Genomic DNA, 118,011 nt, shown 5'->3' with positions numbered 1-118,011 from the left:
AGCGTGTCCAGTCTGGTTCCAGTTACAGAGCCAGCTTTCCTCAGTAGGTTGTCCAGTCTCCTTGTTGCATCCTTGTTTCTGATGCTGCCACCGCAGCAGACTGCAGCATAGAACAGCACACTCGCCACCACAGACTGACAGAACATCATAACTTGATGCTTCTCCGTACAGACCGCGGACTTCACACTCTGAAAACCTCAAGAAACTGGATTTTCAAAGTGTAGCAACTAATTGCAGTGAAAGAAAAACAACCACAATGACTGACTCCCGGTCTGAAAGCCCTGTTCTTATTACACCAGACACTATTACTGTATGCCCGTTATCAACACATGATTTGATAAGCTCTCTGCACTACAGTGGGGCATGATTGAAAAAAGAGTTTGGGACTCTGATCTACAGGCTGTGTTTGCTGATATGATTATTGAAATCATTCAGTCAGTTTCTGCAAGCATCCTGAAAACTGCACTTCCAACTGTTCAGCGCAGGATGGCAGATGAAGCGTCCCAAACAGATATCAGCATAGCTTTGGGAAAAATAAGCCTATCACTGGGAGACTCTCTCTCAGTCAGCATCACCCGCGCTCTCAACATCCCCCACGAAAGATGTGGCAGCACTGAGGAGCTGACACAGATGATTGAGGAGGAGATCTTAAATAAAGTAAACTCAGCTGTGTCTCTGCTCATAGAAAACCCAGAATTACGGCCAGCTTCTGCTGTTTATGTCAGCGTAAAAGTGGCAGGCATTAAAAAGTTTCAAAACATGGTTTCTCAAGCTGCCTCATATCTGAAAAGATGTGCAGGTAAAATGAGGTGCCTGCGCTCGAGAAAGGGGGCTGTACTCAGTCCTCATTCAAGCAAGGAGACCCTTGAATCCAAGATCTCTGAGGAGGCAACAGTCAATGAGGTGAGTTTGGCTCTCACCAGATGGCGTGTAGACCCAGAGATCACTAAGGATGAAAATGGTGAAATGACATGGAACCCATGGAGGAAATAGAAATGCCTCTCAGTGCTTAAGAAGAACTGATTATAGATGAGGCTATGAAGGCAATAAAGAACAACTTGCATTATTTACATGTTGAAGATGAGCAGTGCACAGAAACTGAGAACGCTCAGAGTTTCCATCTCTCCAGCACACCAGAAGAAATTGCACCTGAAGTTATCAATATAATAACTGATCAACTGAGTATTTTATTTACTAAAGCTACTCCAGACCCAGAGCAGTGAACAAAAGATGAGGCTGTCCAGTGTTCCACTGTCCCAGTCAAAATGATTGCAGCTCTCCCGAGGATCAAAGTTCAGACTCTAAGGAAAGTGTAGATTTCAATTTACCAGGTGCAGTCCCAGAAATTCCTCATTCAGAGTCTCCCAGGTCTTCCTGTAGCTCTCTAAACACACCAGTTTTGTAAAAAAGGGTGTTCTTCATTGGATTTTAACACCATCAAATGTGATCTTAATCAGCTGTTTGATAAATTATCCACAAAAGAAGACCTTGGTATTAACAAAAAAACCCCTGGAAAATATACATGCAGTGGAAATCAAGATGTTTTCAAGGGAGCTGACGGATATAATGTATGACCACCTCCAGAGGCTTCATACATATCCCATCCCCACAATGCTACTGGGAAGAAGTCTCATCTCTAGAATGCCACACCCAACAGGAAAGTTGCCCTTTTCTCCTGCGGTCCTCTACGCATCTGTGGAAGACTCAGTGGAAAAGTTCTTACAGAAGATTCTTCTGTGGTTGGAGAATGAAGCATTGGATCAAATTGTACAAAGTGAAGTTTACCAGTCAAAAGTTTGTAAACACAGTGTGTACTGTGACTGGTACTGTGTAATATGACAAAAAAAAAAAAAAATCAATATCAAATAAAAATCCAAATTAACTATATATACTGATTTTTGTTGTGTTTTATTGTGCTGTCAAATATGCAGAAAGTGTTGCATTTGTGCACTCAACAGTACTAGAGCAGAATTTGATGTGGAGGTGGATGGAGGAAGGGTGCACATTTATGGCAAGTTGTTTCAGAGTTTTTTGGTCCAGGATGAAAACTTCAAACTACTGTGCTCGAGACAACATTTCAGCTTTAATTGCAGATTTATAACAAGTTTTATTTTAATGGATTTCAGTGATTCTTCTAACCCTGGTGCAGGGAACCTGAAATGTTACCAAATGTGTGCACTAGCTACAAGTGTTAAGATTCACTCTGCTCTTTGCCAGACCCCATTCAAATATTTTCCAGTTTACTTTTACCTGCTTCTTCCTAAAATATTACCAATTTTGAAAATAAATTATTTACATTTTTTTTATTACCCACTATGTGTAAAACTACTTTTCAGCTGTGATCACAGCTGTATAACCGGCTTGAGTTACATGGTTTTCAGTGGTTCGTGAACTCAGGGATTTAATACATAATATATGGTGGTAAAAATCATAATGTTACCTAAAGGCACCCTCTGCAGCGTGCCAAACATGTGGCCCGAGGCCCAGAACCGGCCCCTCAAAAGTGTGAAAATTGCAGTTAAATCATCACACGCATTTCTGTTCAGAGTGTGATGATGCATGTTGATCTGGATAAGTTAACAGAATCATAATCATGGAAAAAAAATACTTAATAGCCATTTTTTCAAAGTGGGGTTTAACAGACATTTTGTTGATAAGGAGAAATGCATAAAATACAGTTTTGTTTGTCAAATTGCCAGAAATAACAGGAAATGCAACAGCATCTGTTAAGATAACACTCACTCTTTGTCTCAACTATGGTACCAGTCAAAAGTTTGTACACATTCACCCATTAAACTTTTGAATGGTACTGTATGTAATATGGGGGGAAAAAAAAATCAAAATCAAGCAAAACTCCAAAAATAATAAATCCCAGCACACAGCACTTAAAATATTGTGTGCATTTATGCTTGAGGCGCAGCAGGAGTAACGACCACAGAAAGTAAATGACTGGTAACTACTGATAAGAAAACAAACAAAAATAAATGCTGAATGCTGAAAATACCCATATGTCATTATTTAATGGTAGTCGCAGCACCACCTAGTGAAAACAGGAAATGTCATGTTTTACATTCTAAGGTGCAGATCCAAGGTGGTTGAGCAGAACCATCCCAAATTTGGCCAGGAATGTAAAGAGGAGTTGGTGTTATGTGGTTTTCAAAAGTGTGAGTTTTTGTTAAAGGGCGTGACCCTGGCGGCACGGCGAATTTCGATGTTTCGCCATGAAGAAAAAAACGGTTGTAACTCAAAGCCACATTGCCCAATATGCATCGAACTTCAGTTGTTTGATAAGGCTCCAGCCCTGAACATATTGATATGCATATAGTCTATAATAGTTGAAGCGCCATCAAGTGGGAACTTGAAATATCATGAAATATTGTGTTTTATACTTTGATGTACTGCACCTTCCAGTTTTAACCACCTCAATGCTGAATGCTGAGCATGATATTTGGTGAGTTCAGTCTAAAGAACTTCATGATAATAAATTGCAAAGCATTTGGGTTTTCGTCAAAGGGCGCGTTTATGGCAGCACGCCAAGTTTCGATCATTCACCACAGGACACCAAATTATCACATCTCAAATATACATTGCCCAGTCTGTCCCAGACTTCACATGCTTGATGAGAGTCCGAGTCTGGACACATCTATCAACCAACACTGGGTCATACTCATAATATCACCTAGTGGGAACAGGAAATCAGCAGTAGGCTGATACAGCTCCTAATGTCATGCTTTTTCTTAATAGACACAGTTGTACTGGATATCTATCTAGAGCACATGCATCTAACTTCACCTGGAGATGCTAGCACCTTGGTCACTTATGCTCATTAGTGGGATTGTTGCAAAGCAACCAATCCTGCTAAATGTTGTTGTAGGGGGAAAAAAACTTTTGCACTTTATTAGTCCAGTGTCATGGTCCTGGGCCGTCTGCCCAGCGTTTTGTGTTTTGCTTTGTTTTCATTGCATTTTGTTATTTCCTAGTTTGTTTTGATTTTCTAGTTCCCTTTGTCCCTGTCTCCCCTGCGTCTGTGGTCTTGTGTCTGTTTTGTTCTTATGTCTTGACCCTGACCTCCTGTGTTTTCATATTGAGTTTTATTCCCAGTTTTGTGACTAGTCTGCGTTTCTGTTCCATGTCTGAGTCTCTTTGTCTGTTTCCCTGTGCCGTGGTCCCTGTTTAGTTTTCTCTGAGTGCCAGTTCCCCGTGTCAAGTCTGCATATGCCTTGTTTAGTCACTTCCTGTTTTATTTTGACAGTCTTGTGTTCCCTGTGCTTTGTGTTTAGTTTTGCTTCCCCTGTTATTAGTTTCATTTGCTTCACCTGCTGTGCCCTGCTGTTTCCTCTTGCCCTGATTACCTGATGTGTATTTAAGCCCTCAGTTTTCTTCTGTTTATTGTTGTGTCATTGTCTATGTACCTGCTGTGTGTTTCTCTGTCCCTTGTGTCCATTAGTTTTAGTTCTGCCTTCAGCCTGGCCCTGTTTATTTGTTTATATGATCATCATTTCAATAAAAATACATTAAGTTCATTTTCACCATTTCTGAGTCCTGCATTTAGGGTCTGCTTTTTCCTGCCTGCCACAGCAACCATGACAGTCCAGCACCGTTTGTTGTAGAAACACTGTTCAAACTCCAAAATGACCAACCTATTCAGTTTCTACATTGTTTTAGGATCCGTTTTTACTGATTTCTAATTATTCAGTGATTTGTTGCAAAAAGAAAAAAAAAATCCCTTTAATTTTAATAGCATAGCATAGGTCAGAGTTTGAGCTGAGAAGCTTGTATTCTTGACCATAGCAGCTTTCTAGAATCTTTTGATCTCAGTCAGTATTTAAGAATATAGTTTGCAGTTTATTGCAACTCTGCACAGTAAATGTGGCTCAGTTTATGTGCTGTGGAGTAGGAACACGTTTTCCAGTATCTTGTCAATGGTCTTCTTCAAACAGTAGATGGCAGTATAGTAGTGGTAATGAAGCTCACGTCTCACGTCACTGTTTTCCGCCCTGCTGCCACAGCTTCTGTTGGTGGATTTTGACTCTGAAAGCTTCCTTGGTCCTAACTCAAACCAGTGTTTCTCCTTCATTGACACCCATGTTGTTATTCTGAGTGAGATTGCTGCAAGCTTGTTTATGCCACCCCCCACCCCCACCCCGTTTTTTTTTTAAAACTTTATGCAATATAAATATCATAACTATTACCACAGGTCACATTAATAAAAATCAGTTGCATTTATCTTCAGCTCCTCTTCACAGCGTGTTTCACCTGACTTCTGAGTGACACCTGAAATCTCAGCAGCATCATTCCTGTATTCGAGAGAAACTGCTCCCTTCAGAAAAATCAAAGGCCAGCCGAGTCAGAGTCTCTCCAGAGTGTTGGGAGCAGATCACTTTTTAACCCAAAGTATATTGATTTATATGGGGCTGTAATTGCTTCAGTGTGTCCTGGATTATTCCCCCCATAATTGAGGCCTGGCAGAGGTCTCTTTCCTAGACATAGCCTACCCAGTGCCAGGTGGTGGGTAGAGAGAGAAGCACCGCACCCACTGCCCAGCCAGCTGGAGAGAGCCAGGGAACTGTGGCCTTTACCCCCACAATCACTGCTCTACATGGGATAAGCAAACAGCACAAACAGTACACTTCCATGCATGCTTTGAGGTATCTCTTTGCAAGCCTTCGTCCAGCTCTAATTGCAGCATGAGAAGGCATGTTACAAGGAAAGTTGGATGGGGCAGACAGCTAGCTTCAACATCACTGACACAGTCCTGAATCTGTGCATTGTTTTAGAGTATTGGCTCTCAGCTGTGGTTTGTCTTTCCAGGATTTGTTGTGTTTACTGGAACCACATATTAAGACTGTAATTGCTCTACATGCTATTGTTCAGCTGTTTGTTTCGTGTTTTTGTTTCTGACTCAGTGGAATAGTCCGGGATTTCGTAACGGATGGAAACACTCGCACGCTCCAACAGGTCTCGAGATGAATGCAGTGCCACAAATGCATGGGGGCAGACGAGTCAACATAAACATGTCACAAACTGGGACTCAAGTCACTTTTTAAAGCAAACACTCATAGAGTAGGACTCTAACAGTGCAGGATGTGCCACTCTGGTGCACCTCAAGTTTATGTGGCCTCTTTGGAGTTCTGTGATGTTTTACATCTGAGAGGTCTCAGGAAGATTTTCTGCATTTTACTGGATGCTTTCCCTTGTTTGGCTCTTTGAAAGTAAATACAGTAATGTATGAATCACATGCCTCTATGCCAAGTATGAAACTATGGCTGACAGCTGGTTAGCTTAGCTCTGCATAAAGACAATTAACAGAGATAATAAAATCTGCCTACTAGAACCTCTAAAACTTTAGTAATAAGTATAACAGTTGTTTTAATGATAGATTGTGTAGAAAAGACAGTCTGAAAAGACACCAGAGCTGCTCCTGTTTGCAAAAGAAGCCCATGGGAAAATGACTCTACTGCTCACTTGATTTATGACCTCAACAAACAATTTCTTGTTGAGTTTTTGGTCTCAGTCACTACTTTTGAGTCTTCCTTAATACAACATGATGTTTATTTTGTACAATACAATCACCATTAAGATACAAAAGGAGGATAAAGTACTGCAGGCCTACTTAGTCATTAATAACTGTGATAACGGTGTCGTTTGGCTTCTCGTAACATCTGGTTTAAAAACACCACATTGGCGACAGCCAAAATGCTCAGGTTTCAGAATGGGACCTCACTAACCAATGGATGGCTACAGTTATATGAAAAAGAAAGTTTTCACAAGACTCTATGTAGTCCTGGGAGAAACTAAGTATACACCATGATTCAGCTACATGTAGAACCACATTTAGCAGCAATAACTTGAAGAACTGCCTTTTGTTTTTAGCCATTCTTTAGTAGATTTGTTGTTGCAGGACCCAGTTTTGGTCAAGCTTTAACTGTGGGAAAAATTGCCCCACATTTGACTCCAGGATACTTGGGAATATAGTTGAGTTCATGGTCAACTCACTGACTCCTCCACCACCATGCCTGACAAACTGCTGACATACTGTGTTTGGTTTTTGCCAAACATGGCGCTGTGACTACATAGAGTCCTGTACGTGTAAAAGATGTACTGGTTTGCAGACGTATTTCAAAACCCTTGAGTATATTGGCTGTTGCCATCTTGGTTGTGTAGAAATTTGAGCTAATACACAAGTTGTAGATCTGATTCAGAAACTGAAGCTGGGCCTTGAAGCATACCAGACATCTGCAATGTTTTCAATTTTTTTGAGATTTGGAAATTACTTCCATCTTTTATATACAGTCTGTAGAGATGATGCTGGAGCTTTATCAACTGTTTTCCATGTGAATCAAATGATATTTCTTTGTGGCGGCACAAAAAGCTATAAATGCAGCAGTGACAAATCTTTATTCTATTATGTGTATCTGGTAAAAATATTAGCAAGCAGTCGCTCATTCTTATATTTAACGCTTGCAGCTTAACTTTAATGTTGGATTTATATCCACCCGAGGAAAGTCCAATATTTGGGGAAATTTAATCAATATTTTTAGGCTGAGCAGTCACAGCAGTGGTTTTTAAACATTTTCTAGCATGCCCCACTTGCAAAGCCAAGTTCATGCCACATGCCCCACTTTTTTTTTTTTGATCAATCATTAACAATTAAAAAAACATCCAAGTTGAATTTTAATGAAATTAAGGTCAATATAATAGCATCAGCTTTTTTTCCTACATAAATCCTAACCTTTCAACTTATTTTCACTGCATGTTTTTCTCCTCCAGTGGCTCTTTGACCGGGCAGAAGGGCCCACCCCACAGTCCGACCACTAACCACCGGTGTACAGTAGGGTTATCAGATATTTCTACTGAAAACAACAAAAATTATCGATTATGCAGCTTTAACTGCAGAGTCAGCATTGTTTAGACTCCACACAGAACTGGCCACAATCTTATTAGCAGCAGTGCACACTGTGTTTGTGTGTATTTTGTTATCATCACCAGTAAATGGGAGGTATGTTAGGGGTTACCGAGTTCCAAGTTTAGTTTGCTGAAACTCCCAACACAAACAGTTAAACCGTCCCAGAGATCTTTGTGAAAAAGTAGGTTTTGATCATCAACAGGCACCACAGAGTTTCCCGGCCTTTTTGCCAGAATCCTGTGACCCCTGTGTGTTACTATAGAAACACAGCGTATCAAAACAAGCGCCCCATTTCTTGCGTTTTTCTCCATGACGCACCTTTATTTCTTCCATATGAACAGCGTATGGCACAGCGGAGGGCTTTGATAACAATATCTGCTCCCAGTGCCACACACAAACTCATGCAGCACCACACCCTGTTTAACTACCCAGCTTGGGGAAGAAGAAGAAGAAGAAAAAATTGAAATTACCCCTACAATCACTTGCAATAGATACCCTTATTTCATTGTTTTTGCAAAGCTTTTTTGTTTTAGTCAATGGTAGAGGAGGAAATATAACACAGAGAAACCATCGAGCTGGAAAAACCCTAAGACTAATCAATAAAATAGAGCAGGATTGCTCTCCTAATCAAGTGTGTGTAAGTGCATGCATGTGTGCGTGTCCTCAAGTGAACCCGTGTGTGTGCCCAGACATATCCCCGGCCTCACACTTTCCCTCCCATCTTGGGTACCAGCCCTGCAACACACACACACACACACACACACACACACACACCCACACACACACACACACACACACACACACACACACACACACACACACACACACACACACACACAGCCCTCCATCCTCCCTTGCCGCTGCGGCGTTTCACGCAGGTTTTGCAAAACCAGAAAGCTTGTATCTCGTTTTTCACTCACTCTAATTCTTCCTCTCGCTTTCATCCACTTGCATTCATTTGCATTCTGCACCGCTCTCTGTATCCTCTGACTCGGACGTTTGTTTGGCAGAGGGACCCAACGGGATGCTGTTAACACTGCAAAAAATGTCCATCTTTACAAGCCTTCCTGTGTTAACATCTAAAAGCTGTTCCAAATGAGGTGATTATAACTCCATTTGCAACCAAGAGCTTTCTCCTGTGTGAATGTCTTTTTTTAAAAAAAGGGCAGGTTTTATTTACAAAGTCAAGATGAAAAAAGTGGGAATGCAAATAAGTGAAACTCTCTCTTGCTTTTTATATATATATATATATATATATATATATATATATATATATATATATATATACACTCCTGATCAAAATTCCTGCACAGATGGACACTCTTTGCAGCGAGCGCTGTCTCCTTCCTACACCAGAAGGGAGTAAAAACAAGCTTTTCCCTGGTCAATGAGTTCACTGGGGCGGACGTCTCCTTAGACAAGGCTGTGGGGGGGAGATGGTGGATGAGGGGATTCAAAAGTCTTGCAACCAAAGAGAAAAGAGAAGGAGTGAGGGAGAGGGAGAGGGAGAGAAACCTGGCACCAAGGCAGCTCAAAGACCCGGGCATTAGAAACAGAGAGCAAGGCAAGGTCAGCCCCCCGACTCCCCCTTCCTCCTCCTCCTCCTCCTCTTCTTCTTCCTACTGATGCATCAGCAGATGTACTGCACAAGCCCGTCATCAATACTGCCAGACCGCAGCCACAGTGATAACAGGAAAGTCTGTGATGAAGCATTTACACGCTAGCTTGTGTGTGTGTTTTATGTCAGCAGGCAGTGAAAGATGAGATTTCACATCTAAGATCAGCTATCAGCAGAGAGGCTTATGGGCATCAGTGACCAGCCGCATCCCTGAACTGATGCTAACAAGGTCGTCCTCTGGCTTGAAAGCAGCTTTGTCCTTCTAAGGACCGGAGCACGACCACCACCATTATCATCATCATCGTCGTCATCATATTCCACGTTGAATCAGCAGCTCCTGCAAATGGAGACGGTGCTCAGTTTATATCTCCAAGCTGCTGTCTTGAGAGGGAAAAAAGTCAGGTCACGCATTTACCTAAAGTTAGGTCAGCAATAAAAGACAGTTCATCAAACTAAAGTTTGGCAGTGTAAATGTGTTATTTAATGCACCGAGAGTCCTTGAATATGCATTTAGCTGGATTGTGAATGGTGTAAAGTAGAGCCGCAATTAAGTTTAATATCTTTAGCCATTAATCAACTGAGAAAAATTGCCATCCTAAGTCCACCAGAATCCAAGCTGTCACATTTAAATTTACAGTCATATTTCACATTTTAGAAGCCAGTACCAATAAAGACCTTTCTTTTAAAAAGAAAACTAAAGAAATTTTTATAGTCAGCCTTAATGTTTCAGAATTTTATTCTGTTTGTGGTCAGATTTTTGGCTGCAATAGGCATTAAAGTGACAGAGTCCATCAGTCCCCATGACAGGCTCAGACCTTTGCATAATATAATAACATATATGGACATCTCCCCTAAATTTTTACTAGTCACTCTCCTGACACTGTATGAGAGCGGTACTAAGCAAAGACTGTATGTAAAAGATGGTTGTAGCTATGAGGTTTGAAAAATGAAGCTGATGTGGACCTGCATTCTGTCTAATGACCCACGTGGGGGGGTTGCAAAAAAGCTTTTGAGCCTATAGAAATCTATGGGTTTTCTATAGCCTTTTGGACTTGACCTCAGTAAACACTTTCCTGATGAGTTTAGGGGCTTAGTCACTTATATGAGTCATACTGAATAAAACAGTAAGTCAGGATATGCTCAACCCTTTGCTCGGGTGATGTCTTAGTAGCTAAAGTCATCTTTTATACTCTCGACAGAAGTAGGCAAAGACTTCATGTAAAAGAAGTTTCAGGGTCTGAAAAGTAAAGTGTAGATGCGCCTTAAACCTGCATTCTCTCTAATGGCCAGCAGGGGGTGACTTCTCTGGTTGCAAAAAGAAGTCTGACTGTATAGAAATCTATGAGAAAATGGCCTCTGATCTCTCCATAGCCAGCTATCTTGTCTCGGGTCTCACTTCCTAGTTTCTAGTCTTATCAAATACACCATGATTTTGGAAATTATAGTCAATAGAGTGAAAAAGGACTCAACATTCAGGGCAGGCCTGCCTTTGTAACTGATCAGTCGAGCCATGTTTCTCACTTATCACATCTGGTTTAAAGAAACCAAGACTGCAGAACCAAAAAAATTTTGTCTCCCTAAACACAAATTGGCGGGATTGTTGCAAAGCTTACAATCCTGCTACATGTTGTCATATGGAAAATCCTTTTGGACCTCATTCCTCCAGCACCATTTGTGCTAGAAACACAGTTTAACTTCTGAAATGGCCGGCTCGATTGAGACCATAAGCTCACCAGTAAAGTCTTTACTGAGGGATCAAGAGAGAAATACAGTAGAAATCACCTAAGTCAGATTTAAATCACCCATGGAATTTTATCCAACTTGTAAAAAATCAGTTTTATATGTCAGATAAAATCTGATTCTTCAAAATATCAGACAGTTTGGACTCTAATATCAAATTTTACTGCAATGGCTTTCTGCTTCATCTCTGGATTTGCTTCCACAAATCTTATAATCTCATATTTCTGCTCTTAAGTGTGAGATTTTAGCTTACGCTTGACATGATTGTCTCCAGTGAAATGAACTGATTTGCCCAGTGCAGCCAATCCAGACATCATGTGACGGTATACACACTCACATGATCTCCAGGCATTATTAGTGTGGGTAGGCATGGCTGGAGCTGAGACGGGCTTTAGCACCAAACTCATCCTACTTATGTGATCACGTTTAATTAGAAATGCATTACAATGGGACCAGACTGTTTATTGGAGGTACGCGAAAATCAGACTTGTATGATGAAATTTAGGAGATGATTTTTATTGGAATTAAAGTTAGGAAAAATCTGGACCTACAGAAGCCATCCGACTACAATAAAAATCTGATTAGTGTGGCTTTGACTTAGGCGATTTCTATGGAAGCTTGTTTTCGCCACTAAACAAAAAAAGAGCCATCCATAACTCAAAATTTTGAGAAAAATAACCCAAAATTTTGATTTAGTAGGTTGAAATTTAGAGTTACATATCTCAAATTTTCATGTTAATAACTCGAAATTTCAACTTAGTGCGGCCAATAAGGAAGTTCCATGATCCATACAACAATTCCTTGTTAACCGGAAGCAGGAAGCTGAAGTTATCAGCTGTCCAGCAGATCAACATGAAAACGTTGATTCCTTACCATTTATGCAGCTGTTTTTTTTTTTTGATAGAAGACATTTTGACCGTTGACGGTCAAAAAGATGCTGACAATTTGTTCACCTTTGCTAGAAACTGCTAGCTCACTGATACTGTCGCTACCCCATTTTGAGTATTAACACAAAAATTTGAGATACGTTAACAACTCGAACTTTCGAGTTATTAACTCAAAATTTCAAGCTATGGATGGTGATTTTTTTTTTTTGTGGCAGAAACAAGCTTCCATAGCTTCTACTGTAGTTTCTCGTAGACTTCTATTTGGCATGGAAGAGTCGCCCCCTGCTGGCCATTAGAAAGAATGCTGGTTTAAGGCACTTCTACGCTGGCTTTACTTTTGAGTGCCTCCCTGTGCAGCATTAAATCACGTCAAAGACTTTCTGATTAATGTGCTTATTCGGCTTCACTCTAAACAGATATGAGTGTTTGCTGCAATAAACTGCATCTGTTGATGGAGGTGTAATCAAATCAATGCAGTCTGAGATCTTAAGGACTACACCTTGTGTCTGTTGATCAATAGATGTAGTCAACCACTAAAATATGACGAATAATAAACATCAGAGTATTTTTGGCTTGTCTTGACCCATTAAACTTAAAAAACCCCAACTCATGACCCTTTCACATAACCTGCAGGTAACTGTAGATTGAGATTAGTTCACACAAGATGCAATTATTCCATATAAGTAATTTGTGCAAAAAAAAAAAAAAAAAAAAAAAATCCAGACAATAAAAACAGATTTGTGTGCCAGTAGGGCACATTTTTTTCAGTATTTCTGCTTAAAGAAAACAACTTTAATAACAGCACATTAAGCTCTGATTAAGCAGCATTCCTCATTTAGTTGAGTGGCTGCTAATATTTTTGACATGTGACACTTCAGGCTGCAGCTGTTTTAAAAGTTTGCACATGACTGTGAGCTGTTATCCGGTATTGAGATCAGAACAAGGTAAAAAATTGTCTTAATCGGCTTCATTTACGCCATCAAGGACCCTCAGGTTGGACAGACCTCACTTTGAGTTGCTTCTGCATCAGGAGTGTGTTTCAATGCTGCTGCCTGTGTCAAATCGGGACATTTGATCGTGCTTGTGTTTTGACCCACTTTACCCAAACAACGCTAACTGTTGCGTGTCTTAAGTCCCCTTTGGAACCAACCTTGCTCCTGATGCACACAAACACACACACACGCCTGGATACGCGCCGGTGTCCTGTTTTATGATTGGGTCACAGCACTGATCTCGTGTTTAGTGACTGGATCAGTGTTGATATCCCGTCCCTGCTGTGAACAACTCCCTTTAAGCCCTCGCCTCATGGGAAGCTTCGGCCCGCCGTTTGCCGCTTTTCGTCCCTCCTGTGACACAACTGCAGGGCCCCATCTTCAACATGATGACAGTGGGTGGCCTTGCATCAAGAGTCTGTCAGTGCACCAGTAAAGCAGGCGATTGCTCCAAGGATATGAAATAAATGTCTTCTTCATCATAAATCCCCATGTGTTTTTCCTTTTTTCTTCTTTTTTTGTTTTTCCACTCTAGTTCACAGGAGCATCGGATGTCATCTGCAGACGAACCCACTTGTAGTGAGTGAAAATCAGCAAGAAGGGAGAGAAAACCAGAGACACACACCAGGATTATACAGTGAGAGTGTGCAGAAAGGCAGGAAACCCTGCACAGTGGCTCTCAGTTTAGAGGGAACGGGGCTTCACATGTGGCTTTCTGGCTCATATTTGCTCCTTACTGTAATAAAAATGTCACATTTTTACATTTTCACTCCAGTTCACATTTATTTACCTTTAATTTATGAGCTTTTCAAGTTAGGAGCACTGCGGTGACTAAGTGGGAAAGTGTTTTTAACGATTTATTTAGTCAAACCACTAGTGGAGAGTCTTGCTGTTCAATTACGCGGTGCCAAATTACGCACAACAGCAAAAAGGCATATCATAACTGCCAGCTTGTCTTTAACTTCTCCTTCATGAGCTTTCAGGGCACAAAATAATGTGTTTGTATGAGTGTGAGCCGCTGCTGCTGCTGCTGGTGGTGGTGGTGGGGCTGATCTGAACTACTAACCAAGTCTTAGAGAGATCAAAATTCAATCCCGTTCTGAGAAAAAACAGAAATGACGTTATTTGAATATGTGCCCAAAATCCTTAATGAATAACTTAGGACGAGTAGGAGGCAAATGCTGCCCCAGCTGTTTCCTGTTGAAAATGTCTGTGTAATGTAGATAAATGTGAGGGATTTTCTCTCTAAATCCGTCTCCTGTTCGCTAAATCTCACTTCTCCAAAACGAGCCTGCGCAATGGAACAAAGTCGGAATATTGAGATGTGACATTGCCCGCATCTCATCCTCTTTCTCCCCGTTTTTAATGACTTCAAACAAGTTCATTTTCGCCGGGCTTTGTCTTGCGGAGACCCGTGGGGATGTCTAGCGCTTTTTCCTTTCAGTGGCATTTATGTGATGTCTTCAAGGTAACTTACCTGATTTCCTTTGACACTATACATTATCACCTTGATTCTTCACTTGCTCACTATTTCCACAGAGCATCCTTGACTACTTTAAACTGAAACAATAAAAGGGGATTCTTAACGCTTGTTATTTTGTAGCTTCTGAATGCATGATAATTGTGGATTTATTCAGATTTTCATCCTTTTCATCCAGTTATGGAACAACTCTCCTGCATGTCCTGGCGATTTCCTTTTTTCTTTTTTTTAGTAGATAATCAGATTTTCTACCTTTTGCTTTAATTGATTTTTTTTTTAATTCTCTGACATGGATCGTGCATGACTTTCAGTACAGGTATGAATGAGGGAATTTTCGTGCTCAGCGCTTCTGTGCGCGCCGCGCTCTTTTTCAACAGAAAGACCTAATACAGCTGTGCAACTTTCAAAGTAATTACTGCTGAGTCTGCATAATTTAAGTGCTAAATATCTAACCTGATGCCGCTGCCGAGTTGAAAGAGAGAGCGAGAGGGAGAGAGAGAGAGAAGAGATTATGAAGAAACACTTGCGGGTGTCGGGATTGTGCGGTTATGATGTAGATGGATAAGGTCCCGTGTTTATTCTCTTTATTATGTACATTTGGCCCAGTCAGCTTCCTCCGCGGGCTTTGGCGGGAGAGTCTTTTTCCATCTCACATTTTGGATCGGAAAGATCCCCTGGCAGCTCATTTATTCTCCTTTCTGAGTGTCGAAGCACTTTTGCGCCTAATAATGCGCTGACAGCTGGGCTTTGGCACATTTTAAATGTTAAACGGGTTGTCAGTGATAGATATGATGGATAGTCTGCATTTAATTAATTTGATTAATGCGGATTGTTGTTAACTTGCTAAGACCGACTACACAGAAGCCGAATAGAGGGATGATAAGACGAGGGGGAAGTGTGTTTTCAATTTGGACGCGCTTCGCTCGGTTACGCACAGGCGCTCCGGAGCATCAGGGCTGATCAGCCTCCTGTTTGACTGACTCTGGCACCGAGCGCAAGTCTGGATTTAATACATTTTCCTCTACATCTCCAAACCCCTGTAAAGTTACCATCTGTTTCTTTGCCCTGTTTAAGCGTTTTTAGCGGATGGAACATCCTGGATGCCTAACCTTAAGCTGGCTGCCTTTTAACCCCTGTGTTTGACAACGCATGTGTAATATTGCCACTACTGATGTGCCTATGAGCAGCTGACACTGAGTAACTAACTGTCAAAGCAGATGCGCTAAATGGCCAGGGGTGCATTAAACTTTGAGTTAGTGGCTTGTAGAAACACTTTCTCTGACGATGCTCTGTCTCTTGCAGTGAAAATGTTCTTCCTCTGTCCCTGTGCGCAGAGTGCGATGTGCGGTATCTCCTGTAGCCACACCCTCTCACTACTGCTGTGCGTCCTCACCCTGACTCCGACGGCAACAGGGGCGGGGCCTGAGACCCTGTGCGGGGCGGAGCTGGTCGACACGCTGCAGTTTGTCTGTGGAGATAGAGGCTTTTATTTCAGTAAGTGCACCTTTTTATTTATTCATAAAGGTTGGCTGTATATGTCCCAGAGCTCTCCACCTCCTGCGAGCTCATAAATAAAAGAGCAGCCAGTTTGACATCTCGTCTTGGTTTTCCCTGCATTAATGTTTCTTCCTTCATTCATTCCTCCTTCACTCTTACATCTTATCTTTAAGTTCACAATCATCCCTGTGCATTTGTTTTCATTGCTGTTCTCATCATTGAGTTGAAATCCCGAATGAGAAAAGTTAGATGAAATGCGGAATAATGATAAGTAGCTCTTATTGGTGGCAAATCGCAGTTGTGCCCACAGGGAAAGGGCTTTAAGTGGAATTTGGCTATCTCCGAGAAAAAGGAGGGGTAGAAAGTAAATGTTGCAGTGAAGTTTTTTTTTTCTTTTTTCCACCAGAGAAGGGAGAGCCACCCAAAGAAAACCCTCGACCAAGAAACCAGGATTTAAATCTCCAATTTTTCCATTAAGGGTACAACCTAGCTCAGAGCAGCACAGGATATATGGAGCTATGAAGGTTAGGTGCAATGTTCCACCGGCAGCCAGAGTTTCTCAGGACATGTATCCTGATCTGTCTGTCAGAGACGAGCAGCGCGACTGTACATTAGCAGTATAACTGGCTCTTGCAGAGCTCAAGGTTAGAACCTCATAATTCACTTTTCTCTGGCTGGCATCCATCAATTAAGCCAATTTCAGTAAATGTTCTCAACGAGCATCACATCTCCACCAACAGTCATTTTTTAAAAATTCCTAAAATTATTGATTGTCCCTCCGACTCCTGTGGAGTTTTGTCATAACAATCCATTTTAAATGGTTTGGTTCACTCCCAAAGTTATGAAAGATTTTCCACATGTGGTAGACTTTGTCAGCTGCCAGTTCAAAAAACAGAAGAAGATATAAGATTTCTCCTGGAGATCAGCAGCATCTATAATGCATTTACAGTTCTTCTTTTCCAGTAATTGATTTCTTTCACCTTAACTTGAACCTGGAATGGTTTGAAAATATACAAATATACCTTTTCAATGCCAAAGGACAGTTAGGGGCCAGATGAGGGGGAAGTTGATGTTGCATTCACTAAGACCTGATTATCAGCAAAGTGTTTACTGAGGTCATAGATCAAGGGGAAGGTCATTTTCTCATACACTCCTAAAGATTTTTTTTTTTTTTGCAACCAGAGGTGTCGCCCTCTGCTGGTCATTAGGAAAATAATGCAGGTTTAAGGGATTTCGGTATTGTCTAGAAGTTATAAGTATCTTCTATATACAGTCCAGCATCGAAACAAGTGGTAACAGCTCTATGTTAATCTGCATCATGATCTTTTTACGAACTTAAATTAAGTATTTATGGTGTCGTGATTCCCAAAGTGTGGGCCATGTCCTCCTGGTGGGCTTTTAAGGTACTGCAGGGCCCAACAACTCAACAAGCAAATCATTAAAACTGCAAACTAGGAAATACTTCATCTTCAGCTCATTAGACAATCAGAGTTGCAATTACAGCTTTGGTTTGGACCACAGAAAATTTTTAGATTTCAGAATGGGCTACCACAGTCTCATGTTTGACAGCGACCAAGCTGCGGTATTTTGGGGAAAAAAAAAATTATGGCAACACACCAGGTTATGGTTAGCGTTGCAGTTAGTAAGAACATAACATGAGATCTGAGTCATCGTATACAAGGGCAAAGCACATCATTATGTAACAGCTTGAATATTTCAGTCCCGTGCAGTCATAAATCCTTCAGAAGCTTTGCACTTCATCCTCAGTGTTCACTTTCTTTCTTGGAGAATTTGCATAATAAATCCCACATAATAAATCTAACTTTCGTGAATATATTTCTGCTTTTCTGTGTTTAAAACTGCTCTTATTGTTTAGAGCAGGTGAAGCAATAAGTCACCTCATGGGCTTTTAAGTTGCATGTCAGTCTGGACCACTATAGTCAAAAGAAGAGTTATTTCCATCTGTGGTTGTTTATATGCTGTGGCATGGCTCTGTTCTGGGACCTTCATGCCCTTCCACATGCATAGATGGAAAGCTGGAGGCAGCAGGACCCCAGCACAGAACAAAGCAGTGACAGCAGATATAACACTGTTAAAGCTGAAACAGCATGAAAGGAGGAGGAGCTGATGTGGAAGTGGGTTGCAAAGTGACTTGCAGATGTACAGGAAATGGATAAAGGTTATCGATTATGCTATGATGCAACTCTCATGCACCCTTCAGGTGGACTTCAAAGACATGAAACAAGAACAACTACTTGGCTGTGGTGTCTCCGGCTATTTGTATCTGCAACAAAATATAACTGACGCTTAAGCTGCTTAAATATAAGATTTTGCCAACTGGATTTGTGGAAGTTTATCTGCTCAGCCATCAGCTGTTGTCGACTGGCACTGGGGATTGGCTTTGTTTGTGAACTGGGTTCTGTTTGCGATGGGACTGGCTACACCTGTCTTGCAACATTTCTGGCACTGTATATAAAGTGCTTGGTGCCGAATTGTTAAATGTGGATGTTCTTGGTGTTATGTCCGGCTTATTCTGGACATAAAGATGAGAGAGTCACACAGTAACATCAACTAAGTTAATTTATTAAGTATAATTTGAGAAGAGGTGAACAAAAGAAAAATAGGTGCTAACCTATAAGCCACATGTGGCTTAAAGCATTTGTTTAGACTCCCAAGCAGGTGAAGGCTTTTTCTTTAATAGATGGGAGGAGCCATTAATTAGGACCTGAAATGGAGAAAGCACAAAGCTTGCCCAACAACCGATGCTGACACAGGGTCTAGAGCTGTCACATCGGGATGCTGGGCTGTAGCCATAGACAATATAAAACATGGGCTTGTGTTTTCGATGTTGCCCTGTGACAGAGACACCGTCTGCTTACTGGCTAACAATTTGTCATTAGCCTATGAGGATATCCTGAATAATCCCCCTTTCTTGAAACACAGAATGGCCACAATTTACAAAAAGGGCTCAATTATTTATCCAGTACTACCCGAAACAAGTGACTAAGCCCATAAACCTATGAGGAAAGTGTTTACAGATCTCAAGCCTGAGGGTAATTTTCCCATAGAGTTATATAGGACCTGAAGTCTTTTTGCAACCACATATATTGCCCCCTAGTGGCCTGAAACGGAATGCAGTTTTAAAGCATTTTTGTGTTGGCTTCCCTTTTTAAACCCAGAAGCTACATCCATCTTTCATGCTGGCTATGGTTGGACCAAAAGACCTCGCAAATCCATTTTATGCATTCTACCATCTTGTTTATGGACAATTTTATCATGGTGAAGAGTGGGGTTCGTTTTGGATGATTGCAGTTTGGACTAGTACTACTTGAGCATTACATGTGCCACAGAAATGTCAAACGTTTAGCTAAAGAGGATTGAAAGAGTTTGGAAATTGAATAGGTGTGATACCAGTCGCACATTAATGTTAAATCTTACCCCTTCCCTAACCTTAACAAAGTGTCTTGAGTTGCATAACCCCAACCTTGTTGCTGGCAGTTATGCTAAGAGATTGCACAAACTAAATAATTTCAAGACTTTGAAATAAAACAGTCCAAACATTTCTTTAAATGTAATCAGATTTCTTTGCAGACAACAGCATTAACATGCACCTTGCTGCTCCTCTCCCCAAATCCTGCTCCATGCAGCTTTTCCAGGATCATTCTCTGCGTCAGGGCCTCTGTATGGAGTTTGCCAGAAAGTTTTTTGGAGAGCCACCAAGCTACTGCAAAGCTGCGAGCCGTGTTCGTCCAGATGCTCCTGGCAATACCCGCGTGCTGTGAAGTGGTCTTGACAGCTGGTCCGATTGCCAGCATTCTGCCTGTTAAGGCTTTTTGGTCTTTGGATTCCCTCGGCCGCAGCACCTTCTTGCTTAAATGGTTTAAGCTGAGAAACAGAGACAGAAAAAAATGAACTACATGATCAAACATTACATTTTAGTAAGTGCGGGCCTTGAATTCAGCTGTTATTTTGGATTCTGTGTAAACAGGATTTGGACTTAGGCATCTTTTTTTTTTTTTTCTGTAGTCATTTTTCTCAAAGAGCTTCTCTTAACATTTCATTTCTTAGTTTTTAAAATGTTCCCAAGACATGTCTGTAGCTGTAGCTTAAAAGTTGTTGACATGTTTAAAATTTTCACAAGGTATGAGGGTGTTCAGAGCCTAGATGATGTGGAAATGTGGCAAAGGGTTGGCTACTGATAGTGGATTTTAACTGCAGTTTAATAAATGTTTCTCAGAGGCTGACTTCTACTGCTGTCCATGGGAAAGTGTTGAACAGAAGCCAATGTTAACTCATGAATCCTCGTGCAGAATATAGTTTTTAAACAGGAACAGACCTTTTGTGGTATTGGGGGCAGGGGGGCAGGGGGGCAGGGGGTCGTATTGTCTTTCCCACATTACCTTACACTGAGCTGTCAGTGAACTACACAGCATCCATCTATCAATGCTACTTTTTCCTGTTAAAAAAAAAAGAGGTGTATTTCATGAACACTCCATCCTTTCTCTGTAAAGGATGATGAGGTTTGAGCAGCAGGGTGCTGTGCCTTGGAAAATAAGCTTTTCGCTGTCTTCCTTGGTTTCTCTCCCTCTCTCATATTCTCACTGTCATTCCTTTCCCTTCACTTCAAGTCCGTAAAGTATCTGGAGGATCCATTTGGGCTCTGTCGTCCATAGGACCCGGCAGAGTAATGGCTTGGCTAAAGGGAGCGTGATCCTTTCCCTGAACTCTTCCCCTCCAGTCTGGCCGTGTTGAACTTGGCAGCCCTCTGATTGATAATGTGTGCACAGACAGTGTTGCAACAACAGTGGGCTTCGTGTGCTCACGGTGCTTGTGCCAATCCACCATAAGCATGCCACCAGTAAAGTGAAGCACACTTGTATTTCAAAACTGCAGATTTACTACCCTGACAGAAAACATTAGTTGGTGGAAATTCATGTTTTTAAAAGGTAATTTAAAAGGTAATGTGGTTGATCAAACAGAGAAAAAAAAAAATCTACAACCGTAGTCAGTTTTTCCAATTATTAGCCTGACCTAGAAATCCTCAGTTGTCTTCGTAATGCTTTAGCAGGCAGGACTGTGGGGTGATTTCACTGGGATGTTCATTCCATGAATCAGATCTGTTATGGGACTTTTTTTGGCTGAAGTGTGAGCGCTAAGTAGCTCCGTGCTCTAAGTCCCTTTTAGTTCATGCTGAAATATTCAGTTGTTTTAGAGTGAGCACAGGATATTTAATCTTACTGTGTAAGATTTCTGCATAACGTCTGCAAAGAAGATGAAACAATCCATCTTTTTTTGGCCAAGAGCCCATTGTTGGTACACAACAACTCAAAAAAGAAAAGTGCCCAAAGTACCCAAATAAAAACTGCAGTGTGCTCAGTTGAGTTGAAGGTGGAAAGGAGAGCGGAGGATATGGTAGGACTTCCTCTTCAGTCTCTATCCTTGTCAGTTTTATTCAGAGGCAAAAGAGCTGGAGAAAGAGGTAAAACTGTAAACAGGACGTCACATGCGCACACACGCACACGCTCAAACACGCGCATGGTGAGGCCTCGTCCCTCAGCAGCAGGGGATTATGTGGATTACAGGATGATCAGAGCACCCGCCACCCTCCCCTCCTGCCATAGTTTTAGACTGGACCTGAGCGCACAGCGGAAGGCGCTGAGGCCTGAAGAAAGCCCTCCTGTGTCTTCTCCATCACTGCGAAAAGGTGTCGTTTTCACACGAGGACCTGAAACTAAAAAGCTCTAACCCCCACTGTGAAATACTGCCCAGTGGAACAAAGAGGTATCTCAAGGAAAGGACAGGCATGTATCCTCCAGATTTTATCTGTACGTGACGTGAAGTTGAGACTCGAGGGATTTAAGACACTCTGGGACTAAACAAAACTTCACCTTTTCACTACAATATACTTAATTACTATACATTTGTCATTTCTGAAAGTTGCTGCAAAATGTTACCAAGAAAATATGGCCTGAATAAACCCTACTTTGTCTTTTAAGATTCACAGTGCATTTGGATTGTTCAAATTCTCACAAGCCAGAAATGTCTTGTGGTACCAATGACAAAAAAGATAGTTTCTAGTACTTAAAGCGGCTCTTATAGTCCCTGCCCAGCCGTAAACTCCCTGACGCTTTGCAGGAGGAGTAGTGCACTGGCTCCAAGAATCCACTGGCTTTTATTGACCATGACCAAGCTGTAAAACTCAGATGCTGTCTGTGCCACTCAGGAATGGGGGAATCGAGCCATCTCTCTCTACTCCTTAGAGGAATGAACGCTATGCATGCCGAACCTGTCATATACCAAATCAAAGATGTTTCACGGAACCATGCAGTGACATCAGATGAACAACTTAGTTAAAAACTAACAAGGCATAGATTGAGGATGGACGAAATGATGGCACAGCCTTCGGTTAAGAAGGATGCTGACAGAGTGACATCCAGGTGGAGAAGTACTCCGCCTCAAAGGTCAATTTGTGTTTTTTCTGCAGCCAGCTGTAGACGTAAAACAGCGCTTCTATATATATTTAACTGGGGTTAAGTCTATGCGGACGCATTCTACACATGCTCACTAGAAGCTATCATGTGGACCTCCTGACAGAGGATGAAGAGCTGCTTAGTTTTCTGTGTTTGGCTGGACAACAGGATAAAGTCAAAAAGAGAAAATGGTGCGTGCAGATGCAAAACAAGAACAAGCTCAAGGTTGTGCAATATGTCAAAGTGCTAATGGTGCATGAAACAAGCTTTCAGTTGACTTTTAATTGGTGTGAATGCAGTGCAGCTAGTCCACATGGTCTCAGATTTTGGATTGTGCGCTGATGTATGCACAGGGGTCTCCAAGGTCTTGGCCAGCAATTTATACGTGCGAACACACAAAAGCAATGATTTGGCCTTTATAAAACACTCAAAAGATAGTTCTGAAACTTTGTAAGCCGCTAATTCGTAGAGGACAAAGGCTGTAGTCATTTTCGATTCATAAATGGTAAAACAGGTATAACATAGTTATGGAGAAAAGAAAATTCCTCAGAACATATCTAAAGGTTCATAGCAGCTTCTCAAAACAAAACAGCTTTTCAAAGTCACACAATGTACAATGGACAGTGGTCTTGGCTCCCACTTGTCCAATCTATCAGACCCCTCCCAGCCCCCGCCCCTTTCATTTTCGTGACATATCCGTTGAGCAGGGTGGCTGTTATCCAGTAATCTCTGTGTTCAGTATCTTCTCAATAATCCACCCTTTACAATTAGAAACTAGAATATCCTGCTTTGGTTAGCCTTACAGGTTGACATCATCTGCAAAGAAGCAAGCCATTAAAGGTTATTCCTATAAATGGTGAGTATTTGATACTCAAAAGAAGCATTTTTGATTATGTTTTCAGACTGACTTTTGCTAAAACTGGCAAAACCCCTGACATAAAGTGACATTTTTGCATCCTCTTCATTTCGAGTACCATAAAGCCACGAGGCTGGAAACACTCGGGGGTGGGGGGGGCGGCTTACCCTTGTTTGTTTACCCATATTTACATACAGGAGTTATCCAAAGCTTTTAGACCTGACTATTATATGCGTGTTTTCCCCAAACCTGCCTGAGCTGATTATCCTACATGTTACAACCAGCACCAGCTGATTACCCTGTCCCTTCCAGCTGTTTGTGCAGCAGGGTGGCAAACTATTTTCAGAATAATAGCGGATGTTAATTTGTAAGGCTTTATTGGTTGGGGTGGGGTGGGGGTGGGGATTGGAAAAGCCATCGAAGCACAGCCCCTCTTTTGGCTTTCAGAAGCGATTATATAATCGCCAGCCAGAGCTCAGTGTCATATTTTCTCTTTTTAAATGTCTTCACATCAGGTGTTAATGTAACAGCCGAGGCTTGTCCCTCTGCTGCTCTATGGGACAAGCACAGAGAGAATTTCTTTTGAACTGTATAAAAATACAGATTTGAATTTCCAAATTAAGATGCTTTTTAAGCTGTTCAGGTGTTTCATTTGTCTAGATTGTGCACATCTATTTTAGAAGTCTGAGATCTGGTTAAATCCAGTTCTTCTGTTTCTTAAATAATGCAGGTGCACAAGGTTTTTTTTTTTTTTTTTTTTTTTTAGCATCCTACTACCTGATGAGCAACACGAAAGCCTTCCTCTCGCCTCTCATCTCCTCCCCTTCATTCACACCTCTGTTAGCCTCCACTCTGCTTTGTGCCTGGGGGTCCGAGGAGAAAGATGCTTCTGTTTCTGAATGAAAGCTGCTCTCTGTTCAAAATAATGTTGTCAGGACAAGGCAGACAGAGAGCAGAAGTTAATGCACTTTGTCAGCACTGGCAGGCTTCTGAGCCAAGAGCTATTAACTCTGAGAGGGAAAGGCATTTCCTCCTTGTAAATGCCATATTAAATTATTATTATTTCATTTGGTAACAGGGAAAAGCCCATCAGGGCTATATTGTTCAAGGTAAGTAGGGAATTGTAAATGGGGAGTCTGGGTTTTACTAAAAGCCACCAAAGAGGGTGGGTTCGGGGGGTAAGGGAGTTAAAAGAGGAAGTGACTACTGGCATCATTGCAACTAAATCTGGTCATTGAGTCAAAAACCTGTCATGCCTTTAGATGTATTTATTTGGACTAACACCCCCCAAGAAGAAAAACCCCCTAAATATACAGAACACCTTTGCTAGCCATGACTTTGCTTCTTTACTTCATGCAGTGAGCATGCAACATGTCTCCATCCTCAAAATCTGTTATTTGAACGAGCCTCCAGGGTGCTTCTGCCAAATGAAAATGTGAATGAACAGTGGGACATAGCCAATGGTGGTGTGGTCCTAAAAGCCTGCCTGGATGTTTCTGCAGGTGGATCGGGCCCAGGGGACTTGTGGCTTGGCCTCGCTGGACCGCGTAAAAGATACTTGGGCCAAAATGGCTGAGCGGGATATTCTCACCATTTGGGTGACTGTGCCCCCCCCTCCAAAATATAATTTTTTTTTACATTGATGCAGCTGCCAAAATGGGTCCACAGTGCGCAATGTGATATGTTGTAAATTTTACATGGAAGAAATCAATGTCTTTAAAGCTGTTCATATATACACACATTCAGAAAAATAAAATCAGACTTGTGAGCTGGCTGTTATCACAGCTTTATTATGAGCATTGCGTCTGGCCATTGCCACAACTTCTTTGATTAATTCTGCTAAGAAATATGAAGCATAGGAGAGGGGAAACAATCTGATTTGTAGACTCAAAACTGACTGTGTGCTAAACCTGCACAGTTCATATGCAGTTTACAGTATGAGGGCCAATTTGCCACTTAATATGTAGTAAATTTCAGATCAATGTATCCTTTATTTTGGGAAAAAGTACACAAAGGCAGGCTTTCTTTGTAGTGATTTTCACTGATTTTGTTGGCCAAAATGGTACCCAGCTGCACACATGTAGCTTATTAAAAATGTTGTTTCTGGCTTGCATTTTGTATGTGTAAATATTTAAAACATATGAAATTATATGTAGAAAGCATGGAAAAACGTTGTTCCTGTTTTGCTTACAAGCTAACATCAATATTTTTGATAATGAGTTTGGCTGATTCAGCTAAATCTGTACAGGTCTAAAGCATGAGGGCAAATTTGCCACTTAAGTTATACAGTAAATTTCAAATCAATGTTCCCATTATTTTAGAAACAACTAAACTAAAGCATTGATTTGGTTGGTCAAAAGTACATGTACATTATCATATTTTCTACCTGTAAGAAGGTAACAAATTTAGCTAATCATAGTTTTGTTAACTGATTAAAAATGTTTTTTCTGGCTGACTTTTCATACAAGTATATTTTTTAGAATAAATGGAATTATATGTACAAACATGGAAATCATTAAACAAACTTAGCTTTTCCCCTCAAGTCCAGTCAGCAACCAAAATAACACTATGTAGCCTTTTTTTTATGCTAGCTCATTTCTTACTGAAGTAAACCTACACAGTCCATATGTAGCTTACAATGATTAGGGCAGGTGAAATGCAAAGTAAATTTTGGATCGTTAAGTCTATTTTTTTCAGAGCAACAGCCACCAATTGTGTTGGAGATTTTATATATATATATATATAAATATTACCCTATTCTATAAACAGCACACAAGTAGCTGTTTGAGCTTGCAGTAATTTCATTAGTTGTTTTTTTTTTTAATTGTCTTTTGGGTTGCTGTATATTTACATATAGAAGGCATGGAAATCATTATGAGATTATTTGTACTTTGTTTCTTAGCTAACACCAAAATTTTTAACAGTGACTTTGGCAGGGGTTGCTGTATGCAACCATCCTCAAAACAAGATGCTTTGCCCTTTTCGCACTAGTTGATGTAAAGCGGTCCAATCTCTGATTCATCATTTCTTTTCTTTTATAATCTCTGCTTCGTTTTACATACCTACCTGAGCTAGCCTTCACCCAAGGTTTCACCCATTAGCCGGTAAGAGAGCAGCATACTGGAAGTTCCCAGAAGGAGGCTTACTAGAGTCAATCATTCACCTGTTTATTCACCTACTGACTAAGTCTAGGTGCCACTGAGAACAGTAAGGAAGGTCACAAAAACCAGAAAAACCACAGTTTTGGGGCCTTGTCAGAACCCATCTGAACAAAGTTGCCAACAGTTAGTAAAGTGTACAACATAACAGTTAAATTAAATTTATTAATCCCATAGAGCCACAATAACGTTAACTTATGTGCTGTCCCAAAACGTAACCCCAGAAGATGTTCCCCAGGATTCCTTGAGCACCATGTCTCTCTTTAAAATGCTTCTGGTAACACTGGGTCACTACTATAGAAAACAAGCTGGCTGGCTAGACGTAAAACTTCCACCTTTTGTAAGAGAAGATAAGTCAGTTTAAAAGAAAACACAACCAACACCAAAACCCCTCTGTATGTAGAGATTTCAGGAGGGAATTTATTTCCCGCATGGCAGTAAAAGTCTTTACATGGGATTTCATGAACTCCTGCAGGTTAATAAAAAGCTTTGAGGAGTGACTGACTCTGAAAATCTTCCTATAAATGGATTGAAAATAGCAGACTACCAAAGTAGAAACTATCAACTAACAGCAGAGAACTCCAAGAATATTTTTTTTCCATTCATTCACCTTATATGCTGCAGTTAATTCTTATAATTGTAGGGTAAACCCTGTAGATTATCCCTTTTATTACAGTCGACATACACACTTGTCCACACTGCAGAAAAAGCCAAAACTTGGGAGGCCTTCCATGCTTAGTTCTGATTAGAAAATCTCCATATAAAATGGCCAGCTAACTTGCGCTGTCTCTCCAGTTGTCTAAATCCTCCTGCTGTTCTTCTCAAACAGATAAACCAGGCTATGGCCCCAGTGCAAGGCGGTCACGTGGCATCGTGGACGAGTGCTGCTTCCAAAGCTGTGAGCTGCAGCGCCTTGAGATGTACTGTGCACCTGCCAAGACTCCCAAGATTTCTCGCTCTGTGCGCTCACAGCGGCACACAGACATCCCGAGACCGCCCAAGGTTAGTAGTAAACCGGACAAGGGCACAGAGCGAAGGCCAACGCATCAGCCAGACAAGACAAAAAACAAGAAGGTGAGCCAAGCATCAAAGGGATACTCCTTGAAAATGGCTTACTCATCAGAAAGGGATGGGATAGGATTGATTTACTTTACATCAGAGCATGCATGCATGCATACTATCCTGAGAATGTTAATTAAGGTATCATTATTTATTAGCAGTGCCATATAACATGAGAAGCACATCTATCAAACTTAAGTGGCTTCACTTTTCTTCCACAGAGACCTTCACCTGGACATAGTCATTCGTCCTTCAAGGTATGCATACTTATGGATCTCATTTTACTATCCTTTCGTCATTTAAAGCTTTACCGAACATTCATATAAATTCTAGTTCTGAACACTCAGGGGCAAATAAAGAACGTGTAATTTCTAAATGTGGATTCAGAATCATAGTGTGAGCCTTTTAAAATTCAACCATGTGCTTGTTACCCTTTCCTCAAAAAAGAATACATTAGCAGAAGAAGAAACTAAGTGGTTTTTGTGGTAGACCTGCAGTGGCACTCCCCAGGCACAGTCTCCACTCTGCTACTGTACATTATGTCCTAAAATTCAGATAGCTTACAATAACCAGCTGACACATGAACGTTCAGTGATTTTTTTTTTTTTTTTTGTTTTCAGCCTTTCATAATCACTGGTTTCATCAATTTTAGTTCAAAACCTTTTGAGATTGCGGAAATTTGTGAATATTGTCCCTATCTCACAATGGTAAAGAATCCTTTAAAAAATTCCTGATCCCGATCAGCATCAAAATATAATCAATTGTTCCTTGTACCACCTCAGCAATTCCAGAAATTTTCACCACAGACAGACAAACAGACAAACACAACCAAAAACATAACCTCCCTCCACCTATCAGTATGCAAGGTAATAAGAACAGATCCTTGGTTTAAACAATGCAGACCTGCCTGCCCAATCTGACATCACTTTCAAAATCAGACCATTTGAAAGCCTGGACTGCAAAAAGATAAGCAGTAAGAAGTCCAGCCTGTGATAATAAAACTCACTTTCCGTTGTCAGGTTAGTTTTTTTTTATACTATCACAGACATCAAAAACACTAGCAAATCTGCAATAGAAAAGAGTCAAGTTACCATGGGCCAGTTAAAGGCCAGACCTCAACCTGACTGAAATGCTGTGACCTTGAGAGAGCTGTGCATAAATGGATGCCCACAAACCTCAATGACCTGAAGTGCTGCTACAAAGAAGAGTGGTTCAGGATTCCTCCACAACAATATGGGATTGATAAAGTTATACAGAAAACAATTGCTTAAAGTTATTGCTGCTAAAGGTGGATCAACAAGCTATTGTGTCAGGCGTGCACATGAATTTTCATGACTGTATGTTGTGCCACCATGAACAGGATCAGACTGCATAAAAGGTGTAGTGTTCACTCAAATGGTCTTGAAACACAGACCAAGGGTGCCTAATGCACATGCCAGTAAAAAGATAAATCAAAACCCAATGACACAATGAAAGTAAGTGATGGCACGTGCTGTGGGATCTTAGGTCTTGCATGGCCCAGGCACACCACTGTCCTCTTTAGGGGGATTTGCAGATCTTGGTGCATGCAGATCCTGGTGGTAGAAGTAGTTATTTAAACTTTGAAGGGTAAAGAAGGGTTTAAAGTAAAAAAGTCCAAGGCCCAGTCCAAGGACTCTTCTCCTGATTTCCCCTTGTTATCAACTAAGCTAACACCCAATTGAGATGGATGGGGAACCATCCAGAGTGTACCCTGCTTTCTGCCTGATGTCAGTTTGGATGGTCTCCAGCCCCCTTTTGACCCCTAATTTGGATAAGGTATTAAGAAAACAGATGGATAGATAAATTTTGACCAAATAAGTACAGAAGACCTGGCAGTCCACTATCTTCTGTATCACTGCTGTGCAGCTAAAAATGTGTTTCTCTTTTGTTGCAGGAAGTGCACCAGAAAAACTCAAGTCGAGGAAGTTCGGGGGCCAGGAATTACAGAATGTAGGGAAGGCGCGAATGGACAAATGCCCAGCAACTTGGGAGGAGAGAAGGGAGTGGCCTTACCTGGTACCCCTGTGGAATGGTTCACTGTAAAACAAAAGAAAGAGGATGCTAATAATGACCTGAAAAGCTCTTCAAAATGATTGAAACCAGAGAGCTAAGTGATGTTTAAGGGTTTGATGAGAGTTATGATTATTTTATACACTGCACCATTCCATATCGGGAGGAATTCTTTGTTAATGCAATGTAACAGACTAGTTTAGCTGCTGAGACACAAACAAGAGCTTATTATACCTCCATATGTGAGCTGCAGCATCCTTTGGCTCCAGGAAAGGTGGGAACATATCTGGGCTACAGCCAATCAGAGAGCAGCATGGCTGTGGCTGAGTATAAGTGGTCTGTCCTGTCCCCTGAACTTTGCAGAGGTAAATCCTTTTACTCTGAGTGGATTCATTCACTCCTTTGGTAAGACAGGATACTTTGTCACCGGTCACATTTAACAGTTAGTACCCCAGTTCAAAGCTGATATTTTACCTTCAGAGTTTGTTTTTATGCACCATGCATTACTGTGGATATTTTTAATATGTAAAAAAAAAAAAAAAAAAAAGGAAAAAAAAAAGAATTAAGGACAAAGACCAGGTGGTTCATCATCAGAGTCTAAACATTGTTGTAGGCATTTTTACCTTGAACCCAAGTCTGAACCTTACTAAGTGGAGTTGCTGGAAGGTTTGAGATCAGTCTAAATCCCTCCTGAGCTCCAGGAAGTGTTTAAAACCTGAGGACTGAGTCTACAATCCAAAAATTATAACAAGAGATCAAGCACTATTAGAGGGGATTTTAAAAAATTTTTCTTTTTAAAGTGGGTAGTACAAAAGGTACTACAAAAACAAGATTAGGATTTTTCATGTTTTCCAAAACAGAAAAACAAATGAACCAGACGCTAAAGTGAACTAAAGAGTTTTCAGCCCGCGGTGCTCATTCGGTCTTCAGAAATGTGTCATGCTGTGGAGTCAAAGTGCATTTGGCGAACACAGGCGGAACAAGTCAAATAATGACAATCAGGCGAAATGTTTGTCGTCTGCATCCTTTTCACATGTCAACACCCCAGCCAAATTTGATTTTTGTCAACAGGCCAGTAAACATTTCAGTTCGAGTGAAACCCTGTGTTCAAGGTTAAACACAAGCCAGGAAAGTTTAGTCGAAGCGAGTGTTCTAAAAAGAAATAGAAAATAATCTTAAAACCGTCATTACCAAAGTTTAAAGACAGCGAGGCTGTAAGAAAGTCACATATATGTGGACGTTTAATGATAGATTGAACTTTATCTGCATATTTTATTAGCTTAGAAAAGGTCAGAATTTTGCAACTTTATCTGACAGGAAAAGTAGAACAAAACTCCACTGCAAACGTTAAAGAGTGCACCGAAGACACGCGAATATTAAATGGTTTGGTGAACATTGGCAAAACCACAAGGACAAGTCTTCCTGGATATGTGATACACGCATATCAGAACACAAATACACATGCAAAGCACGCACAAGGTAAATTAGAGTTGTACAACTACAAGTAAAGGTCATGCACACATACACCAGGTTTCATGAAAAGCCAGTTCTGAGAAGTCCTTGCATGAGAACTAATGGAAATGGCTGTTTGTTTGAGCCTCCAAAAAACAAAAAAAACAAAAAAAACAAAAAAAAAAATTGCCCAAGACAACTCATCTCTGGCTCTGCCTCCTCTGCCTGTGTATACTCAAACAGTATTCCCATTATGTTAACCTATGCATTACTATCATTCATTGTACATGATGGTTTCATATAACAAAACTGTATTAAGAATCCTATCCACTGTATAATGGTGCTATTTTGTAGTTTGTTACTTGCAAGAGATGGCTAAGACAGACTGATGGCAGGGCTTACATTGGAGGTCTTCCCTTTTGCACAGCCTTGTGGCCACCATTTTAATAGTGTTTTTATTTGTAAGCTGTTTCAATAAGGTAGTAGTGTAAGCGAGTAAATGTATCTGTGTGAAATCTGTGAATGCATGGAGAATTAAAAAAAAAAAAAAAAAGGAAATGAATATACTATGTTAAGGTCCCAAGAAGGCAAAATGCTATTTTTTCTACTGTTTTTAAATTATTTTCTCAATATAGATCCCTTATGCCAAATAACTTGACAAAAGTACTGTGAACTATGATTCTTCCAATTGTATTGAGATTGTAAAAAGTCATGGTGTACTTCTGTCTGTCCAGAGGTTGTGCGTCAGTGAACATCCACCTCAATGGAAGTCAAGGTACCAGCTACTAAAATTATTTAAAACGAGACCATGAAACCTTTGTTAAACAGCAGACAGTCAGTATGCATTCAACAAAAATCGCAAATGTACCCATTTAAGTTACATACATCGATCAAGCATACCATTATGACCACCTTGACCGGTGAAGTCTAAAGTGAACACTGATTATCTCTTCATGGCACCTGTTGGTGGGATATATTAGGGAGCAAATGAATATTTTGTCCTCAAAGTTGATGTGTTGGAAGCAGGAAAAATGGGCGAGCGTAAGGATATGAGCGAGAGTCAAATTGTGTTGGCTAGACGACTGGGTCAGAGCATCCTCAAAACTGCAGCTCTTGCGGGGTGTTCCTGGTTTGCAGTGAATAGTATCTTAAAAGTGGTCCAAGGAAGGAACACTGGTGAACCAGCGACAGGGCCAATGGCAGCCAAGGCTCACCGATGCACATGGGGAGCCTTGGCTGGCCTGTACAGCCCAATCCAACAGGCAAGGCAAGCTAATGTAGCGCAAGTTGCCAAAAAGTTTAATACTGGGTCTGACAGAAAGGTGTCAGAATACATAGTGCATCACAGTTTGTTGTGTATGGGGCTGCATAGCTGCAGAGTGGTCAGGGTGCCCATGCTAACCCCCGTGACCTGCTGAGAGCACCAACAGTGGGCACATGAGCATCAGAACTGGACCACAGAGCAATGAAAGAAGGTGGCCTGGTCTGATGAATCACGTTTTCTTTTACATCATATAGATGGCCAGATGCATGTCCATAGCTTACCTGGTAGCTGGCACCAGGATGCACTATGGGAAGAAAGAAAGCTGGCGGAGGCAGTGTGATTTGGACAATATTCTGCTGGGGAATCTTGGGTCCTGCCATCCATATGGATGTTACTTTGACATATACCACCTACCTAAGCAATGTTACAGATCATGTATACCCTTTCATGCAAACAGTATACCCTGATGACTGTGGCCTCTTCCAGCAGGATTAATGCATCCTGGGCAGGTGGTCAAAATGTTATGCTTAATTGGTATATCTGGAATCTGCCTCTTTGGTTTTATGAAAATAGTAAAATGCCCATAGAGACAACGCACAACATGTCGCAAAAGTAGGGCTGTACACTCAGTCGACTGGTGGACGGTTTGGTTGATATGCTCTCACCCAATCAAATTCTTACTCATTGTACAGTCATCATTTTAAGTGGCCTCACAACTGAGAACTCACCCAGACCTGAGCACATAGCCAGTATAAAAGATAGACATAGATATTGTGATGTCACCCAGTGGTTTGTGAAATCCCATTTTAAAGTCCGGTTTTGTGTTATTTGAAGAGTCATTCTGAAAATGACTTCCTCAGGAGGGGAAAAAAAACAAAAAAAAACAGTGCCACAATTTACACTTGAAATGGTAACAAAATTCCTGTTGCTAAAACTTCAGACTTTTATTAAATCTGGATTTTTTTTTTTTAACATGTTAGATGGCTAGCTAAACTTCCAGAGATACAGCCAGAATCCCAGTTTTCCAATTTTTCCCACTCCTGTCTAAATGCCTGGAATACAGTTCTTGATTCTTTAGTCAGTTGCCCACCAGCACTCCTAAAGCTCACAGATTAACAGAGGAAGTGACCCAGTACACCCACAGTGTGTTATTTCACCTCCATTTTTACAGACTAGATAAATGAGATTCTGAGCTTTAGAGGAGCTTTAAAAAATAAAAAAATAAAACCCTCCTGGCAAAGCCCAGGCAGCTGTTCCCTGTTTCTAGGTAACATTGCAAAGCTAAGCTAACCAACTACTCAAAGTGGCGTCACATTTAGCCTACAGTTAAGACTGAAATTAGCCCACGTTGAGTACTGAACTGAACAAGATTGCATTGTCTCGCTTTAAGAGTAACCCAGGAGTTTAATTTATCTTGTCCAAAACATTTGTTAGCAATTCTCACAATTAAAACTTACTTTCACAGATTAATTAAAACATGTGTTTTTGTCTCTAAAAAAATGTTTTTAAAAAAAATGTGTGGATTTGCTATATGCTTTAGCGTTTATTCCAAGCAGATTCTCTTATTAGTCGGCTTGGCAGCTGAAATGAAAAAGAAGCTGGTTGGAGAACAGCTCTGGTTCTCCCAGATCTTCAGTTAAATGGTACAAACCAAAGACTTTTTGATTAAAGTGAAGCCTCACTCAGCATTATTGTGTCATGAATTAAACCAATGACCTGTTCATTTAATATCAAATTATGTTATCCCTGTTTCAACTTCACTGCAACGACAGTACGCCCTTCACGCTATGTCTTTGGTACCTGAAATACAGTTTGTGCATTAAGAAAACAAACCAAAAAAAAAAAAAAAACAGAAGCTGCAGCAGCCATCTTCAAACCGCCTGACAATGAATGAAACATTCCAGTTTGTCAGTTGCTCGAAATGATTAATAAAGCCTGGATTGTGGGAAAATGTGTGAGTCATTCATGACTATATGAGATGTGTAACAACACGACATAACTTCCTGAAGCTCACTGTCCAGAAAAAAAACTGTTTGATTAGAGCGCTGTTATTTATGGTGCTTGATTGCCTTCTGTAGAAAAAAAAATACTGACAAACTGTTCACCATTCCTGCTGAATAAACCACTTGTCAACATCACAGAAATGGCTGGAGTGTTCTTTCATGCAGCATGCGTATTTACTTATAAAAATCTCTGGGGAAGCATAACCCTGTAAAGATATTACTCTCCCTGTCACACAACATCACACTGGTAACCTCTACATGGCTTTTATGAGGAACCTTGTGGAGTCAGACACATAAACAGCAGATAATTACAAAGCAGAAGTTTGTCCCTCTTAAATCTTTTAAGCCATTTTGGCTATAGATAAAGCCATAACTCAAGCTGAGGCTTTGTGCACCGTGCATATGAGTCTGGTTGGGCTAAATGACAAAGTGATACTTCCCAAGAGGCAGCGGGGTCTGCCAAAGCAAACAGAGTAGGGGCGTGGTGATCCCTGAGGCCAGAGCTGCATGTCTCAGCTCTTTGGAGGATGCTAACAATGACAGCACTGAGCTCCACTTACTGTCAGCACTTTAAAAAAAAAAAAAAGGGATGTATATACGACAACAATAAAACACAGATAAATTGGCTTCCTGGCTGACGCTCAGCAGACAACGGAGATGAAAATGTGAAACAGCAGGGAAGCTGGCGAGGTCCCGGTCATCCCGACCATCCTGGATGTTATTTCATCCCTCTCCGTGGCTAATACTGAATCAATTATCTTACCCTAATGGTACAATTACAGGTTGCAAGCTTGCAAGATTTAGAGTTCAAATAAATCAGAGAGATTCTGTACAGTGGAGAGAATGTAAGCCAGTTATCAAAGTGATTATGAATGTACAGAGTCATGCAGTACAAACAGTGGGATGCCTTTAAAATGCTCATTTTATGCTCTTATATGGGCTAATTTTGGATTACATGGTGAGTCAAAGAAGTGCAACACACAAAGATGTTTGAATAACCTCAAGAACCAGGATGGTTCTGGAAAGAACAATCCCTTCCCATTGATCTGCATGCACTCGGGATCCAGTGCATCTGAGGACACAGATTTTGGACAGAGGTCTGAAACACAATCTCTCCACACTCTTCAACTCCTCATCTTAAGCACACAATTGTCTTTTGAATGACCTTGTGGTCTGTTTTACTACCCTCACCAATTTTACTACTTATTCTGCTGGTTGTTTTACAGAGAAAAGCAGTTGTAAGGCCTCATCAGCCTCCCACCACCCATTTCTTTTCCAAAAGGACACTCAGGATTTCACATGACTGGGATTTAACTTTTGCTCCTTACTGTTGTCAGCATGTTTTGCCTTTAATCCCAAACATCCTTACATTTTGGGGGTAAAATTCAGCCTCGGACAGTAATGCATTTACCATGAGAAATTTACAAGTAGCCCTGTGTTTTATTTAATTGTTAGCATGAGCCAAAGTCCAGTATAAAACTGCAAGTGCACGGTGCTAACTCAAGAATATAAGCAGCTAGATTAAAGATTGTATTTTAAAAAGTGTCTAAAGCATCAGATTTGGAGATTCTCTTTCTCTCAATTTCAGTCAACAGTGGAAATTCACTGAGGCTTGATTATAGCAGGAGAGAGTGTTGGCTCAGCTGTGTGCATTAAGAACCCATGATGTCAGAGCCTTATTTTCCTTGGAGAGACTCTCATCAGCTGCATTGTTCCAGGAAACCATGGTCTGTTCTTTGGGCAAAAAAAAAAAAATCCTGCCCAAAATGCGATTCCCCCCTCTTTTGCACCCGCATCTCTGCTGAATGCAGCATGCCGGCCTCTGGCACAGCTCAAGACACACACATAGATGTGAAGCATCCTGGACGGAGCATCACATTTCCTTGGAACCAGAGCTTCCCCTGCACTGCAACAGTGTTTGTCTTTTTCTTTCTTTTTTGTTTTTCATTAGAAGATGAGTGTTGGTGATGAAAGGCAGAGTGTTAATACAGGACGAGGAAATAACGTGTTGGACCCCGGAGGATTATTAAACAATGCTGCTACTGATGTCATAGAGCCCAGACTTATTATGAGGTCTCTTTTACGCACAAAGATGTAGGCGGTGTGATTGAAATACAGCACCGGCAACTGACAGGTGATGCAAGGAGCTGACTGAACCGATGAAAAAAAAAAAAAAAACACTTCACCGCGTTCAAAATTTAAAACATGCACGAGGCCGAATCAGATCTGGATACAATTACCAGCGCATACAAACAAGACCAACTGCAAGTCAGTAGTTGAATAAACTTTGCTGGCATGAGCTGAAGATTTGACAAGCCCTGTTGTGGAAACATTAAGATTTAGTAAATAATGTTCATGGATACCCACCAAATCACATCTGGTCTTCATAAGATTATTTGATTCTTGGCTTTCTGCTCTTTGTTACAGAATTATGATAATGATTTCTTAGAAATTCAGACCAGAGTTACCAGATAGAGAGAGACCTTCCCCACAGCTCAGAGTTCGTTGACTCCTCTCAGCAAGTGCCAGGGAGGCTGACAGAGCCCAGAGGCTATAAATCAGGTGGACTTGCTTTAATTTCCCAGTCCATCCACTGTCCATGAATGCAACCTCTATAAGGAGAAATATGGGAAAAGGGAGGGATACATTATCCGAAAGAGAGTGCGAGAAAGGTTACAACAACAGAGCATGAAGCTCGCAAGTTCAGTTGTGCTTCTGCTGGAACGGCCGTGCCCCTGTGGACAAGTTCAGTCCTTCAGTAGAAGCCCTCGCCCTCCAACAATAATACTTACAAAATAAAGGCTGACCGCTCCAAGTAAAATCACTTCAGCTGAGTTCAATAGCTATTATTCATGTCCTGGTTCTCCATCCCCTGCTTCACGGCTCTTGTGATGTTAATAAGGCAAGCCCTTTGAGCTGAGAAGAAACCTACCAGGAGCTATGTCAACATTTTTGCTTGCCTCCGCCTTTTATCCTCAGCTGATGGTCAGCACCTTGGTGTGAGTGCTTGTGATCAAACAGCCTGAAGGCTTGATCACAAGGCTGTGGCAGATCAAATTCTCCTTTAAACGAAGAGTTTGACAGCTTGCTTATTTGCGTTCTTGATGAGAGTTAGATGAGAAGGTCCCACTAACACCTGACACCACTCTCTGATTAGTGTGGTAAATATGAGGCTACTGCCAGCGACTGGTTAGCTTAGAATAAAGAGTGAAAACCGCTAACCTGGCTCTTTTTGACAGAGCAAAACCCTCCTACCAGCATCTCTAAAGCTCTTTAATTCACATGTTTGCAACATCAGTACAGAAACACAACTGAAATCAGAATGAGGGCCTTTTTACACCTTAAAGTATGACATCAACATCCTGTCAATTTGGGCAAGTGCCTTCTATTGGTGTTTGAATGAATGGAGACAAATGAAGGAAAGGATTAGATTTACTGACCTTTTGTGAACAGTTTCTTTACCTTAACATTGCATTGTTCTCATATCTTCTCTCTTTATTGTTCAGCTTACTTTTTATCATATTGTAGGAATGTATTCTAACATCTTGCCTCCTCTTTACCACAGAGAAGACCAAACATTAACAAAAACAGATTGAGTTGATCCACTCACATGGGAGAAAACCTAGGGCAGACACAGAGGTCCATGGAGAGATTATATCTCAAAAGGCCTGGGATCTCCCTCGGGAACTACCAGAAAGACTGGAAAATGTTATTTGGCAATAGGGCATAGATAATACACTGCTTAGCCAGCTGTCACTGCGGTCCAATTCTGGATAAGTAGAAAAAAAATGGATGAATGGATGGATCCTCCTTTTGCCACGTATGTCATGACCTTTATAGGCAACACTAATTGGTGGAATCTAAAGCAGGACCCAAAACACAACAGTGTAGCATTCAAATGATTTATTAGTAAGGACATGGGAGTGACAAGACAAACTTGCAATAAGCGAGTCTCAGAGAAACTGGGCTGGCAGCTTGGGTGGGCAACTATGGGAAAGAGGAGAAGAAAATTGGTCCAGGCTCTGTTTTGAGCTTGTTGCTCATTGTTTGGACTGGAGTTCTTACTTCGAGAATCCGGAGTGAGTGCGAAGAGAGAAGTAACTGGCCAGGGATCCGTGGACAGTTGGAACTGTTGGAGGGTGGATAGGCAGGTGAGTCTGGGAGGAGAGTACTTACCCAAGACTTTCCAGATGAAGTGGACCAGCTTGGTGGGAACAGATAAGTGAGACTTGCAGGTAGTGAACTCTTGAGTTGTTCAGGACCAACAAGGAACAAGCGGGAACAGAAGACTCCACCTGGAGGTGGAGGCCATGCAAGTCCAACCCATCCTTTATCTTAAGAGCAATGTCAGTAAACAGAAGGAGGAAAAAAAATGACCAGTACAGGACTGAACAACAGCCCACTTTAACTTTTTGTGTGACCATCCAAACCCTCTGAAGCCCATGGTTAATTCCACAACCACCATTTTTTGCTGCATCAAAGTTCAGATCTTTGGTTCAGGAGATGTTTCACACCTGTAATTTTCATTTGCATTAACTGTTTGAAAGCAACAACCAAACAAGTAAGGAAAGCACACTAAGAGTCATGCTAGCAGCTTTACAGAAAGCTGTTGGGAGGCTTGGACTATCAAATATCACCAAAATCAGAAGAATCCATTCTCCAGGAACCACACGTCTGCACAAGATTAAATGGAAACCCAGCAAATAGTTGTTGAGGTATCTGACGTCTTGATCTAAGAGGCGTACTGACCACTCCTAGAACTACTACAAAAGCATGGAATAAAAAAACCCAAGTCTTCAAACAAAACAATCATATTGGGTTGGTTTTTTTTGTATTGTTTGATGTAAGCATTCTTTAAACAACACACAGAATTGCTTACACTTCAAAAGAAAAGTTCTCATTAGGCGGTTGGCGATATGGAGGCACAAACATAACCGACTTAACCATTAGGCTTGAGTTCAATCTCTTTTAAGATATACTTTTTTAGTTAGATTTAGGAACATAAACTACGTGGTTAGCACTAGGAAAGTATCGCGGTTTGCATTAAAATGTGCTCCTTTTACAGTGTTAAAAAAAATGATGGGAATATCAGTTTTCTTGGTTACTAACCAAGCTCAAAACCATCTAAAAGTGACCACACCAGAACACACTGTACATGCACCAATTCGTATGGCCACTAGAACATAACTTTAAAACAGAACTTATAGAGCTTGCACAAGCAACTCATTGGTTTAGTCTCCTTATAAATAAGATAAACCTCTTCTCAAGGCTCCAGAAAGTTACGAAGGTGTTACAGTTGTGACTTTTAGATATGCAAACATGGCATATATATATTTTTTTTCTTTTTTCTACTTTCAGGCAAAATATGCTAGCTGTTTCTTCCTGTTTCCAGCCTTTGAGCCAAGTTAAACTAACAGGCTATTCAAAGATGGGAACCAATCTTCAATCCAAAGTCTTGGCAAGAAAGTATATTAGCGATTGGTCACACCAGACAACTAAAGCTGTAGCAACAAATAATCTAATTAGGTGCCTTTCTGCCAGAGTTTGGAGGCTACAAGTCTTTGTTGATGGGGATCTTGTTGAGTCTCTGCAAGAATCCCTATGATGAGGTGTCTTTTTTACTGCAGCAAGTGTCCATCTTATCACCTGCTGGGTTAATTTCAACATGGGGATTTTGAAGGAAGAAATCCGCAATCACTTCCTGCCCTCTGACTTCTTGTGAGCCTTCTTACCCCAGCTCTTTAATGTGGTAAAAATGACATCGCACCATGTTTCACTCCCTTAAATAATTTCAATTCATCACATCTCTAAACTGACTAAAGAAAGTTTGTCACCTTGAGCTTCCCTGTTGATGGATTTATGCTACATCTGCTGTGACCTTTGGCCTTATGCATAGATGTATCCCTGTTGGAGATGTGATGATGATTTTGGACATTGAACACAATTGTGAGTTGGCAGTAAACTGCTGCCTCGCTCAGTATATAAAGCAGCCGAAATCCCAATCATAACTGTCCTTAGGCAAGGCTCATTTGGCGAAAGTCTCAAGAACTAAACATTGTAGATACGATGATCTCTGTCTACTCTGTCCTCTTAACTCTGCTGCTGTTTACTGAGCTGAGCAGCCACTCAGTCACAGTAGCCATGCCTGCAACCAAAGCAGAGGATGGTGCAACCGAAGAAGAAGGCCTGGGTTTGATACTGGGTGATGAGTCCCTATCTGAGCCTGCCCCACCAGTGTTCAAACGGAGCCTCATCAGGGATGAAAATGGGAACCCAAGGATCGTCATCTCGGTAAGTGTTGCAACAGTCATCATCATCAACGTGTTTCCTTTTTGATGGGGTTTTTAGCCTTTATTTTGATAGAACAGTGGAGAGAAGACAGGAAAACTGGGAGAAAGAGCAGGGGGAAGACAAGCAGTAAATGGCTTCTGCATTAGCCTTATGGCATATGGGTTATCTGCTCACCCCAGTGAGCTAAACCAGCACCCCTAAGCTTTGCTTTTTTAAGAGGAAAAATAAACAAAAAACTGTTAAAATTTCTAATAAGTGCCTAAAGGCTTTATAACCATCACTTAATGGTTATAAGTCAGATATAATATAAATAAAAATACATTTTTTTTTCAGCTTTTCCCTTAATGTGCAAACCAAATAGTTTTTCTCTCATTCTTGATAGTATTATAACTTATTAACCAGAAAATAAGCTATTAGTACAACTTGTAGAAGGTTGGTTATTAGGAAGAAGTACAGTTTGCCTACATGACCGAAAAAAAAAAAAAAAAACCCATCGGGCCCTCTCCTCTGGAAGCAGTTTATAATTACTAATATTGCAAAATGAGGTTAATAGAAGACCTTCCCTTGTCCCAGAAGGCATTAAACTGAACTCCAGCCATTCATTGTTGCTCTACTGTTAATCTGGGATAGATTTTTGACAGAATTTATGGTCAAGAGACTGATATATGCTGATTTTGGTCCACAAATAATGAATCCTCCATTTTCCATTATGTAGCCAAGTGGTAAACTGACAAACAGAGCAGCTTTGTGTTACCCACAGTTCATGAAATAGCACACGAAAAAGCAAAAAATTATCTTGTGGCCTGTCAACAGCATGTAAAGCAACAGGTGGCAATATAACCCTAACTGTGATGAAATGTCCAATCAAAAGCCAACAAACAATAACACGGCGTCAAAAAGGAGTACACTTTGACATTGTGAGAAAAAATCTGTTTCCTATCCAGAGTGGAAAACTCTTCTGAAAAACAGCATATAGAGCAGATTAATATGTACACAATGACCTCACTATTTGAAACTTTAGCCATGTTTTTATACAAGCATCCACAGAAAATAAGGAAAAAAAAATAATAGGTCCACTTTTAAATTAACAATACTAAAAGGCTTATTTTACCAGAGGCAAACCCTGCTCCCAGTCTCCACATAAACACCATTAACCATTTTCTTACTCTCTCCTGAAAGGGTAAGCACTATAGTGCTGGAAGAAAATTACAACCAGCAATTTTGATTCTTTTTTTGGGTTAAATAACTAACAGCAAACTATCCACTGCCATTCAGCCTAACACTGTTCTGCCAGTGATGGCCATGCATCATAACTCTTCATTGTACAAGATTTCTTTTTTTACAAACAACCTCAGCTAACCATAGTTCAACAACAAAGAGCACATTATCTCCATCCTGCAACTGCACACTTGACCACTTTCAATTGGCCACCGCCCTCACTTCTACTGTTGTCAATATTTCACACACATCTATAAAAATATTTTATGGCAACATTGGAAAACTGGGAAATACCATTAGGCGAAAAGGTCAAATGATCACAAGCCTATAAAGATTTATTGGACTCTCAGTGGGAAGAATGATGATATATCAGTGTTCCCCTCAAACGTTTGGCTGCGATGTGCAAAGGGTTTATCTGCCGACTGTGACTTGTGTGTTATGAACAGGGTAGTTATCTCTGTGGTAATGGGAAACAGGTTGCCATGATGAAGATAACAAAGACATCTGGGTGAACCGGAGCTGTGGAAGAAAACGGGCCACTGTGATATAGTAAAACAAGGGAACACATTTCTTCCATTTGGAGTTCCTGTGGCTTGGATCAACTGGTAAAAGCAGATCCAGCACCTGTACTACAAGTAAAAAGATAATCTTTAAAAGCTGTTGCTGCAACCTGACCATCCAGAGTTCACATCCTGCAGTACGGGAATGTGTGTGTGGGCTTCGGGTGTCACATGTAATCAGTGACCAATACAATTTTTTTTCAGGAGGCAAGGTTAAAAGGGCACAGTGTTCGAGGACTGAACCCAGCCTTCACCCGGAGCCTTCCTCTGCTGACAGATCGAAGCCCGAGCCACACTCCTGCAGAGTACGGCATGAAGATAGATCGCAGAGATACTGATCTTGACAGTAAGCATATGGAAAACCAATATTTCTTGGAACATGAATAACATTTTTACTTAATACTATATAAATTCATGCTCTGTGTTTTCTTCTTTCTTCTCCTAGTGCTGCGATGTATGATAGGAAGAGTGTACCGGCCCTGCTGGGAAGCATGAGCATCATTAATGAATGTTTGTGAGTTACAATAAAATGAATTTACTGTAGGAAATAAGAGAGCAGACACATGTGAAAAACAAAATAAAACTTTATTAACAATTACAAGCTGGGTGACATTTTAAAGAGAGGAACTAAATGGTGGAATTTTACAGGAAACTGAAATGTAAAAGTAGTGATTACATTCCCCTTCCACAGTAAGCTTTCTTTAGACTCATCTTAAAAATGATTAGTGATAAAGTGCAATCAAACTTAACTTTAAATATCAAAGTCTTAACAGCATTCACAAAGTCACTAATTAGTATATGATATTTTATCTTGGGTGTTTAATATGTACAAAAACTGATCTGTAAGCTGAATCTAAAGTTGATGCTAGCAAATGGCTATCTATTCTAAAATATAAACCAAGTAATGAAATGAATACAATAGAATACAATAAGCTGATTTATTATCATGCTAAGCTAAACAGATGAAAATTACAATTTCCTTTTGCTTAAAATGTATAACAGCACTTATGAAACCACTGATCAAGACTTGATACTTTTTCTCAGTTGTTCAATTGTAAGCTAAACCTTAAGCTACTGCTAGGAAATGCTAACTACTTGGACAACTAACTAGCAACTAGCTAGGACCTAGATAAAATGCAAACATTATCGCTCCACTTTTTAACTTTATCCAATCTATATTAACAGCTTTTATGCGAGCACTAGGTACATGTTATGGTGGATTCATTTGTTGTTTGAAAGATGGAAAACTCAACTGGGGATACAAAAAAAAAAAAAAATGTAAAAAGTCAGCAAAAATGTTAATACATGACTTGCCAAGTTTTTGACATTATATGGGTAGAAACATGGCAGACTAAAATAAATTTTTTCTAATAAATAAATTAAATTAAAAAAATAATAAAGCCAATACCAGAAACACGATATTTCGATACGTTTTTAATTAAGATTTGCAATTCTAGCTAATAACTGTAGCCACTTCTCTCCTTTTTCTGCCTTTACACTAATTGATAATTGCTTCTTTATGCTAGCTGCATACTATAACACATGCATTTGGTGTTGGAGATGGTAGTTCCCGAAAAGTCAGCAAAAAAAGACGCTGACTTGTCTGCAAACACTCGCCATTTACTCTGAGCTGTAAACGTTTTGCATCACACTTTTTGCAGTTTCACTACCGCTTGGTGAGTAGTCTGCAACTGTTTCCAGATAAGTTGGCATATTTCATGCAAACTGTTAGCAACCAATCACAAGGACATTTTAAGTGCAGCAATGTATACCTTGGGCTTGCCAATGAAAGGTTACCAAACCCTGATTTAAAAAAAAAAAAAAAAAAAACGCAAAATAAGAGTTTCTCCACATGTAAAACATTTTTGAAGACCCAAGAGCTTAAATGAGAAATAATCCTAAATGGCACTTGCTACACAAGAGTCAGCCACTTTGTGTGAACATCTTATAGAAAGTCATTATTAGTGTAAATAGTGGTTAGACTCTGAAGAAGCTGGTCAGCTTTCCTTGTCCAGCTATGAGCTTCTTCTTATTTAAGGCCTTGCTGGCACTTTTGCCAGGCATTTTGACTGGCACACAAGTGGGCTGTTTCTTCTCCGGAGGCACATTCTCGGATCTGCCGTGTTGGTCCGAATCCAGCTGCTTCCTCTTGTTACCCCTGCTTTGTATCTGAATGCCAGTCGTTTTTCCATTAACATGGCCTGCACCTTGTTTTGGAGCATTTCCACTTCTTGGCTTGAGAGCAGCTCCCCGCCGAATTTCATTCTGCACCTTATTTGTACATTCAGAGGATTGCTTGTCTGAAACAGCTATAGAAAAGAAGAAGAAGAAATTAAAAAGCAAAAGTGACAAGCTGGTGGGGAGGAAAATGTGATGAAATTGCTTACGTTAGCTGCTAGTTGAAGTATGCTGTGTGTTTATTCTCTGAACCTGAATTTCAACATTTGTCATGTTAACCTGATGGAGCCGAGCCTGAATTCCCACGGAACAAAAAGCAGAAGGGGGAAATGGGCAAAAAGTCTGTACAAGAGTGTGTGTTTTTGGTTTTTACTACAGATGTGGGGGTGAGGAGGTTTTATAGAATGGGGATTCATTTAACAGCAAGTTGTAAGTACCAGTCCCACAACTGGGACTGGAAATGATCCAAGGCCGGAGCTGAGAAGGTGAGCCTGGGCCTTAGTCCAGCTTTGTGGCGTCAGAGGAAACAGAAATCTGTTCCAGCAGATAAAATTCAGCACGTCTTGTTCTGACATTTGACATGCTGTGGAGGTACAAAAAAATAAAAATACAAAAAAAAGAGAGGGAGGGAAACTTTAGCTTATAAAGAAATGAGCATGAACTTTTACCTTTAGTTGTGTCCTCCACGTCACAGCTGCACCCGTCCTCCACAGATGTGGTGGTTTTTGGTTTGGGTGCTGGTTGCACGCAGGTAGGGACCTGGCTTGTGCTTGGGAAATCCAGCACACGGTTGAGAGGGAGCTCTTCGTCTTTGTATGTGCAGGCAAACTGGGATCGGATGACTCTCTCTCGAACCTGGAATAAATACAAAAAAAAAAAAAATTTAAATCCAGCTGATATGGTGACTGCTGATCAGTATCAATGACTCAGGGCAGGTGGCCTAGACTTTTCTGGCTCTTTCTTTGGCATTTTGAAACAGAGACCCCTTCAAGTACTTTTCCACTCCTGCTCAGCAAGTTTCAGCAGTTGGATCTGCTAATTAGCATTGAATACAAACCTTTTTTTTTTGCTCTGATATTGTAATCAAATTTGTTATAGTCCATCTTAAAAGGGAACATGCATGTCTGTGCCAAAATTCGTGGAAATCCAACCAATGCTAGTCAAGACATTTCACAGAAAGCACAACTTCTGTGGCATTAAATCAGAAGAATTTCTGGCACACCCCAAAGAGGTTTTCTCCAGAGCCAAAGGAAAATTACCAGCACTGCAATAAAGTTTTATTTTTTTTTTTAAACCACTTTTGTTGAATGGGGTTTCATTTACTCAAGTGTAATAGACATTTCTTTTTATCATCAAGAAAATGCGTCGATTTCTGTCAAATAAGGTAACACGAAACGGCCGTGCTTACGTCTGCAGTCGCCCCTAAAAACATGACTTTGGAGCCAGAAAAAACACAATATGTGAAAAGTAAGGGAATTACTAAAGTCATTAGCATCAATTACCATTATTAGGTCATGGTAATCTATCCAATCCAATAGTTGCCGAAACCTTTCAATAACAAAAAAAGGCATGGTTTTTCATTAGTCCACAAGATTTCTGGCTTTCAAAGCATATTTCATGACTTTTACTCTCATGTTTTCAAACAAAAACAAAACACCAGAGTTTGGGGATTTCAGAAAGAGATGAGAGTTTTTTTGGTAATTAGCCGACTGATGCACTGTGCTGTGCTCTTATCAATTACCAGCTCCCTAATAAGAGGCTGACAAGTCATACACTTAACAGTAGAAACCATTTTCTAAAGCAGTATCAAAAGCATCTAAGACAGCAGTGCAGCACCTCATTTAAAAAATAAAAATAAAAAAAGACCTAACATCCAAGTTTCTATAACAAAGTGAATGAAATTGAAGCCTGCAATCCCGGCCCTGGGGCATACACAGATCCACAGCTTTTCATCCACTGTTTGATCTATGCCTGCTTGAGATTATCACAATCCAAGGATTTCACCCTTCAGGCCAGTGGGCCACAACAGGAAGGAGAAACGTGAGAGGGGGGAGAGAAAAGAAGAAAAAAAAAAAAATACAGTGAAGCAAAGCTTGGTGGGTCCACAGAGCACAAAGGGATCAAAGCCTTTGTGCTTCTCAAAAGAACTTCTTTAAAGAGCACCTAAAACAACAGCAACCCCAGCACCAAGGCACACTTCAATAACCGAGCTAAAAATGTGCGCTGCCCTGCTTACATGCTAATAAAACCTAAAAAAGTTGGAAGGGGATGGAAGAGTTGCATGGCCAAACTATGACTGACGGAGAACATCTAATCCAATTACAACAGGTGGGAGCCCAATGTGGCACCTTGTGGTCAGACGGCCTTCATTCCTCTGAACACGGCTGTCCTGAAATAACCTGCGTGCACTGCCTGACTCGACACCGGAGACACCTGACCGAGACATTCCTGATAGTATTTTCAAAAGCAGGTGCAAGCCATTTCTGCAGCTTTGTGTTTTGACATGTGCTTTTATAGAAGTGAGAACAAAGTAGTAACAGGTGCAGCGAGATATAAAATAAAATGCATATACAGCTGAAGGTGAATGCACCTCAGTTGAACATCATTACTTGTGTCACAGAGGAGCAGGAGTGGAGTTTTACTCATGTTTTTCAATGTTTTGATCATCTGTGGCACTGATCACGGGGAGAAAAAAAGAAAGGAAAAAAAAAAAAAAAAAAAAAGACCTGGAAATGTCCCAAAAGCAGAAACTAAATCTGTCCATCTCTGTGTGTGCCGGCTGACGTCAGTGCATGATGAAACCGCTGGAGAAGTCTGGGATAAAGTCATTTAGCAGACAACAGGAAACAATAACCTTTCAAGTTTCCCTTGCTAGTCGAGTTACGCGACTGATATGGCATCTTCAAAGTGAAATTGATGCAGAAAGCTTCCGCTCACTGAGTTCAGGAAGCGGTGAGCTGCCCAGGGACCATTACGGCGCACTCAAACAGGAAGGCAGCCAGATTGTGGGGAGCTAAAATGACATCTGGTAGCACAATCAAATAAAGGAGCTATTTCACAAAATGTGTCCAGCATACATATTCTAAGAAGGCCTTCACACTACATGTTTGCTTAAAGTATAAAGTTTACAGTCTAAAGCTGAGTGATGCAGCAGTACTACAGTAAAAATACCTTATTACAAATCCTTCGTTCAAGATTTTACTCAAATCTATGAAATCTTTACTATAATTTCTTGTTTTATTAACACAACCAATACAAGATTGTGAAACCACTATTGGTAACAAAAACTTTTAGTCTCATTATTTTGGTTAAACCTGATTTAGGGTGACCAGATGTCCCTCTCTATGTGGGACTGCACAGCATTTTTATTCCTTGAAATGAATAAATATTGAATATGATGGAAACTACCACAAAGAAAAGAAAAGAAAAAAAAAGAGTCCCACCCAAGGTAGCAGCCACACAAATTCACAACACATTTAAAAAGGTTACAAATACAAAGTAAAATGCTGGATAATATGTTCAGGTTGGGCACTCATGTGACCACTAACCACTGTTATGGACATGTGATTCTGCAGGGTCAAGCAAATAAGGCCCAGCCACACAGGCCAAGGAAAAAATGTGTACTGTCTGATCAGTTGGCTGGAGGGTGCTTGGTGTCACTAAGAGTACACAGTCCTGCAGCGACAGCCTCTGTGTGACTGCTTTGGTTGCTTGCAGATTGTTGCTGTTGCCTGTAGTTTGTATAGAAAACGCCAACTTATCTTGCCAACAACTCTCAGAGCAGTAGTGAAACTGTGAGAAATGCAGCACAAACTGATAACGGAGACCGTCCGCCATTAAAGTAAAAGCTGCAGCTTTTGAAAATGTGTTGGCTTCAGACCTTTGAAGGGGAACCATTTGCTTCACAGTTTTTCAAATTTACTACCACTTGGCGAATATATGGCAAATGTTTACTAACATTTTGCTGTCTTCCATACAAACTACTGCCGCGATTGGAGCAATGTGCTAGCGTCCAAAAGCAAACGCAAGGAGATTTTTGGCGCAGCACCCTGTTAGCGACTGATTTCGCCAAACCACAACCAGCAACCGTTCACCAACCAGTCAGGGAATACACATTCTTCCCTAGAGATGGGTGGCTGCCAGATGTTCTGATAAGTCTCTAGGCCTGTGTGACTGAACCTTAAGTGAGTGAGAAACCAGCTAAACATTACATGTAAATGAGAAACCATGACAACCACAACCCTCAACAAGTTGTCCCGATCAATATGGTGGGCAACTCTCGAGCAACATCATGCAAGAAACCTGCATAAAAGGTAGACGTACTTTCCAGGTTGGAGAAGTGAAGCCAACATGTGAGTGCCTTAAGCCTGCATTCTTTTTAAAGGCCACCGGGGGATGACTCCTAGTACTGCAAAAAGACGTCTGATGCGAACATCTATGGGACAGCGGCCCGTTGCCCGGGGCGCTAAACCTTTCCCTCGTGAATTTATGGTCTCGCTCACTCAATTTAATTCGTTGGCAAGTGAGTAGCCAATGAGTGTGCTTGTTTATGTGATTGTAAGCAAACAGGCACTGACAACAGATTAGTTACCAGTTTGAATCCCACATAATTCTATTTCACATATTTCAGCAGACCAACACTATAGAGCTAAAACCCAGCTGTGCAAACGGAAACAGTGGAAGTCAGTAAAGATGTGAGCTTCAGCTAAGCAAATAAATAATACCAGGAAGAAATTACAAGATATAAAGACATTATTTTCAATATTTGCACATCTGATTCAGTTTGGAGTAGCTGATGGTTTGGATTTGGGACTCTCGGATGAAGGGGCCCACGTTACCTTGGGTTTGAGCAGGTCTAGTCGGCTCTGGACTCGGTTCCTTAGGGATTCTAGAGAACATCCAGTAGACATTTCAGGGGATCTGAGAGGAGAGACGCAACAAGGAGCAAAGAAAAGATGTTAATAAATTAGAAAAGCTGTAAAAAGGTTTCATGGCCACACTAACCAAGAAATCTACCCACTCTTTCTTCAAACAGCATTCTCCCTTTAAAACTCTCACCATGTAAAGATGTTTTCACTAGCATTAGCCGTACAATGTCACCCGCCCTGTAGCCACAAACATAACCAGCGGCTGTATTATTTTTTAATTTCAGAGCAGATAAATTGTTCCACTGTGATGTGGGAGGATTTTCCTCCATATGGTTTCAAAGGAAAGTTGCACAGCCCCGTGTTGGCCTAATTTATGTTTGAGGGGGTTTCCCACTCTCACTGAACCCTGTGGTAGTTAAAACAAGGACAAAGTCACCACCGAGTTTAAATGTTCTCTCTTTTGACATTATTTCACTGAAAAGAACAGGTGAGAAAATTTCAGGAAGTGAGGATTTTGTTCATAATCACCACGGATGCTTAAACACAACACTGTCACCATTAAGCTACAGGCATGACATACTTGTTTGTCATCTAATGGCATTATAATTGCAAAAGGAGACATTAGTACCATATTAGGTAAAATTTGCAAAGCAAAAGTAGCAAATTTAAGTGAAAAAGTTGTAAATTTATGCAGAAAAAAAAAAATCTAAAAAAGGACAAAATTTTGCAAAATTTATAAGAAAAAAAGCTAGCCAATTTAATCAAAAAGAAGTGAAACCGATAAAGGGAAAACATAAATTTTTTTTAAATTAAAATAAAAAAATGGGCAAATTTACAACAAAGAAACAGCACGTTGAATTGAATTTAAAAAAAAAAAAAAAAAAAAAAAAAAAAAAAGGAAATTTACATATTTCAGTAAATTAAATTTCAGTAGAGAAAAAAAAAATAAAAATATATATATATATATATATATATATATATATATATATATATATATATATATATATATATATATATATATATATAAAACTGGAAAAAAAAGCAGCAAAGTTGGGAGGAAAAAAGTGGGCAAATTTACATGAAAGAAAAAAAAAAAAAAAAAGGCTAGCAAACTTGAAATGATGTTTTGCTTTTCAAGGTTAAACTGGAAAGAAATTCACATATTTGAACTGTGATCAAAAACCCAATACAAAATATTAAAAGACCAAACACACCTTTCAAGAACTTTCCTATCATATTATTAACTGCAGGTTCATTTTATACTTCAAATGAATCCGGCCCACGACAAACGGCACTAGTCTGTGTGTGCAGTTAACTGTGAAACAAGCATGCGAAGAAAGAAAGTTTAGCACATAGAAAGCACACACATATTACTGACTTTGCTCTATTACAATGTCAGCAAATGTATGGGCACTCCATTGTGTTTGCACATGGCACTGAAGGAAATATTAATGGAGTCACTTCCTGAAATTTAGTTACTGCACATTCATATAGACATCAAATAACTGTGTGTTATGTTTTTTGGATTTGAACTTCCCTGCACAGAGACGAGTGTTGTTAGTCCAGGTGGAAATACAACTTGTTTTAATGAAAATTTGCTTGTAGTTTGTTGTCTGCCTTAATAATTTGTTTGGAAAGAGGAGTTTGTGTTCTAATAGCATTTCTTATGAGTAATTGATCCCAGGAGTTCAAATATCAGAATTATAATTTAACCTGAGGAGGAGGATTTTTTTATTAGACAGGACTGTCTAATAAAAAACATGGTTAAAAATACAAACATATTGATTATTGCATTTTTTTTTTTAACTTGCCATTAACTTTCAAACCCAGTATCAGTCAGGCTCCTATTTTAACTTTTCATATAGGGGGTCCATCACATAGTGTTGTAGGTCAGACCTGTTTAATTCTTAATTTTTTAAATGTCGTCTTAGTATTTATTTTATCCAGCTGATAATCCAGATATCAGATTTTCAGGGATATAAAGTAGTGGAAAGCAGCAAAGCTTTATATAAAGAAGCTGGGAATAGTCAATGCCATTTTAAGCCAACTCACAAGATCACAGCATCTCCCTGTCCAGTCAACACTGGACTGATTAAAGTAAGTACAAACAACAAAAGTCATTCTTTGAAAACAGATGTATTCAAAAACCAGGCCTGCCGGATTAACTGGAACCAACCTGTACAGTGTGAGGATGGAGGTTCTCTCTGTTCCACTGAGGACAGGCTGATCTTCAGACAGCAGGTCAGCCTTGTTTGGACACGGGGGAGTCAGGGCTTCTTCATCCAGCAGTGCCATCAGCACCTTCACAGTGTCCCGACCTCCATATGCAGTAGAATGATTGACTGCATATGCTTTTGGCTGGGAGTGAAGACCAACACAACTACAGTCACAACTCTGCCAAATGGTGACTAGACAGTGAAACATGAAGTGGGTTTGGTGTATGGACTACTGGAGAGAAGGAAAAGCCCAAAGTGTAGCCAGCTGGCTGGAAAGCAGAAGTTATACATTACCCTTGCAGGACTTATCCCCGTCCCGCTTCCACTAACAGACTGCTTCTGGATCGTGTGTAGCTGGCAGATCCTTTCCTTTAGCTCCTGTGCAGTCTCCTCAGCTGCAGCGTACACAGCATCTCCACTGCCGCGGCCCTTCACCAGCACCGCCCTGATGGCGGTCACCAGCCTGGCTCCACATTCACTGAGAATTCAAAGTGGCAAGTCAATGAGGGATGCTGGGAGAGCTATAGGTGTTATAGGTAGAGAGCAAAAGTTACATTTATTTTGGAATGGAGTAGACCCTCTTATGCGACACACACACACACACACACAGGGGTTTTTATTTGGATGGAGTAAATAGTCTTCAAGAGTTCAGCCAACATTTTCCAACATGAATAACTCTCTCCCAGCAAAGCCGGGGCTTTAGTCTGAATGTCTTTAAGACATACTGCCGCTTCACTTCCAATTAATTGGACACTGACTTTAAGGGCTCAGAGTAATTGTTTCAGTGCTAACATCCAGTTGAGCTTTATTTCACTGTAGTAGAGCTTTGCCAATGTTAACAGTTATGAAATCCACGTTAAAGTCACCCTGGGCATGGTCACTGTGCTCCAGTCCATCAGCTCTAGAAAGGATTTTCCTCTTTATGCTTTTTTTTTTTTTGGGGGGGGGGGGGGTTGTTCATACGTGTTTGTCTCCACAGTATGTCCAAAAATCATAGCAACATATCATTTATGCAGGTTTCATATAGTCAAGTGCACCAAAGTGTGTTGGTGGCGAGGTGGTGGTCCAAACCTGACCCGGCTCTGATGCGAGCGAGCGAGCGGGGTTCAGTAACAGAATAATTTGGAAAAACAGATGTTCGCTGAACAAGGGGCCCTGAACTCGCTACAGAAGGTGTTTGTATGAGGAAATACAGTACTCCACTGAGAGCGTAAAGGCACTGCCTGTTGAAAGACACACGTTGGCCGGGTTCATCAGCGTCTCATCAGACTGAGCTCCCTCAATGGCCTGCGTGAACTGAGAACCCTCAGAAGAGCAGCGAGAGTTGAACACACCGCTGCACAAACATCACAATGTGTTGTTACGGCTCAGCTCAGCGAGGCCGGCGTCACTACTGGGACTGCTACAAAGGGCGCCTTCAGCAGCCTCACCTCAAAGCTCACATGATTGAACTGCTAAATCATTTCTGATAGCCACTTCTGTTGTGGTGCCAGATGCTTTGACATCTAAAATAATCTGTAATGGTATGGAGAGTGATCTGTGCAGCTCAAGGTTTGATGATAGTTCATCAAAGTGAGCGAAGCAAACACAGGGAACAAGTTATTTAACAAAGACGGGCTTTGATGTAGCAAAGATGAACATGTTTTAGCAATCCAAATGTTATCATGGGGAGCTTAGATGGGAGTCATTACAGGGATTTTTGGGAGGAAATAAGCGGCGGGGGGACAGGTGGATATTATGATCACAGGTGTGATTTCAGCACACAGGCTGATCCACCCTGCTGAAAATATTCCCACCAATCACAGCAGCGGACTGCCATCCCCCACCCCACACCTACCTCCCTGAATTCACAAGAACTGAGTCAGCTCCTCCAGAGAGGAAGCGGGATTTAACCTGAAGTGGAGCAATTCAAAGAAAAAAATCCACTCAATCATAAATCACAAGTTTCACTGTGCTCGGCTTCAGCTACTGCCAGGTGCTCAGCTTTTCTTGGAATCTCTGTATTCTCCTCATCAGCTTAGGATGACTCCTCTGGATATGAAATTCATATATGTGTGTATAAAAACACAAGCTATTAAATACCGTAGAACAATTTGTAATTATTTGGTATTTATTTGAAATCAAAAACCCTTTCGAGGTTCCCACAGGTCCATTAAAAAGCCTAAAAAGGCACTGAATACATGCAAAACAAATAAGGCCTTAATGTGTAGAAAGTTCTTAAATCAACTGTTTTAAATGCTAAGATGTGGGTAGTAGTAGATGTTTCTTTGACACTGCAATTAAAAAAAAAAAAAAAGATAATGTGGGAACCAGAAAAAAAAAAACAAAAAAATCCCCACAAAACAAAGAAAATTGGCTTTTCAACCAAGTAAGGTAAACGTATACAAGCCTGCGTTTTGTACAGATGGCATTTCAAACAGCAGTATTACTACATAATGCACAATGCACCCATGCTACGTACTGCTGATATCAATGCATTATGTATAACATTACTATAATCATAATGCAACCATGTACAAAACATGTTGCAATCATGTTGTTTACATTTGAGCAATATTGCTGAGCAGTAGGTATGGCTTTAAAATTGCTCAATCTTGTACTATTTATGGCCATCAGTCATCCCTGACTAACATGTTAGACAATGTTCTGCCAATCAGAAGTTGGCATCACAGGCTAATCAATAAGGATGCAGCCTAAAACTAATGTTACTATAAATAGACTAGCTCTTTACCTAGAAATTTGGGGTTCCCCAATTTCTCACCATCTAGCTGTTGCCAGCTGTTCTGTAACCTAGCTCATATGCTAGATATGGGGAATCCCCACCTTCTCCATTTCAGTAATGGTCAAGTATATATAGCCAAGTGCACAGCACAATACAATCACATGATTAGGCTAAGCCAATCAGAGAAAGAGGCTACATATCATTAGCATATATTGTCATAGCAGCCTGAAATCCAAGACTTTAAAAGTCACGATCTGTCATATGATATTGTTAACAAAGTCTTTTTAATTAGCTTTTACTTCTATGAAATATATGACATGAGGTGATATATGATGTAGCAATTAGTTTAGTAAAGCACAAAAACTTAAAAAAAATAAAATAAATTTTAAGTGAAACAATTCAAATTAACACCTTCACCGATTTCATTATAACATAACTTTCATTATAAGTTTGTAAGTATAAAAATAAGTTTTGCCCCAAATTCTATAATTAAAATTAAACTAAACATATGTTTATAGTTTGTTAGCTTAGCATAAGCACTATTAAGTACGAGAAACAGCTAATCTTCTGTTAAATGAAAACCAAGGTGTAATAATTTATAGATTAAGAGGTCTGAAAAAGGATTTTGTGAATTCTGAACATTAGTTTAGCAGTTTATATTTAGATATAATGAAAGACGAAGCTCAGCTAAGCCTCTGTTAGCTATAGCTTCAAAGATGATTTCCATTTTAACACAATGAAAAAAGAAAAAGGAAAAAAAAAAAAAGCCTGTCTCAATCTGTACAATCACATGTTTAATCCACAATTATGTTCAACCCTTTAACAGCAAGCGATCGCCATCAATATATGTGTTACCTGCATCTTACTCGCTGTAAACTGCTGATTTAAGCCCAATTACTGTAATTACGTGACAGTTTGTCCTATCGGAAAAATTGCATGAAAGCAGAGAAATTACGCTTCACACCCAACACAGGGTTATTACGGTAAGTGTTGCCAGAAGTTCGCGAATGGCGGCACTTTTGAAGTGGTAAATAAAAGGTTAAAAAAAGTAAGTATTGAACAATTCAGTTCTTCCGACTGCTAAAAATCTCAATTCTGTCTGATATTTTTTTACAACTTCTATTCAAATTTGACTTGAACTCTTTGGAGAACAAGAATTTCCAGTTCAGGCCTCTAAATGGAGTGCACCTCAGATTCCTGACATTTACATTTAATTGGTGGAGGTATGTGTCCAACACAGCAGTAAGACAGGGAGCAGTGGAAGCTGTTCTGTGTACCTTGGGTCGGGGATCTCCCCCAGTATTTCTTCCAGGTTGTCTACAAACTGGACAAAGTCAGACAGGCCTTTGATATGTTTCCTCAGTGGGTCAGATTCAGCTGGAGCGTAGCCCTTCCCTCCGAGCTGGAGGGCCCTAACGAACGATGTCATGGCCTGCAGAAAAATCATGAGAAAGAACCGGATAGATGTTACACCAGAGGGGATTGTTCTAATTTACTTGAGCACATAATGAGCAGGGGTGTTTTTACCAAGAAGAGAGAAGTGTTGCTGTTGCGTGCTGCATGCTTGATGTCAGTAAATGCCTGCCGTCCAAGACTGCGACTGGGAACGTCGAGGATTAGTGCCAAGGCGATGTCATTCTTGGTGTTTACAAGCAAATCAAGATAGGAGCAGAAAACCTGTCTTACTGCCATTTTCACCTACATATAAACAAAAAACACAATGCATAAGATTCTTACATTTTAATAAATGCTGTCAGTGCCTGTCTTATTATGAGGGAATCTATTGTGTTTAGATTGTAAGTATAGTAAACTTTAGAAAACCCAGCCTGCAGTCGGTTAGCTCAGTGATACCAACACTGTGTGCATTTTCTCTTGAAAATATTTTATCAGCACTTCCAGTCTTTTTTAACTGGATAATGTATTTGAGGTGCATTTTTGGCTGCATCCTCTCATTGATGTTGTGATATTCAAAGGCAGATAAATGAGGTAAAAATCACTGGCTATAGGAAACTGCACAGTCATCCTATGGTGTGTGTTTCGGGGGGTGGGGGAAGGAACAGGAAGAGACCTCACCAATTTAGGGGTCAGTACAAAAATGCAGTACGGTAATTTATGGAGCATTATATCCTGTTTGCCACTGTGCAGCCAAACAAGGCACAGATTCCAGGAAGGTACTGGAACCAGCCAGGAAACAAGCAAATTTCTTTTTCATTATTTTTTTGTCTGGATTAACACCAGATAAAAATCTCTATTTAACATTTTTATTTATGCTAAGCAAGCCAGCTACAACTTTTACTTTGGTAAAAAAAACCTTTGGCCTGGACAGGAGTGTTACCACCTGAGTAAAACCACTAAAAAACAGCAGCTGGCAGCACTCCAATAAAAATAAATAAATTTACATCAGCATAGCTGGTAATGTAGCAGGCCTCCCTCTTAAAAACCTCACAAATTTGCAAGTGGCAGAGGAGAGGAGCAAAGAGACTGTGTTACAGAAGCTCCTGTCTCATGTTTTAAACATCTGCCTGGTAACTGAATCCATATTGCACCTTTAAATGTGAGTGATATGATATAGAGTTCCCGTCAATAAGAGCAGGATGGATTCCAGACAGAAGTGAAATACGCTGAAAGGTGGAGAAGTAAAAGCATGGATTACTGCCTGCAGGAGAGCAGCATTTCACATTACTAAAACAGCAGTATTAGAGGGCAGAGAGCAAAGTGAAAATGAAGGATTTCTTTCTATGGGAGTTTATGAAACAAGTTGCACCTTTCACTGAGTTGGGCCTACCTGTGAGCTGCAGGACCTCTCTTTACTAGATGGTGTTGAGGGGACCGCAGAGTCTGGCAACTCTGGGATGTCTACGTTGCCTGATAGGAAGTCAAACAGCTGGATCTTGGCAAAATAATGTTAAGAAAAAGAGAGAGGGATAAACTGATTGGCCTTATCTCCAACTCTGTAGCCAGTGTGATCACCCACAATCAACATCATCAGCCTGATTTCAACCAGCTCACCGGGCTCAGAGGCTCCTCTGGATCAGAGTCCACCAGCCTCAGCTGTTTGTACATGGAGAGGATATCAACCAGGTCCACGGTGTTGGAGCGTTTCAGGAAGGACTCGTATGCCTCCAGGATGAGATCATAGTTCTCCAAGCGTGCAAAACTGGGGGGTGGCAGGTGAAGTTTGTCTAACAATAAGTGTTTCCAGGCCATCAGGACATCACTCAGAGCCACTTTGAACTCTCCGCCATGCTGTCACAGGAAGAGAGAAAGCAGCGAAAGCAGCAGCCGTAATTACAAACGGCCTGGAACCAATCAGTTCAAAAGCAGAGAGACCTTCTGCAGCGGTCCAAAAATAAGCCATGAGCGGTCTCACCCGGAAACCTGTGGTAATGTCATCAGTTATAGATGTGATGACAGTCGGCCTGATGGTTCAATTGAACTACGCCGTGATGATGATGTGAAATGGGCTCATACAGCCTCGCTTTTACGACACCGGATAACAGACACACAGTATACTTTTCCTCTTTGATTCATTTATTTTCCATTTTGCATCCTTTTGTGAAAGAGGAAATTCGTCAGCTGCTCAAAACTGCTGTTAGCCTCACCTCTAAAATTCAGCTTTACCCTAAACGAGTCCCTAAAAATTCAGATTATCAGAGTGACCAGTAAGAGCGAAAGGGAAGGTTTACAATATGGTGGTTTCCACTGAATAGTACATTTCAAATCACTTATTTATAAATCACCTCAAAGCTCTTTATAATGGGAAGTATTAGAGAAGAACCCCCAACAACCATGAGATTGCCTGGGAGCAAGCACTGGGTGACAGTGGGAAGGAAGAACTCTCTATCAGGAAGAAACCTCCAGCAGAGCTAGATTCAGGGAGGGGCAGCCATCTGCCACAACCAAAAGGGTGCTGAGGGGACAGAGAGGAGAAAGGAGAGTATAGAGAGACAATGACATAACACAAATTATGGAAAAGAGAAGACAAAAGTTAAGTCTTCTTAACATTTGCATGCAGTAAAGTGCATCAAGGAAAGTCCACAAGCAGCCTGACACTATAGCAGCCCAACTAAGGGCTGATTCAGGATGACCTGATCCAGCCCAAACTACAAGCTTTACCAAAAGGAAAGTTCGAAGTCTAATCTTGAAGGTAGAGAGGGTGTCAGTCTCCTGAACTCAAACTGGGAGTTGGTTCCACAAGACAGGGGCCTGATAGCTGAAGGCTCTGCCTGATATTAAAGGAATACAACGGTCCATCTGAGATGGTTCTAATTTTAGAGATATTACGCAGATGAAAGCAGTTCTTACATACTTGATGAATGTGTGCATTGAAGGACTCCAAGATTCCTCAGTGTTGCTTGATACCCTGAACCATTTTTATGTGCCTAAAATGGTGATCATCAGTGGCCAGAGTGCAAGAAATGAGTGGTTTAACTTAGACAAAGTTTTATAATTTCAATAGACCTTGGGCATTCTTTAGTTGCTTTAATTGTCCTTTCAGATAAATTTTATGCCTGTATATAACCATTTTTAAGCATAAGGGGAAACCAAAACTGATCAGGCACAGCATGAATTTATGGGAAAGCGTGGTAGAAGCTCAGTTAAGAGTGACAATAGGGTCTGATGCCAAGAAAGAGCACTTTGAGTGTCAGATGTAGACACATTGAGACTTTGTGAATTTAGAAAAAGCATTCGGCAAGACGGTCGGTGAGCTACTGCACAAGGAACTCAGGAGTAGCAACTGGTCAACTGTTCAAAACAGCAGCAGGGTGCAGAAGAGAGATGAAGGAGAAAGTACAGGTTGGATGGAGGAGATGGATGAGAATTTAAGGAGAAGGGTTTAGAGGAAGGCGGTGGGACCAGCTACAGTATGTTATGTGGCTTAGAGACAGTCAGAAAGACATGTCGCTGAGCTGGATGCAGCCAAGTTAAAGATGCTAAGATTTGAATTAGGAGTGAAAAGGAAGAATAGGATGAGGAAGGTATATATAGTAGACAGAGAGTGGTGAAAGAGTTATTTAAGATAGTTTGCTTCATGTTTTTAATCAATATACAGCACCATGTTGTCTAGTTGTAGTCCCATATGTTGCTCACAAAAATAAGTGAATTAATGAGTAATTAGGACATCAAAACAAAGCTATTATTTGTGGTAGAGTGCAGAGGATGGGTTCAGTAGCATGACAGCCTGAGGAGATAAACTGCTCTGACGCCTGGAGGTACGGTAACAGATACTTCTGTATCGCTTGCCAGATGGCAGCGCGGTTTACAGGCTGTGGCTGGTATTGTCTTTTTGTATCTTTTGAGCTCTGCGCACACGAGAGGATGCTAAAGATGGAGCTGGCAGGCGAGAGGAAAAGAGGAAGGCCACAGAGGAGATTAATGGATGTGGTGAGAGAGGACATGAGGGGACAGAAAAAAATAGAAATGATCCTTAAGGCTTACCTGTTTATTCACTTCTGCCATGGCCAGTTGCAGCACCATAAGCATACCATCAGCTCCATGAATGGTAGTCCTCTCAGACTGCAAGACCCTGTGGCACTCCCTCCTGAAGGTTTTCACCATCAGTGTGAGTCTACCTCCTAAACCCTCCATTATTCCCTTAAACAAAAGCAACAAAAAAACAAGCCCTCATAAGGATCATAAGCCTTTAAAACCGCAGTCATATATCTTTTTTTATAGAAAGACATATGTGGAATTAATTTAGAAACTTTAATGCTGATATACAGGCCTTACTAGCATGTAATCGTTTAGGCAACATAATTATTTCATTCCAAATATGTACTTTAATCATCTACTACTACATACATACATACATACATACATATAATACAGTTTATTCATTTTTCATTACAGAAAAGGTTGATTAATCATTTCAAACCTCTTATATTGCTGCGATCTCCCAAAAGCACACGTCCAACACACAAAGCAGCTGTTTTGAAATTTTAAATTACCGATGACGTTGCCGCCTTCTGTCCAATCACCTCGCAGCAAATAGCGGGGGTACGATTTTTGTTTTTCGTGGAAATATTAAATCCTAAAAGTTCACAGCTAACTTTAAGTTCGTGTCGTTAGACGTGATTTAAGTAACATATTCCAGTAATGCTTATGACTTCCATGAAGTGGTTTTGGCTTTTTAAAAATTTATTTCTGTTGCTACAACTAATCCCACACCACCCCCTGACATTTATACTTGATGGTATATTCCGTGTCGTAATCGGAAGAAGATTGAAAACATTTCAAACGCGGGCAGCGTATGATTCAAGGGATTCATTGAAAATAAGGTAGTAAAGTCTATCAGTTACTGCTGTATTCCGAATTTAAATAGACCCTCACCAGTAATCAATAGTTAATACACCGCCAGCCTGCGTTTTGACAGGAAACCCGGCTGGCAGTGCTCCTATATTTAAAACCGGCAGCAGTCACGTTTTACTTCTGGACAGGTGACATGTTATTGCCATTATTATTCCTGCTTCAGTAACACATGAGCTTTGGAAGTGATCCTAGCTCACATGTGATAACATACTCAGCTAGTTTTGAGTGGACTGCTGCGGCTGTAGTCCATCTGCTTCAAGGTTCCACATATTGTGCATTCAGAGATGCTTTTCTGTGTACTTTGTAATGAGTTACTGTTGCCTTCCTATCAACTCAAAGCAGTCAACCATCATGCCACGTTCAGTCACTTAATTCACCTTTCGTCAGCATTTATGATGCTCTGTTTGAACTTCAGCCGGTTGTCGTGACCATGTCTACATGCCTAAATGCACTGGGCTGCCGCCATGTGGGTGGCTGATTGGAAACTTGCATAAATGAACAGGTGTACCTAATAAAGTGGCTATTAGGTGTATACACTAAAACCAGGGCTTTTTTTCTGGTTCAAAATAGAATTTTGGAGCGTGACTATGGACGTAAGTCTGCGTATAATAAAAGCAGCTGGTCTGTGTTGCATTACTTAACAGAAGTACATGCATCTTTTTGTTATTTTAGGCCATTTAATAAACAAAAACATATCTTATGCTTGAGTAAAGTGAGCCCCACTTACAAAACTTTACTATTTTTATTACAACCCTGTTGAGATTTCTGTGGGGCACTAAATACACTAAAACATATTTGTATGTACTAAATGCAGTAAAACATAGTGTAGCATCATCATATATGAAGCACTGAGACTTTTAAAGATTTTTACCAGTACATTTATGGGTCTGATCGATAAACTGGTGTTATTCTTTGAAAGTGTTTTTAAACGACATGTTTTTCATGATCATCCCAATTATTTTCTATCCTTCTGATGCCTTCAGTGGAAGTACACGCAACATGCAGGAGGACTCCAGCCACAGTCCCAGCTACACGGTTCCATGTGAGGACTATGTTCATGTGGTGGAGTTCAGTCCCTTCAGCTCCGGTACCCCTGCCTCTCTCCTGGCCTATGGTGGAAACCAGTATGTGGTGGTGGGCACCTGTCTCTTCCAGGTTAGAGATGCAGCCTCGCGTGTTTTGGTTCACTGAGTGCACACTGTTTTCCTTCCCCTTTGAACATATGTTTGCTCCTACAGGAGGAGGATGTCGAGGTGGAGGGAGTTGAATTCAATGTTCTTCGAGCCTTTCACCATGAATTGCGTGTTGATGCTCTAGCCTGGAGCCCTGAGTCTCGGCTGGACAGGATACCCACTATCAGGTACTGTTACCTTTTTTAAGCCCACATTTGGTTCATTTCATTGGCGCAGATGTGAACACGGTAATCGCACTTGGGTACAAATCAAAACAACCTCACCGGGACCCTTTGAAGGAGGTGGTCTCAGTCTGGTTCCAAACAAATTTCAGAGTGGCTCATTTATGGTGAGAACATGATCTGAATGCGACCAGGTGTATGCTGCAAGTTTGAGCTAAATACCTTCCTGTAGCCAGGCATCCTTTACAGTCTGGGAATGAGCAGGGTACCATAGATGTACAGGCTAGCAACTAGCTGCAAAATGAATGTAAACTCTCCGTGTTATCCACTAGGCCATCTGGCCAATAAGCAGACTAAGCATTCTCATGTGGTTTTTAGTGTTGCATTTTAATTTGCTTGGAGTTTTCTCTGTGTGAAAGGGCAGGAAACCATGGGAAAAAGGTACCAGTTTACAATCTGGTCAGCTGAAGTCTGACTAGTCAGCTAGATGTTTAAACGTCAGTGGCCTTGCTCATTGGCACCACTCGATTAAATAAATTATTCTCATTTTATTAACTAACACCAGCGGTTACCTGTTGAGTCTAAGATGTTATGATTCCACCTTCCACTAGCGGAGGCTGCAGCCCGAACAGATGACACCCTTTCGTTCTTTCTATGTGATGGGAAGCTGTAAACAACTGCGGTGGAAAGTGAGCAGATGACTGCAGCTCAAACGAGTGCTCTTCTGCAGTGCTTTGATGTACAAAAGGAATAGTTGTATGTCATCTTTTCCAAGAGTAAATTGACCAGGAAGTGGAGAAAGTTTGCTTTCAGAGTATATGTTGTGCCAACATGTTTCAAAGTCAGAACTCTTACTTTGAAGGAAACCACCATTTCTGGTTTGTGTTGCGCTTTTCACAGCTTCAAGGCTTTTTTCTGCTCTTTTATCTATATGATGCCAGTGAGAGGGGATATCCCTCTCAGGCATCGCTGCTTTCAAACCTTCTGATTGCAAGGGGCAGCCAATCACAAGAAAAGTGGCTTAAAGAGGGAGGAAGAACCAAGGTCAAGTATCAGATAAATACAGAATAATTTGAACTGCAAAATGTGCAAATTAAAAAAATGTAGCTGTAAATTTGCATAATAGGACCCTTTAATAGATTACTTTATTAGCAAAATATTGCATGTTTGGTTGGACATCTGTAGCTCATGGGCCTCTTGTTGTGTGAGAGATCATGTTGTAGTAGGATTAGAAGGTGTCCAGCCAAGTTTCACTTCCACATTAGACATTTACATCTTTTAACATAACAGGATGACTATTATAAACACTGTTTTTGAGACCAGAAGAAGAGGCAGTTGCAGAGAAAGCGCAGCAGGCAGTGAAAGTAGTCATCACCGCCTCTCGCTGTCACACTGCAGCTGCAAGGATGTGAGCCAAGTTGTTTCAGGTGGCTTTGGACAGGAGGGAAGTAACCCAAGCGAAGATTGTTAGAAAGCAAGAGTTTCCGCCTAATTGGAGTGGTGGATGGGAAGGTTTCGCGGTCCCCCTGGAGGTGTTTAGGCTTTCTGTAATTGAAAAGGAAAGGCAACGATAATTCCTGGCCTTCTGCGGTTTACTCCACAGGACCCTTGAGCCAGCCCTGTGACGTGCGCACTTGTTATTGCGCTGATGACTACCCACTCAGGTTCCATCCCTCCCTTCAGGCTGCACGTAGCTGTGCCTTCCAGGAAAAGTACATCGTTCTCACGGGCTTGCCTCAAGCAGGGGCCCAGAGAGAGAGGGGGGAGAGGCGAGGAGAAGGGGCTCAAGCTGACACCACAGCAGCTTATAATGAGAGCAAGCCTGTAGACTATCAAAACCGCAAACTTCTACTGAACACGCACACATTTTTCAGCCTTGCTTGTTATTTGCTATATGCAACGGACAACATGCTGGCCTTTATTAGAGAGTTAAAAGCACAAAGAGGGCATGGAGAGTGAGGGGAGAGGGATGGGGGGATGACATGACAACAGAGACCCCCAACCAGACTCAAACCAGAGAAGCTAAAGTTCACGTTTGGGGCACTTTACCCTCAGACGCCTTCACAGATGATTGCAGCTTGGCTTACTAGGCAATATCAGTAAATTGAATGCTAATATATTCTTTAGTTTGTGCAGAACAGATATAAAACCTCAACTTGGCATCCTAGTAGCTGTTTGCTGCCATGAATGGGTATATGTGCACATCTGTATTTCTTTAAGTGTCATTTCTACATTTCTTTTTTAATGTAAATAATACAATTACTCTGACAAATAAATAACTGGATGTAGCATTTTAATCAGCTTCCTCTCCAGTGAGTCACTCATCCTGTGGATTAATTCTAACTCCCATCTTGGATTTTATCTGGCAGTCTTCTACTCAGCAGCCTTGGTGAGCTAGGAGCACAAGATGGGAAGGGCTGGTTAGCAGCAGCTAAACTCACCCAGTAGTGAGTTGATTGTGGATGATAACATTCTTTCAAACTGAGTTAATATAGCTTTTTATTTTGTTTTTGGCTTTCATTTTTATTTCAGTTAGTTTAGGTTCAGCCTTGCTCAGATGGACTTTAAAAAAACAACTAGAGCTGCTGCTCCTCCACATCAAAAGGAGCCAGCTGAGGTGGTTCTTGCTGGAGATGCTGGAGAGATCGCTCTCAGCTGGCCTGGGAATGAAGATGGATGGATGGATAGGCCAAGCCAAACTTGCTTTTTTTTTCTTTCTTCTTGTAGTATTGGTTATGTAAGAGAGACTGAATAGAGTTAAAAAAACAAAAACACACGATCTTAAAATCCTTCCCTGATGACTTTATGGGCTCAATCACCAGTTTCTGGTGAATGAAACATGAACTTCATTTTTTAAAATTATGGTTCTTCTTAGGGTCAGAAAGGAGGATTATCCAGGTTGTGCGTTTGCCTACGACTTTTTAATCACAAGTCTTTCGACAATGAGTGCCAGTGGACATTGGATCCACCCATTCACCACTGCAGCGTCAAAAGTGCTCGACTCGAGGCTTCATCACAAAATCTTCTTTCTAAGCTAACTTAATACTAGCTGTAAATCAAGACAAGAGCCATCCATCCACAGCTTATCCGGGTCACAGGGGAAGCAGTCTAAGCAGAGAAGCCCAGACCTTGATCTCCCCAGCCACCTCCTTCAGCTTATCTAGGGGGGGACACCAAGGTGTTTTCAAGTCAGCTGAGAGATATAAGCTCTCCGGCATATCCTGGGCCAGACTCAGGACAAACTGACCCTTTCTGGCACTGAGAATAACCATAACTTTATAAAATGATGTTCAGGTTTTATTCATGCTGTATCAGAAAGTTACAGCCCCCAACAACATGGTGCCTGGGATCATGAGGAGACTGGGAAAGTAGCTGTGGATCACGCTGCCAGGGCCTCCACCCATGACTTCTGCCCAACTCGCATAGCACCGGACCCCTTCAGTGCCTCCCGAGGTTGGTGGGCTCACAGAAGGGGGGGCAGGGTGCTTCTCGGGTCTGCATCCAACTGGGCCCCATAGGCCCTGCCACCAGGTGCTCTCCCTCGAGTCCCCTCCGCAGGCCCGGGCCTCGGTAACACTATCCTGGGCAGAGTAAACTGGTCCTTTGTTCATAGGGGTTGTCTGAATCGCTCTTTGGTCGTGGATGAGGGACCAGATAATTTGCCTTGAGGGACCCTACCAGGAGCAAATGCTCCCAACAGCATAGCTCCTGGGATCACCGGGACACATAAACCCCTCCACCATGATAAGATGGCTATTTGCAACTGGGATGAGGACAAGATAAAAGGATAAAAACACACATATGCATATGTACTCTCTAAATATTTCACCTTTTTTTCCAAGTAAAACAATAAGCCCGGATTCTGCATTCAAATTTTCACTCAAGCAAACCCTTCAAAGGTGTTTCCACTTTCGGAAACCCGTCCTGTTTCAGTCTCTGTGGAGTTAAAATGATGGCACAAGAGAGGGTGAGTTTATATCAACAAAACTAAAATTCACTGGAGTTTCCCTTTTTATTTAATGGAAATGGCTTTGACATTTAATTTTAAAAAAGGCAAAATGCCAGCGTGTGTTCCATGTTTTACAACAAACACTAATACGTAGGTTTAGAGGATCTATCCTAATATAATCTAATCTACTGTAGCAGTAAAACCCTGGAGCACGTTAGGACTGTTTGTAGTGACATCATGCCAAATCCATCTGTGCCTGCACTTGAAAATGTGTGAACCGCTGTCTGTTTATTCTGGTGATATGTGTGTGTTTTTCTTGTCATAAGTGAGTTAGTGTAATTGTGTGAATAATTGCAGGCACTGGTATATACGAGGACTGATTAGAGGGAAAGTCCTCTGCCTGGCGCTGCACGGGTTTTTTGAACAGAGGCGTGCACAAATGGCGTGAGGATTCTTGTTTTTCTACGTGTTTATCTTAGCTTGCAATCAGAATCTCCCTGGCAGCGTTTCTACTGATCGTCATCCAAGTTTTTACCACACACACACACACACACTGATAGTCTCATCCAGAGGTGTCAGTCTAGGTGGTTGCATGATGTCGACTGTCATTGGTCTGACTCTGTTTTGATGCTTGGTCTTTGCTTTTATATTCTCTCTTTGCAGATTGTGCACAGCTGCAGCTGACCGAAAGCTACGCCTGCTGACTTCTGATCTTCAGGATAGGCATGAAGTCAAGGTAGTGCAACATCTGGAGCACATTGGCCACAACGGTGGTTGTCATTTGGCATCAAACTTTCCCTGCTTGGTGCTGATGTTCTGATAGAGCTGCACACACACACAAACGTTCCACCAGTGTAGTAAACTGCTAGAAAACATTCATTTACCAGCTTAATAAGTCTGTGTTTTCTGTTTCTGTTTGCATTGTTTTTCCCCATGCTGTTCCCAAGGTGATGGAGGGCCACACCAGCTACATTAACCATTTGGTGTTCGAGCCCACGGAGGGGAAACAAATTGCTTCCGTCAGTGATGACCACACTTGCAGGTCCAAGCCATTTTATTTCCATGTGTGTGTGCGCGTTGTGTTCCCAGCTTCTGATTTTCAGTTCTGTTCTCTGTTAATGGTGCAGAAAGTCCTGACAGTGTTTCCACAGTGAAACACGATGCTAAGCACAACATGCTCCAGTGTGACTGTGCGTAAGCACAGAGCTGCTTTGTAGCTTTTCTAGCTAATTGGTTAAATATGGAAATCCAATTAGCTGCAGAAAGATTTTCCTCTCTCTAAGGGTGGGGGGTGGGGTGGGGGGAGTCATAAGAGGGTCCCCAAAATTTCCTTTTCAATTAAGGCGAGAGGAGGGGAAAAAAGTGTCAGTAGCTGGGGTCACTGCAGGGACAACCCCTGTAACATTGTGAGGCTAGATTTCTTGCGAGATATAAGCACAGAAACTCTAATGTTTTATTTAAACTAAAAAATGCAGTCAGATGAAGACCATAAACTGTATATAAAAGATGGGCATAGCTACTGTAACGCCACCCGCTGGCCATTAGAAAGAACACAAGTTTAGGGCACTTCAGTGTTAGCTTATTTTTTCAGACCCAAATGTAGACTGTATATATAAGACAGTCTTAGCTTCCAGGTCTGATGATAATAATGGTTCAGATTTATATAATGTCCTTCAAGGAACCCAAGGTCGCTGTTCACAAAAAAGTCAGAAGTCAAAGGTCTCAGTGAAGTGGTGATATTTCAATTGCTCTGTAAAGATGTCCCAAGATGGGACACTGTGGATCTCACAGGGGAGCAGTTCTAGCAGCACTAAAGGATTTGTTCCCAAAGGACTGCAGTCTGGTGTGAGAGTGGAGAGTAAGCCTTTAACTGAGGAATGCAGAGTCCAAGATGGGGTGTAGGAGAGAAGGTCTGGAGAGCAAGGGCATGTAGGGATTTGTTGGTGAGGAGAAGGATTTTATAGGACATATGGGACTTGACTGGGAGTCGGTGGAGGTGATGTGTTACCAGGACTTAAAGCGGACATACAGCAACTCTTACAGAGCTTTGTTAGGCCGACCAAACAGGACACCATTGCAGCAGTCCAGCAGGAGGTGATAAAGTCATGACTGAGATGTTCATTAGGTGGTGGAAGGTAGATTTAGAGATGGATCTGATCTGTGATGAAAGTGGAGAGTCACCCAGGTTACAGACCTCTGGAGATGGTGAGATGAAGCATCCATCCACATATAGGCAAAGATCAGCCACTTTTCAGAGCAATGACTTGGGAGCCACAACCAAAAGTTTAGTCTAAACCTAATAACTGGTTGTGCCACCCTTGGCAGCAAGAATTGCAATCAAGCATTTGTGATAACTGGCATTGTGTCATTCGCATCTCTGTGGAGGAGTTTCGGTCCACTCCTCTTTGCGGAATAGTTTTAATTCAGCCACACTGGAGCTCTGTAGCTGGTCAGTTTTGAGCCTTTTGACCATCACCAACATGGCGATTGGCCTGTCCATCCACATCTAAACAAGTCTCCTCCACTCTCTTCTTCCCCTCCCTCCGCCGAGCGGCCAGGGAAAACAGGAGTGCGCGCCATCTGCTGAAAGATTTAAATTCTGTCATGTTGAGAAAATATGGGACGCAGGAGGAAGACAGAGGCGCAACAAGGGATAGATCAAGTTAACAGAAGACGACCTTCCAGTCAGCCCACACAAACTGAGCCTCGATATGAGAGGAGGAAAGAAAGGGAGGGAGGTTTGTATCTGCATGCATAGGCTCATGACCTCTCCATCACTCTGTTGGCTTTGGCTGGAGGGCCTCTACTATAAGTTTGCTTAGTGTTGTCATCATTGTCCCCTGCAGCTGTGGGACCTCTGCTGTTGCCAGTATGCAACCTGACGCTGCAGTATCAAGGTGGGGAACCAGACTCCACTTCCTCAGAGGAGCTTGCTTTATGTAGTCTAAACAGTTCATGGTGTCAGTGAAGATGGAGATTTTTTTTTTTTTTTGTGGTGGGGGGGGGGGGGTGCCACCTAGAGATCATAAGGGTACACTGCAGGGTCCTGAGAGGATTTGGGGAAAACACACACCTGCTGCTGCTGCATTATGTGTATGGTTTAAAGTAGTATGTCCTGTTCTCCCTGATAATCCGTTTGTTTTTTCCTCAATCCCTTATGTTGTGTGAGGGGGGGGGGGGGGGGGGGGGGGGGGTGGATGGGAATTACAGTAGTATGATAGCCTGTCCTCGATCACTGGTTCCCAACCTTTTTGGGCCCTATAAGATTAGTTCAAATAACCCTCTGTGAACCCACCCAACATGTTCTGAATACATTCTAATGACCTTATTTAACACTTGTAGTTACATAAAGGTGGATATTCTGATGAATTTGTAGCAGTTTATGGCGATTTGGACAGGTTTGCATTGCTGTTACCATTTTAAAAATAAATAATCAGGGCAATTAGGAAATTGTTTTTCCGACTCTTTGGTGTTCACTCGCTTTTAAGTTAGTGAATCTGTGGAAATATTATTGCTATAAAGCATTTCAGACATTTGATTGTTTCTGGCTGTGTGACCTAGACAACTAAACAAGTCGTTCACCAAAATTTTCCAACTTTCCGAGTTGTTTTTCTGTCTCGAGGGTGCATTCGTGTCACCTTTTGCATTCTGTACCTAACTTTTCTGATTATTTTTACCCGGCGTGACTCGACTAACTGGACGTTTCTGCCTTTTTTTCCTGTTTTCAGTTAAATTTGACTGTAAATCCTTGAGCCATTTCAAGCGTGTAGCAATTGACAATCCCAAGTTACTAGCCAATCAGCTAGTTTTGAGCCATCTCTTACACCTAAAGCAAAAACAAAAAAAACCTATCAGTCGCAAATGAACAGTATCTGAAAGTCATGTGTCGATTATTTTTGGTTCAAATTGTCACACGCAGAGGAAAGAGTTACAACCTGTCTACAGCTATCTGTAAAACACGGTGGAGGCTCTGTGGTGTTGGAGATCTTGTCAAAATTGATGGAGTTATGCAGAAAAGTACCATCAGATTTTGATCCATCATGCGACGCCATGTGGAAAGGGTCTGATTGGGAACAGTTTAATTTTTCGGCATGACAATGATCACAAACACACTGCCAGTGCAGTGAAAGCATACCTGGATACAAAAACACACAATGGAACACTATCAGTCACGGATTGCTCTCCCCAGAGCCGGGACCTCAACATTACTGAAGCAGTGTGGGATCATTTTGACAGAGAACAGAACAAAAGGCAGCCAACAGCCAATGAAGAGCTCTGAATGTCCTTCAAGAAGCCTGGAGAACTGTTCCTGAAGACTACTTAAAGAAATAAGACTTTTGCACAGTACTGTATGTTTTCTATTTAACCATCTATTTTATGTTACAATTTTAGCCTCTCTACTAGCTTGCAAGTTAGCGTTTAACAAAGATTTTTTTTTTTTTTTTTTTTTGCAGGTAATGTCAGTGTTTCAGAGCTAAATTCAGTCAGGTTAGCAGAAGAGATGCTGATGCAGACCTCATGCTAGGTGACCCTTCAGGGATAGAATTGGCATTTCTCTCCTTCCAGAGTCACCTTTTGATTATTTACTCTGCTCTCTATAACAAATCAGGTCACACAGTGATAACAGCATTTCCCGTTGCCTCCACTTATTGGAAACCCTGACAAACCACAATGCTCCGACTTTGTTGTTTTCGCACTCATATAACTTCAGATGTCCTTTCCATCTCTGTTGTTGTTGTACAGCGGAGAGTTATTGCCTGATGTAGTGTTATGCAATTACAGTGTTTTATCAGAAGCGGTCACGCGTGTTTTCATGTCTCATGTCTTTCACCTCATTCGGCAGAGGTTATGTTTTTTTGGGGAGCCAGCGCTCTCCATTTGAAGGGCAGAGCGGTTGACCGCAGTTTGGCCGTTGGTGGTGTAGCGTGCAATTGAGCTCTGCTTGGCTAGTGGTCTGAAAGAATAGGGTTTAGTCGTTGTTTTCCTGATGTGGTTTGGGGGGGTTTTCCTCTCTTTTCTTTTCTTCTCTCTTTTTTTTTTTTTCCCCCCTCTTTTCGTTCTCCACAATGGAGGCCCAGGCTGCCCGTGGGCAGAGGAGAGACTAGAGTTTTGACAGGACCCTATCCTGCTGCAAGGGAGACGAGGCAGGAAAAGTTGAGTGTTTACTGTGGTCTTCATCTGAGACGGGGCATATCCTCCCCTACACCACACCGCTGAGGACATCAATCTCTCCAACAACACACTTGACATTTAGATAGTCTTTGGAGGTACTTTATTACATGATGTCTTCTGCATGACCTCATCAGTCAGCGCCTTCCCATGCTTCACAAGCGTTTGTTTTATATTCCCAGAAACACTTGCAGCCTTCCCTGTGCCCCCGTCCCCACCTTTTCTTCTAGTTCAGATGTGGTTAACCATAGATCCAGGTCTCAGGAACCGCAGCTCTCTCCGTCCAAGTGATTCATTACATCCGTGGTGTTGCTGAGCTGCTTTTGCGATCATACATCTTATTTAGCTGTTGGAGCCATACTCTAATCAAGACTGGTGCTAATCCTCGCAGGCCTCTCTGTTTCATTTGCATAAAGTAGGATGCTGTTCAACTTCTCTCTGCCGCTCTTCCCCAGCTGACGTGCGCTTCACCGCCCTATGCTGTATTCCACAGAAAATGAATGACAGCGGGCCGCCCACTGTGAAACATTTGCTGTAATGTGAGTGGAGCGTAACGCCGACTCAGGCGAGAGTGGTGCCCCCACCCCCACTCGCCTTCCTCTGCTCCCACTGTCATTGCTCAGTGTAACATGAGGCTGGCGTTTTCTCTGTCCAGTATAAGTCTCTGTCTTCAAAGCTGAAGGCCCAGATCTGAGAAAAGAGACCCTTTTCCCTGGAAAAGGATGAAGACAACTGTACACTGCTGCAGATTAGGAGCAACCATGAACTTGAGTGAAAACACGCTACCCATTATTTACTCACCAGCCCTCTGCCGTGAAAGCCAGGCATGTCTTGCACGAAGCTGCAGATTAGTTGAAAAGACTAAAGCCCTTTTAAAGAAGATTTTGGTGCGTGGGAATTAGAGATGCATGGATCCAACTTTTCCAGTTTTGATATGTTGGCTTAGTGTATCTGCTGATATCAGCACCAATCAAATGCTATATTCCCAACACTGAGGGAGAAACTGGGAATTATTAAGACACAATTCACAAGTCTGGCCTTAATTGGTATCGTTGCTGGTGCCATCTTAGCAACGACAACCAGTCATTCACAAAGAAAGTTAACCAAACTTCAAGATTCAAGCAGCAAAATGGGGAGGAAAGGTGATTTAAGTGGTTTTGAACGCGGCGTGGTTGTTGGTACCAGACGAGTATTTCACAAACTGCTGATCTTCTGCGAATTTCATGCTACACAACATGAAAGCACAGATCCATCCATCCTTCCTGTAATCCACAGTTCAGACTGGTGGTGGAACGGTTTGGGGGATCTTCTTGGGGTGGCTGTGGCTCAGGAGGTAGAGCATCATATAAACCCCACAGCCTACCCAAGTATTGTTGCTGACCATGTCCATCCCTTTATGACTACGATGTCTCTATCTTCTGATGGCTACCCCTAGTAGAATATAGGTCATCACAAAGCTCAGATCATCTCAAACTGGTTTCTTGAACATGACAATGAGTTCATGGTCCTCAAATGGCCTCCACTGTCGCCAGACCTCAGCTTAGTTCAGTAGTTTCGCCCGAGTTGGGCATGTCCAAAAAACTTTCCAGGGAGGCATCCTGATCAGCAGGAACTCGACTCCAGGTGATCTCAAGATGTCCAATCTCCTTACCCCACGGCGTTACCTCATGGCGGTAACCCATTTCAGCCTTGTTTATTTGTTCATTCACCCAGACCTCATGACCATAGGTGAGGATTGGAATGTAGGTCAACTGGTATCTTCACCTTCAGGCTCTCTTCACCACATCTGCATTCAGTGTCACGCTCTACCTTCCTGTCACTCATGAACAAGATCATGGGGCAAGTGAGTGAGTTTGATAATAGTCAAACTACTGCAAACAGACCCAGAACCACATGTAATTGAACAGAATGCATTTTGAAACTGATGTCTAATCCAGCTTTTTGAGCCATATCTGATCCAAGTAGCAGATTACTGCATGCCTTAATGGGAATGAGAAAACTTAGGGCATTATATTAGCAAAAGCCAAGGCTGTGTGTCCCATTGTAATTGTGATGTAGCAGTACTAAGAAAGCAACCTTTGGGAGGTCAATTCTTTCAGATGTTATGTAAGCGCTAAGGGTGGCTCAAAAGCTGGTGCTATTTTTAGCCGTGCACTCCAAAGCCCCATCTTTGCTGTTAATTAAGAGGTAGTGGATTTTGTTTTTGGATTTTAGGCCAAGACGGTTCACATGTCAAACTGAATCAATCCGTAGCAGAACTAATTAGAACTGATTAGAGCCTTGTGGGTTTCTTTCTTTTTTTTTTTTTTTTTTTGTACCTTCTGCACAATAATGAGACAGCTATACAGGTTTTGGTAATTAATTCTCACAGCACTTGCAAACACAGTGTCCGTTCCAATACTCTGAAAACAAAGTGGGTCAAAAAATGTGCTGCTCCTTCTCTCTCTCTGAGATCGTGCTACATTTTATTGGTGTCCATTTTAATCCTTGTTGTCCATGTGAATTTATATCTGCAGGGTGTGGGACCTGGATGGAAATGAAAGTGCTACTTTCAGGCTTCGCTCTCCTGGCATCAGTGTGTGCTGGCACCCAGAGGAAGTTTTTAAGGTAAGAGGTGGATGCTGAGTCTGAGGTCAAACCCCTGAGTTATATGCATGTGTTGCAGCCACAGGTTAGGCTAACATTATGGACACCCTTGCTTCTCCGAGGCTTCCTGAAACACTCAACATCACGTGGGTGATGAGATGAGCCAAATAAAAGATTCTGCTTAACATTCAAATATAAATTTTGGCGTGAAATGACTTGGTGTGGTGCCCAAGCACACCTGTGGGGAAAAAAGTGTTCCAAAAAGCCACAACAAAAAGCCTGATGATATGTAGCGAGGAGGGCAGGAGACAAAAAAATATATCTTCTCTTCTTGAATCCTTTCATATTGTTGCAGCTGTTAAAGTCTGTTGGTGATTTTCCACTTTCTGTACTGTTGCATGCTGGGACACACTCTAATCATTAGTTAAAGGTGGATGTTACATACTGTATTCTAGTGCATATTTGACTAAAGCTCCACATCTTTAAACCACTGTCATTATAAATGTCAGGGCTTTTACTGTATAAAGTTGACCGTAAGTATACACTAAAACACACAATTAAAAACCATAAACCTCAATTATAAAAACATAAAACACAATTTAAAATAAAAGAGAAGAAAATCCCTAAATAACTGAAAGCGATTGAGAATAAGTAGTGAGTGGGAAGCTCTTATGTGAAAGAGTTGGTTGTTCTGCTGATTAGGAGCTGCAACTCAAAAGGCCCTGTCACCTCTGCTTTTGAGCCTGGATATAAGTATGACAAATATACAAAAAAAATCAAGAAATCAGTAAGGGGTAAATACTTTTTCATAGCACTGTAATTACTTCTCTAAAGTCAGGTAACGATTTAGAGATTTTTTTTGCCTTAAGTGCAGCTCATCAGTGTTCAGTTATGTGCATCGTCACCCCAAATGACCCATTTTTATTCCAAGAAAAACCATAAACGGTATAAAAGGTGGACATAGCTACCATGATGTCGTCCATTTATTTGTAAAGTCCTGTTCTGAAGCCTCGAGATGAGCGGTTTTGCCATTGCCATCTTGGTGTTTTGAAACTGAATGTGACGACCAAGGGATGGATCAGTTGTCTCATTGGCTGGATAGTCCTTCTTTCTGACACTTAGAAGAAACAAAATTTCCAAAATGAACATTTTTATTTTATTCAGTGTAATCCAAAATGAGTGAGTGAGCCCACAAACTCACCAGAGGCCAAGACAAAAAACTGGAGCCTTCCATAGAGCTCAACAGGGACTGCTAATTTTTTAAGGGCTCTGGCTTGGGAAGTGAATTTTCCATTAATTTTCTTCATTCACATTTCAGAAAATCCTTGTATGAAAAGTTTTTAGCCTTGAACTAAGTCAACCAGCTACAAGGTGTATCGTGACCATAAAAAGATTTGATTTGGATCAAAAAATAAAGCAAAAAAAGGGCAAAGCTATAACTTTGTCTGTAATTACATTTAACTGAAAAAGAACTACTCATCCCAGAATCCACTGCAAGTCCCAGATTCTCACGTGGTTTCTGAAGTTTCGTCCTCAGTAATCAACCGGACATTAGTTTAGGATTGTGGGTCTTTGCAACATTATTGGTAAAGCAAGGTTGATATCATACAGACCTGTGGTTCCTACAGGAGCACGTTCCATCATTTATCAGTGTCATGGCTCACAGTGAGTCTATTCTGTTGGTTACAACATTATAGATCATAATCAAATCCCTTTGGGGAATATGAATGGGATTTTTACTCATAGAACCTCACTGCTGAGCTCTATCGGTCTTAGTACACCCACCATCCATCTCTGCTATCTTTGGTAGCAAGCAAAGCAAGTACCGTTTTCAGAATGTAGGCATGAACTTGGTACAGAAATATTGAGTCTTGTGAAATCCCTAATAGATACATTTCAACCTCTCTGTGCTCTCTAGTTAATGGTGGCAGAGAAGAAGGGGACCATTCGTTTCTACGACTTGGTCACCCAGCAGGCCATCCTGTCGCTGGAGAGCGAACCGCTCATGTCGGCCGACTGGTGCCTCACCAACACAATCAAAGTCGGTGGGGTGTCAGGCACCGACTGGCTGATCTGGGACATAACTCGGTCCAGGTGAGAGGACGCGTGGTGCTGATGCCGTTCGATGTATTGATGTGGGATGTATCTGAGTCATGTTTTTGTTGCTTTGCAGTTACCCACAAGAAAAAAGACCGGCTCACATTGATAAAGCACGGCTATTCAGGTGAGGAAGGTCTGACGTAAGCCTAAAAGGCTAAAAAGTCCAACTTTTTAATGTCCATGAATGTTGGTTTCTGGGCTAAATCTGATTAGTCAGTAATCCTTATTCAAAAGGATCTCTGATGTTAGCTACAGAGGCGCCCATTGCTCAGTTGGTTTCACAGAAGAAATGTTTATGAGCAAACACAAGTAAATTTCAGGAGGACTTCTTTTATTTTTCAGACAGTAAATCTACAGTTCTATTGTAGCGTTCAGGACATTGTCCTTCTCTCCAGGTGGTCTCGAGCCAATGAAAACCTCTTTGCTACCACTGGATGTCCAGGAAAGATCAACACTCAGCTGCTCATCCACCATCTCGGCCACCCGCAGGTTTGTGTGTGCTTTCCACAGTCGGTTTATATATATATATATTTTTTAATTTAATGTTCTTTCAAACCATCAGCCCACGTCATGCACCTCTTGTGTCGTTACAGCCGGTGATGATCGGGTCGGTGACCGTCGGATCGGGCCTCAGTTGGCACCGGACGCTGCCGCTCTGTGTGGTCGGCAGTGACAGGAAGCTTTGCTTTTGGATGACTGAGATGTAGGCATCTGTGGTGGAAACTTAAGTCCTGTTTCTGTTTGTGCTCAATAAAATATTTTTCCAAGTATTTGTGGAGTTTGTGTGGAATTTGATGGAAATTGGCTGCGTGCTTGAGCTTTGTTCTTCTTGTTTCTGACCATCCCTTCAGGTCAGCTACAGATAAACGGCAGGCTTGTCTGGTTTCTGTGGAGAACTTGTTTTTCATTTCTCTGAGGAGTAAGTTACATCAGTTGTCTGTTATGTCCTGCCAAGGGAGCTGTAGTTCAAAGGAATGCATCCGAGCGCCAGCGCTACACTTTACCAGTCAACGTGGTCATCGTGCTACAGGTGTTTTCTCTCCCTCCTGGCTTCTGAATTTACTTAGTATCCACGGCAGACCTTGAATCATATCGTGAGAAATGTAAGCACAGGAAAAGCTCAGGGAGGCTTGCATGTCTGAGGTAATTTCAGGTTATCTCCACCTTAAAACTGAGCAGTTGGTGAGGATTCAGGGAGAGGAAGAGGAGCAGATGTGCCTCGCCTACCCTTGGTGAAGATGGGGGACGATTTGGCAGCAACTCGCAGTAAGACAAAGACTCATTGTACCATCACAGGAATGCCTCAGAGTTTTCAAAGCGGTCACACGCCCGCTCAGCTGCAGCCGGGCCTCGTTTAATTAACTCGATCGTGAATCATTCAAGGTGGCAGCTGATCACTTGTTTCCACAAGATGTACTTCAAGGTGCAGATCAATGCATGATCTTTATTAACGTAGATGTCAGCTCCAACACTGGGTTATATTGTACGGTGCTGTCTGTGTGACAGGAGCGAGCAGAGAGCACCGCACTTTCAAACCAGTCCATCAGCCTCCTATATTTCTTGGACAGGAGGTGCTGACCACCATCCACAAAGCATAACATGCTACTGCTCTCCTGGTGCACTTTTTTGTTTGAACAAGTCCAATGTGGTCTCTGCTCTCTGCGTTCTGCCGTGCTTTAGGTGTGAGTGGTGTCGGAGCAGCTGCGTATACAAGCCCGATTCCAAAAAAAGTGGAGAGGCTGTGTGAAATGCAAATAAAAACAAAAATGATTTGAAAATCATTTAAATCCTTTATTAAACTGAATACTGTGCAAAGAAAACATATAAAAAGGTTGAATGTGAGAAATGTCACCAACACATTAAAAAAAAAAAAAAAGTTTCCCACTTTGTTGCATCACACCTTACTTTAACAACACTAAATGTTCAGCTGCTCAACAGTTCAGGGCCTCTTTTTGTTATAGTTTTGTCATAATGTGCAAATGTTTTTAATGGAGACCAGTTTGGTACCCAGACTCTTGGCACAGAGATGTGCAGAAGGTGATCTGGCATCATCTCATGAAGTAAGCAAACCATGTGATACCTGCACCTATCATTCATTATCCTTATCCTGGCCACTCATGGCCTGCCTCCTGAAAGATCCTTTGGGCCCAGAGGAGGCAGCAGCTTTTCTGAATTTTTATATCTGTTTTTATTTGCAGGGTTTGCAGAGTTTGTGGATGCAGGGGTGAACTGTGTTCGCCGATGATGGTTTTCAGAGGTGTTCCTGACCACGCTGCAAAGATTTCCGTAAGAGTCGTGTTTTCTCATACCCTGCCTCCTGTGGGCAGTCACTGCATTGGTTCTTGAACTGAAGAGCAGAGATTTCCTCAGATTTTTTCACGTCGCAAACTCTAAATGTATGTAATTTATAAAATAAATCACATTTCTTAGATTTAATAGTTTATATGTTATCCCAAAAATCTCTTTTGCCAAGGTGTCATGGGTGAGATAGACCACTAATACAGAAATACTGCAAAACACAGAGCAAACAACGACACTTCTTTTTCCGGGGTTGCCACAGTGGATCATCTGCCTCTGTCCCACCCTATCCCCAGCATCCTCTTCTGTCACACCAACCCTCTGCATGTTGTCCTCCATTACATCCACGAACCTTCTCTGAGGTCTTCCTCTTTCCTCCTGCCTGGCAGCTCCATCTTCAGCATTATTTGTCCAGTTTATCCACGATCCTTCCTCTGCGTATGTCAAAACCATCTCAGCCTTGCGACCTGAGCTGTCCCTCTGATGTACTCATTTCTAATCTTGTCCATCCCTGTGAATATCTTAACTCTCTGTCGCCTCCAGCTCAGCTTCCTGACTGTTTATCCCATCTATTCGTCTGTTGCATACTTATCGTTACACCTGCCTCCATCTCAGTCAAAGGAATAACATGAAAAAAACTTATTGCCACAGTCATCTCGGACCAAATGGGGGCAGCAATGTTCAGGCATAGCATTTACAGTCTAAAATGAGGGCCCCAGATCTCCTGAAACGATGTCAAGGACATTTAAAGAAAACTTCTGCATAAGATTTAACACGATTCAAATTTGAAGGCTGTCTTTTAGGGACAGATGAAAGGAATAGGTCCTGGGGCTGAAGACAATAACTTCCTATGCTTCTTTGACACATGTAAGTCAGTAAGTAAGATGGATACACTCCTGTAAAGACGAATAAACTAGTCATTGAGATTACCAAAGGACAAAGCAGACCATCCAGCCATCTATAAGACGGAGACATCAGAGCAAGAGGCTGCAGCTCTGCCTGCTCCAATCACAAATCTTTACAAATCCAGTGACTCAAGGACACCATCTGATGGCCGTCTGGCAGAACAGCACGGAGGCTTAATCTTGTGCATGAGCTGTTTTCTACAACATGTGATCCATGTGGACTTCTCTTTCCTGGAAGTGGGTCCTCAGATGTCACTCCGATGACCCCCGTGTTACCTTTGATGTAACCTGAATGAAGCTTGATCTCTTGCGGTGGCGGTGCTGTGTGGACTAATAACAAACTGTGAAACGGATGAAAGCGAGATCAGACCGCCTTCAAATCCTCACAAACTTCCTTCTAATCTCCTGCCCTCAGATAATTCTTCTGCGGCCCTGCCAACTTTAAGCCGGGGGCTCAACACAAAGAGAGCAAAATAAAAATAATGAGGAGCATGATAGGGAGGGAAACAAAGAGAGAGATTAGAGCTCTTTGAGGCCGGTGTTTGATTTAATCTCAGGGCTGGCCTGGTTTGTTTGCGATGCTTTCCCAGAATGAAGCGATTATGCTGATCTTGATGGAGTAAGGAGAAAGAGTTGGTGAAAATGTGTCCCATCACTGCTTTAGGGTGGAGTTTGCTCATCATCTAACCTGTTGATGCAGCCGGCATACACGTCATGGATGCTGCGTGTCAACGATTTGCCCTTTTATAAAGTCTATATTGCATCTGCACCTGATTTCATGTTTTATGAAGACTTTTTTGAACCAAAGAGCAAACTGAGTTGGGTGCTTTTGCACTTCTAATGGACACTCCTGTCAAAAGGCTGCAGTGTATTTTACTCAAAGCAGATATGAGTAGCACAGAGTCGGGTGAAGAATTAAAGGGAAAACTGAACCTTGACACCTCTCCGATCACCTGGAATCAATTCCAGAGGTAAAACATTTCTGTCCTGATGGGAGTGGTCTCTTGGAAGCCTGACTAATCCACAGGAAAGGAAATGGCACTGAATGGTTAGATGAAAATGCCCCGACTGACTGTCAAAGGCCCAGGAATACTTTTGCATGTGGAGAAAAGCACTCAAAACCACCCGAAGAGAAAAAACAAACTGTAAAAGCCACCCATCCTTTGGCATCAGCTGGACCGGTGATGTCAGGGTCCTTCAGCCCAGTTGCATCATTATCTGGGAGGAGTTAACTAATGCTAAGATGGTGCCGAAGCTAAAAGGGCCTTCTGGGCAGGATCTGGACGAAAGTCAGCAAAAACACTGCTAGACTGTGTGAAAGTGTCCGATAAGTTGATGGCTGGAAATGATGTGGAGCTTATTGCAAGGCAAAGAAAATAAACAATCTGACACTCCAGACCCCCCCCCCCCCCCCCCCCCCCCCCCCCCCACACACACACACACACACACACACACACACCCACACAGACACAGACACACACACCATTACACCACCAGCAGTCTGAACCATTGATACAAGACAAGATGGAGCCATGCTTTCATGGTGTTTACACCAAATTCTGACCCTACCATCTGAATGTTGCAGCAGAAATCAAGACTCATCAGAGCAGGCAACGTTTTTCCAACCTTCTATTGTCCAATTTTGGTGAACCTGTGTGAATTGTAGCCTCAGTTTCCTTTTTTTCCCCACTCCTTAGCTCACAGGAGTGGCACCCGGTGTGGTCATCTGCTTCTGCTGTGGCCCACTTGCTTCACCGTTAGTGGATTCAGAGATGCTCTTCTGCATATTTTGGTTGTAACGAGTGGTTATTTGAGTTACTGTTGCCCTCCTATTAGCTCAAAGCAGTCTGCCTATTCTCCTCTGACCTCTGGCATGAACAAGGCATTTTCACCCACTGGACTTTTCTCTGGGGTTTTTTTTGGGACCATTCTCTGTAAACCCTGGAGATGGCTGTGGGGAAAAATCCCAGAAGATCAGCAGGTTTTTAAACACTCAGACCAGCCCGTCTGGCACCAACAACCACGTCACATTCAGAGTCACTTAAAGCACCTTTCTTCCTCATTCTGATGCTTAGTTTGAACTTCAGGAGGTTGTCTTGACCATGTCTATATGCCTAAATGGACTGAATTGCTGCTTTCAAACAAAAAGTTTGAAACCCCTTCAGTGATGGACATTTTAACATGGGAGTCTATGGGAACCACAGGAGGTAACAAACAAAAGTTAATGCCATGCAGAAGTGGCATATCGATGCTCCTGAAAAATGTTCAGGAGAAACTCGCCCGGCTGACTGAGGTCACACTTCTCCATAATTCCTTATCCTTGGAAAAATGCTGATCTTCACCCTAAGATAAATTTACCAGCTACAGCTCTGTGCAGGTCATCCTGGTCTTCCAGGTAAACTCAAGAAGTCCAGTCAGGACAGCTGGCCAATCACAGTCAAGTACCTTATTTGCTTAGTTATGCTCTGTCTCTTGTTCTTTCTGCATAATTTCTGTGTTGTTAAGCTGCTGCATAACATCAAACTTCACTGTGATTTATGTTTTTGTTTTTAACCTGTATTGCATGGACTTCCAGGTGTTGCAGAAAGCTTCCAGGGCTTCACCTGATATTGACTGGCAGTGTTGTAGCACCTTACTGACCTTTCTCTCGCCTGACTTCAGCGCATCATACACAGTCAGATCAGCATGACTCAGGTAACATTGTCTCTTAAAATGTTGAATTATTCCTTTTATGGACTATGGCTGATCTATAAGTCTTTCCTAAATGATTTGTCACACTCTCAGGGGGGCACAACAGTACAGAACCGGACTGTGTAGGTTTCTAATAATGAGAAGCAGTCAGGCTACAAGCTGGTGAAGCTTATTGCTATCAGAAGTCCCTAAAAAGAAAAGAAACATAATTTTCCCAGGTATGAATACAGTAGTGCCTTTAAATTTCAGGTTCATTGTCCACTCTCACATGAGCGCCTACATCCACCTTTAAAATCACCAAGCCTGGTATTTTTGCATCTACAAGGTGGTTCCCAAAGAGCTATCATCCAAATGTCAAATATCAAAATATTTTACTATATTTTGACAGCAAAATATGAAGTATTGAGGGGTGGATACTCCTTTAGAACCTATTTTCCGCACCTTTTCTGCCCCTAAAAAAGTGTGCATATTTACCTTTAGGTCCAATAATTATCCAGTGAGGTGCAGTAGTGCAAAAGAGGCCCGTGGGGACTGAAATGGACTTTTAATGTGCGTCACAGAGTATCCTTCTGAGGACGCAGTGAACCTCATGACCCCGATTCCAGCCCTGAGGAAGCAACCAAGCCAGCGTGGGCCTGGGGATGGCCCTGACATCAATGAAGGAAACACTTATGGTCAGATGGTACAGGGATGACACAGCATTTGAGATTTGTGGTAAGCAAAGCACAAGAATCTCATTGGACCCCTTTTGCTGGTTGCTGGGTTACAAGAAATTATAAAGTGTGAAACATTTGGTTGGAGAGTGTTCGTGTGTGTTGCTGCACACTTTCAGAGCAGCAGATTACCCCCCCTCCCTCGCACACAATTTTTTCTCCTCTGCAAACACAGACTTTTCCCAGGGAGGCTTGATTTACTGCACAGTGGAATTATGGGAAGGGAAAGCTTCCCAACACAAGGTGGCTGGCGCGAGGCTTTTGCCAGCCACCGTCTTGATGGTGGTGATGCTTTATGAATCCTGCAGATGGAGATGATTTGTCTTCTCAAGGGGAAGCTTTGACGTGCACGGCTTTGATACGGATTGTCGCCCGTGTGGAGATCAAAACGCTGGAAGTCCATCAAAAACCCCGAAGGCCAAATTCTCCGAAGAGAAATAAAGAGAGAAGAGCGTCTGTCAGCAGCGCAGCCCCGCGGACCGTGCTGTGGTTGGCTGTGAGGTCCCGGTGACCTGGCCCTGCTGACGTGTTGGGCCTCAGTGCTGGCTCTGGCCTTGACCAGAAGAGGGAACATGATACTTAAATCATTCATAATTAGCTCCTTCCCTTTGCTTAATAACACGTGAAGATAAATGGCTTCCAAGAATTTTCCAAATGGAAATAGTTGGTTTGGAATTAAAAGCTAGAGAGTGGTCCATGAGCTCTGTATTGTAGTGGTTCAATCTTTCCGTTCGAATAGTCCTGCTGACAAACACTGAACCCCCCTGCAGCACATTTAAATGTAAATCACCAAAGAGTTCTTCATGAAAATAAACATTTATTTCTTTATACATGGTCTACTTTATACACACAGTTAAATGGCCAGTGGAACCTCACGAACCTGACTACATTGGGAATAGAAATGTTACACACGGTCTCCCCTTTCAAATGTCCAGTCAACTGCTTTATTAAAAGAAAACTTCTTCCCAAAGTTAAGATGAGCTGAGCTTCTCCAGGGCACTGTGAAGGGTCTTCAGATCCTCCCTCATCTGGCTCAGGGCGTTCTGGATCTTACTGGGTTGATCCAGGACCTCCATGCTGCAGGTGAAGGGGTCGTAGCGGACAGCAAAGGGGCGCTTGATGTTGGCAGAGTATTTCCTGTGCAATTCATTGAATGCATATGCAACAAATGGGTGACAAATATTGGAAAGAAAACAACATTTAAGTGACCAGTAATGTCCTGGAATCACTTCTGAGTTTCTGTACTCAGTAAAGGTACCTTACAGAGTACTTCTACTAAGCAGTATCGTCCTGGATCACTAGTAGCATATGGTACCAACAAGGCAATGAAGAAGACAGCACACACACACACACACACACACACACACACACACACACACACACACACACACACACATATATATATATATATATATATATATATATATATATATATATATATATATATATATATATATACACTGCAAGATGAAGGATTTCTGTGTGGATTTAAATATTTTGCTTTTACCTCAGCTTCATCTTTGCATCCTCAAAGCTCTCGGACACAAAGTAAACCGGCTGGTAGGTTTGGTCCTGGTACGGCTGCACCGCCGTCTCCTCCGGGTTGAACGGCTTGTACTCGGGCTCATTCGACAGGGCGTACTGGAGACACAGGGAAGCAGCAGACTGTCAGCGCAGCAGGTAAATGCAGAAACAGACGATATGTATTTGTGAGGGAACTGTGAGGAAACTCACAACAAGCTCTCCGTAGGAGGACAGAAGTCCAGCACCGTAAGCTTTCACTGTTCCATTCTGCTTGCAGAGGCCAAACTCCACAGTGAACCAGTATAACTGCAGAGTGCATTAAAAAGCCCTGCTTAGACATTATGCCACTAGATGGCACTGAAGGCCATAAAATTGAAGAAAGAGAAGCTGCAGGTTTGCATGAATTAGTTAAAATCACTCTCATTTGCATTTAAATCCTACCGTTGACAGTTTCTCAATGTCCTCATCAGAAGCTCCAAGTGAGGCAAGTCCAATTTCCTGGAAACATCAAAGTTTATTAATTCAATAGTTTATTAAAGGTCACGTGGAGAACATAAAGTACATCACGGTGGAATCACCTGTGAAAACTGTGCGAATTCCTTATCCGCCAGCATGGGGATATGGCCGAGCAGCTCGTGGCAGCAGTCTCTGTGGGAGTGGATAGATCTTTTTTTAAATAAAAGAAAATGCAGCTGAGTGCATAAATGAATGATTCAGGTCTTAATAAAAGCTCACGGTTCAGGAGAGTGCATGGGTGCAGAGGAGTGTCGGATGTACTGCGTGCACTGAAACACCCTGAAGGCCAAACTGGCGAGGAAGTCTCGGGCTGACAGCAGGCCGGCTACTGGACGCAGCTGGAAACCAGTTTTCTCTAAAGTTAAAAGAGGAGAAAATAAGCCTGCTGTATTTGTTGATCTCTTTCTTTTCTCGTGTGATTTTGTTGCATTTCTTTTTGTCACGATTCCTATAGCAACGTGACACAACAAGGGGCTTTAAATAAGCCATAAACAGCGTTAAGGCAGAGCACTGAACCTCCCACTTGTATTTAATTAACTGCCTCGATATCGGCGCTGCTTTAAACCACACGAATGATCACTTTTCTTCTGCTTATGTGTCCAAATGAGAAATGAAAGGAACTGGCTCTGACTGTTTAAAAAGTTGTTTATACAAAGGGAGAATAATTTAAAGCTTTGACTACATATTTATTTTAAATATGTTATTGCTTCTTTATGAATATGACTTTGGCCCAGATGTCCTAAAATGCTCTGAAAACCCCCCAACTCATTAGGGTAGCTAAAACACATGCATGCAACACTATGAAGTAGGATTTTTTTTTAAATTGCAGTCACCTTTTCATTTATAGGATAAAGTAACATTCTCATAAATAAATAAATGCAAAATGTGAACTGCTGGTGGGCGGGGTTTCTGTTCCTGAGATGACCATATTAGGGATATCCCATCTCACTGACATCATGCAGATCCACGAGTGGAAAAAACTGTGAAAATGTGTGTTTAGAGCAGTTTTTAAGGACGATTTAATATTACAGCTGATGTAAAGATTCATCATTTAGCTAAATAATCTTTTTAGTTATTTAATGACAATCTTTAGGCTGTAACAGCTTATTATAAATAAAGATTTTCTGTTTTTCTTTGTAATATACAGTGATTACCAAATTTATCAGACTGCCACCTAGTGTGAGGTTTATGCCACAGCTGCCCTAAATTAACAGGATTTGTAATTACCAAAACAATCTATTATGTTTTTGTGATGGTTAACCAAACAAAATGATATTTTTAATGCTAAAAAATAATTATTGTTTTTATCCATGAATTTTCAAATTTATTGTTTTACAAAAAAGCAGAAAAAATAATAAAGTGCATTAATATTTTTTTATTAAAATACCAAATTAGAGTTCACTTGCATCCCTGAACAGAAAAATCTGTTTTAGTGTTATGTTTCATCAGTTTCTGACTTCATTCTGACTTCATCAGTTTCTGACTTCACAGACAAGTCCAGTGTGTTGACTCAAATTTGGGTATAGAAACATGAATTCAATTTATTTGCCTAATAAAGAACAACAAGATTTTTTATTTTAAACAAGTTCTTGACTTTCTAAATATTTCTAAAATATTTGTGTGTGTGTGTTTTTTTGCCATCTCTAAGTCAAAATTTCAGGCTATTATCTCCAAATTTCAACTTACTAACTCAAGCTTCTGAGAAAATTAGTGAAACTGGATCTGTTCTGATTCAGGTTTTTCAGTATGTCACCTTTGAGGAAGGAGGAGACCTCTCTTAGCTGAGGGATGCGGTCCTCTCCGTAGCCGCACTCTTTCTCCAGCTGCTGCAGGCCGTCCAGGAACTGTTTGCAGGCCAGACTCGGGTAAATGCTCCTGAGCTGCTGGTAGACCTGCCTCCTATAAACACAACCATTCCATATCGTCATTGTGATGTAATCGTGCCCTCCACAATGCACTTACATCCATGACTGCACATGCGTGCCTCACCATGTAGATATTTCCTCTGCTGTGTACTCCACCATGGGTAGCGGGTCCCCCCTGCAGCAAAGGAAAATCATAAATATCCCAATGTTCAAATATGTTTATATAAAGTAAGTTTAACTACTTTCAGGTCATCGTTTAACCCAGTTACATTCAATGCCAAAGTGCCTTAAACCCGTGAAGACCACCAGAGAGGATGCAAAAAGACTCCTGATCCGATGGTAGTCTGGGAAACTTACTCTTCTTTTTTTGCCATCCATATGTCAAAATTTCAGGTAATTAACTCAAAATTTCAAGTTACTAACTTGAAATTCAAATGAAATTTATTTTCTCAAAAGTTCGACTTAGACTTGAGGGTTCACTGATCTTTTATATACACAGTGATTTAAATTTGTGACATTACTCACTGTTTGTATCTGAAGGCGAGCTCAGAGATGGCAGCCCGTCTCTTTCTGTATTCAGGATCATTGTATCCCTGCAATAAATCAATAAACAGAGTCAGCAGGCTTTATTTAGTTTTAATGTTGTCTCTAATTTAGCAGCAGACATGTAAATGCTCACTGGATGGTCGTGGTCCATGTCCGGATCAAACTTGGTTATCAACAGGGTGCATCTGTCGAGGTCTTTCATCTGTCGGGGAAACCAGGGGACTGTGGTCGAGTGAAAAGAAACAAATTAGTGCTTTTGTCTGATTGCATGTTGTTACGACAGGAGCATTCAGTGGTTAAAGAGTCCTGTGAAAAGTGTCGGGTGAACCAGCAAAATCAGGGACTTGCCCTTTTCTTCTGGCACGCAGCGAACGTCGTCAGCCACCCTCTTCAGCGAGTTGATGAACACGTCCAGGTCGGAGCAGTGAACTTCACACTTCATGAAGAACTCCAGGTCGGCCGTGCTGTTCTTAGACTTCCTGCCCGGTCGGCTCTCGATGTGGAGGAGTTTGGCTTCAAACGTCTGCAAGAGATTTTAACATGTAAGCGGGAGGATGTCATTTTTGTGCTTTTCAGCTCTGACGCTGCTCCTCAAGTTTCTGACATTAAGCTGACAAAACAGCCCCTGCATTAGACCCACAAACTGATCAGCAGCTCTTACAATGAATGCAACCCACAACATTTCATGCATGGGTTGATTTTGAGATTATTGGCCATATTTTTCTTTCATAGCATGCAAAGAAAGCGTGCAGCGTACATATTTAGACGTTTATTTTACTGCATAATGTCTCCAGCACATGTATGTGCATAATTTGAATTTAGACATAAAATGTCACGAATTTTATAATAAAAAATAATTTTCTTATTGTAATCATTTAGAGAAGATTTATGGTTACATCTTTTCAGTTTATCTGTCATTTCTAATCAAATTAATTATTAATATTTAATAAAGTCAAATTTAGGTGTAACTCATCACTTGTTTTATTAAATTAAAGTTTTACAGTCTGTAGATCTGTATGCAAGGGTGGAAAGTATATCAGTGATAACATTTAATGCCATTTATCAGTTATTTTCAGCTTATATTTTAGGCTAAATATGATTCAAATGTGATGCACTGATAAGAGTAAAAGGTAAAGTTTGCTTTGTTTAGACAGCTGCGTCACTATCTTCTAAAAAAATGTATTAAATTCATTAAAATTTGCTCCCGCTGCAACACGAAAAATAAGCTGCTTTAAGCCATCAGCACAATGATACAGTAATTAAGTAAACGCGTGATCATTTTTCTGCAGGTTTTAAGATCACCTTTCTGCTACACTCACGCAGGCTTTTACAATGTCCTCATCATCTCAGGCTTACCTCAAATATTTTCCCCGTCTTGAAGAACCCCGCGTTTTTCTCATTGCTGAGGCCGAACAGGACGTTCAGAGTCACCCTGCCTTCCTTCTCCTCAAACACGAAGCCGTCTCCGTACCTGGAGGGCCCCGGAGAGCCCGCGGAACCGCCGCCGCTGCTGCGCTCCCTGCGCGCATCCTCGATCAGACTCTGCTTCCTCCCGCTGAAGGTCTGCGCCACGCCGTCAGTCTTCATCTCTGCTGGAGCTGACAGCCCGACAGGTTTAAATAGCCTCCTCTCATCTGAAGGCTGTATGGAGATGAGCTGCGTAAATACGGAGTGTGCGTTTGGCTTTTTTGGAGGCCTGCTTTGCGTCATGGTGTTTCTTCTATTTATGGGGTACAAATAGCGCTATCAGGAGGGGACGCTTCAGGTGCATTCAACCCAAACCATTAAGGGTTACATAAACGTTACACAGTCCTGGTTATAAATAGAAAATCTTACTGCCGTGAAGGTTATGATGTTCGTTACTATATGAGGTACCTGTATGGTGTTTTAAAGGGTGTTAAACGAAGAAGAATATCCTACAGCACCCAGAATGCTTTGCAGTCCGTTTCTTCCAAGGATAAACCACAAACTGTATTTTAAAGATGAAGGAAGGCAGCAGTTTTTTTTTCTTTTTTTTGGGGGGGGGGCAGATGTGATTATGTTGTGCAGAAAGGTGGAGTGATAGTTATCAGTTAAATCCATAAACTCTACAGATGCAACTCACATATGGGCATCTATGAAGCAGGCCTCACGTGGGCATTAGAGGCTGTTGTTCCCTCACTATAATAATTTAGGGGAACATTAAAGGATAAAAGGGGAAACAGCAGACACAGAAATGAAAGTCAGAGTGAAGAGATATTTATTAAAAACTTTCATGCATATACAAAACATTTAATTAATCCAAATTAAATTAAAGATAACAGAAATAATCCTGTCATTTTAAATGCATAACAACCTGATTTATGCAGGCCTGTTAATGAAATTAGAAACTAAAAGTTAATAAAGAGATGCTGATTATACAATGCTCTTATTTCAAAAAGCTATTCTTTCAGTAACATTAAGGTGGCTATAATCTGACATGCCTTACTATTCTGCATAACAGGCTACAGCTAACTAAAATTTCAAGTTGCCTACTTGCTGAATTACAGGAATATGGTCACTATCAGACTTGCATATGTGTTTTAATACAGAGAAATCTCCAAGCGTGCGGTTTACAGAAGCAGAGAAGAGATTCTCAGGATCTGATCTCCTGTGCAGTTACTCCAGCTTCCGCAGGGCTTCACACAATTTCCCCATCTCACCTGAAACAGAAGGAAAGGAAAAGTTGGACTGCTGCTGTGTGTTAGTGCTCATCACATGCTTCATATTTAGGCCCGCATTTAATTAAATGCACAACATGGTGCAATCATTTTTAATTGCACACGTGAGCTGTTTAAAGAGTCATCCTACTATGCTTTGTATATTCCAGCTGTGTGCCAGGCCTCTTACACACTTTAAAGTAAAAACACGTCCACAAAGGATACACATGTGCATCCTCCCCTGTCCTCCACATGCGTTTTAGAAATTGAGACGCCCCTCAACGTGGTGTGCTGACACTGATTTCCAGAAAAGCCTGCATCTTTTGGGTTATTTCCTGTTTTACTTTGACAGTTTCCTCTGGTGTCTTCTTCTGCTTTCCACTTCCTGTCCGACTGACTGTCTTGATTACTTCCGCCTGTGTCTCACTCTGCACCTGTTTACTTAATTAGTCCTCCTCTGGCTGATTGTATAGTTGTGTTTCCTGGATTCTCTTGCTAGCTTTGGTCAGTGCTCTTTGTTTTCTTCCAGTAAGTTACTGAAGTGTTTTTCATTCAGTCAATTTAACACATTTAATGTGACATTTCCAGAACATTTAGTAAAATGTAATTTGATCGAATCTGCTTACTGTTGATGCTGTCTGCCAGGTTCCTGAGCTGCTGGGTGTTGTCCAGCACTTCGATGCTTTGAGTGTAGGGGTTGTAGCGCACTGAGAAAGGTTTGGGGATCGTGGCTGCAAATTTCCTGCAGACAAAGAGGCGATTAATGTTGATCAAGCATCATAAACGTACTCTAGAAAATGTAAAAAATAAATGAGTTGCTCGTCTTACCTGACTTTGTCTTTGGCATCTTCAAAGCTCTCTGCCACAAAGTAAACCGGCTGGTACTCTGTGATCGGGTACTTCTGGACGCTCGTCTTCTCGGGGTCGAAAGGCAGAAGTTTGGGCTTTTCTGTTAAAGAGTACTGAAAGAAACCAGTACAGAAAACACAGTTTTGTTTTGTTTTTTTAACTGTTTTATTCTCTCAATGAGCATCTATATTCCTGTCTGTAAACAGGAAGTGTGGCATGATTTAGGACTCTGCTGACTTGAGTGCACATCCTCTGCTGACAGCCGCTGATGTAACTCGTGACCTCAAAAGCAAGTCATTCATCCTTTCTCTGCCCCCACCTGAGTGCTTACCCACTGAACCACTTCACTGTCTCCCTGCTGAGCGACTCCCCCAGTGACACATTAAACCTGAACCTGAGTGGACCACTAACCCACTGCCTGATGTTGTGCAACAAGGCAAATGTGTTATACAAAAAAAGCAGTTTGTGCTTTGTCGCTGTGACTCAGCTCCTTCTTACCTCCAGCTCTCCGAATGATGAAAGCAGACCGGCTCCATAGGCTTTGATCTCAGAGCCCTGCTTACAGAGGCCAAACTCCACAGTGAACCAGTACACCTGAGGGAGACACACCTGGGTCATGACATGTGACTTATGCACAAAAAGCAGGAAAGAATAAGGTGATGAAACTAAGCACAAATAACAATAATTAGAAGTCATAACAAGAACTAAAAAGCTTAAAATACAAGTGCACAAAAAAGCTCTAATAAACCAAAACAGACTCACAATGAAACCAAACAGACACTACAATCTGACACACGAGGACACAGGAGAGGAGCGAAGCCCAAATGAGAAAATTCAAACATCAATCCCAGGGCTCTATAATTTAAACAGGAATGTAATTACTATTATCAGTTAAACCTGTTTACCCTGCATGTCAGAACAGCCTGTTCGGTTAAGAAACGGGTTATTTAATGCGCTCTAGATTGATGCAATCTTTCATAATTAGAAAGCTCATTTCTAATACTACTGTTTGTCTTGTACACAGTACTCACAGTAGCAAGTTTTTCAATGTACTCATCTGGCGCTCCGAGAGATGCAAGTCCAATTTCCTGTGGGTGAGGGTGGAATCAAAGCATATGGATCAGATAAGGCCGAGATAAACTTTTGTGCAACCTTTTCTTTTTTTTTAACCCCAGAGTAGGATTTTATATCACTCTTGGTTTAATTTCAATAATATAACAGGTCCTTTGTAATGTTACCTGTGAGAACTGCGCAAAGCTTGGATCAGCAAACAGAGGAACGTGTCCCAGCAGCTCGTGGCAGATATCCCTGGTGTAGAAACAGAATTTACTCTTTAATTTAGGAAACTTTACTTGCTCTCAGTATCATCAGCAATTAGAAGAAATGGGCAACAATAACTTGTCACACAAATTAAAAGGATGCACTGCTGAATGCCAATGAATAATTAATATGCCAATGATTACCACAGTCACAGCTTTCAGTGCATCCGATAGTAAGACAGACAGTAATATCCTCATAGTTTGCCTGTTGTAGTTCATCTGTAATTTATTTAGCTTTATAGAGCGAGACACTCACGGCTCAGGTGTGTACGTGGGCTTGGAGCCGTGGCGAATGTACTGCGTGGAATGGAAGACACGGAAGGCGAGTCCAGCCAGGAAGTCGCGGGATGAGAGCAGGCCGGCTACGGGGCGAAGCCGGAAACCTGTGCACGCTGCAGGAGATGAAAGAGGCGAGACGGTCAGCGCTTTGTTTGTGTTGAATAAGAGCGGGCGGGGAGGGGGGGAAGTAGGGGTTTCCAAAATGAACTGAATGATGACTCATACATTTGGTTTTTATATACTGTGTGATGTTGAGTGAATCATAACAGGAACAGTTTCTCTATTTATATCAATCATTAGAAGAAAATGTGTAAATATCTGCTTTCTTAGGGAATAATTAGGAGGTTATGAGGGAAGTGTGTTAGTGCTGAAAGTGGCCATGTAGAAAAGGCATTAATATGTTTATTTTATGTAATAAATTTAATAATAACATTTTAAAATTCTTTACGCTGACTAAAAAAGAGCAAATGTGCCACTAATGTTGCTCCTAATAAGCAGCTGGTTAATAGTGAACACATATCTTTATTTTTCATTTACATCAATAAACAGAGGGGTTAAAATGTCATGTTTGGGTGTTAAAATGTTTGGAGTGAAATGAAGAAGTCATTTTTAAGCGTGGACTTACACATCAAGAAGCGCGACACGTCCTCCAGCTGTGGGATGTTGTCCGGCCTGTAGCCGCAGTATTTCTCCAGCAGGGGGAAGACCCGGTTGTGTTCGCGGCAGGCGTGAGTCGGGTACAGAGTCTTCAGCCCCCTGAACACCGTGCCCCATGTGGCCTTCTCCTCCTCTGTGTACTCCACCTTGGGAATGGGCTGGCCGCTGGATCAAAGGTCACAACAGTAGCTATGTATTGCTCATAAACGCAACACTACCACACTTTAATTTTTCCATTTTGTAATCAAACACCTGCAACATATCGGTTTTAGTTTTTTCTCTTTAGTCTCAGTAATAAATTTTAATGAACTTCCCAGGTTAGTGACTAGGTGCTGAGCATACCATAGCATTCAGCAGCTAAAGAAGGAGTTAAAATCCTGTGTTTTATGCACTGATGTGGACTTTACTAAAAAAAAAAAATCTATTAATGTTGGTTTTAGTGTGATGGCTTTCGAGCATTAAGACCAATAAAAACTCCACCATGGTAATGTCTGGGCTTCAGAAAGCCCTGTAGTTGTATGCATGGAGTGGTAGTATCAAAAAACAAATATGGCATCAATTTATATTCTAACTGCCCTTAAAATAATTTAAAAGATGATGTAATGAATCTGTAACTTATTTGTTCATAATTGACGACATATTTGCTATAAATATAATTATTTATGTAGTTACTGCAGCAGCCAAGACAATAAAAACAACCTGTAGAAAAAAGTAGAACACCTCAATAAAATAAAAACAAAATGAGAACAAAATAGATTATGAAGGTACAAATTGAGAAAAAGAAGATTCCCCAAAATAATGTAAAAATAAAGAAAAATAAATCCAAAATAAAAACAAATAATACAATAAGAGGCTGTAATATATATTTTTAAGTATTGCATATGCTATGGAAAATATTAATTTCCTAATACTGCAGTAATGGCTTTCTTAGAAGGAATTATGTCATTTTTTACTGGATGAAAACACTGAATGTTGTAAGAAAATACTAAGTAACTGCTCAGATATTTGTAAATTATGAAGTACAACAAAACATGGGTAAATATTAATGTATTATTTTGTATTGTTGTATTCCTGCTTTACATTTTTGTGTTCAGATGCTCCGCATTAGGTACATGAATATAAACTGGAATGAGTGCCGGCGCCTCATTTTCCGCTACATGTTAATTTATTTTATTGAAATTATTATCCTTAACTGTATCACTTTTAAATAAAATTAGTGCTATGGTCCTGGCTTTTTGTTTTGTTGAATTTTGGATCCTGTTTTAATTTTATAGATATTCTTTCTTGTGTTGCTTTGTTCAGATTGTCCTTCTCTTCCTTGTTTCCACTTTTATTTTAATTTTCTTTGAGTTTCCTGTGCCCTCAGTTCCTGCCTTTGTCTACCCTGTCGATTATTTCCGCCTGTGTCTCGTCTTCATCTGCATCTGATTTCCCTCCCTTCTGATTTTCTACCAATTTCTTGTCACCAAAATTGCCGACATCTATTTCTCGGAGCCTTTTTCTCTTAATTTTGCTGAGTGGATGGATACAGAGTTTTTTTTTTGTTGTTGTTGGTCAAAAAGAGCTCTTCTGATGGCAAACGTTGCCCCCCCGGTGTCTTTCTCTTTGTCAGATCATCTCTTTATGCTCTGTGAATTTCCTCTGGAGTTCCTTGAGTTTCTAGCTCCTGTTATGAATTCCTGATTTGTTCTTCTGGCTTTTGGACTTTGTTTTTCCTGTTTCTGTTTTTTTTTTTTTTTCTAACAACCATAGAAGTTTTTTTTCATTTTACTTTACCTGCCTCTGCTTCGTGGGTTTGGGTACTCTCTGAAACTATAACTTTTTAAAATCTTTTTTTTAATCTGTACACATAATAATAATATACTCTTTTTTTAAAAATATATATATTCTATTGAGAGAGTTCATGTCATCATTTGTCAGCAGTATTTGAGCAACATGAGAATAATACTTTGGCTGCACAAAGACCAGGAGCCTTTTTACACACTACTTAAACTCAGCTTTTTTTAACCCATAAACTCTCTATAAGCATAAAGATATTAACTAGGAGTAGTTACTGTCTGTAGTTGTAGGCAATGTCTGCAAACTCCTTCCTGCGGGCTCTGTATACTGGATCCGTGAAGCCCTGAAAGCGCACACACACACACACACACACAAACACACACACACACACACACACACACACACACACATACAAATAAAAGCCATGTTAGATCTGATGATCGCAGCCGAGCCACTCGGAGCTAAATCAAAGGTGGAAATCCTTTGGGAAGGCCAAACGCACATACATATTCAAATGAAGCCTTTGTAGAGTGTTTTTCAGCTTAAGATGAATACATTTCTCTTTAATGCCGGTGGCAAAAGGGAGCAATTATCTATAATTACAGGGGCTCAATTAAAGCAATGACATCAATTTGCCTGTGTAGATAGTTTCCATTAGAATAGACGGCAGAGTGTGGCCTGTCATCTCCGCTGCTTTTCATGAACAAGCGTGTGGGCGTGAGTGGACGTGAGGCAGGATGCGCCAATGGATGAGTCAGTCCTTACCGGGTGATCAGCATCCAGCTCGGAGCCATAACTGAGGATCTGGTTGGCGAAGCGGTCCAGGTCCTGGATGTCATTAGGGAACCATGGCACTAGAGGATAATAGCAGTTATTGAATACTGATAATTTATGTTTTTAGTCAACGTTGGATCAAAGTCGATTAGGCATTCAGAGCCTACAGAGGAAAAGATTTAGAAATTTAAGAAATACTGTGTGCTAGAAGGATTAAAGGCCATCTCTGTGTCCTTTTATTGTCATATTATGCAGAGATTAAGAAGCAAATCTTGCTGCTTTAGGTTTGTTAGTCATGGTTCAGTGCAAAATATTACTATAAAGTGATTAGAAGTGGAAAATTACAATTTAATTAAATAATATTTTTTAAAAATACACATTTACTTAAAAACTAGACAAATTAATTCCTGTTTGACATGATTAACGAACCAATCATTTTAGCTGAAACAAGCATTTTTACTTTTTCCATTTAAGAAAAGAATTCAGTTGCAGCCTGATTATTATTTACTCATGACTGATATAAATGACTGCAGTTCAGATTAATACTGATGATGGTATACAGCCTTGTATGCGTTTGGCATGCAGGATTTTTTTTTTTCCAGGGCTGTGGCATTTTGACACTCAACAGAATGGCACATAAGGGAGGCATCTGCTTATTCATATGGATTTATGACACTCAAAAAACACTAAGGCCCAATCATTAATCTACATTTGTGCAGTGTGGTCCAGCCTGAGGCCCCCGCAGAGACAATAATGCTGTTTTGGCAGTCTCCAAAACAGGCCATAAATATCCTGCTTGTCCACTTGACCCTGACCAGTACACCACAGTGTCTACACCGAGGTCAAAGGAGGATCCATGGTGGCCCTGTCTGTCTCAGCCTGCCGTGACCTTGGCATGTTCTCTGTCCCTGGGTTAGTCTGGGGTGGAGACACAAAACTCTTCTGTTCCTGCCAGGCCTGTTGGGCCTCAGTAGCTAAACTAATGTCATTCTGGAAACAACTAATAAAAGGGGCAGTGGGCCATCAGTCTCATTGGCGACGCTGTCTGTCCATTACTAAGTCTGGCATAGCCCCCCACCCAGCACCAAGCCCAGCTGATCAATGGACTGTTTCAGTGTGGTGGTGTCAGTTTTTAGATTTTTTTTGTTTTGTTATTTGGTCATGCCAGCTGTGTGGCTCTGCACTGACACCCCCAAATATCTGAACAGTTGCTAACTTGTGCTTACATTTGCTTAACTTGATTTTATCTTAACAGATTACATTTCAAATAGATATTCAGTCTCTCCAGAGCATGATTGCTCTTTATTGCCATTGTGAGTGGGACGTTTTTGATTTTAAGGTGAACTGCCTCAAAATCTACTGGATGAATTTCTGTAAATTGTGAGTACAGATGTCTTTGTTATTTTGAGGTTACATGCTCGCTGACAATTGGTGGAGGAGGTCATTCCCTCAACCAATACATTCCTGTGAATGCTGCTATAGATCTGATTTGTTTAGTGATACTCTTCCATGCACTGCGATCCTTGGCTTCGATCTTTGCTTGTGTGGAGGTGAGTCGGGGAGTCTTCAGATCCTCCTCAATTTGCTTTGTCCGTGTTTTCTTAGGCGAGGTACGTTGGATTCTCCAACAGGCAGGTTGTTCTTGATGGAGGAGCAGATGCAGTAGACAGTCCATGTCCATTCTGGTTAAACCAGCGCAACTTTTATTGTTTTGTGTCCATGGTTAGTTGCTGTTGACACCAGTTGTGGATGGTTTAATTGAAAATTTGGTCACGTAGCAAAACTCTGAGAATTTGTTGCAGACAACACATTTGGAATACCTCAAACTTGTTCAGATTGAGTTAAAGTACAGTCTAAGTTTTGGGTCCGTACGGTAGAATCAGCGATCAGTAGAGACGAATCTCAGTCTTCAAGTAACTGTTGGGCTTCTTCCATAAGCACCATGTTCAGGTGAACGCTGAGACGCCCGTCCAATTCAACTGTGGATCTCCGCCGTTGTTGCTACCTTTATTTCTTGGACCAGTGAATGGAGATACTTAAACTCTTGGACCTGTTTGATCCCTATGCCCTCGAGGTGGAAAGTGGCCCGTGATCCATCCGTTGTGAGCACCTTAGTCTTGTCTATATTGATCATTGATCAGATCAATACAGGATTGATTATTAAAATATTCATGGCCCTGGCAGGATGATCCTTATTGTCTTTATTTATTCTTCTGATGGCGGGTTTTCAATTTGTGTTTGAAGATAAAACATCTTGATCTGTTGGATGGCTTGGCATAAAAGCCAGCACAGATGTTGCTGGTCCTAAATTTTCGACTAGTACCAAAATTGGCACAAAGCAGCAAAAGTTTAAATTTAAGCTATGTAGTACAATATTACTACTACTACTACTTCTGTTAATACTGGATGGATTAACACAAAGAAATAATTGGTTTCCAGGGGATGAACCCCATTGTCGTTATTGACTCTTTGATGAACTGCCAGGAGTTCAGGTTTCAGCGTTCTCCAGGAGAAACATCTATGATATAACATCAGTATTTCTTCATCTACTGGACAGATTACCATAAAGTTGTACATAGATCTCTATATACATCCCTGTTGTTGTTGCTGTGTTTTGGGTGATTATGTTTTTATACACTTAAACTTTCCTCTGGTATTAAAAACAGCTTTTAATGAATTATTTGCAGATATTCATGCCCCTCTTGTAATCATTTTGAAGATTCCCTGACTTTTGATCAAGCGCCATCTTCAGGCCAAAATGAAAAATCATTCATATATTCTGTTTTATGAGCCTGAGCGTCAGCTGTAACACTTGTTCAGTGTATGTCCTCTCACCACAATTACACACTCACTAACCTGTGTTCTTCTCTTTGTTGCGTGTTAGCTCATGAACGTGGCCGCTGATTTGTGTGCGCAGGGATTCAACGACCTCATCCAGGGCCTGAGAGCAGGTAGAGTCTACGCTTATGAAGAACTCGTACTGCTCTTTGTTCATGCGTGATGGACGGGACTCGATGTGCATCAGGTTGATGCCTTTCTCCTGCACAAAGAAAGATTTTGGTATATTGGTCTTATTATTTTATTATTTATTTATATGCTCATCCACACATATTTTGGGAGTTTTCAATTTGTTTGAGAGGGGTTTCTAATAAAAACATGGTGGAAAATTGTCCTGCAGCACCGCCTTTGCACCATCACTAGAGGGTGTTGTGCTGTTAGTAAATTGGTGGCTATTTATCAGACTTTGTGAAGACCTTGGGTCAGCTGCATTGAACTCTCCATACACTGACCCTGAGCCAGACACTGGATGTCTTCTCTTAGTAAAGGCATATAGAACATATTGTAGTAGTTAGTGCACAATTGTGGAACCCTTGGGAGCCTTCCAGATGTTTATGGTTGAAATTCAAGAATAGTTTTTAATCCTAACATGCAAAACAGTTCTGGCTTGTGTGTAAATGCATTTTTATGCGGTTATTGCCACCTTAATGTGTTTTTGTTTTGTGCAAGTTTACATAACTGTTTGGAGGGAGTATGTTATGTGTTTGGTCTACTATTGGCTAAAGAGGAGGGCGTCAGCAACACAACATCACATCTTCTCCCATCTGGATCCAATTCAGCCAATTTTTACGGGTCATGTGGTTATGCACCCCCCCCCCCCCCCCCCCCCCCCCCCCCCCAAAAAAAAAAAAATAATAATAATAATCACAGCAGACATGACCAAAGATGAGACCGCGATGGCATTTTTTGTGATTCATTAACTTAGAGACATTTAGAAGAGTGTTTTCCATTTAAATTCAAAATTATTCAACTTTATGTATATTATTGCAATCATGCCAAATAAATTAAAAAATGTGATGCATCAAACCATTTGTGAGGCCATCACAGAACAGATCATCAATACAGGAAACAAACTGACAAATAAAGCCTAATATCTTTCATAGATTCTGAGCCAATTACAATGAGGAAATTTTGTGAGAAGCCACATAAAATTTGATGCTTTAAACCTTGAGAAAATTAAAATATGATATCTACAAGTATCTCAATTATGTATTTTCTGATTTTTAATTAGTTTAGTATCGAAAACTGTGTCTCTGTCATCACAATAAAGCTGAAAACTTAACTTATACTGCTGTCCATGAGGACAATTCAGTATAATTCAGTGTGCACCCCACTGGCAGCCTGGTCCAGCTTAACATAGTCAACTCTACGTCCTGAACCCAGCGGGGCGCAGGGGTAAATTGATCACATTTCTGTATCCGTCCAGGTCATCCGTGCAGCACGACTTGTCCCAAGAAAGCCATGCTGCTGTGTCAGATGTGTGCTGAAATGCGAATGGATAAGCAGTGCAGTGGATTTCACAAGCAACTTTCTGGATGCCACAGCTGTGTGGCTAAATGTTAGCACATGGCTCAATTTATCAGAGGAAAGAAAGAAAAGGCAAAGAAAAGGACGTCATGAACCACAGACTCTTAAAACTTTGTTTTTTACACCACCATTTAGGTTTGAAGCACGTGAGCAGACTCAGCATGTGTTACATTACAGCTGGGGATGTTTTATAGAAAAGCTGGAAAGATGGGGGGAGTGGGAGGATGAGGGTGGAGCAGGGGGAGGATCGGCAGAGCGGGCGCTCATAGGTTCAGAGGGGGTCCTGGTGTTTACAGCTGCATGTGGAGACTAGCATTTGGCACATATCTGGTATTGATCAGAGTCAACACAACCACATCTCCACCCCCAAAAATGTGGAAAATGAAATGGCTGAAGAAAACATGTATATATCCACAATAATGCTTTTCATGAACTGAAATAATACTGCATAATTTTCATGGCTTTTTTTTTGTATGTTATGGTAGTGTTTTAGTAGGAAATCTTAAAAAAAAAAAAGTATTTTAATAGCAAGAAAAGGAAACTCGAACACTGAAAGAACTTTCAAGATTTAAAGATTAAACAATGAAGGTGCTGCCAACCAATACTCACTCCAAGCACGTAGTCACGTACACAGAGGCAGTTTTGATTGATAAGAGAAGGAAAAAAACAACACAGTGACGCACTGATGCTCTTGGGATTTGAAGCATTAAGCAATAAAATGTTGTAAAATCACCCATCAAAATGTGCAAAAATATGAAGTATCAAAATTTATGCAGTTATCAGAAATGACATATACTGGAATACTTTCCTGGCTGGATTTTATAGGTGCACCATTGTATGCACAAATTTTAAAATTACATCTACATATGATTTTAAAATGTAGATTGTGTTCAAAAAATGTGTTAAAACACAATGCTGCCTGAGAGGTGAATGCTTTAGTCTTTAAATATTACGGCTTTGTCATTACAAAAAAAATGGAAGCGGATCTTCTTTTAATGGTTTCTAATGGGTACAACATTAGGAACGCTTTATTGTTTTATTGTTGTGCTGCTGCTTCTGTTTTTCCCAGTTCTAGAAAATTTGAACTTGCACACTGCAGCACTAAGTCTGTGTTTTCTGATTGACACACTTCAGAACTCATTCTGGCACAATACAATGCTATTCTGTGTTACAGTCTAGACATAGGACGAACACCATAGATTATACAGTACAGTGTAAAATGTCTTTCAAAGTTTTTCTTTGGACTTTGGCTACTTTTTCACTCATTTTCAGTTCAGTCCTTGTACCTGACCATTTTTTGTTTGCTGAACCACTTAACACTGACCTATGAATCATTCAAGCATTAAAAAAGCACCTAACTGAATGAGCCAATGTTGTCTACACAAAACAGAAATGGTCTCAGTGGAAAGGTGACTGTCAAGAAGCCATTGTTGAGGAAGGGAAACGAGATGAGGCTGAGGTATGCCAAATTACACGAGACCTGGACTAAAAAATCCGTGGCGACAGGTCTGATGGAGCAATGAATCTAAATTTTTGGTACAAATTGTCGTCAGAATGTACAGAGAAGGTCAGGAGAGAGTAACAACAGCCGTGGTGGAGGCTCTGTCATTGTTTGGGGCTGCATTTCAGCCAATGGTGTTGGGGATCTTGTCGAAATTGACGAAATTATGGACACAGAAATGTATCATCATATTTTGATCCCCCATACGATGCCATCTGGAAAGAGTCTGATTGGCAGCTGCTTTATTTTTCAGCATGACAATGATCCCAAACACACTGTCAATGCAATAAAAGCATACCTGGATATAAAAACGCACAGTGGAACACTATCAGTCATGGGCTGGCCTCCCCAGAGCCCAGACCTCAACATTATCGAAGAAGTGTGGGATCATCCTGACAGGCCATCATCCAAAGAAGAGCTTTGAATGTCCTTCAAGAGGCCTGGAGAACGATTCCTGAAGACGACTTAAAGAAATGACAAGAAAACTGCCTAAGAGTTCAGGCTGTGTTGAAGAATAAAGGTGGTGAAACCAAATATTAACTTGAATGCTTGTTAGAATTGTTCAAACTCTGTTTTGTTTTTTTGTTTTTTTCCCCTACTGTATATACTGTATTCCCATGTATGTTTGGGAGAATTTTGTAGCAGTTTGCTGTTTGACTATTACTGAACCCCTAGCTGAGATCAGTAAGGCACCTGCCATGTTTGCAGACCACTGATACACAAACATGTAAGATAAGCTCTCTTTGTTTAGTTTCCTCCTTTAAGCAGTCAGAGCAGGAGTATGAAAACTTTACCACAAAGGACTCAGCATAAAAACACCATAAAACACAGTCATAATTAAAGGCATAACTAATTAAAATAAGGTACTAAAATAAATGATCTTGGGATGTAATGTAATGTAGCAACATCTCTACAATTTAAGTTTTAGTTTCTGTTTGTTTAACGTTAATCAGTAACCTATAGACACGAGAATGCTTCATCATCAAGTCCTCTTATTTCCAACAGATTGGACCGGTTTTAAAGGAACAGTTTGACAATATTTGCTCTTTTTTGCCAAGTTTTATAAGGTGACTGATACCAATCTCATTGAGCCAGCTGTTTTTTGTTTGTTTTAGCAGCAGAGGCCAACGTGTAAAAAGGAGAAAGATTATGCCAGAAATGAAGCATTTGATTTTCTTTCTTTCTTGCCAAATTAACATATATACCACTTTCATATCAGTGGTAAGCTAAATAAATCTTGCTAATTTGATTGCTAATTAGTAAGATTAGAGATCATTGAGTCATATTAAGCATTTCTCATAATGCTAACCTAAGCTGCTGTTGGTTGTATCTTAGCATTAGCTAAGTTCTCGCATATAGCTTAAGGCTTCTACAAACCGAACGCGTTGCGTAAAAACGGCACAAAATTCCGAATCTTTTGGGTGCGAATTTGTTTTCTAACCTACATACACACCGAACGCATTGCGTTTTTGTGAATAAATCGCCCATAAAGCGCACTGTGAAAAAAATGCATTCGACATCAAGTGATGTGCAACAAAGACAAAAAGCAAATTTGTCAAAATACTGAAAATGATAAACTATTTTTAAGCCTTTCTTTTACTAAATGAGTCCTTTTGACTGCATTTCATAATTTTCAGATACTGTCATAGATGTATTAAACTTTTCTACATCCTGTTTAGTGCTCTGCTGTGGTTTTCACTTTTACCTGAAGATAATCCTTAACAATCTCATTGTACATCCTGTATAATGACAATAAAGGCATTCTATTCTATTCTATTCTATTCTATTCTATTCAAAAAGTCCTGTTGCTGCTAATGATATTCATGAGCAGAGTTTATAAATTTGCTTCTGACCCACATTAGGACCTAAGGACTGTCCACTGAGATATAAAGCTTACCTCAAAAAGCCTCAGGGCTCTGGCTAAAGCTCCAACCTCTTCTTTCAAGGAAAAGATGCAGGAGATCACCTCTGACTTACTATTGGTGTCCTCCTCCAGGTACATGGAGCCCCTTCTCCTCTGCTGAGACACATTTAAGATAAAAACATAGGACATATATATATGTTAAGTCATGCACTTGGTTTTACTGCAGGAAATAAAAGGAGGGTTACTAAATTCAAAGCTATAGTGAGTCTGCAATGCCACAGATACACTTTTAATGAAGGTATGTAAATCATGACGTTATAAAGTGTTAAATAGGTGTTTTGTGTGTCTGCCATATCCAGAACGACAGCATGTAATGTAGTTTAAAGCCATTCAGGGCAGGGTGTAAAGCTCGAAGCCTTTGCTTTTATAATGAGGAGGATACACGTGAGGGGGACACTTACAGTGAGGATTTCAGGAAAAACACACACACACAAAACACATCCTATTTTTTTCTGCAGATGTTTCACAGTTGACTAAATACAGATGATGAAATCACAGACTAGTTAATTATTTATTAAGCTTGGTATGTCCTTTGCCTTTCTCTTTTTTTTGGGGGGGGGGGGGGGGGGGTATTTTTGAAGATCTTGAAGGACTGAATTTCTTAATTTGGGCTCCAAGTAAAGATTACAAATCATTTTACATACAAAATCTGGTTTAAAAAAAGGAACGCACATATAAATCATGTTACAAAGACCTGATACTGAATGCTAACAACTGATATTAAAGGTATTAACTTATGATCACACCTGGCAAGAAAAGATATCTATCTTATCCTCTAATTATTTTATTATTTAAAAAAGGACTTCAAGAGTATCATTTCATTCACATACAAAAACAGGAACCTACACATTTCTTGCATTTGTGCAGCACCTACTTTATTTACCCTGCACTCTGACTTTTTCCATTATCACCAGCTCTTTTTCACCTCTATTCACTGTAATTCTCTGCTTTGTCTGCTCTGGTACCCTGAATATTCCAGCTCTGCCTGGCTATACTGTTGTTGTAATAAAAACAGACTGCTCTGAATCAGTATTTGAGGCTGCTTTGTTTCACATAACCTCTATAAAAGAGCACAAATAAACTGACAAAATTATATATTGTGCTAAAAGAAAGAAAATGCAGAAGGTTTTTAAGTCAACTATAAATCAGCTTTACCCGTGGGACTTGTTCCCCTGATTCTGCCTCTGGTCTGTAGTTTCCATTGATTGTCTTGTATGCAGCGTCCATCCTCCCGTCCTTCAGGTAAGAAGTGTATGTGTGTGTGTACGTGTGCTGATGCTGGGCTGAGAGCTCGGGAAGGATCGTCTGTGAGCTCTCTTTTAAAAACCACTCCCGGTTAACACCGGTCCACGTGACACCACACCCCCTCTGCATCGGTATGTCATGAGAAAAAGAATGGCAGTAGCACATCTGGTTCTTGTTGTATGCCTGTGTCTTGTTTGCTGGTTTTTGTGCAGCTATGCTGACCTGAGAAGAGGCACTGAAGAACCTGCTTTTATGTCTTTTATACATATTACACAATTATAGTTGGGGGAGATGGTGCTGATATGCCATGGTCTGAGGATCTTAATGAGGTCCTTCCAAAACCTCCACGCTAAAGATATAATTATGAATTTAATCTTTTAGAAAAAAATATCTTCATAAACATGCCAGGTTTAATTTATGTAACTGCAGAGTGCAAACACTGAGGAGCTGACCTGTAGTGGAAAGCTAAAAACACAATGACCTCATGACTGATAAGGGATTAGTGCTCCTGCCATATGGTGCACTGTATGAACTAATAAAGGATAAAACTGTCAGTTTACTAGAGTTTAATATAATAAATCCAGTTATTTCTGTTTAAAGCAAATTTTTATATCAGACAATGATAACCTGAGTAAATACAAAATGTAGTTTTCAAATGGTGATTTTAGTCATTAAGGGGGAAAAGCTATCCAAACCAACCTGGGTCTGTGTGAAAAAAACTAATCATGTTAAATTGTGAATTAACTATATTTAACCACATTATTATCTTTGTCTAATTTTAAAATTTGGCTGATGATGTGAAAAATGTGAATGTTCCAAATATGTAAAAAACTAAGAAATGAAGAAGGCAAATACTTTTTCACAGCACTGTAGATCACAAATTCAGAAAAACTGGCAAAGGGGCATCTGCTCCGTAGCTTCTACATTCCTATAGACAGAGATGATGAATAGCTTGCTTGGTAATTAACATTAGCATTGCTGTTAGCAGAGCTGACTCTGACTTTAGTTTGTATATATAAATGAAACTGTAAGCTGAACAGATAAATAGTGGAAATTGGTGAATAATATGAATAAGTTGCTGATAATATTTAACAAGCGTATTGATACACAGTTGAATATGTATGAATTTAAAAAAAAAAAAAATAGCTATTATTGTTAGCAGTAAAATCCCTAGTTAACTGTATAGTTGAAATAGCTAACCATATAGCTAACAGTGGAAACCGCAGAGTATAAAAAATGTTGTCTATTATTTGCCCAAAGTAGGACAAACCATTTAAACCAATACAGCTCAAATTAAAATGCCTAGGTGAAAATGGGCATCTATAGTAACAGTGGACACCATGGATTATCAGTTAAAAATTGAGTTTGAGAATTTAATTTGATTCATTAATTTATTAATAAAAGCACTGAAATAAATTTAGCTATGAGAATTTCTAAAAGTTTTTGTTAGCTAACATTTTGGATTAGCTAGGTAAACTATAGCTAACAGCTAAAACAAACAAACAAAAAAGGCCAAAAATATAGATAAATGTTTGAAATAGATAAAATTAGCTATTGAAACAACTAGAAAAAAGTATGGTTAATAACTTAAATTGTTAACTAATATAAAAGATCTCAAGACCATCTGCTTTAAAGCAGAATAACAAGAAGCTTCCTGTGTACAGTAATGATTTCTGGAAGGATGCTCTTTTAAAGGGTCTTTTAAAAGCTGTCATGTCAAACATAAAGACTCAGGCCTTTCATTATAAGGAGTTTTATTCTAAAGAAGATTCAATCTTGAAAATATTTTTTTGCCTTATCCTGTTGTTTTGTAAATATCCTGAATAAGTTTACTGCATCTGAGGTTATTACATATTTACTCTTTTCAAACAAGCAAAATAATAATAATAATAATAAATGACTATATTTGAATACAATAAGACCACCAGAAATGGGAAACCATGAATCCAATTGTAGTGTGTTATATAGCTGATCCCACCATCACACCTGATGCTGAGGTGATCCGCAGGTGCCACATGAGGGCAGTGTAGGTTTGGTAATGTATGGGGAACACCAGACAGCGTAATAGTAGTTTTTATGTGTGAAGCTGCGACTCTCAAATGTTCCCATTTTCATGCAGTCCTTCAACTACATAATATGCAGCTAAAGTGGCTCCTTTTTTTGTAGTTTTCAGCTGTAGTGCAGTGGAAAGATTATCAAAATTGCAGGATACCCCTACAAGAGTTAGAGCAAAGCACAACAATGTTTTTCATATTCTCTAAGGTCTCTAAGGCTAAATATAACAGACTGTGGAATTTCCCATGGATTAAAAAACAAACAAACTGCCAAATAACGCCAAGTGGGACATGCTACACCTGAACTCGTGTAATTTCATAATGGAAGCTTTGGTTCATCCCAAATTGGGAATGACAGTGGACAGGGGTTTTCTCTGTGTATGAAAAATATACAGTACAGGAAATATAGCCTTACAGAAGTACAATAGGCAGAAAGTTTAAATATGTGAATATATAATTAATGAATTTCTATACTTTTTGACAATGTTGTAGGGATTATCCCAGAAACATCAACTTGGGTTTGCTGGTAGGGTCTGGAGCCTATCCCAGTTGTCATAGGGCCAGAGGCAGGGTACACCATGTACAGGTCGCCAGCCTGTCACAGGGTTAACTCAGAGAGACAGACAACCATTCACACCTGTGGGCAATTCACCAATCACCAATTACCCTAACTGCATGTCTTTGAACTGTGGGAGGAAACTGGAGTACCAAGAGAAAACCCAGGCAAACATGGGGAGAACATGCAAATGCCACACAGAAAGGCCCGAGCCAAGGTGGGGTCAAACCCAGACCTGCTAGCTGTGAGGCAACAGTGCTGCCCACATTTGTAAGGAAAATGCATTTGCAGATTGTACAGTGAAAAACTTGTCAAATCTTCTCTGCCAATGCCAAACAGCTTATTCTGCTGTCAACTCCTGTTTGGTGTAATTTATTGGATTGGATAGTTGAAGTCTGAAGAAACAAGACATATGGGCAATTTAATAATTTATTCATTTAACAAACAGGGATGTCAGCAGCATGCGGAAAAACCATACACAGCCACAACAGCCTGGCACCTCCTCCTTATGGTGGTCCCTAGCTTGGTCACACAGTGCTGGGGGATGGCATCCCATTCTTCATCCAGCATTTGTCGCAAGTCAGCCAGTGCGGTTGTGTTAGTCACTCTGGCACGGACAGCATGCCCAAGCTGATCCCACAAGTGTTCAATGAACCAGAGGTGTCAACACAGGTTGGTGAATTGTTATACTTTGTTCTATCTGTTATACTTTATATCTCAAAAACTGAAGCACTTTTGGGGGTCTTAAAATTATTGTCACTTACCACAAATTTCAGGAGATTTTGTAGCTCAGAATGTGTCTTTATAGTAGGGAGACTATTCGCATCAGCACAATTGTTCCACATAGAGTAAAGGCAGTGAATCTGTGATGCCTTATTACAGACATCTCTGCATTTGATCATCTGATACACAAAATATTATATTTGAGTTACTGAAATTCCAAATTTATTAAATGGTTTCAATGCTTGTGATTTTTTTTTTTTTGGCTATAATCCAAATTTCTTTGGCTTGTACTAAAAAATGTCAGTGCAGAAAAATACCCTGATCTTCTATTTGTACATTTGTATTTTTGTAGCTTTTTGGTAGTCATTTGACTGAGTTTTTACTTGCCCAGTAGTTTTGTTCATTCCTCTTCTCTATCTAAAATACTCCTAGTATATCAGAGGCACAAACTGCAGCAAAAGAGCTTTTAGCTAAATGCTAACATCAGCATGTTCACATAAACATTTATAAGCAGATAAAGACATGAGCAACACTGTAATTGTATGGCAAGAGTGGTTTTCAGTTTCATATGCTACATAAAGTGCCCAGTAATAAATCTTAATCACAGTGCAGTCTTGAGGTAAAGGTCACATTCTCCATAGTTTTTCATTGACCTTTACAATCCAGTCAACCTTTGTCGGAGGGTTTGCAGCAGCTTTTTTTTTCCACTCGATGACCGTCTTACCTCACAGCCAAAAGCAGCTTAAACTGACAAATATTCATTCTGAGTCATTGGCCAGGCTGGGATTTCACCCCAGTTTCAGAATAATGAAACAAAACAGCAATCAAGCTCCATCGATATGGAAAACTCAAAGGTCAAGTAATTTCTTCCACTCTGCTTCCAGCATCCATGTTGTCTTTGAAAGCCTCTGAATAAATTTTAATTTTGGACTCAAACTGATCTTTGGTCTCTGTGGTCACACCCCACCCCATGATCATTCCAGACGTCTTCACTATCTCTAGGCCTGATTCTTTCTCTTGTTATATACCCAAAAAATAAAATAGTTTTTAACTTTTTCTGCTTAGTGTTTAGGGATAATCGACTAATTGTTGCTGTTGTCACTAGTTGGTACCAAACATAGTCGTCGGTTAGCCTAATTAAGATTTTAATCAATGCCCAGTGCTGTAAATGTTTGTCCTAAATGTTATGAGGCCATCTGCCACCAGATGGAGTTGCAGCCCTGACATCTATGTAGAACAATGCGTAACTGCTAATTTTGGCCTGATATTTTTATTAGGTCTAATATTGTTAGTTATTTTTGAAGTTTTACAGTGTAACCTGAAGTCAAACACTCAAGAAACACCGTCCTATCCTTCCCTGCATTTCCGGCTACTTCCCCCAAGTTTGTACAAAGAAGTGAAAAAACTAGAGGGGCTAAAAAAAAAAAAAATAAATAAAAATGACCGCAGCAACGAGTAGAACCAAGGAGGGAAAAAGTCCCCACATTTTATGTTTCTGTCAGCCGGCACCACATGTAAAACACCAAGACACGACTGAAAGGCAATTAACACACACAGTTCTGTGGAAGAGGATGGAGAAAATTAGTGATGGCACAGACAGCAATGAGTATCTGAGGAACTGGCTGTGGAGAAGAGAATCGGTCTTAAGAATTGTTTGGGCTCAGAGAGGTGGCTTGGAGCGGCAGGTGCCAAACCAGAGGTGGAACAGTGGTGAAGGTGGAGAGTGGGTAGGCAGGTAAGTGGGTGCATCCTTTCTGTTGAGTTCCAGGTACAGGTAAGGCTGGTGGAAATCTCCTTCCAAATCCAGAGGCCCAAAAACACGGGGGTATAGTTATCACCTGTATCTGATTACTAGAAAACACAGAGAACAGAGGTTAACACGCAGACAAGAGCAGCAAAAACGAGTAAGAAGTTGGACCCGATCTTCACCATGGCACAGAGGAACGATCTACTAAAGAGCTGAGGCAACCTCCAGGACTTAAATAGCCATCACTAGGGTACATTGAGTCCAGGTGTGGAAGGGATGAGCCGAACAGTAAACTCCACCCACAGCCAGATGGATACCTGCCCACTGACACACCTCTCCACCTGAGACCAGATAACAAAGAATAAGAGATAAACAAATCTCACAAATGTTGCCCCGTAGCAAACATCAATTTATGTTTGTATAACGTGCGCTGTTCATAATGCACGATGTGGTGCCACACAGTTAAGCAGCATTTAAAGTGCAATGCATTATTGAAGAGTGCAATTGGTGGTTTCAAATGTCTTTGTTTAGACAGTTTTTGACATTGTTCATCAAACAACTCTAAAATTTAATTTGGTATTTGAGTGTTTCATAGTTTTAGACTAGTCAATTAGTCAATTTTTTTTTTCCGTGTTTAATTGACTAAGAAATTAGTCACCAGGAACATCCCTATTAGTGATATTCTCTTATTTTGATGCCTTAACTCCCTATGGAGAAAGCAGGCCGGACACCAGTCTTCTCCAGAGGATGTGGTGGTATGTGAGGGCTAGTAAGGTCTTCCCTGTCCACTTCATCATTTTTCCTGCCTTCCTGTGGAAGGTTACTCGGAGGATGGGCTTCGGCCAGTCCTTCAGATCTGACTGTTTGAGGGTTTTACCCTTGCTGTTGCCAGCAGATTCAGGAGTTGATTGGTCGTGCTGTGATCGGCGGATGAGGTGCCCTTCTCATTTTCACTGTCATGGTTTTCTCGAAGTTCTGCTGTTTTTAGAAGAAACTTAAACCACTAGAGAACATTTAAGAGAAAACTAATCTGTAAATATGAGATTTCAGCAGAAATTTAAACTTGATGGACCAAGCTATGTTAGCAGCTAAGGCCAGGGAAAGATTTGTGTCCTTTTTGCACACCCTAGCAGCTACTAGCCTCATTTAAATGCACATCAACATCCAGTTTCTCTGCCAATTAGGCCTCACAATGGCCCTCTGTATGTGCTCGTCTCCTCTGGTCAGCAATTTGCAGATGAACCCATCTGGGACGTGATGTCACATAAAATCCAAAAGGTTCCTCAGTGTTGTCCTCACACAGTACAGTAGATGGGAGCTCCCCACTGCGTCATTTACTGTCATTAATGGTGATGGACACAATTGCTCATTTATCACAAGAAGTGGTGCAGTGTGGGTCTACAATGGCCTTCTCCATAGGGCCTCAGTCTTATTCACACACTGAAGATCCATTCTCACACTGATGATTAGACGGATGCAAGTCAGTGTTAATGTCTGATAGGTTTAGGCTGCGAGGAGTGAGCTTCTGAACACGCTGCAGCTGTCCACACTTTAAAAAAAAAAAAAAGTGTGGACAGCTGAGCTTTTCTCCTGATTATACAATTCCAGTTTTTTTCATAATTGTTGTGGTGGAAAAGTGCAATCGAACGAGGAAAGCTGACTTCAGCACAGAGCATTGCTGTGCAGGAGGAGTAGCAGGGGTGCTTAGAGATGATAATCGGTCATAGAGTTGTGAGGCTCCTAATTGTGCTTTCATGAGACGTTGCTGATTAATGGACTAGTTGACAGACATCCTGTGAATGTTGTCCACATGTGGACTGTCCACAGGGGTGCTGAAGAATCCACTTCAGCTTTCCAGCAGCATTGTGGAGGCTCTTTTTTGAGAGCAGGAGAGCAAGAGAGGGAGGGGAGGGAGAGAAGGAGTGGGAGCAGGGAAAAGAGAATGAAACTTGGAGGCTTTCGGCAGTGCTGTTGTAAAGGGGAGTGAATGAGAGCAGGGGCCGTGCAGCCAGCCACATGGGCCGTTCTCACTCAGAATAATGGAAGCCTTTCTGTGGCTCTTAACCTCCTTGTCGCACGCTGGGAACGGGCAGCCGTCTGCCCACCGCTCACAACAGACACGCTCAGCCGCGCTCACCCGCTGGATAATTGAATTTTACACCCAAGAAAGTCATCTCTTTTCCTGGTCGTGTCCCCTACTACACGTGGCCCTGACAGGAACTCTCCCAGGATCAACTTTTTATCCAATGAGAGAGTTCGAGGAATATACAGAGAGGGATCCATGCTATGACGTGACAAATACACCTGTTTTTAGCTAAGTTAGCAGTGTGGTTCTGTGGATGGCAGGGTCTGTGGGTTGGTCTTTATGGAAAGCTCTCAGCTATGAGCTGGATTGTCATGAAATTTAGATCGGTGGTTCCACATTCACATCTTTAAGCACTTTTTACCTGTCAGACTCCTGCTAAGATAGATGTGATGGGGGCAGTTTGGGGTTCAGTATGTTGCACAAGCAAACTTGGATTGGGAGACGACCCTGTTTAGCTCCTGAGCCACCATCAGCTCACCATGAACTACCACTTTTTCAACAACTTTTGGACATTAGCTTCACTCAATCCCTTAGACCATTAGCTGTTAAAACTACCTGTAGTTATGTATTAAGTCTTTGGTGTTAGTATGAGTAAATTCATGTGAAATGGGAACTGGTGTTGCCTTCAAATGAGGCAGAACTGACAAACTCGACAACTGAGCTTTCTAATGTTTTAAGACATACTATTAACTTTGGTTTTGGTCCCCAAACCTAACCAAAATTTAAAAATAAACTCAGGTGAGACTCAGTCTTTGCACTCCCTCCGACCAAACTTGCTTGTAACACATGGGGACATGGTTGTTTCAGTCAGTAGAAACAAAGAGCTGATATCACTGTGTAGTTCAGAGGCTACTTGTGTGTTTGACAGATGCATGCTCCATTTCAGGTTGACTTGTTGACCTTGGTGATACCTTTTTAAAACTGGGGTAGGCGACGTGTTTTTGGTCATACTGGGCAAACGCATCCATTGTAACCCTCCAGCATATTGTATTCGAAGATGTCTGAGAGGGCACCGAAGCTCAGCACAAGAGTCCGCCAGCACTGCTTCTTTCATGTAAATGTCATACGACTATACTATGCCACCATGCTGCCCTCAGCTTGATATCTTCTGCTTTGCAATTGGCGTGCATTTAATAAGAGAAAATAAGAACAAAATAGATGTTGCTGAAAATCTTAGCGCTTTCACTTTTGCATTGAATCCACCAAACAAAGCTAATAATGGGCTTGACAGCTGTTTTGTCACCTCTGCAGAGAGAGGGATAGTGTTACCTACAGGTGGCTGCTGTGTTGCTGTTTTTTTAGCCATTTTGTTTAACAAATATAGCAAAGATTGAGATTAGATTAAGTTTGTTTTAAGGAGGACCTAAGGAGACCTGAGGTGCCTGACAGACGGGGGGGGTGATGTAGCAACTCTGTGGTAGTTGGAGGACGTATTGATGATATGAAGAACGATCCATCCAGACCCTTCCTCCTTACCCTCAGGCTGATGAGCTCGTAGGGAGGGGGGCCTGGGTCACCGCCTTCCCCTGGCTCTGTGACCAAACACAAAAGGTGGTTTCCTTCTTTCAGTTGCGGTCACTTTCACCTGTCACTCAGCCTTTCTCTGAGTCAACCAGCGTCCGGGGAGGGCGGCTCCAGGTGAGCGTTCAAGCGTGGATAACAGCTCATCTCCTCTCCTTGCGTCACCTGGGAGTCTCAGACACAGGCCCGGGTTTATTATTAACTTAAAAAAAATGATTCTTTTTATTTTATTCTGTTATGATTTTGAGCCACGAAAGCAGCATTTGTGTGATGAGTCTCTTCTAGGCTCTGGTCCATAAACCTTTGGAAGGGTGCAGTTAGGCTATTTGGAGAGTTGACACCACAAACTGTCCTGATGTTATCCTAAGTAGAGCAAAACCTCAGTTTGAGCTAAATTCTAGCTGTAGCCTCTCTGTGCATCTCTGACTAGCCTCCAACATTTTATCGAGCATCATCAGTCAGTTTTTATTTGTCTAGTACTTTAGTTTATGGCTTGCAACCTGCATGCAAGAATTTCTGGGCTCTGCCAAAGAGTTTTGAGCCAAAAGCCAAAGGAAAATCTTTAGCATTGCAATATCATTTGTACAACATTGTTGTTTGAAAAATGTCCATAACTAAAAGGAAAATGCAGAGACTTCTGTCAAGTGAAGTAAAATACTCATTGTCTTTACTGTACATGAACTGATGGTTGTGTTTTTGTCTGTGGTCGCTCCCCAAAGGCTCTTTTAAGACAGGAAAAACTGTGATACCAGCAGGCAAACACAAGATTGTGAACAAACATCAGAAACATCTGTGTGCATTGTCACTCCAAGCACACAGTCAGCAAATAGTGGCCTCTAGGCCAGCTTAAAACCACTGTCAAAATGAAACCTAGCATAAATAAAACCACTAAGACCAGACTACCATTTATCTCCGAGGAGAGCGCTCAAAAACCACGATCCACAGGTCGATGTGCACATTGTAATCTTTAGGAGGGGAGAGGACAAAAAAAACCACCTCTTAACCTCCTCACAGCATTTACAGCCTTTCTGTTTAGTTTGCACCAAAACTTTTAATGTGACTCATCACAAATTAACAAAGTAAATACACGCCTTATGATACTGCAAAGGAAAAATAAGATCAAACGCTGTCCCCCTGTGCAAAGGCAGGCTGAACAATACAGCTGAAATGGAGTCAAATAAGGTTACGAGATCAATAAGAGATAACAAGTCTATTTATTTGTGGTCTATTTGACCAGCAGATTGGTGGTATCACAACTGAACTACCACCAGTCCACCTTTTGCCCAGGAAGCTGCTCTCACTTAATTTTTCTCTATTGAGTTATTGTGTGTACTTTTTTTTTTTTTTTAACTACTGAGCAGGTCTGTACATGTTCTCTCAGACTGAACAGGCATGTTTTCATACTGGAGTATCAATCAGAAGAAATTAAATGAATCTCTCAGGGGACTTTAAATTTCCTTGGTGTGGTTTTCCTGCAGTGAAAACACTCTAAAGTGCTTAATTATCTGAACAAAGGTTCATATTACAGTCTTGAATGTGACGTCCCAAACATTTCCAAGTGCTGCTGGCTGATGCGTTCATCGGCCGAACGTCAGCTCTTACGTGTTTGCCTTTCGAGCTGTCCTCAGGCCTGTGTTTACCCAGCCGTCACGGGCAGAGCGAACAGCGTGCTGTAGGTGGAGGAGAGGCTCAATGAGAAGCCTGCGATTGATCCTCATTCACGCAGCTTGTCACATAATACCTGCATCAACACACACAAAGGGAAAGTCACTCTGCAGCTGCTAATCAGGCTCACATATGACAGGTAATTTCCTCACTATGTGTGATGTATGGTATGATTTTATTTGTTTTTACAGAAATGGAGGTGGAAAAAATGTTTACATTATAAAAATTAAATGTAGGTGAAGTGTCTACACCACCCTTGCTGAAACAACAAATCTAGATATCAGAACACTTTTCAGACATCACACCATAAATAATAGTTGATTAACAGTAAAAATGCCAAATATTTGGTATATTATTCAGAAATTATTTGTTATATACCTATGCAGTACTTATTTGGGGCCTGGTGTCACTTGACATTGGATGATAGCTAAATTGGTGGTGATGTGTACCCTCACTGGTAAAAAGGCTACTGATCAAACATCAGTTAAAATGGGACATTTTATAAACAAAACTGGGAAATTAGTTTTTTTTTTGTTTGTTTGTTTTTTTAAAGTACCTAAATTGGCTGCACTCACTGGGAACATTAAATAATGTTGTCCATATGTTACATGCAATGTGCCCCCCCCACCCCACCCTCAAACAATCAACAAGCAATCCACCAGCTTTACATTTGGCTGAAGACAGAATAAATCGATTGCACACTCCTGCCACCGTTACAATGAAGAGAACACAGCTAATCAAGTTAGTTTCACCTTGGAGCATCATAAGATGAAATCACTGCTGGTCTTACATGCACACATGGGACTGCCATCAGCAGGAATCATCTGCTGCAGAGGATACTGCGTCATATTGTCCGTTTATGACTTTATGAGACAACTTGTGAGCATGAGATAAAAAAAAAAAATCACTTTATTGAACTTGAGGAACTCTGAAGAAATCCCACACCTGACCTGAATCTCCCTAACTTTTCTAAATTTAATTGTTTTCAAAGGAAAAAAAAGTGTGATGTACATTTATTTATTTTATAAATATTAAACAGTATCTAATTGGCTTTTCTTTACTTCCTGTCATATACTTATATTGTTCTGCTGGTGTACAGGTGCTCATAGTAAACGAGTCCAAAGTTTCAAATAATGATGTCAAAGTAAAAATCCCTGTGAACGAAAAACTCAGACTAGACCTTGTTTTAAATGCTTTTTTCTCTGTCCTTGAATCTGTGCATTCACACCAAACCTGAACACCGTCATGTCGGAAACCTACAAATATTTGACTCTAGCGGCCAGTGATCTTAGCTTGTCCTTCATTTTTGGTAGGGAGAATCCCAACCGATGCAACGTGAAGAAAATTTTTCACCAGATTTGAAACATTCTGACTTGCGTGAATACATATTCACCTCCATTCCTGTTGCACAGCACAAATTTCTCCAGCTATGAGAACAGAAGCCCCACCCGCCTGCTGTTCCATCCTTCTGTTTGTGAGTGGATGCCAATGGGAAGAAAGTTGGCATAAACAGAAAGGAGCAAACAACAGGTCGGAGAGGATGAACTGAGGGGCTGCACCCATGCCCAGTAGCTTTGACTCTTGCAAAGCTGCTCTGAGCAATTTAAAAAAACTCCCTACAATTATAATTCCCTATAAAATTACTTAAACAGGGGCTGTAGCCTAAGACCTAGGAGCATTAAGACAAAACTGCTAGTGATAAAAGTAAAAACTGTGATTTTTGTCCTTGAATGCACCAAAGCCTTTGTCAGCTTTCATAAAGGCTCCAGGACTTTTCTTGTTTTTGTAAATTACTCTCTTCTAAGAAACATATTCAAGTGTTTCAGCTCTTGTGGTTTGTCTCTGCAGTGCATGCACAGTACTGTTAACCCTCCGCTGTAACACGCAGCTCCAGCAGAGGACGACATTTGCTGGGTTACCTCTCTCCCATCAGCCCCCACTCTCCTCCTCCTCCTCTTCCTCTTCCAGTAGACCTCCTCCTAGTCCCTGGCGACGGCCCCTCCCATCAAAGCCATAACCTCTCCTAATCCCCCCCACCCCTCGTTGCCCTGGAAACGGCTCAGACGAGCAGGTGATGCATTGACAGGGAGCAGATGGTTCCCTGCGGAGGTAAGCATGGCTGAACAATGCTTCCATATTCATCATAAAGTCCTGCTAACTCTCGGCGTCTCCCTCCTTCAACTGCGTGCGCACACATAACTTCAAAGTTGAGTGACACACACATTTGTTCACTCACTGATGGGTCGGTGTTTGTGCAGGACGAGTGCGGTGAAAATGTTGTGACAGGGCCCGATGAATAGAAGCTTCTCCATTCAGGAGACGCTGGTCTACAGTATATCAGAGGGGAGACAAGAAGGCAAACATTTCTTCTTGCCTCGGCCTTCTTGCGCTTGTCTTCTGCAGGTGCTTTTTGGGGCTTTTCGCCGCAGTAACTCACTCCTCTAAAGAAGCTCCTTCTTTAGCCCCTGTCTCCCCTGGAGACCCCTGCCTCTTTCTTTCAGCTAACTCCTCAATAATCCAGCAACAATACAGGGCTCTGAGGCGGTGTGCAGCGATTCGCCAGAGGCCTGACTTGTTTCAGGGTGCGACGGTGGGGGTCGACAGTGGAATGGCATTATGGAGATCAGCTAATGCATGTAAAACATTGCATCCATTTTTTTTTTTTTTTTTATTGGAACAAGTGGTAAAGAAAAAGTCTGCAGCACAATACGCTTAACCCACCACACCTGGAGCTCACAACAGGGGCGAGAATCACTGCCTCACCCATCATCACCACCAATGCAGCACCTATCAAGCTGTAAGGAGCTTGGTTGGGCTGCAGGCGGAGGGGGCCGGCTGTATTCACGGCCTGACTATGATAAAGACGCACAGTGAGGAGCCATTCAAGAGCCCTGTGCCCATAATGGAGTCACTAATAGGTGCCTATTCAGCAGGGAAAGTGTTTTCTGAAGAGGGGGGAAAAAAGTTTCAGGGAAGCAACAATCACTTTGTCTGCTGCCTTGTGTATGTAAAATTTATGCAGCGCTCCACCCCTCCACCCTTTTCCAGCTCTTTCTGCTGTCTTCTTTTTTTTTTCTCTCTTTAAAAAGCGTCACCAGTGAATAGGCGACATGCATAGTTTGGAGTCTTCCTTTCATCCTTACTTGGAAATAAACTGAATGGTCTGTTCTCGAGTGAGTCCAGTGGCCGGGATCTCAAAACGGGGCTCTCTTCATAAAACTCTTAGCCACATGCGCAGGTGACAAAGTTTTCCACCGTATATTTTGCTCATCAGATTTATGCATTAGACACTGATAGT

At 41.1% G+C, this 118,011-nt stretch overlaps 5 protein-coding genes across 10 annotated transcripts; 2 read left to right on the top strand and 3 right to left on the bottom strand.

The window, feature by feature from the left end:
• Positions 1-14,338: 14,338 nt before the first annotated feature.
• On the top strand, positions 14,339-34,301 carry igf1 (insulin-like growth factor 1). Its single transcript, XM_030719732.1, has 5 exons — positions 14,339-14,611; positions 15,958-16,117; positions 27,434-27,678; positions 27,885-27,920; positions 29,579-34,301. The coding sequence occupies exons 1-5, from the start codon at positions 14,564-14,566 to the stop codon at positions 29,636-29,638; spliced, it is 549 nt and encodes a 182-aa protein (XP_030575592.1). The 5' UTR covers positions 14,339-14,563; the 3' UTR covers positions 29,639-34,301.
• Positions 34,302-42,739: 8,438 nt separating this feature from the next.
• Positions 42,740-76,703, top strand: nup37 (nucleoporin 37). Of its 4 annotated transcripts, XM_030720136.1 has the most exons (11): positions 42,740-42,828; positions 42,928-42,996; positions 61,759-61,930; positions 62,014-62,135; positions 66,742-66,814; positions 67,026-67,120; positions 73,764-73,854; positions 75,752-75,927; positions 76,007-76,057; positions 76,329-76,422; positions 76,527-76,703. In XM_030720136.1, the coding sequence occupies exons 2-11, from the start codon at positions 42,935-42,937 to the stop codon at positions 76,638-76,640; spliced, it is 1,050 nt and encodes a 349-aa protein (XP_030575996.1). In that variant the 5' UTR covers positions 42,740-42,828; positions 42,928-42,934; the 3' UTR covers positions 76,641-76,703. The 4 variants fall into 4 exon arrangements, with proteins under 4 accessions (XP_030575996.1, XP_030575997.1, XP_030575999.1 ...); XM_030720137.1 differs by lacking the exons at positions 42,740-42,828; positions 42,928-42,996 and adding an exon at positions 60,628-60,744; XM_030720139.1 differs by lacking the exons at positions 42,740-42,828; positions 42,928-42,996 and adding an exon at positions 60,790-60,903.
• parpbp (PARP1 binding protein) lies at positions 43,094-60,392 on the bottom strand. 2 transcript variants are annotated; one of them, XM_030720134.1, is made up of 11 exons: positions 60,342-60,392; positions 59,906-60,061; positions 57,476-57,712; positions 57,252-57,356; positions 55,994-56,164; positions 55,744-55,898; positions 52,039-52,222; positions 51,705-51,886; positions 49,499-49,580; positions 45,329-45,515; positions 43,094-44,791 (listed from the first exon to the last, which is right to left on the bottom strand). In XM_030720134.1, exons 2-11 carry the CDS (start codon positions 60,053-60,055, stop codon positions 44,460-44,462), a joined length of 1,785 nt encoding a protein of 594 aa, XP_030575994.1. In that variant the 5' UTR covers positions 60,056-60,061; positions 60,342-60,392; the 3' UTR covers positions 43,094-44,459. The 2 variants fall into 2 exon arrangements, with proteins under 2 accessions (XP_030575994.1, XP_030575995.1); XM_030720135.1 differs by having other exon boundaries at positions 55,994-56,104.
• Positions 76,704-83,511: 6,808 nt separating the features above from the next.
• th2 (tyrosine hydroxylase 2) lies at positions 83,512-88,625 on the bottom strand. The gene is given in 13 exon segments (XM_030720099.1): positions 83,512-83,677; positions 84,048-84,181; positions 84,275-84,370; positions 84,506-84,562; positions 84,643-84,712; positions 84,800-84,935; positions 86,334-86,479; positions 86,570-86,620; positions 86,971-87,038; positions 87,125-87,213; positions 87,340-87,514; positions 88,348-88,598; positions 88,601-88,625. Coding segments are annotated over 13 exon segments (1,464 nt in total).
• Positions 88,626-89,242: 617 nt separating this feature from the next.
• On the bottom strand, positions 89,243-104,430 carry pah (phenylalanine hydroxylase). Of its 2 annotated transcripts, none has more exons than XM_030719986.1 (13): positions 104,272-104,430; positions 103,090-103,212; positions 98,183-98,366; positions 95,318-95,406; positions 94,828-94,895; positions 92,742-92,938; positions 92,094-92,229; positions 91,757-91,826; positions 91,550-91,606; positions 91,017-91,112; positions 90,498-90,631; positions 90,296-90,411; positions 89,243-89,672 (listed from the first exon to the last, which is right to left on the bottom strand). In XM_030719986.1, the coding sequence occupies exons 1-13, from the start codon at positions 104,341-104,343 to the stop codon at positions 89,629-89,631; spliced, it is 1,386 nt and encodes a 461-aa protein (XP_030575846.1). In that variant the 5' UTR covers positions 104,344-104,430; the 3' UTR covers positions 89,243-89,628. The 2 variants fall into 2 exon arrangements, with proteins under 2 accessions (XP_030575846.1, XP_030575847.1); XM_030719987.1 differs by having other exon boundaries at positions 89,244-89,672; positions 103,090-103,209.
• Between the last annotated feature and the right edge of the window lie 13,581 nt (positions 104,431-118,011).

Source organism: Archocentrus centrarchus, chromosome 23, assembly GCF_007364275.1.
Source record: "Archocentrus centrarchus isolate MPI-CPG fArcCen1 chromosome 23, fArcCen1, whole genome shotgun sequence".
Taxonomy (NCBI): Eukaryota; Metazoa; Chordata; class Actinopteri; order Cichliformes; family Cichlidae; genus Archocentrus; species Archocentrus centrarchus.
This window is presented reverse-complemented; position numbering and strand designations above follow the sequence as displayed.

Excerpts from the sequence above, each read along its gene's own strand:
- igf1 (XM_030719732.1), top strand. The coding sequence starts at position 14,564 with ATGTCTAGCGCTTTTTCCTTTCAGTGGCATTTATGTGATGTCTTCAAG. Across the intron at positions 14,612-15,957 it reads ATTTATGTGATGTCTTCAAG|AGTGCGATGTGCGGTATCTC; the intron begins GTAACTTACCTG and ends CCCTGTGCGCAG. Across the intron at positions 27,679-27,884 it reads ACAAGACAAAAAACAAGAAG|AGACCTTCACCTGGACATAG; the intron begins GTGAGCCAAGCA and ends TTTCTTCCACAG.
- nup37 (XM_030720136.1), top strand. The coding sequence starts at position 42,935 with ATGTATGATAGGAAGAGTGTACCGGCCCTGCTGGGAAGCATGAGCATC. Across the intron at positions 66,815-67,025 it reads AGGATAGGCATGAAGTCAAG|GTGATGGAGGGCCACACCAG; the intron begins GTAGTGCAACAT and ends GCTGTTCCCAAG. Across the intron at positions 67,121-73,763 it reads AGTGATGACCACACTTGCAG|GGTGTGGGACCTGGATGGAA; the intron begins GTCCAAGCCATT and ends TTATATCTGCAG.
- parpbp (XM_030720134.1), bottom strand. The coding sequence starts at position 60,055 with ATGGAGGGTTTAGGAGGTAGACTCACACTGATGGTGAAAACCTTCAGG. Across the intron at positions 51,887-52,038 it reads CGGGGATAAGTCCTGCAAGG|CCAAAAGCATATGCAGTCAA; the intron begins GTAATGTATAAC and ends CTTCACTCCCAG. Across the intron at positions 49,581-51,704 it reads TCCATCCTCACACTGTACAG|ATCCCCTGAAATGTCTACTG; the intron begins GTTGGTTCCAGT and ends CTCTCCTCTCAG.
- pah (XM_030719986.1), bottom strand. The coding sequence starts at position 104,343 with ATGGACGCTGCATACAAGACAATCAATGGAAACTACAGACCAGAGGCA. Across the intron at positions 95,407-98,182 it reads CAACAAAGAGAAGAACACAG|TGCCATGGTTCCCTAATGAC; the intron begins GTTAGTGAGTGT and ends ATTATCCTCTAG. Across the intron at positions 90,412-90,497 it reads GATGCCAAAGACAAAGTCAG|GAAATTTGCAGCCACGATCC; the intron begins GTAAGACGAGCA and ends CTTTGTCTGCAG.